We start from the raw sequence: 144179 nt of genomic DNA on the forward strand, positions 1-144179 counted from the left end.
ACACATCTTATTTGCAACACAAACCATGCTAGCCAATATAACCAGCGAGGACAATGGTGGAACAAAACTTTCCCCATCTAGATCTCCTGTTTGACCCACCCAAAACAAACTTTCATGATCGGATCTTAACTTTTGAGGTGTGCCACTAGAGTATGATTTGTCCTATGATCTAGGGAAACTTAATACATAAAACTGTCAACAACGTACATATACATACGAGGATGTTGGATCAATAATGACGACTCCGTATAGGACCTTAAATAAGTGCACCTTACACTTCCCAAGAAGTAAAATATTTTAAGTTTGATTAGTTATGTAGAAAATAAAATTAATATTTGTATTTTAAAAAATACTATGAAAGTACATTCTACGATCTATATAATGATGTTTATTACATTTTATTAGTTACAACAGAAAAAAAAACTCTATGCCTACGGTGATGTCCAATTTCTATAGATGGTTTTGGTTATCGAGACTAGTGAAAATAAAGTGGCCGGCCCGACTTATGAACCGCTAGTGGAAACAACTTTGTATTGGCTGTTATCTCAAAAAAACCGCTAGTCAAAATTGTGCATTTCTACCGACGGTTTTCTAAAAAACACTAGTAGGAATCATATTTCTACTTGTGGTTCCTAGAGAAAAATGTCAGTACAAATCCATGATTTCTACTTACGGTTTTTAGGAACCGTCCATACAAATATGATTTCTACTCGTGGTTTTCTTAAGAAACCTCTAGTAGAAATCATTTTATCCTGATTTTTTTTAGTTTTTTAAATGACCTCACATCAAAAAAACCACCAAAAAAGTTGTAGATCTTTAAAACTTATAAAACTTTGTAGTTAACAACTTTTACATTTGAAATCATCTGGACTCTCAAAATTGCATATGAATTTGTCAATTGTAAAATGTAAACTTTTGCAAACGACCTGAGATGAAAAAAGTACCAAAATAAAATGTGTAGAACTTAAAAAGTTATTCAACTTGATAGTTGCCAACTTTTTCGTTTGAATTGTTTACGGCCTTAAACAATCATATTACGCTTGGTTTGTTCTAATATGTGTGCAACGAAACTGCAATCTAGACACAAAGTAAGTGATGGGAGTAGTAGAGGAGCCTATACATGAGGGTAAGGTCTAGGGTCCAATCGCCACTAGCCACGTAGCACGCAAAAATGTCACGACTTGCGACAGACCGGTGGGTGGAGCCTTCTCTAATTAAAATAATTAATTTTACTGTTTTTAAAACCATTTTTATATTTTCTAAAAAAAAATTTGTAGTGGCGGTTTTCGTACCTCAACTGCTAATTAAAATCGATTTCCACTTATATTTGTTAACTGAACCGCAGTGGAAATCGGTTTCCACTGGCGGTTCTCAATTAACCGCCTGTGGCCCCTACCACTGGCGGTTCTAAAAACGTTAGTGAAGATGGGTTACGAATGGCATGTATAGATCTTCTTTGTACTAGTGTTAGTTCCCCGTGCATCGCTAAAGTTTTTATATATGATATTTGATTTCTTTGTACAATATAAAGCAACATAAGCTATCATGGTTAGAGGTGACCGCTCTCTTCCAAGAGACCACCGTTCCAATTCTAAATTCTAAGGATGAATTAATTTGGATTGGACAGAGTATGTGCGCTGCTAATTAACTTTTTTAAAAATATTTGTTCAGATTTTAAAATATTTAACTTTCTAATCAGGGAGATGTGTATTGTTTTGGAATGGTCAGAGTATGCGCGCTGCTATTATCGACAATTAGGTGCTTGTATGAGTCATGGCGTGACCACATAGTTCACTTTTACACGCACAAAGCACGCATAAGGATAGCCTAACTGAGAGCTAGAACGTAACGAGGCTACATATATAGTGAGTGTTATTTGTCAATTTTGCATTCCAGTCATTTTCTTTGTACCTTTTGTTATTGCAGAAGATCAAGATATCAATGATTGTACTAGCACGTCTTATGATTCTTGGACTAATCAATACCGGATTCTGGATCTTTGCTGAGTGCTCGACACTTGCCGAATACAATTTGTCGGACACTTGGTAAAAAGTCTTTGTCGAGTGCCACACTCGGCGAAATAACACTCTCGACAATGATCTACTTTACCGAGCGTGGGACACTCGGCATCTACAAACATTCGGCAAAGACACTTATGTCGAGTGTCAAACTCTAGCGAAAAGCGAGACTCGTCAAAGGGCCATCAGCAGTCATCTAAAGCTGACGGGCGTTAACTTTGCTGAGCGTGAGGCGTTGACACTCGGCAAAGAAGCTTTTTTGCCGACTGTGAGTAGGCAAACCAATATTGTGTCTAGTGTCTTTCTTGACACTCGACAAAGTATATTTTCATTTTTTTTCATTTTCCTGCCAAATTTTTTGTGGTTTGTTCCTACACTATGTAGACCTATATGTTCGATTTTGGCATAATTATAAAAGTGTTTTTATAATTATCAGATTTAGTGAGTATAATTGAATTTTCTCAGATAATTTAGATTTAAACTGCAAGTCACTCGAAAGATGAAAAATCGTGAACGCAAAAATGATATTCATATTATTTAGCACAAGTTATGGCCTTTTTTAGGAGCAGACCGGAATTTTCAAGCATCATGCTCACGAAACAAAGACCGTACGTGAACTTACCATCCAGTTGTTTTAAAATTGTATAAAACACAAACAAAGTAAGAAACTCATGAAACTTGTCGATATATCATGATATTATGTGTAGAGGCTATGATAAAAATCTGAAAATGTTTCGTGAAAGTTATCACACACTATGTATAGAAAACTAGTCGGTCTACATTGAAGTTCTATGATTTCATGTGTAGGGCACTTAGATTTCTACACATAATGCGTGACAACTTTCTCGAAATAGTCTCAAATTTTTACCATAGGCTCTACATATGATATCATGATGTGTGGATAAGTTTCATGATTTTCTGACTTTTTTGTGTTTTATACAATTTAAAAACAACTAGATCGCAATTCACTTCTTGTTTCATGACCATGGTGCTCGAAAATTCCAGTCTGTTTCTGAAATAGGTTGTAACTTGTGCTAAATAACATGTATATCATTTTTGCATTCACGGGTTTTCATCTTTCGATTGACTTGTAGTTCAAATCTTAATTATCTGAAGAAATTCAATTAACCGAAGTCAATCTGAAAGTTATATCAAACACTTTGATAATTGTTTCAAAATTGAACACGTAGGTCTACATATTGTAGGAACACACCACAAAAAGTTTGTTGAAAAAAAGAAAAGAATAAAATTATGCTTTGCCGAGTGTCAAAGCAAGACAAGTATCTGTCGGGGGCACTCGACAAAAGATATTTTTAAAAAATTAAAACAACCTTTGTCGAGTGCTTGTTAGTGGACACTCGGCAAAGTTGTGATGGAACCTCCCAAGTCATTAGACCCACCTACAGTTGTCCTTCTCCAACGGACCTTGGACAACCCTGTAGATGCACATAATCACTCGACAAGTTCGATATTTGTATCCTTTTCCTCGCCCAAAAGCGTTTCACCTGTCACGCAGATACTACAACACATCGGACGAATGAATAAGCGAAAACAATTTACAATAACTTAATTTACATTCATCAAAGTATAGAGAGAGTGTTATAGTTATTACAAAACCAGGGGTATGAGTGCATAAGTATTATTATTACAGACTTGGGAGGCAAAAACCCCTCCCGCATAAAAGTATATTGTTTTTCAAGTGGGAGGCCAACATCCTCCCGCGGCTTCACTGCTGAGGTTCTTCTTTGGGTACCACCTTAGTGCAAAAACAGCAAAGTCTGCTGTTTCCTCACCTACAACAACATAGGTTCGAAAACCCTGAGTACGGAGTGTACTTTCGCAAGTCTTACCCGTCAAAAGAAAAGACTCTCAAGGATATACTGGCTTAAGGGAGTCAAGGTAAGGCTTAACCAAGAATCAAGACTCTGTTTGCAAAAATGCTTACTAATAGTGGATCCTTAAAAATCCAGTTTTTATTAGCAAGTTAAGTCATTACCTGAATCTAGAGTTCCTTCTACCCTAGTTCAAGCACTTGACCTGCACTAGCCGTCTTTTATCAACCCTTTTTGTTTACTGGAATGCTACGTGTAAGTCAGTGACCAAGTCTTCATGTCCGAGAAGTAACGGCGATCCGAATCAATTAATACTCAGCTTAGGATCTCCAATCACACGACATATGTAGCACTTAACCCTTGCATATGTCAACTCGCCAACGGGGTTCTTAAGACCAGACCGGGTTCATGCCAACCGAGAGCACAGATACACCACTGTCTAGCCTCTTGCCACGGAGGGTACACGCTACTCTCGCCATCTCACCACTCCCATTGCGTGTTGGCCTTTCTGGTATTAGTCTGCCCGAGGCAAAGCTTACCCATGATGAGGCATGTGACCAGTTAAAGGGTCCTCGGTCAGCAGGCCCACATCGACACGGTCCTTAAGAGACTCAGACGGAGACACTACACCGAGACTCTCTTCTCGTGCAAGTCACCCGCCCTGTCTCAGCTTTATCAGTTCAAACCCAAAGTTTGGTACCTGGCAGAGGTACATCTTTTCCGATGTTGAACCCATCACGGCCATGATGGATCCACCATCAAGTTTTATTTTTGAAAACATCCCAATCCACTTGAAGCATCATCTTTTATTTTAAAACAAAACATTTGTTTATCTAAAGTAGGACTAAGCATTAGAAAACCTTTTTAATAAAATAGGTAATTAAGGAATAATAAACAGTCCCAAGGAAGGAAATGCAGCAATTGGTTTAGCACACAACTCCTATCACCTAATGCATCATATAAGGTGATAAAGATTAAAAATAGCAAGGAGGTGGCAAATGCACCGGAGCTTGCCTTGTGTTGTAGGAGAGTCATGCTCTGTTCCACAGATGTCAAAATAAAAACAGTTCCCGGTAGGTGGATTTTCTGTTGATGGAGCAGTCTCCTCTTCTTCAACAGTTATTTCCTCCTCGTTTTCTATACATAACCACATATAACCATGAATGCTCATGTGATGCTTATGAAAATGCAATGGTAATAAAGATACACCAAGTTGTATCTTGAATACAACTTTCCTTCACAGTGCACCTGGGAAACTAGGGTTTTCGGAGTCAGTACTTTATTTTCATAAGGCAGATACTACCTAGAAGACTAGGGTTTTGGGTTTGGGGATCAAACACTATCCAAATCATGTCAAACTTCAACCATGGTTTCTAAGTATCATATTAGACTTATCTCAAAATTCTTGTGATTTTTGGAGTCACCAAGTATTTTCTAAAATTCCAAAGGTATAGGTTTAAGCTCTTTTAAATACTAAATAATTCCTTGTTTGGACAAAAAATCCTAGAACTATTTTTCTAAAATACTACAGAAATTTAGGAGTCCAACAAAATTGGTCTCATATTTTTATCATTTTTCTATAATTTTCTATGAATTTACTAAGTCTGGTAGAAAAAGGAAAAGGAAAAAGATGAATAGTGATGGGTTGAAACCGGTCTCAGTCGGCCCACGCCCGCGAGGTTGGTTTTGCACAGAGGACCCTAGGCTCTTAAATAACTAATAAGGAGTCCATTGCACTATTCCATTGTGTCACTGAGATTTGCACATAAGTCCCTGCACTTTTGTTTCTTCGCAGACCCAAATCCCCGATGCTGAACGCCGGTGAACATGCCCTCAGGTGATCCTATACCGGCCAAAATAAGCAACAACCAGACTCCTAGCTCTGCTGACATCTAATTCAACACCTAACAATCATTACCCCTTAATTGCACAATTCCGGGTTGGGAATTCACTGTCCACGACAACGGCGGAAACTAAGAACACACCGACGTGTTCTAGGTTCCCCAGGGCGATCTAGTTTAATTCAAAGGGTCTATGAGTATCAGGGGACTTGAGAGAGGCTAGAACATCATGCAGAAGAGCATGAGCTAACCTGTAGACGTCTGGCCCCGGCGCGGTGTTCACGGGTGCGGAAAACTGATTTGGGGAGACAAAGAAATTCGAACTCTCTGGTGGCTAATTGGAGGAAGTAGCGGGTGCCCTGGCTTCGTGATGACTTAACAGAGCTGGAGGTGTGCTCAATTTATAGTATCCCAGAGCGGTGGCTCCTAATTTTGGCATGACGTGCTGGCGTCCGGAGAGCAAGAAGATCACTGGCGCAAGGGATGCGTGGCTTTCATCGTGGCAAGCTTACCGGCGACGAACCAGCTATCTAAAGCGGCTTACTGCGACGTGGTAAAGCTTCAAGGCACGTGGCCATCGCGCGGCAGGCGGCCAACTCCGGCGAGGCTATCTGGACCGACCGTGAGGCAAGTGGGTACAACGGCCAGGGTGGAACAGTGTCCCAAGCTCATCCCTAGCGCATGATTTTTCACCGAGGATCGTCATCCGCGTTCGACCGGGCGTGAATCACGATGCCGACATGAATCCGGGCGCGAGATCACCGGCAGTGAGGGGGCTGAAACTGTGATCTTATTTAGTCACTGTACCATGGTGATCACCATCAGAGCGTCTTACAGAGCAAGTTTCAGGGCCCAGATCTCAAATTTTTATGTGATAACTTGTTTATCCTCTTGTGACAAAGTTGTTGATCTATAATTCAACTTTGATCTTGCTATAGTAACCACACTCAGATACTCACTGGATTATTCTCAAAAGAGCTCCCAAAGTTCATCCAAGTCACTGTCAGAAAAAATTCAGACTCTGAGTTGACTGATAGCCAGTCTTTAGGTCTATTTATCTCCAACTTTTGTATGACACCAAGGTTTAATCACTTAAGCAAAGTTGTACTGCTATTTTAGCTCTATAGGTTTGATGTATTGACCTCAAGAAAAACCCTTGTAGATTTGGAGATATAAAGCTCCAAAGTTGACCATGCTCACTGAATTTCAGACTTAGGGATATATGGTTTATGTGGTGCTTTTTGCAAATAGGTCCAAATTCCACTATTCAACTTGCAAACCCTTTAATATGAAAAATAGTGGGTTTGAGGTGCTCTTTTACTTTGATATTTTCACTTTGGTCCAAAAGTGCCTAGAATTTATAGTTACCCCCCTTAGGTTTCCAATTTAGGGTTTTCCAGGGGTCTTTTCAGGGTTTTGAGTTCTCTAGGGTTTTGTGCCACTAAAGTTCATCAATTTTAAGATCTTATGAGTATTTCTCATGGTTTTTGAGGTTTTATCCTATTTGGACTCCACTTACCTTCATAAGCCCTAACTCAGGTTTTAATACCCTACCCTAGGGTTAACCATACTTTAAGCCACATCACCACCACTTATTTGAAATTTTACCTAGTGAATGCACTCTATGTGTAACAAGAACATGATATGCCAATGCTCGTGATGTTATGCTCAAGTTTTAGTAACAGTAACACCAGAGGTGTTACATCCTTCCCCCCATAAAAGAATCTCGTCCTGAGATTTAAGGTCCTAGGGCAAGTAGTGGAAAAGGAAACACGTCACATTTTTATTCCCTTAACTGTCTTACAAAGCAGGGGGATGGTATGGGGGTTCACTTCTCCTTTACAATCCAATATACAAATCTTACAAGTTACATGAAGTTAAAAAGCTAGGGAAATTCTTTTCTAAGAAGTCTTGGGTTTCCCATGTAGCTTCATCTTCAGTATGTTAGTTCCATTGTATCTTATAGAATTTTAGAGTTTTTCTTTGGGTGACCCTGTCCTTCTGATCTAAGACTCGAATGGGATGTTCTAAATATGTTAAGTCTGGTTCCATGGTAACATCCACCACATCAATGGTTCGATCAGGAACCCGAAGGTACTTCTTCAATTGGGACACATGGAACATATTATGTACTGCAGACAATGTTTCGGGTTATTGGAGTCGGTACGCCACTGGTCCACATCATTCAAGAATGGGGACCAGACCAATGTATCGGGGTGCAAGCTTTCCTTTTACACCGAAACGGGTCACACCCTTCATCAGTGATACTTTCAGGTACACATAATCTTTGACTTGAAAGTACAAGGGTTGGCGTCGTTTGTCTGCATAACACTTTTGTCGAGCCTGTGCCTCTTTCAAGTTATGTATGATTCGTTGAACATTTTCTTCCATCTCTTTCACCATGTCAGGCCTAAAAAACCACCTTTCTCCTGGTTCAGACCAATTCAAGGGGGTACGGCACCGTCGTGCATACAATGCTTCAAATGGTGCCATCTTAATACTTTCTTGATAACTATTGTTATACGAAAACTCTGCTAGTGGTAAACATTCATCCCATTTTTGTGGGAATTCCAGAACGCATGCTCGCAACATGTCTTCAAGTATTTGATTCACTCTCTTAGTCTGTCCACTTGTTTGAGGATGATATGCCGAACTGTGGAGCAACTTAGTACCCAGGGACTTATGTAGTTCTTCCCAAAACTTGGATACAAATTGTGGTCCACGGTCCGACACTATGGTCTATGGAATTCCGTGCAAACTGAGAATACGGGCAATATATACCTGGGCATAGGTGAGGACTGGATAGGATGACTTGACCAGTAGAAAATGGGATATTTTTGTAAGTCGATCAACTATAACCCAGATAGAGTCAAAACCTTTAGTCGTCCTGGGTAATCCCACAATGAAGTCCATGTTAATGTCCTCCCATTTCCATGTTGGGATGGGCAAAGATTGTAATGGACCAGCGGTCTTCATATGTATGGCTTTGACACGTCTACAGGTGTCACACCTCGCCACATAGCGTGCAATCTCAATCTTCATTTTTGTCCACCAATAATATTGCTTTAGATCTTGATACATCTTAGTGCTTCCGGGATGAATGGAATATCGATTAAGATGAGTTTCATCCAAAATTTGCTGGCGGACTCCCACATCCTTAGGCACAACTATGCGATTATTAAACCATACTATACCTTGAGCATCCTTTCTGAAACAATTCGCTTTGCCGGCTTCTATTTTCTCATGAATATGTTTCATACCCTTATCATTCCTTTGGGCATCAATAATTCTTTGCAGAAAAATCGACTCGAGCTTCAATTGGGTCAAAGTCCCATGTTGTATCATTCCTAGGTTTAATTTCTCCATTTCTTGACATAATGTGGTATCCGGAGTCCTTACTGTAAGACAATGGCAGGAAGCCTTGCGACTTAGTGCATCTGCCACCACGTTGGCCTTTCCTGGGTGATAATGGATTTCTAAATCATAATCCTTAATCAGCTCAAGCCATCTTCTCTACCTCATGTTTAGTTCTGACTGGGATAAAATATACATTAGACTTTTATGATCTGTATATATATGGCAAATATTTCCCAGCAGATAATGATGCCATATTATAAGGGCATGAACCACAACAGCTAATTCCAAGTCATGAGTTGGATAATGCTCCTCATGTCGGTGCAACTGTCTTGAAGCATATGCTATAACTCGGCCCTCCTGCATTAAGACACATCCGAGGCCACTGCCCGATGCGTCATAGTACACATCAAAAGGCTTTTCAATGTCTGGTTGAGCCAATACCGGAGCAGTGGTCAATAATACCTTTAGCTGCTCGAAGGCTTCGTTGCATCTTGAGGACCAGTTAAATTTTGTATCATTCTTCAACAAACTTGTGATTGGTTTCACAATCTTGGAGAAATCCGGAATAAATCTGCGGTAATAGCCAGCCAGCCCAAGGAAGCTACAAACTTGATGTACAGTGGTTGGCGGTTTCCACTCTAGAATATCCTTGACCTTGCTGGGGTCAACCGCAATCCCATTTGCAGACAATATATGTCCCAAAAATTGGATTTCCTCCAACCAAAACGCGCATTTGCTGAATTTAGCATATAATTGGTGTTCCCTTAAGTGTGTTAACACGATCCGTAAATGTTTAGCATGCTCCTCTTCATTCTTGGAATAGATCAAGATATCATCAATGAAGACCATTGTCCGACACTATGGTCTTTGGAATTCCGTGCAAACTGAGAATACGGGCAATATATACCTGGGCATATGTGAGGACTGGATAGGATGTCTTGACCGGTAGAAAATGGGATATTTTTGTAAGTCGATCAACTATAACCCAGATAGAGTCAAAACCTTTAGCCGTCCTGGGTAATCCCACAATGAATTCAATGTTAATGTCCTCCCATTTCCATGTTGGGATGGGCAAAGATTGTAGTGGACCAGCGGTCTTCATATGTATGGCTTTGACACGTCTACAGGTGTCACACATCGCCACATAGCGTGCAATCTCAATCTTCATTTTTGTCCACCAATAATGTTGCTTTAGATCTTGATACATCTTAGTGCTTCCAGGATGAATGGAATATCGATTAAGATGAGCTTCATCCAAAATTTGCTGGTGGACTCCCGCATCCTTAGGCATAACTATGCGATTATTAAACCATACTATGCCTTGAGCATCCTTTCTGAAACAATTCGCTTTGTCGGCTTCTATTTTCTCATGAATATGTTTCATACCCTTATCATTCCTTTGGGCATCAATAATTCTTTGCAGAAAAATCGACTCGAGCTTCAATTGGGTCAAAGTCCCATGCTGTATCATTCCCAGGTTTAATTTCTCCATTTCTTGACATAATGTGGTATCCGGAGTCCTTACTGTAAGACAATGGCAGGAAGCCTTGCGACTTAGTGCATCTGCCACCACGTTGGCCTTTCCTGGGTGATAATGGATTTCTAAATCATAATCCTTAATCAGCTCAAGCCATCTTCTCTGCCTCATGTTTAGTTCTGACTGGGTAAAAATATACTTCAGACTTTTATGATCTATATATATGGAAACTATTTCCTAGCAGATAATGACGCCATATTTTAAGGGCATGAACCACAACATCTAATTCCAAGTCATGAGTTGGATAATGCTCCTCATGTCGGTGCAACTATCTTGAAGCATATGCTATAACTCGGCCCTCTTGCATTAAGACACATCCGAGGCTACTGCCCGATGCGTCACAGTACACATCAAAAGGCTTTTCAATGTCTGGTTGAGCCAATACCGGAGCAGTGGTCAATAATACCTTTAGCTGCTCGAAGGCTTCATTGCATCTTGAGGACCAGTTAAATTTTGTATCATTCTTCAACAAACTTGTGATTGGTTTCACAATCTTGGAGAAATCCGGAATAAATCTGCGGTAATAGCCAGCCAGCCCAAGAAAGCTTCGAACTTGATGTACAGTGGTTGGCGGTTTCCACTCTAGAATATTGTAACGCCCTGAATTTGGGGGCAGAATTTTTTCTTCTTTTCTCTCACCAAATTCGGGCGTTACTCTCTTTTCTCTTTCCCCGTTTGCTCCTTCTTCCCAATTTCAAACCAGTATAGCGGCAGGTGTCCGTGTCATGTATAAACCAAAACCTAAGTGTCATGGGTGTTGCATCATGTCGAAGCACATTTCTTTGTCTGATGTTGAGTGTTCGTCTCGTTCCGTTCCAGATTTCGGTTCGCGATTTAATTCCGTTTAGTGGTCGTGCACGTCGTGGGTTTTCGATCTGCGAAGTGGTTCGGCCCAGCCCAGCTTAGTCCAGCCCAGCTCAGCCGGCCTGGCCCGCCCCGGCCTGCGCGCCCCTGGCGCCCAACCCCCTCCCATGCGCCCCCACCTCTCCTCTCTCTCTCATTTGGATCTCGCGCGCAACAACCTCTCCTCTCCCTCTTCCACCTCTCTCTCCCCGTGGTGCCCTAGGGTTTGGAGACGGCGATCACCGGATTTTGGACCCCGAGGTGAGCTCCCCTCCCCTTCTCCTCTCTCTCTCCCTCTCCCTCCTCTTCTTCTCCCCACGCGCGCCCCCTTTCTCCCCCTGCCCGCGCGCGACCCCGGCCCCGACCCCACCCCGGCGGCGCTCGCCCGCGGCGGCGCGGCCCCCGCCCGGCCTCCTCGGCGCGGCGGCGCGGCCCCTGCCCGCCCGGCCCCCCCGCGCGGCCCCTCCCCCCTCCCTCCCCGCGGCGGCGCCCCGGCTCGCCCGCTCGGCCCCCGCTCGGCCCCTCGGCGCGGCGGCTCGGCCCGCCCGCTCGCCCGCGGCGGCGCTCGGCTCGCCCGCTCGGCCCCTCCCCGCGGCGGCGCTCGGCGCCCGCCCTCGGCCCCGCCCCGGCCTCCCTCCCGTGGCGGCGCTCCCCGCCCGTCCCGGCCCCGCGCGGCGCTCGCCCGCCCGCCCCCGCTCCTCCCCTGCTCGCGCGCAGCGCGGCCCCGGCGCGCCCCCGGCGTGGCCCGACGCGGCCCCGGTGGCCCCTGCTCGCCGGCACGTCCCCGGCGCGGCCCCGGCCGGCTCGGCCGCCCCCGGCCGGTTCAACCGCCCCCCTGGCCGGTTCAACCGCCCTGGCCCCAGCTCGGCCGCCCGTTTCCCCGTCCCGGCCTCGCCCGACCGTATCTTCGCTCGCCCGCGCTCGCGGTGATTATTCGTTAATTAGCGTGTTGCGTCGCGCGCTTCGCCGCGCGACGGATTTGTCTAAATTCATATTCTATCTCGTGTTGCGTCGTGCGCTTCGTCGCGCGACGATCCATTTTTGTTTCAGGTTGTTTAAGGTGTAACGCCGCGTGTGTATTCACGCGACGTTCCACTTTGGACTCAGTTTAGTCGACGTGTGCCGTCGTGCGCTTCGTCGCGCGACGCTTAACGTCTCCTCTTAGCTAAGGCGAAGTGTCTCGCTGCGTGCTCGGTCGCGCGACGAGTCGTTAACTTCTTAATTTGTTTTAGAGAGCTTTGTCGCGCGTCTCGCCGCGCGACCATCCTTTTATTTATCTCCACCTGCCTATAATAATTAGACATGAAACATGACTTTACTTTACGCTAAACATAGTGTCTACATTAAATTTCCTTCTATTAAGCGAGTAGTTAATTTATAATCATGTAACGTGATCGTCTCTCGACTGTCTTTTCCTCTTTCTCTCTTAACCGTACTCACGAGCCCGCGTGGAACGTCTGTTTACTTATTGCATTCTATTGTATGGTGTACTGTTCTTTTGTATTAAATGTGTGGATGTATGTATGTTTGTGCTCGCATAGAGAACGATCCGGTTGAGGAGCCCGAGGAACTCGCAGGAGAAGCCCCTGAGCAGCAGTCGTTTGGTGGAGGCAAGTGTCCCTTGACCTATCTCTGTCCTATTCATTATTTAATTCACCTCCCGCGTTACACATTTATGCCTAAGGATTGACTAGCTTTTGTTATCCATGTCCTTGTTTACCTATTTGGGTTGGATTATTACTGTTTAGCTTTATGCTATTGCTTAAACTCTAATCAATGAACATGATGAGATTATCTATGATACGCTGTTTTCCCTCTTCTGATTATGATGTGTGCTTGTGGTCATCAAGGGGGCTCGAGCGGTTTCTCGAGTGCCTCTCCGTAAGGACCTGTTCTATGGATGACCGCCCGGGAAAACAGTGCAACCATGAGGGTGGAATGGGGTGCCCTTAGCTGAATAATTAGAGGATCCGGGGTGTAGTTCACTTAGCCGTCGTGCCGTCAATGGGGCTCGGTGTATGCGGCTCGCTCTGCCAAGTTTGGGTTCGCCCCTTGGGGAGGAGTGCGGTGCATTTAGGAAACCTAACGGGTGGCTACAGCCCCGGGGAATCTTTGTAAAGGCTACGTAGTGATGCCCTGCTAGGCCACCTAGGTAGTGGTCAATGGGGAGTAGCTCTCTCCAGGCAGAATGGGAATCACGGCTGGTGGGTAAAGTGCACAACCTCTGCAGAGTGTTTGAAAACTGATATATCAGCCGTGCTCGCGGTTATGAGCGGCCAAGGGAGCTCCAGTGATTAGTGGTACTTGATCAGAGATACTTTGGTACAGGTGGTTATGAGATCGATGATTCTGGTTATGACTATGGTGCTGGTAAGTGGTATTCTTTCCGTCTGGAAAGGGTACATCGGGTTAATAACTTGGGTTAATGCTAAAACTTGGCTTTCTACTAGTAAGTAATAATCTGACCAACTAAAAGCAACAGCTTGACTTATCCCCACATAAAGCTAGTCCACTACAGCCAAACAGGATACTTGCTGAGTATGTTGATGTGTACTCACCCTTGCTCTACACACCAAACCCCCCCCATCCCCAAGTTGTCAGCATTGCAACCACTGCTCAGGCGAAGATGAAGCTGTGGAAGGAGACTTCCAGGAGTTCCAAGATTACGACGAGTTCTAGGTGTGGGTTAGCGGCAACCCCCAGTCGGCTGCCTGTGAAGGCCGCGGTTATCTACGTTTCTTTTCCGCACTTTGATTTATTGTAAGGACTATATGGACGTCTCAGACGTATGATGTAATCGACTATTTCCCTTATTAATACTATTTTGAGCACTGTGTGATGATGTCCATATTATGTAACTGCTGTGTACGTGAATAACTGATCCTGGCACGTACATGGTTCGCATTCGGTTTGCCTTCTAAAACCGGGTGTGACAAATATCCTTGACCTTGCTGGGGTCAACCGCAATCCCATTTGCAGACAATATATGTCCCAAAAATTGAATTTCCTCCAACCAAAACGCGCATTTGCTGAATTCAGCATATAATTGGTGTTCCCTTAAGTGCGTTAACACGATCCGTAAATGTTTGGCATGCTCCTCTTCATTCTTGGAATAGATCAAGATATCATCAATGAAGACCACCACAAATTTATCCAACTCGGGCATAAACACCGAGTTCATTAGGTATGTGAAGTGGGCTGGAGCATTTGTCAATCCGAAGGACATAACCAAATATTCAAATAATCCATACCGCGTAGTAAATGCGGTCTTGGGTATATCTTCGGGTCGAATACGGATCTGGTGATTACCCGATCTGAGGTCAATCTTGGAGAATACCCGAGCTCCAGTAAGTTGATCAAACAAGATATCGATCCGGGGAAGAGGGTACTTGTTCTTAATGGTGACCTCATTAAGGGGTCTGTAGTCCACGCACATTCGAAGTGTTTGATCCTTCTTCTTAACAAAAATTGCGGGACATCCCCAAGGTGATGAACTGGGCTAAATGAATCCCTTCTCAAGCAAGTCTTGTAATTGAGTCTTGAGCTCTGCCAATTCATTTGGTGGCATCCGGTACGACCTTCTAGAAATAGGAGTTGTACCGGGGTTCAGTTGGATCACAAACTTCTACATCCCTTTCTGGAGGCTATTCAGGCAAATCTTCAGGAAAGACATCTAGGAATTCACATACTACCGGAGTATCTTGGATTTCTGACACGATAGCTTCATAGACCCACCCAAATGGTTTGGCTGGAATAGCTACAGGGATGGACAAGAGAACCTCTTCATGGCCATGGCTCAACTTGATAGTCCTTAAGTTCGTGTTGAGGATAGCTTTATGTTGGGCTAACCAATTCATGCCCAGAATTACATCTATGTCTTGGCCTTTTAAAACAATCATGTTGGTGGGAAAGTCCCGTTCAGCCAATGTTACTGGCACATGGAAGGCTACTTCCTTAGTAAATATTTGCCCCCCAGGTGAATGAATAACAAATCCTTCCCTTGATTCAGTGCAAAGAATGCAATGTTTTTCCACGAATTTCTTGCTTATGAATGTATGTGAAGCACCAGAATGAAAGAGAATAACTGCTAGGTGATTGGCCACAAGGAACGTACCCATCATTATCGGCTCTACTTCCGGTGTAGTGGCCACTTGAGTATAATAAATTCGCCGAGTCTTCTTGACATTTTTGCCCACTGAATTATTAGCCATGTTCCCTTTGCCTTGATTGGAGCTCCCAGAATTCTGTTGATTGTTAAACTTATTCTGCTTTGGATATGGACAGTCTTTTATAAAATGACCCGACTTTCCATAGTTGAAGCAGCCAGTTGAAGAACTAGGGAGGGCAGGGAAACGAGCACCAGGGGTACTCGGCTGATTTGTCGAAGTGGGGGCAGTGGTAGGACGAATGAAAACAGGTTGTTTGAACGAATAGGAGGGTGGACGAGGCGAAGAACGAATCTGATTAAAAGGTCAGATTACCAACCTGGTTCGCTTCTCAGGTCCCTGATTGGTCCTGTCACCTCCAAATCCCCTTGATTTTCCTTGGCCTGTATTCTTGTCTTCTACTGTCAGCGCCGTGCTGACAGCTAGCTCTATTGTATGTAAGATCTAGGCAAGTGGCCATTTTCCGTTGGAGCCGGTCGTTGAGTCCTCTCATGAAGCAATTCTTCTTCTTCAGGTCAGTGTTTACTTGGTCAATAGTATTGTCGGGGACCATAATTAGGGGTACCCTCAAGGCTCCTAATTCTCAGCTGGTAACCCCCATCAGCACAAAGCTGCAAAGGCCTGATGGGTGCGATTAAGTCAGGGATCGGTCCATTCGAGGGACTCGATCACGCCTTGCCCGAGCCTAGCCTCGGGCAAGGGCAGCCGACCCCGGAGGATCTCCGTCTCGCCCGAGGCCCCCCTCCAGCGACGAACATACTTCCGGCTCGCCCGAGGCCCTGTCTTCGCCAAGAAGCAACCCTGACCAAATCGCAGGAGCATTTAATGCAAAGGTGGCCTGACGCCTTTATCCTGACGCGCGCCCTTCAGTCGACAGAGCCGAAGTGACCGCAGTCACTTCGCCGCTCCACTGACCGACCTGACAGAAGGACAGCGCCGCACCGACTGCAGTGCCACTTGACAGAGTGAGGCTGACAGGTAGTCAGGCCCGACCTCAGACACCATAGGAAACTTCGCTCCGCCCAACCTAGGGCTCGGACTTGGGCTAAGCCCCGGAAGACGACGAACTCCGCTCCGCCCGACCTAGGGCTCGGACTTGGGCTAAGCCCCGGAAGACGGCGAACTCCGCTCCGCCCGACCCAGGGCTCGGACTTGGGCTAAGCCCCGGAAGACGGCAAACTCCGCTCCGCCCGACCTAGGGCTCGGACTTGGGCTCAACCCCAGAAGACGACGAACTCCGCTCCGCCTGACCCAGGGCTCGGACTTGGGCTCAGCCCCAGAAGACGACGAACTCCGCTTCGCCCGACCCCAGGGCTCGGACTCAGCCCTGGCCTCAGCCGACGGTCTCCGCCTCGCCCGACCCAGGGGCTCGGACTCGACCACAGCCACGGAAGACAGACTCGACCTCGACCTCGGAGGAGCCTCCACATCGCCCAACCTAGGGCGCGGACCGACCACGTCGACAGGAGGCGCCATCATTACCCTACCCCAAGCTGGCTCAGGCTACGAGGAACAAGACCAGCGTCCCATCTGACTCGCTCCGCCAGATAGGCAATGATGGCGCCCCGCACGCTCCCTGATGACGGCAGCTCTCCGCCCCCTTACAGAAGCAAGAGGACGTCAGCAAGGACTCGACAGCCCCGACAGCTGTCCTTCCGCCAGGCTCCAGCGCTCCTCCGACGGCCACGACATCACACGAACTGGGTGCCAAAACCTCTTTGGCTGCCACGACGGCGTGTACTTAGGGCGCTAGCTCTCCTCCTCTAGACACGTAGCACTCTGCTACACCCCCATTGTACCCCTGGATCCTCTCCTTACGCCTATAAAAGGAAGGACCAGGGCCCTCTTACAGAGGGTTGGCCGCGCGGGGACGAGGACGAGACAGGCGCTCGCGTGAGGCCGCTCGCTCCCTCTCCCGCGTGGACGCTTGTAATCCCCTACTGCAAGCGCACCCGACCTGGGCGCGGGACGAACACGAAGGCCGCGGGATTTCTACCTCTCTCACGCCTGTCTCCGGCCACCTTTCTCCCCCCTTCGTGCTTGGCCTCGCGCCGACCCATCTGGGCTGGGGCACGCGGCGACATTTCACTCGTCGGCCCAGGGACCCCCCCGGTCTCGAAACGCCGACAGTTGGCGCGCCAGGTAGGGGCCTGCTGCGTGTTGACGAACAGCTTCCCGTCAAGCTCCAGATGGGCAGTCTCCAGCAACCTCTCCGGCCCGGGACGGTGCTCCATTTCGGGAGTCTTGAGTTCATGTCCCTCGACGGCAGCTACGACATGATACTCCTTCCCCCGCCGTGCGACAGCGACAATGGCGGCCGACAGCCCGCCCGCCGGCGGCGGAATCGACGACGTCTTCCCCGCGTGGTGGAAGAACAACATTCGAGCTCACCCCGTCCTCTCCCCTGCCGACGGAGGAGGAGGCGGGGTAACCAAGGCCAAGCAGGAGGCAGCGCCTCGTCGGCTGTCGAGCGAGTCGACGGCGCCAGCGCCCCAAAGGGGGGCGCGTCGGGCATCGACCTCGCGTTTGAGACGAAGACGAGCGTCGTCTCCCCGCGACACGCCGATTCTGAGCAAACGGACGACGCCAGCACGCTCGCGAAAGGCTTGCTGGACGTCACCCTCGTACCTGAGACGACGGTGCAGTCAGTCCCCGACGTGACTTCATCACCGCCCGTCGACCAAGAGGTACCGACCGATTCCCATCTCACGCCTTTCGGATTCAGCCTCGACCCGCCAAGCAGCTTCGCTTTGGCGGACACTCTCGTAGAGGCGAGTCCAAACCCTTTGGGGTTTCGTGTGCGGTCACCCTGGGACCGGCTGACGGATGTCTCGACCTACGGGCCCTCGAGGTCCGAGGAAGATGACGAGCCCGACTCCTGTTGGGATTTCTCTGGACTTGGCGACCCCAGTGTCATGCGGGACTTCATGACCGCATGCGACTACTGCCTTTCCGACTGTTCCGACGGTAGCCGCAGCCTCGGCGACGAGGACTGCGGCCCAAGCCGCGAATGTTTCCACGTCGATCTAGGGGGTCCCTCTGAAGGTAACCATCTCGGTATGCCAGAGGATGGTGATCTCCCTAGGCTAGTGCCTCGTGTTGACATCCTACGGGGGCTAGCTGTGGTCCCCATTCAGGTCGGGGGCCATGACCCACAGCTCGAGCAAATCCGCGGGGTGCAGGCTAGGCTCGACGAGGGAGCAGGAGCGCTTGAGCTGATCCGCCGGGACGTCGGGCAGGAATGGGCGGGCCAACCTCCGGCCGGAGAAATGCGTCATCTACGCTAGGGCTTCCAGCACCGCATCGCCGACGATGCCAGGATGAGGCCGCCACCCGCTTCCAGTGGGGTCGGCCAGAACCTGGCTGCAGCAGCAATGCTTCTCCGTGCGATGCCGGAGCCATCAACCACCGAGGGGCGGCGAATCCAGGGAGAGCTCAAGAATCTCCTGGAGGGCGCCGCGGTCCGACGGGCCGAGAGCTCTACCTCCCGAAGGCAGGGGTACCCCTCGGAACATCGCGTCGCGACTTCCCGATTCATGCGGGAAGCCTCGGTCCACACCGGGCGCACGCGCAACACAGCGCCTGTGGCCCCGGGTCGCCTCGGCAATGAGCACCATCACCGCGACCGTCGGGCCCATCTCAACGAGAGGGTGCGCCGAGGCTACCACCCCAGGCGTGGAGGACGCTACGACAGTGGGGAGGATCGGAGTCCCTCGCCCGAACCACCCGGTCCGCAGGCCTTCAGCCGGGCCATACGACGGGCGCCGTTCCCGACCCGGTTCCGACCCCCGACTACTATCACAAAGTACTCGGGGGAGACGAGACCGGAGCTGTGGCTCGCGGACAACCGGCTGGCCTGCTAACTGGGTGGACCGGACGATGACAACCTCATCATCCGCAACCTCCCCCTGTTCCTCTCCGACACCGCTCGCGCCTGGTTGGAGCACCTACCTCCGGGGCAGATCTCCAACTGGGACGACCTGGTCCAAGCATTCGCCGGCAATTTCCAGGGCACGTACGTACGCCCTGGAAACTCCTGGGACCTCCGAAGCTGCCGACAGCAGCCGGGAGAGTCTCTCCGGGACTACATCCGGCAATTCTCGAAGCAGCGCACCGAGCTGCCCAACATCACCGATTCAGATGTCATCGATGCGTTCCTCGCCGGCACCACCTGCCGCGACCTGGTGAGCAAGCTGGGTCGCAAGACCCCCACTAGGGCGAGCGAGCTGATGGACATCGCCACCAAGTTCGCCTCTGGCTAGGAGGCGGTTGAGGCTATCTTTCGGAAGGACAAGCAGCCCCAGGGCCGCCCACCGGAAGATGCCCCCGAGGCGTCAACTCAGCGCGGCGCCAAGAAGAAGGGCAAGAAGAAGTCGCAAGCGAAACGTGACACCACCGACGCGGACCTTGCCGCCGCCGTCGAGTACAAGAACCCTCGGAAACCCCCCGGAGGTGCCAACCTCTTCGACAAGATGCTCAAGGAGCCGTGCCCCTATCATCCAGGGGCCCGTCAAGCACACCCTTGAGGAGTGCGCCATGCTTCGGCGCCACTTCCACAGGGCTGGGCCACCCGCGAAGGGTGGCAGGGCTCGCGACGACGACAAGAAGGAAGATCACCAGGCAGGAGAGTTCCCCGAGGTCCGCGACTGCTTCATGATCTACGGTGGGCAAGCGGTAAACGCCTCGGCTCGGCACCGCAAGCAAGAGCGTCGGGAGGTCTGTTCGGTGAAGGTGGCGGCGCTAGTCTACCTAGACTGGTCCGACAAGCCCATCACCTTCGACCAAGCCGACCACCCCGACCACGTGCCGAGCCTGGGGAAATACCCGCTCGTTGTCGACCCCATCATCGGCGACGTCAGGCTCACCAAGGTCCTCATGGACGGAGGCAGCAGCCTCAACATCATCTATGCCGAGACCCTCGGGCTCCTGCGTGTCGATCTGTCCTCGGTCCGGGTAGGCGTTGCGCCTTTCCATGGGATCATCCCCGGGAAGCGCGTCCAGCCCCTCGGACAACTCGACCTTCCCGTCTGCTTTGGAACACCCTCCAACTTCCGAAGGGAGACCCTGACGTTCGAGGTGGTCGGGTTCCGAGGAACCTACCATGTGGTACTGGGAAGGCCATGCTATGCGAAGTTCATGGCCGTCCCCAACTATACCTACCTGAAGCTCAAGATGCCGGGCCCCAACGGGGTCATCACCGTCGGCCCCACGTACAAACACACGTTCGAATGCGACGTGGAGTGCGTGGAGTACGCCGAGGCCCTCGCCGAGTCCGAGGCCCTCATCGCCGACCTGGAGAGCCTCTCTAAGGAGGTGCCAGACGTGAAGCGTCACGCCGGCAACTTCGAGCCAGCGGAGACGGCTAAGTCCGTCCCCCTCGACCCCAGTAGCGACGCCTCCAAGCAGATCCGGATCGGCTCCGAGCTCGATCCCAAATAGGAAGCAGTGCTCGTCGACTTTCTCCGCGTGAATGCCGACGTCTTCGCGTGGAGTCCCTCGAACATGCCCGGCATACCGAGGGATGTCGCCGAGCACTCGCTGGACATCCGAGCCGGAGCCCGACCCGTCAAGCAGCCTCTGCGCCGCTTCGACGAAGAGAAGCGCAGAGCCATAGGCGAGGAGATCCACAAGCTAATGGCGGCAGGGTTCATCAAAGAGGTATTCCATCCCGAATGGCTTGCCAACCCTTTGCTTGTGAGAAAGAAAGGAGGGAAATGGCGGATGTGTGTAGACTACACTGGTCTAAACAACGCATGTCCGAAGGTTCCCTACCCTCTGCCTCGCATCGATCAAATCGTGGATTCCACTGCTGGGTGCGAAACCCTGTCTTTCCTCGATGCCTACTCAGGGTATCACCAAATCAGGATGAAAGAGTTCGACCAGCTCGCGACTTCTTTCATCACACCCTTCGGCATGTAATGCTATGTCACCATGCCGTTCGGCTTGAGGAATGCGGGCGCGACGTACCAGCGGTGCATGGACCAGGTGTTCGGCGAACACATTGGCCGGACGGTCGAGGCCTACGTCGATGACATCGTAGTCAAGACGAGGAAAGCCTCCGAACTCCTTTCCGACCTTGAAGTAACATTCCAATGTCTCAAGGCGAAAGGCGTGAAGCTCAATCCTGAAAGGTGTGTCTTCGGGGTACCCCGAGGCATGCTCTTGGGGTTCATCATCTCCGAGCGGGGCATCGAAGCCAACCCGGGGAAGATCGCAGCCATCACCAGCATGGGGCCCATCAAGGACTTGAAAGGCGTACAGAGAGTCATGGGATGTCTTGCGGCCCTGAGCCGTTTCATCTCGCACCTCGGCGAAAGAGGCCTGCCTCTGTACCGCCTCGGGGCGAATAATGGTTCCCCCGGAAGCCTTCTCCCGAGACCTGCATCAACCCTCCATCAAGATCGACGACACGCCCGAGCCCGAGGCACCCTCGGCCCAGCCCGAGGTACCCTCGGCTCAGTCCGAGGCATCCTCGGCACGGCCCGAGGCACCCTCAGCCCGGCCCGAGCCACCCTCGGTTCAGCCCGAGGCACCCTCGGCACCCGAGGGTGAGGCACTGCGCGTCAAGGAGGAGCGAAGCGGGGTCACGCCTAATCAAAACTGGCAGACCCCGTACCTGCAATATCTCCACCGAGGAGAGCTACCCCTCGACCGAGCCGAGGCTCGGCGGTTGGCGCGACGCGCCAAGTCGTTCGTCTTGCTAGGAGATGGGAAGGAGCTCTACCACCGCAGCCCCTCGGGCATCCTCCAGCGATGCATCTCCATCACCGAAGGTCAGTAACTCCTACGAGAGATACACTCGGGGGCTTGCGGCCATCACGCAGTTCCTCGAGCCCTTGTCGGAAACGCTTTCCAGCAAGGATTCTACTGGCTGACGGCGGTGGCCGACGCCACTAGAATTGTCCGCACCTGCGAAGGGTGTCAGTTCTACGCAAGGCAGACCCACCTGCCTACCCAGGCTCTGCAGACGATACCCATCACCTGGCCTTTTGCTGTGTGGGGTCTGGACCTCGTCGGCCCCTTGCAGAAGGCACCCGGGGGCTACACGCACCTGTTGGTCGCCATCGACAAATTCTCCAAGTGGATCGAGGTCCGACCCCTAAACAGCATCAGGTCCGAGCAGGCGGTGGCGTTTTTCACCAACATCATCCATCGCTTCGGGGTCCCGAACTCCATCATCACCGACAACGGCACCCAGTTCACCGGCAGGAAGTTCCTGGACATCTGCGAGGATCACCACATCCGGGTGGACTGGACCACCGTGGCTCACCCCATGTCGAATGGGCAAGTAGAGCGTGCTAACGGCATGATTCTACAAGGACTCAAGCCTCGGATCTACAACGACCTCAACAAGTTTGGCAAGCGATGGATGAAGGAACTCCCCTCGGTGGTCTGGAGCCTGAGGACAACGCTAAGCCGAGCCATGGGCTTCACGCCGTTCTTTCTAGTCTATGGGGCCGAGGCCATCTTGCCCACAGACCTGGAATACGGTTCCCCGAGGACGAGGGCCTATGCTGACCAAAGCAACCAAGCTAGTCGAGAAGACTCGCTGGACCAGCTGGAAGAGGCTCGGGACATGGCCTTACTACACTCGGCGCGGTACCAGCAGTCCCTGCGACGCTACCACGCCCGAGGGGTCCGGCCCCGAGACCTCCAGGTGGGCGACCTGGTGCTTCGGCTGCGACAGGACGCCCGAGGGCAGCACAAGCTCACGCCCCCCCTGGGAGGGGCCGTTCGTCATCGCCAAAGTTCTGAAGCCCGGAACGTACAAGCTAGCCAACAGTCAAGGCGAGGTCTACAGCAACGCTTGGAACATCCAACAACTACGTCGCTTCTACCCTTAAGATGTTTTCAAGTTGTTCATATACCTCGCTCCCGCGCAAAGTTTAGTCGTCAAGGAAGGGTCAGCCTTGCCTCGGCAAAGCCCGACCCTCCCTCGGGGGCTAAAAGGGGGGAACCCCCTCTGCGTCGAAATTTTCCTCGAAAAAAGATCTTTTCTGCCAGAATGTCTTTCGTGCTTTTCGACTACTTTGAAAGTGGATCCTGAAAACGACGGAGTACACGTAAGCAGCCAAGGCTGACCGAGCCGAGGGACTCCTACGCCTCCGGGATACGGATACCTCACTCATCACCTTCTGCGATAAGTAACTCACGTTCGGATAAGTGATTCCGCGGACCGAACAAGTCTTCACGTTCGAAAGCTCCTCTGCCGAAGCGATTCTTCGAGCCTTCTCGACTACGTAGGTGACAGAACCCTATGGACGGGTAAGAGTGCGCTTAAGCGGCAAGGCCGACCGAGCCGAGGGACTCCTACGCCTCCGGGATATGGATACCTCACTCATCACCTTCCGCGAGAAGCAACCCTCGCTCGCACAGACAATTCTGTTACCGACGAAAAAGTCTAGATACTCAAAACAAGAGGAAAAGAGACACAGCTTTACAACACGGCGAGGGTGTGTTTGGGCCTCGGCAGCCGCAGAAAACACACGCTACAAGATAATCCGATCCTGCAGGCTCGGATCTTGATGGTTGAAGGGAGCAGCAGCACCCTCGGTGTCGACAACACCTTCGGCGAGGTCCGACCTAGCCTCGGACGGCGACGCGGTCCGAGGATCTCCACTCTGAAGGACGACGTCATCACCACGCCCGGGCCATCGCCGCCAGGGTCTTCTCCGAGAAACCGGCTCGAGCAGGCGGCTCGGCTGGTCAGCCCGAGGCCTCGGCCAGCTATCCCCCGAGGACATCAGCCCGACCCGAGGCCTCGGCAGATCAACTCCGGTGTCGGTCCCGCTAACGGACGACCCGGCCAGGCTCCGGCCGACCAAGTCTTCTTTTCGAGCCAACTCTGCCTCTGTCCATGCTGACACCGCTACCCCTGGCCTCGGCTCATCGAAGAGCGGCCGAGGGGTTCCTTTAACTAAGCAAGAGAAGCCTCGGACAGCAAGGCCGACCGAGCCGAGGGACTCCTACGCCTCCGGGATACGGATACCTCACTCGTCACCTTTGCACGGGGCGACTCACGCTTGGTGAAGCGGTTCAGACAACCAACAGGCGAGTCTTAGTGCTCGAAAATGAGGAAAAAACACGGCTCCGTGCCAAAAATACATACATGTTCAGGCCTCGACAGCCACAATGAACAAAAACACTGGCAACCAAAGTGCCGTTACAAACGGAACTCCGGTTCCACCTCCGCAGGTACGAACAACCCCACTCGATGGGGGGGGGCCTGCGGAGCAATAGAAGACCGACGAACGACGCGCCGTCACCCGCTCCAGCAGCGGCAACGACGACGACTTCTGCTCCAGGGGGCCGAACAGCGGCAGCGATGACCTCAGGGCGGATGCTGCTGCCATGAGGCCCCCGCCCATGCCCAAACTCGTGAGGCAAGGACGAGCAGAAGGCCGTAGAGTTGGAGGTCGGTCCGTAGGCGGCCCCGGCTATCTTGTCGGCGGAAGAACCTCTTCCAGCTACCGTGGCGGGAGCCGGCACCGAGAGCGGCTCCGAAGCCACTCGGGTCCGAGAGCCAGGCACGCGGCAGCTGCCAGCGCCACGGACGGCAACCGCCCTTCCCCCCGATGACTGAGGGAAGGAGCGGGCCACCGCCCACGCAGGGGCCGACCCCAACTCGGCACACTCCCCTCCCCAGCCCTGGTGATGAAAATCCTTGAGGCTGAGGGAGGGGCAGAGGCCGCAGCCCGGCTTGCTTTCCCTCGCCATCGAACTGGAGGTCACCATCTTGGGTGACCGCCGGCGGAGGGGTGCAACCGGGCTACGTGATGAAAATCCTTGAAGCCGAACGATGGCTGAAAGGTACCAACTCCCACGGAGTTGCGTTCCCCCAACGACAAGGCGGAAGGACTGCGGGCATCCACCATCCGGGGGCTCCGAAGGTGGAAAGACACGATGCATAAGGGAGCACGAAGACATGGTCGCCTTTTAAGGGGGTCACCCACCTTTTAAAGGCGACTCTCCCTGCTTGCGTCCCCAGCCGTCGTGGGCTGAGTCTTCTCCAACACGCTCCAAGGTCCTCCCCCTACGGCGTGGGGGCTGGGTCCCACGCGTCATGCAAGCTGGCCCAGAGCGGAAGAAGCCAAACCGCCGCGCGCGGTGCATGCACCGCCCAGCGGTTACAAGCGGCCCTCCACTTTCGCCCAGACCAGCGGGCGGAAGGGCGGGCAGCCATGCAGGCGGCATGCAACCGCGCCAAGTGGGCGCACTTCTCCGACTTCCAACACGCCCAGCATGGAGGCCCAGGCCCACGCGTCATGCAACCGGCGCGCCGGATGCTGCGTGCGAGCGACTGCACCGCCACCCGCGCCACTACCGCGCCTCCTCGACTGCGGAACCAATGCCGCGACTCGAGGCGACCCAGCACACGACCCAGCAGTGCCAGCCTGGCGCGACGGTCAATGCGGCCAAAAATGGGCCGGCAGTAATGGCGGTGGCAGGCGGGCAGGAGCAGCGGTCACGTCGTCAGCCAAGCTTACGTCCCATCCGGGGGCAGCGAGAGAACCCTCTCTCACGGCGTGAAGACGACGCGCCCGTGTTCCGTTCCTCGAATGGCCCACGCACGCGCGATGGCCGCCCCGCGAACCACTCGCCCCGTCGCATTAACTCCGCGGCAGGACAGGCGGCGCCTCTGGCAGGAGAAGCAAGCGACGCTTCGCCTTCGCCATAATGACCGCGTCAAAAAAGGTGCGCCGCGTCGTTCGATTTCGTATCCTTTTCCTTTTTCCTCTTTCTCTCTCTTACAACAGGGACCGGGAAAGGGGGATACCCCGAAAAGGATCCTTCCCCATGAAGGAACCAGGCTCCGAGCCTCCCTACTGATCAGAGGTTCGAAGGCTGGCCCCTCGGAGGGGTTCAACAGCCGCCTCAGAGCGCGTGGGCTCCACACCCACTACTGGTCAGAGGTTCGAAGGCCGGCCCCTCGGAAGGGTTCAACGACCGCCTCAGGCTACTCGGGCTCCGCGCCCACTACTGATCAGGGGTTCGAAGGCTGGCCCTCGAAGGGTTCACAGCCGCCTCAGACGCAGAGCGAGGGATGACCATGGGTACGTTCGATACATAACCAAGGCTCGGGCTGCGCTCCCGAGGTACCCTAGGACATTTCCGAGACCAGCGGGAACGATCTTGTAACGGAATCCCATAAGAGGAAGGCATCGAGCCCTCGGACCCCATCGACAGGGGACCGGGTCCGGCAGATCACCCGCAGGTACTTTTGGGCGCGCCTCTGGGCCTCTAGTCGACCCCTAGCAAATGGGGCACGAACGTCCGCTCGGATTACCCGCCAGCAGCTCACCGGAGACACCATGTTCGGCGCCCACCGAGGGCAACATGGCGCTTTCCCCCCCTCCTCCTTGCGGAAAGGCGACGCAGGGGCGTATGTAAAAAAGTCAAGTCTGTCCCTGATCGTCCTCTCGCCCTATGCAGAGGCTCGGGGGCTGCTCTCACAAACCCAGCTCCGGCCAAACCGTTGACAGCGTCAACATACCAGCCCGAGAACTTGGAACCCGACCGTGCACCCGGGCTACGGCCAGCTCGCATGAGGGAACGACCAGACCAGCCGAAGCGTTACGCGAGGCATTAAGACCTCGGAGGAGTCAAACCACTCCTCCGAGGCCTCGGGGGCTACACCCGGCGGGTGCGCTCGTGCGCACCCACCGGAACAAAACGCAACCGAGAAAGGCTGGTCCCCTTGCAAAAAAGTGCGACAAAAGCCTCCAAGCGAGTGTTAACACTCCCTTCGAGGCTCGGGGGCTACTATCGGGGACCATAATTAGGGGTACCCTCAAGGCTCCTAATTCTCAGCTGGTAACCCCCATCAGCACAAAGCTGCAAAGGCCTGATGGGTGCGATTAAGTCAGGGATCGGTCCATTCGAGGGACTCGATCACGCCTCGCCCGAGCCTAGCCTCGGGCAAGGGCAGCCGACCCCGGAGGATCTCCGTCTCGCCCGAGGCCCCCCTCCAGCGACGAACATACTTCCTTCTCGCCCGAGGCCCTGTCTTCGCCAAGAAGCAACCCTAACCAAATCGCCGCGCCGACCGACCAAATGGCAGGAGAATTTAATGCAAAGGTGGCCTGACGCCTTTATCCTGACGCGCGCCCTTCAGTCGACAGAGCCGAAGTGACCGCAGTCACTTCGCCGCTCCACTGACCGACCTGACAGAAGGACAGCGCCGCCTGCGCCGCACCGACTGCAGTGCCACTTGACAGAGTGAGGCTGACAGGTAGTCAGGCCCGACCTCAGGCACCATAGGAAACTCCGCTCCACCCGACCCAGGGCTCGGACTTGGGCTAAGCCCCGGAAGACGGCGAACTCCGCTCCGCCCGACCCAGGGCTCGGACTTGGGCTAAGCCCCGGAAGACGGCGAACTCCGCTCCACCCGACCCAGAGCTCGGACTTGGGCTAAGCCCCGGAAGACGACGAACTCCGCTCCGCCCGACCCAGGGCTCGGACTTGGGCTAAGCCCCGAAAGACGGCGAACTCCGCTCTGCCCGACCCAGGGCTCGGACTTGGGCTCAGCCCCAGAAGACGACGAACTCCGCTCCGCCCGACCCAGGGCTCGGACTTGGGCTCAGCCCCAGAAGACGACGAACTCCGCTTCGCCCGACCCCAGGGCTCGGACTCAGCCCTGGCCTCAGCCGACGGTCTCCGCCTCGCCCGACCCAGGGGCTCGGACTCGACCTCGACCACGGAAGACAGACTCGACCTCGACCTTGGAGGAGCCTCCACATCGCCCAACCTAGGGCGCGGACCGACCACGTCGACAGGAGGCGCCATCATTACCCTACCCCAAGCTGGCTCAGGCTACGAGGAACAAGACCGGCATCCCATCTGGCTCGCTCCGCCAGATAGCCAATGATGGCGCCCCGCACGCTCCCTGACGACGGCAGCTCTCCGCCCCCTTACGGAAGCAAAAGGACGTCAGCTAGGACTCGACAGCCCCGACAGGTGTCCTTCCGCCAGGCTCCAGCGCTCCTTCGACGGCCACGACATCACACGAACTGGGTGCCAAAACCTCTCCGGCTGCCACGACGGCGTGTACTTAGGGCGCTAGCTCTCCTCCGCTAGACACGTAGCACTCTGCTACACCCCCATTGTACACCTGGATCCTCTCCTTACGCCTATAAAAGGAAGGACCAGGGCCCTCTTACAGAGGGTTGGCCGCGCGAGGACGAGGACGAGACAGGCGCTCGCGTGAGGCCGCTCGCTCCCTCTCCCGCGTGGACGCTTATAATCCCCTACTGCAAGCGCACCCGACCTGGGCGCGGGACGAACACGAAGGCCGCGGGATTTCTACCTCTCTCACGCCTGTCTCCGGCCACCTTTCTCCCCCTTCGCGCTCGGCCTCGCACCGACCCATCTGGGCTGGGGCACGCGGCGACATTTCACTCGTCGGCCTAGGGACCCCCCGGTCTCGAAACGCCGACAAGTATATTGGGATAAATGATTAAACTTGTTGAGATACTGCATCATAGTATCCCCTCCTTGTTTTAGTCGAATAAACTCCTCTTGTTTCATGTGAAGCACTCCCTCTGGAACATAGTGTTCACGGAATGCTAGCTTAAATTAATCCCAAGTGACCTGATGTCTGGCTGGTTGAACTGTCACAAAATTTCCCCACCAAGTACTGGCAGGGCCTCTCAGTTGTTGGGCGGTGAACAACGATTTCTGTATTTCTATGCAACGGATTAATCCGAACTTCTGCTCCATAACCCTTATCCACTCATCAGTTTCAAGAGGGTCTTCTTCTTTAACAAAGAGTGGAGGACGCGTTTCAGAGAATCCCATATACAAGGTTTCACGCGGTCCCTATGGAGGAGCTCTTCCGCGATGCTGCTGGAATTGATTACCCGCCATCTCACGTAAGAAGCGGGTATTATCGGCAGTAGCATTGACCAAGGCAGAGATAGCCTCGGCTAGTGTTGGTGGTACAGGTGGCGAATTAGGAGTATCTTCCTGACCACGCGAAGTCCCTGCACCATCATGCGCACGAGTTTGTGATGGCATCTGAGGCAAAGAAACATTTGGGAAAAATATAACATGCCGATACACACCATCATTTCACATTACCAATATGTAATGATACAGACTCAAGTGTACAACATTACTTCATTAATAGGTAAAGTTCCTAAACTATACTAGTCTAGTCTTCGTCGTCCTTATTTTCTTCATTCCCTGCTGCAAGAGACCGATCGTCAGCCAGGTTCATGGAAGGAGGAGGCCTAAAAAGGTCCAACTCCCCATCAGGTTCTTCACCTGCTGTCCCTGATGGTCCGGCTCCCACTGCGACAGGGTCAGCAGTCACGTCTAGGTGTAGTCGCGAATACAGTACATGTACTTCCTCATGTAAAGTATTGTAGTACACCTGTAAGTTGTCAAGGGCCGCACAAAGCTCTACCACACGAGCACGACCTTTGGCTTCACGGTCCCAAGAAACCGAACGTGAGTTGATGGCCCAATCGACCGCCAAATCCCGTTTAGCAAGCTTGTCTTGCAGGCGTATGATGTCAGCTACCAACTCAGTTATACGCTGACCGTCCAGTGCCCACACCCTGTTTCGGTGACGTAGCCCCGTCTGAAGCTATTCCACTTTAGCTTCCAAGTCTCCGATTGGATCGTTGCTACCGCTGCTGCTCCCTTCATGTCTGGAAGCCAACTGATGATGAGGCATGTGTCCAGTGGACTTAAGCGCAGTTTTCCTCGTACGCGGCATATCTCCATAAGAGGGAAGATTTATTAGTATAATTTTCTTAAACATGATGCATGCATAACCCAACAATTACGGAATCAACCTTCGTTAATCCCACTTCCTATATATTGCACTCTATTACCTGGTCTTATAAGATGAGAACTTCCAGAAAGTGGCAAGGTAAGAATGAATATTTCTTGGATAAGTATTTGAAAATTATTTTTGAAATGCTTCATAATATATGAAGAGATGGGCTTCGCTCCGATACCAGCTGTGACGGAAACTCCCAAGTCATTAGGCCCACCTACAGTTGTCCTTGTCCAACGGACCTTGGACAACCCTGTAGATGCTCCTAATCACTCGACAAGTTCGGTATATGTATCCTTTTCCTCGCCCAAGAGTGTTTCACCCGTCACGAAGATATTACAACACATCGGAGGAACGAATAAGCGGAAACGATTTACAATAAGTTAATTTACATTCATCAAAATATAGAGAGAGTGTTATAGTTATTACAAAACTAGGGGTATGAGTGCATAAGTATTATTATTACCGACTTGGGAGGCAAAAACCCCTCCCGCATAAAAGTATATTGTTTTTCAAGTGGGAGGCCAACATCCTCCGCAGCTTCACTGCTGAGGTTCTTCTTTGGGCACCACCTTAGTGCAAAAATAGCAAAAGTCGGCTGTTTCCTCACCTACAACAACATGGGTTCGAAAACCTGAGTACGGAGTGTACTTTCGCAAGTCTTACCCGTCAAAAGAAAAGACTCTCAAGGATATGCTGGCTTAAGGGAGACAAGGTAAGGCTTAACCAAGAATCAAGACTCTTTTTGCAAAAATTCTTACTAATAGCGGATCCTTAAAAATCCAGTTTTTATTAGCAAGTTAAGTCATTACCTAAATCTAGAGTTCCTTCAACCCTAGTTCAAGCACTTGACCTGCACTAGCTGTCTTTTATCAACCCTTTTTGTTTACTGGAATGCTACGTGTAAGTCAGTGACCAAGTCTTCATGTCCGAGAAGTAACGGTGATACAAATCGATTAATACTCAACTGAGGATCTCCAATCACACGACATATGTAGCACTTAACCCTTACATATGTCAACTCGCCACCGGGGTTCTTAAGACCAGATCAGGTTCACACCAACCGAGAGCACAGATACACCACCGTCCAGCCTCTTGCCACGGAGGGTACACGCTACTCTCGCCATCTCTCCACTCCCATTGTGTGTTGGCCTTTCTGGTATTAGTCTGCCCAAGGCAAAGCTTACCCATGATGAGGCATGTAACCAGTAAGGGTCCTCGGTCAGCAGGCCCACATCGACATGGTCCTTAAGCGACTCAGACGGAGACACTACACCGAGACTCTCTTCTCGTGCATGTCATCCGCCCGGTCTAAGCTTTATCATTTCAAACCCAAAGTTTGGTACCTGGCAGAGGTACATCTTTTACGATGTTGAACCCATCACGGCCATGATGGATCCACCATCAAGTTTTATTTTTGAAAACATCCCAATCCACTTGAAGCATCATCTTTTGTTTTAAAACAAAACATTTGTTTATCTAAAGCAGGACTAAGTATCAGAAAACCTTTTTAATAAAACAGGTAATCAAGGAATGGTAAATAGTCACAAGGAAGGAAATGCGGCAATTAGTTTAGCACACATCTCCTATCACCTAATTGAGAGCACCTAGAGGGGGGGGGGTGAATAGGTGATCCTGTAAAACTTCAAAACTTAAGCCACAAAAACTTGTTAAGTGTTAGCACAATTATGGCCAAGTGGCTAGAGAGGAGTCAAAACACAATAACCACAATAAATCAATCACAGAGATGACACGGTGGTTATCCCGTGGTTCGGCCAAGTACAAAACTTGCCTACTCCACGTTGTGGCGTCCCAACGGACGAGAGTTGCACTCAACTCCTCTCAAGTGATCCAATGATCAACTTGAATACCACGGTGTTCTTGCTTTTCTTTTCTCAATCCCGTTTGCGAGGAATCTCCACAACTTGGAGCCTCTCGCCCTTACAAAAGATGTTCACAGAGAATCACGGAGCAAGGGAGGGATTAGCAACTCACACACCACAAAGATCACAGCGAATACGCACACACAAGACCCAGACTTGAGCTCAAGAGACTAGCACACTAGAACGGAGCTCAAATCACTAGAATGAAGAACAAGTGCGCAAGATTGATGTGTGAGTGATCAAGAGTGCTCAAGGAATGCTTGGTATTCTCCTCCATGCGCCTAGGGGTCCCTTTTATAGCCCCAAGGCAGCTAGGAGCCGTTGAGAATACATCTGGAAGGCTATCCTTGCCTTCTGTCGTCGGGCGCACCGGACAGTCCGGTGCACACCGGACAGTGTCCGGTGCCCGATTCCTTTCCTTAATAGGCGCAGCCGACCGTTGCCGACCGTTGCAGATCTGGCGCACCGGACAGTCCGGTGCACACCGGACAGTCCGGTGCTTCCTTCCGACCGTTGGCTCGGCCACGTGTCGCGCGCCGATCGCGCGGCCGACCGTTGGCCCGGCCGACCGTTGGCTCACCGGACAGTCCGGTGCACACCGGACAGTCCGGTGAATTTTAGCCGAAGTCGCCGGAGAAAAACCCGAGAGCGGCCTCTTCGGCCGAGGCAGCCTGGCGCACCGGACACTGTCCGGTGCACCACCGGACAGTCTGGTGCCCCAGACCGAAACAGCCCCTTGGCTGTACACAGCCAAGTCTTCTCTTCTCTTCTTCTTTCTGTTTCTAACACTTAGACAAGATATTAGTACACAAAAACAATGTACTAAGGCTTAGAAACATACCTTAACTTGTGATTTGCACTTTGTTCATCCATGGGCATATTTTCACATTTAAGCACTTATGTTTGCACTCAATCACCAAAATACTTAGAAATGACCCAAAGGCACATTTCCCTTTCACTAATGCATCATATAAGGTGATAAATATTTAAAAACAGCAAGGAGGTGGCAAATGCACCGGGGCTTGCCTTGTGTTGTAGGAGAGTCGAGCTCTGTTCCACAGATGTCAAAATAAAAATAGTTCCCGGCACGTGGATTTTCTGTTGATGGAGCAGTCTCCTCTTCTTCAACAGTTATTTCCTCCTCGTTTTCTATACATAACCACATAAAACCATGAATGCTCATGTGATGCTTATGAAAATGCAATGGTAATAAAGATACACCAAATTGTATCTAGAATACAACTTTCCTTCACGGTGCACCAGGGAAACTAGGGTTTTCGGAGTCAGTACTTTATTTTCATAAGGCAGATACTACCTAGAAGACTAGGGTTTTGGGTTTGGGGATCAAACACTGTCCAAATCATGTCAAACTTCAACCAAGGTTTCTAAGTACCATATTAGACTTATCTAAAAAGTCTTGTGATGTTTGGAGTCGCCAAGTATTTTCTAAAATTCCAAAGGTATAGGTTTAAGCTCTTTTAAATACTGAATAATTCCTTGTTTGGACTAAAAATCCTAGAACTATTTTTATTAAATACTACAGAAATTTAGGAGTCCAACAAAATAAGTCTCATATTTTTATCGTTTTTCTATAATTTTCTATGAATTTTCAAAGTCTGGCTGAAAAAGAAAAAGGAAAAAGATGAATAGTGATGGGCTGAAACCGGCCTCAGTCGACCCACGCCCGCGAGGTTGGTTTTGCACAGAGGACCCTAGGCTCTTAAATAACTAATAAGGAGTCATGCGCACTATTCCGATGTGTCACTAACATTTGCACATAAGTCCCTGCACTTTTGTTTCTTCGCAGACCCAAATCCCCGATGCTGAATGCCGGTGAACATTCCCTCTGGCGATCCTATACCGACCAAAATAAGCAACGACCGGACTCCTAGCTCTGCTAACATCTAATTCAACCCCTAACGATCATTACCCCTCAATCAATTGCACAATTCCGGGTTGGGAATTCACTGTCCACGACAACGGCGGAAACTAAGAACACACCGACGTGTTCTTGGTTCCCTAGGGCGATCTAGTTTAATTCAAAGGGTCTATGAGTATTAGGGGACTTGAGAGAGGCTAGAACATCACGTAGAAGAGCATGAGCTAACATGTAGACGTCTGGCCCCGACGAGGTGTTCATGGGTGCGGAAAATTGATTTGGGGAGAGAAAGAAATTGGAGCTCTCTGTTGGCTAATCGGAGGTAGTAGTGGGTGCTCTGGTTTCGTGATGACTTAACAGAGCTGGAGATGTGCTCAATTTATAGTATCCCAGAGCGGTGGCTCCTAATTTTGGCATGACATGCTGGCGGCTGGAGAGCAAGAAGATCAGTGGCGCAAGGGATTGGTGGCTTTCATCGTGGCAAGCTTACCGGCGACGAACCAGCTATCTAAAGCGGCTTACTGCAACGTGGTAAAGCTTCAAGGCACGTGGCCATCGCGCAGCAGGCGGCCAACTTTGGTGAGGCTATCTAGACCGGCCGTGAGGCAAGTGGGTACAGCGGCCAGGGTGGAACAGTGTCCCAAGCTCATCCCCAGCGCCCGATTTTTCACAGAGGATCATTATCCGCGTTCGACCGGGCGTGAATCGTGACGCCGGCATGAATCCGGGCACGAGATCACTGGCGGTGAGGGGGGCTGAACCTGTGATCTTATTCAGTCACTGTACCATGGTGATCACCATCAGAGCGTCTGATAGAGCAAGTTTCGGGCCCAGATCTCAAATTTTTATGTGATAACTTGTTTATCCTCCTGTGACAAAGTTGTTGATCTATAATTCAACTTTGATCTTGCTATAGTAACCACACTCAGATACTCATTGGATTATTCTCAAAAGAGCTCCCAAAGTTCATCCCAAGTCACTGTCAGAAAAAAATTCGGACTCTGAGTTGACTGACATCCAGTCTCTAGGTCTATTTATCTCCAAATTTTGTATGGCACCAAGGTTTAATCACTTAAGCAAAGTTGTACTCCTATTTTAGCTCTACAGGTTTGATGTATTGACCTCAAGAAAAACCCTTGTAGATTTGGAGATATAAAGCTCCAAAGTTGACCATGCTCACTGAATTTCAGACTTAGGGATATATGGTTTATGTGGTGCTTTTTGCAAATAGGTCAAAATTCCACTATTGAACTTGCAAACCCTTTAATATGAAAATAGTGGGTTTGAGGTGCTCTTTTACTTTGATATTTGCAATTTGGTCCAAAAGTGCCTAGAATTTACAGTTACCCCCCTTAGGTTTCTAATTTAGGGTTTTCCATGGGTCTTTTCAGGGTTTTGAGTTCTCTAGGGTTTTTGTGCCACTAAAGTTCATCAATTTTAAGATCTTATGAGTATTTCTCATGGTTTTTGATGTTTTATCCTATTTGGACTCCACTTACCTCCATATGCCCTAACTCAGGGTTTAATACCCTACCCTAGGGTTAACCATACTTCAAACCACATCACCACCACTTATTTGAAATTTTTACCTAGTGAATGCACTCTATGTGTAACAAGCACATTATATGCCAATGCTCATGATGTTATGCTCAAGTTTTAGTAACAGTAACACCAGAGGTGTTATAAAAGTTGTCTTTGCCCAGTGCCAGATCTAGGACACTCGACAAAGCAATTTTTAAAATCTTTGCCGAGTGCCAGATCTAGGACACTCGACAAAGCAATTTTTAAAGAAGTGGATGGTCATTTAACAATGGCTATACAAAACTACATGCTATTGAAAATGTAGTTTCCATGTAGTATATATACTAACGAAACATGTAGTTATGTAGTTGGTCTACATGTAGTTATGTAAATGTAGTATATATAGTATAAATGACCATGTAGTTTCCATGCAAATGTAGTTTCTATATAGTTTCCATGTAGTATAAATAATATAAATGTAGTTTGCATGTAATTATGTGTAACACCCTGAATTTAGGGGTAGAATTTTTTCTTCTTTAATACTCACCAAATTCAGGCGTTACTCTCTTTTCTCTTCCCATTTCGCTCCTTCTCCCATTTTCAAAGCAGTGTAGTGACCGGTGTCCGTCTCGCGTGTAAACAAAAATCTAAGTTGACATGAGTGTTGCATCATGCCGAAGCATATTTCTTTTGTCTGATGTTGTGTTTAATCGCGCGTCCGTCTCGCCTCGTTTCGGATTTCGATTCGCAATTGGATTCCGATCAGTGGTCGTGTGTGTTGTGGGCTTCCGTCCCGGCCCCCGACCTAGCCCAGCCCGACCCGACCCAGCCCGGCCCAGCCCGGCGCACCCCGCACGCCCCTAGCGCCCCACACACCCCCATGCGCCCCCTCTCTATATCTCTCTCATTTGATTTTTCCCGCGCAGCTACTCCATCTCCCTCTCTTCCACCTCTCTCCCACCTCTTTGCCCTAGGTGATCCGGTGACGGTTATCGCCGGATTTTTGGATCCCAAGGTGAGCTTCCCCCTTCTCTCTCTCTCTCTCTCTCTCTCCCCTTTCTCCTTCCCTGTGCGGTGCCCCTGCCCTGCCCTCGTGCGGCCCTGTCCGGCCCCCGCGCGGTGCCGCTACCCTACCCTCAGCGCGGCACCGTCCGGCCTCCCCGGCGGCACCCGGCCCTCCCCTAGGCTCGACCCCGTTTGGTCCCCCGGCGGCGCCCCTGCCCCTCCCCTCGCGCGGCCCCGTTCGGCTTCCCCATGCGGTGCCCCTGCCCTACCCCGGCGTGGCCCCGTTAGGCCCCCCGGTGGTGCCCTCGCCCCTCCCCTCGCGTGGCCCCCGGCGCGGCTTGCGTGGCCCCTACGCGACCTGCGCGGCCCTGCGTTGCCCCGGCGCACGCAGCCCCAGCGTGCGCGACATTTAAATTTTAGTTTGATTAGTTTTAAATTTGGTTTAATTAATGTGCTACGTCGCGCGCTTCGACGCTCGACGATTTATCTAAAATTTAGATTTATTAGCGTGTTGTGTTGCACGCTTTGTCGTGCATTCAGTTTATTTAATGTGTGGTGTCACGCGTGTAGTCGCCCGATGTTACGTTTCAAATTCAGTTTAAGTGACGTACGTTGTCGTGCGCTTCGTCGCGCGATGCTTGACGTTTTTTATAATTAATTCAAATGTTTCGTTGCGCACTTCGTCGCGTGGCGATTCGTTTTATTTCAGTTCAGTCTAAGTGTTGTGTCGCACGCTTCGCCGCGCAACGACTCATTTTATTTTCGGTTTAGTTCCCGTGTGCCGTCGTGCGTTTCGTCGTGCGATAATCCCTTTAAATCTACCTTGAATTGTTTATAATGATTAAACATATAGCATAACTTTGTTCTTTGTATAGTGTGATTGTCAAATTAATATGATTATGTTTAGACGAGTACTTTAATCTATAATCGTTTAACGTGATCGCCCTTCGACCATAGCCTTGACCGTTGCTTTCTCTTTCTCGCTTAGCCGTAGGTGCGAGCCTTGCGCCGAGCATCTGCTTATTTACTATATTTTACTGCATAGTGTACTATTCTTTTATATTGAATTTGTAGAATGTATGTTTGAACTCGTATAGATAACGGTCAGTTGGTGGAGTCTGAAGGAGTTGCAGGTGAAGACCCTGAACAGCAGCTGGTTGGTGAAGGCAAGTGTCCCTTGACCCATCTATGTCCTACTCATTTTATAATTCACTCCCCACATTTACACAATTTATACCTAAGGATTGACTAGCTTTTATTTATCTTGTCCTTGTTTACCTATTTGGTTGGGTTATTTTGGTTTAGCTCTATGCTAGTGCTTCACATTAATCAATAAACATGATGAGATTATTTATGATACGTTGTTTTCCCTTTTGGTTATGATGATGATACTGTGACATTTAAGGGGACTCGAACGATTTCTTGAGTGCCTCTCTGTAAGGACTGGTTCGTTGGATGACCGCCCGAGAAAACAGTGCAACCATGAGGGTAGTATGGGACGCCCTTAGCTGAATAATTAGAGGAATTGAGGTGTAGTTCGCTTCGCCGTCGTGCCGTCAATGGGGCTCGGTGTATGCGGCTCGCTCTGCCGAGGGTGGATTGCCCCTTGGGGAGGAGTGCGGTACATTTAGGAAACCTAACGGGCGGGTACTGTCTCAAGGAATCTTTGTAAAGGCTACGTAGTTAAACTCTGCCTATTCACCTTGGTAGTGTTTAAGGGTTTGATCGGCCCGAGGCAAGAGGGAATCACAGCTTGTGGGTAAAGTGCGCAACCTCTGCAGAGTGTTATGAAACTGATATATCAGCCGTGCTCGCGGTTATGAGCGGCCAAGGGAGCTCCATTGATTAGAGACACATTGATCAGAGATGCTTTGTTTACAGATGATGATGAGGATAATGATGGTTTCTATTGTGATTATGATTATGGTTATGGTTTCTGGTATTCCTTCTATTTGGAAAGGGTACTTTTGGTTTAACAACTTGGGTTAATGTTAAAACCCGGCTCTCTACTAGTAATAATTACCTGACCAACTAAAAGCAACTGCTTGACCTTAACCCCATATAAAGCTAGTCCACTACAGCCAAACGGGACAATTGCTGAGTATGTTGATGTGTACTCACCCTTTCTTTACATACCAAACCCCCCAGGTTGTCCACGTTGCAACCACTGCTCAGGAGAAGATGAAGTCGTGGAGGAGAACTTCCAGGAGTTCCAAGAGTACAATGAGTTCTAGGCGTGGGTTAGCGGCAAACCCCCAGTCGGCTGCCTGTGAAGGTCGTGTTTATCTACGTTTCGTTTTCGCACTTTGATAATTGTTAATGACTATGTGGATGTCTCGAACATCATGATGTAATCAACTATTACCCTCTTTTATGTTATTATTTGAGCACTGTGTGATGATGTCTGGTTATGTAACTGTTGTGTACGTGAATTGCTGATCATGGCACGTACATGGTTTGCATTCGATTTGCCTTCTATAACTGGGTGTGACAGGCTTGACTCGTCTCCCCTATTATGATGACCTGCTCCTTCCACACAACATTAACATGATGCACACTGAAAAGAGTGTCGCTGAGGCACTTTGAGCAACAATTATGGACATTCCTAATAAGTCAAAGGATAATGTAAAGGCAAGAGTGGATCTAGCAGTGTTATGTGATAGACCAAATCAAGAGATGAAGCTGCCTAATGGTGGAAAGACACGGAGAAGGCCTAAGGCCAATTTCGTCCTCAGCAGGGCTCACAGGAAGGAAGTACTATAGTGGATCAAGATGTTGATGCTTGTTGATGTTGATAATGCTTTGTGAGATACTTGAGACTTATGTTTGTGAGTGTTGGAGACTTATGTTTGTGTTCGAACTTATTTGATGTGGTGATATTTATGAGATTTATGGTCTTTGTGAGATATGTGATGTATATGTGATATCTATGATGATTATGTGATGTATATGTGATGATTATGTGATATATCTTTTGTTTGTTTGGATGGAATAGAAAAATAAAAAAGGGGTATGCTGGTCACTTTGCCAAGTGTCAAAGTCATAGCACTCGGCAAAGAAGGCACACTGGGAACCGGTAAAGCTTCTTTGTCGAGTGATGTGGCCTTGGCATTCGGCAAAGAAGGAACCTTTGACGAGTGCCTCCTAGTGCACTCGGCAAAGGAACTGACAAAGGGGCCCGCTGGTGATCCCTTTGCTGAGTGCTAGTCCGACGGGCACTCAGCAAAGAAGGAGCCTTCGTCGAGCCCAAGGGAAGCTTATTTGTCGAGTGTCAGTACAATAGACACTCAGCAAAGACTGAGCCTTTGTCGAGTGTCACCATGGCACTCGGTACAGTCTCCGTTGCCGTCACCTAGCACCGTGACGATGACTTTTCTTTGACGAGTGTCGAGTGCCCGGCAAAAAGTACTCGGCAAAGAAGTTGTTGTTGATGTACATTTCACCGAGACTTCTTTGCCGAGTGTCACACTCGGCAAAGCCTTCGCCGAGTGTATTCTAGGCATTGCCGAGTGCTTCAGACACTCGACAAAGAAGTTGTTTCCAGTACTAGTGAATGACGATATTAGATACGTAGTATATGCAAAAATTTGTTGTTCTCTTATTTTGTTTGGTGTAGGCCCATTTAAATGTGCCGAAGAGCTACAACTCAGTGCAAAACCAAACTTCGTGTTTTTTCTTTCTGTCAAGAGCTTTGATTACTTAGTGTTTTCATGATTTAATATTTAAGTGATAGTTGTTAGTTGTTACACTACAAGGGTACACACACAACTTCTGAAATGTAAAAGAAGTTAAAATGTTCCTCGCATGATCTGATCAATATTCATACATATGTCCCAAATGGGAAATAAAAGAACTTCCAACTGGAAATTTACGTGATTTTATGTTTGTTCTGTGTTGGTTTTTGTGAGATATGTGGTCTATATTATGTATGTGATCACTACACGACGGTTCATTTACAGCGACTTGGATTTGGTTGCTAAAATGTCTTCAGCAACTTACGGTTATTGGTCGCTAAAGACCTTTAACGACCTATAAAGATGGTCGCTGTAAGTGCCATCACTAAAAACTTTAGCGACCGACATCTTTTTATCGACCAACCATCAGTTGTTGTTATTGTATTTTTAGCGACTAACTGTGGGATGCTAAATTATACATTTAGCGACCAACTATGGTTTTTTATATTATACATTTAGCAACCAACATAAAGTTACCCCTAGTTACAGTCGTTATTAATAACAATATACAGTTAATTAGCATTCAACAAATGTTATATATACAAAAACACCATAAATCATAAAAAAATATACACAATCACATAGATATACACAATTAATTAGTATTTTACAATGAAAAATTCACATCACATGAACACAAAAGCACCACTGATAGCTCATTTACAAAAGCACTATAGCTACATCACAAGCACCACAACTACATCATTCACAAAATCCACACATGCTATTGGGTTTTGCACATATTTACAAACAATTTACAAAATCTATCACAAAGGAACTAATGCTTCAAGTGAAGCACAAAAGCCTTCACAAAAGCACTCTAGCTTCTTGTATCATCTTTTTTTAAGGCACATGCTTTCTTTATCCAGAACGCCATAGAAAAAACAATAATCAGTAATATACTGGTACTACATTGCAAATAAAATATAGTAATAATAAAAAGGGATTTTCTAGTCATTTTGTCGAGTGTTACGCTCGGCAAAGAGGTACTTTGTCGAGTGCTAGGACAATAGCACTCGACAAAGAAGGCACACTTCAGAACCAGCAAAGCTTCTTTGTTGAGCGTTGTGGTCTAGGAACTCGACAAAGAGGTTCTCTTTGCCGAGTGTCTCCCAACGTACTCGACAAAGGGACTGGCAAGGTGCCCACTGGAGCATCCTATGCCGAGAGCCCTTCCATCAGTCACTCGGCAAAGGGTGCTTCTTTGTCGAGTGTCCCTTAGAGCTCTCGGCAAAGTGCCTAGCAAAGGGGGCCTCTGGAGCCTTCTTTGCGGAGTGCCAGTATAGCAGGCACTCAAAGAAGGCTTCTTTACTGAGTGTCTTGCAAAGGCTTAGTTACCATTACTTAGCGCCGTGACGATGACTTTTCTTTGCCGAGTGCCTTAAACACTCGGCAAATAAGCTGTCTGGTAGTGCATGTCCCAAATGGGAAATAGAAGATACTTCTTCCAACTGGAAATTTACGTGATTTTATGTTTGTTCTGTGTATTGTTTTTGTTTGCTTTGAATAAGATCATCCAAATAGTTATATATAATTACCCTGATTTGATTCATTATTTTTAATTCTTTCCACTTAAGATATTGCTGGTCAAGCACCACCATGTAAATCGTGCCAATGTTTCGGTGGATTATATTGATCGAAGTAAGTTGCTCTACCAAAAATAAGATAAAAACTAAACTGGGATATAAAAAGCCCCATATTAGTTAGCTTGTTCATCAAAGTTAATTTGAAAGCACGCACTACAGTAAAATAGAACATTTCCGACGGCTAAAGCCGTCGGAGATAAGCACGAAGCCGTCGGAAATAAACTATTTTCGACGGCCGAAGGCTTATCTCCGATGGCAACCGTCCCTCGGCCATAAAAGGTCGGAAATAGCCTTATTTCCGATGGCCGCTGTCAGACATAGTTTATGTCTGACGGCCACTTGCGGCTGTCGGCGATAATATGCGGTAACTGTTTTAACGGCCGTTGGCGGGGCCCACAACGCTTATGTGCGACGGCCTAAGGAGACCTTCGGAGATAATAAACCCTTATGTCCGACGGCTTCCCGAGGCCATTGGACATAATGAAACCTTATGTCCAATGGCTTCCTTATGCCGTCGGACATAATGTATTTCAGCGCTTGCAAAAAAACTATTTTTTATAAATTCCTGACATTTATAGAAAAAATCACAGATTTCATATATATATATACATAGATTTCATATACAACCACATATTCACAATCACAATTACATTCACAAACATCAATTCACATTAGTATTCACATTCACAAACATATAGTCCCAAATAGTTGCAACAAGTCATCAACATATAGTTCCAAATTAAACACTGAAATAATTCGACACATAGTCTTTGACATGAACTGTGATATAGTTCCGAATCAAACACATTTGATGAATTGTCATTCATATCCGTCACCTGGATGGTTCGAGTTATAGCCACTTCCTCCGACTGAACTCTGGGTGTTGACCTAAGAATTCGATGCGTCGTCCTGACCAAACACATCTCTAGGTGCGGCAACTGAAGAGGGAGGTGTCTGAAATCCCTATAACACACACACATGAAATATTAACCACTAAGTTTTTCATTTTAATACGTAAGACATCTATGAACATGTCACACATGCATATGTGTACATACCATAGGTAATTGTGACGGAGGCGGAGGTGGAGGCGACAACATTGGCATCGGCAGTGCAAAGTACGGAGGCGGCATCCCATATGTCGGCATCGGGACGCTCGCTTGTTGTGCCAGTTGCTACAAATTATATACAAGCCATTGTTGAAAAAATAAGGTACACATCGTGTGTTTTTATTTAACACGTAAGACATCTATGAACATGTCACACATGCATATGTGTACATACCATAGGTAATTGTGCCGGAGGCGGAGGTGGAGGCGACAGCATTGGCATCGGCAGTGCAAAGTACGGAGGTGGCATCCCATATGTCGGCATCGGGACGCTCGCTTGTTGTGCCAGTTGCTACAAATTATATACAAGCCATTGTTGAGAAAATAAGGTACACATCGTGTGTTTTTATTTGTTACGAACAAAATGTTACTTCAACTTACCGATAGTAGAGCTTGATTATGGGCCTGGGGGTTTGAATAATATTCGTCCTTCTTCTTTTGGTACTCAGCTTGCTACCTCTGGTACTCCATTTGTTCCCTCAAAACTGATTGATGATACTCTGCCTGCTGACGCAACACTGCAGTCTCTATCTCTTGGGCAGATGATCGAGAACGGGACGATTACGAAGACGAGGATGTGGAGTGTTGTCCACGGCGTCTTAGCTCCCAAGAATCAATCGTAGAATCAAAAATACCCAACCTACAAGAGTGAACCATGCACTTAGCAGAGTAAATCATGGACTCAGTTCAATCGCAAGCATATGAGAATAAATTCGAAATCCAAATCAAATACTCTCATCGTCCATGGGCTTGTCCTCCTGCGTTAGCATATGCTGCCTAAGGGTCGATTAGCTGGCTCCTCCAATCGTAGTCCTGTCCATGGCGTTGAACCATCTCCTGCCCATACGAAGCCTAGAGGCAAACATACCAAATATAAGTGCATCACCAAGTTGATGCACAAACACATAATAGAGTACCAAAAACTCACTAGACGGTCGGTGGCTGTCTGAGTGCATAAAACATCAGGATTCTAAGGATTAGAACCCTTATGCCCTTGCATATACACCTCCACATCCGTGGGCGTACGAGCGGATTTGACTTCCTGTACATACAAGTTAGAATGACACATTTCTATGTAATTCGAAGTTACCACGTACTGTGACATACCATTTGCTTAGCCAAGCGCACATGTCCATCGCCACTGTAGTTGTGGAACGACTCAGTACCACGGTTTCCTCTGTTCCTTTCAGAAATGGCACTAAACTCAAGGGAAGCCCACCACCTTCACAAGGCCCGATAACCCTCTGATCGGGTGGCCATACACGGCATAGACACCTACATGAAACGTTTTTCAATCAAGCAAATAGATGGAATAACATGTAACCAAAACAAGAATCAACAAAAAATGATATGAGATGCAACAACTTGTTTACCTCAAGGTATTGCTCCTCTGTAAGGTAAATTGATGACCACTTCGCCTTGGTATTCGGCATCGGCCGATCATCAGCACTTACTCTGTACCATGCCTTTATAGCCTGAATTCGTGCATAGTACATCGCATCTGCAACGACATCGTTCGCGTTATACTCAAACACGTAACGAGTGTTCATATAATATGATCCATCTTCCAGCAACTTGTACCGTTTCTGCAAAAAGAATAGTGTTATCATACAAGCATCATGTCCCACATCATGTCCACCATCATCTTCATCATCATCTCTCGCATGGTCCTCTACCACCGCCCCAACTGCAACATCTTCTCTCGACTGTCGCTCGATTTCAGCATCCTATGAAACAAGTAACTTACATCATACAACGTTAAGTAACTCACATAATGTAATTTAACAACTAACTTACATCGTCTGGAGGCAAATGTTCTGCCAGCGCTCTGTGTCTGCTCATGGTAGAACCTATGCCCTAAAAAACTCAATCCTCACTCCTCGAGCTGCTCCTCAAGCTGCTCCTCGTCCCAAGCAAACTACGAGCAAAAGACCTCATTTTCTTTAACGACAAAAAAATAATGAAACAAAGTAAATATATATAATATACAATAAAATAATGATCCATACTCGTTAATCGTAATCGTAATCAAAACCAGGATCTAGTTACTTTCGTCGATTCAATGGACGCCAAGTAGCTTTATTCTTTATCGACACTCGTTTTCTTTTTGGAGGAACCTCTACATCATTTTGATCGCCTAATAAAGATTCTTCCAACATTTCAGTTTGTACATTAAATGTGCTAGTAAGTTCATCGTCTTGAAAGACCTCAGCAGCCCCCACTTCCTGCTTGGTTTGACTTTCAACATAACCAGCTTCTCCAGGAGCATATAGTCGTTCACGAGGATTAACTTTGTACACTACCCTCCAATCAACCAAACTCTTTTTCTTAGATGGATATGTCATATAATACACCTGCTCGCATTAATGGGCAAGGATTATAGTGTTGTGGCCTTGTAATCGATGGTTGTGTTTGACTTCCACCATGCCATATTGGTTTTCTCATGTTGTATTAGGAGAAAACCAATCACAATCGAAGAACACCACTTTGAGTTGTTTATCTCCAAAAAACTTGTACTCGAGTATATCATTAATGACTCCATAATAATTAGTCACCTTCCCTTCATCATCGACAGCTCTAGTTACAACTCCGGAATTTGTCATGGCTGCTAGAGGATGAGCATCTTCAAACCTTTTAGAACGGAAACGGAAACCATTGACATCATACCGACCATAACGTCTGGCAGTTACTGCTCCTAGGGACAATTGTCGAAGGTCCGGGTGTATATTGTCATTTATATCTACATAATCTCGAAACCAACACAAGAAATTACGTCCCCCATATTTTCCCTCTCGACGAATCTGGTCACGTTCACGGCCAGACATCCAATTTTGATAATCAAATTCACTGTTAGTACAAGGAAACAAACCTTTTAGTATAAGAAAAACAATGATAGCGATAATGACTAAAAATTAAGTTTACACCTACAAGAGAAACTGACTCATCTCTTCCATGTTGTTATACATGTAGAGTAAAGCAGGCCGCAGGCGGACGATGTCTCACTCTCACGTCTGCAGTTTAATTGTCTAAAGCTCCTCACTGTATTCCAATGATTAAATGAATATGAAGAACGAGACGTACTAAGGAATAAATAATAAAATAAATCAAATGATGGATTGATGATTCATGATTGAAGAACGAGAGTGCGATTGTGCGAGACATCAGACATGCAGATGGGATGGACTCGTGGTCTTGACGTCCGGTGGAGATGAGCAGACGGATGACCAAAGAGACGGACCGCAGATGGATTGGAACCAAATTTTTTCAGTAATTCAGAAACCAGCCCGTAGCCATAAGCCACAACGTACATGCTGGCTGCTTGACAAAGATGAGAAGACCGATTGTTGTTCTTGTTTGTCGTCTCGCACTCACAGCAGCCGACAGAAATTAGGTTAACAATAATAAGTCAATAAATTGTAGAGAGTATAGCACATACTAGGCTGCGTGTTTGGACAATTGGGCTGGTCAGCTAACAAAGTAAATACTATTTGGGCTAGTACTATACTTAAGTATACCTGAGGGGGGCCCAACATTTTGGGGGGCCTGGACGGCCGCCCGGCTCGACCACCCCTAGGTCCGGCCCAGCTCATGGCGTACATCGTCAAGCATCTCTTCCATCCTATCATAGTCCCCCTCTTCATGTGACTGAACTTCCGATACAGTACGAAGAGGTGGGTCCTCACCGTGGTGCACCCACACCTCATAGCCTGGCATATAACCGTTCTTACAAAGATCTATCCACATGGTCCTCCTATCAGGGAAATAAATATTCCGACACTTGCTACAAGGGCACCTAACATCGGTTCTAGTCTCTGACCGAGCAAAAACATGGTCGAGAAACGCGTCAGTCTTGAGAACCCACTCACTTGATAGAGCACATTTTTTTCTTCCAACCTTCATACATCCATCGACGATCCTCCTCCATACTAGATACGAGACGTTAACTTGATTAGTCAAGTAAATCACGTCCCTAATATAACAAACCACACTAATACAATATTATATAGAAAAATCATTTCACGAGACCCTAAATCATATAAAATAACCTTATTTCCGAGGGCATAATAATTGCCCTCGGAAATTAAAAGTTTAAATTATATAGACACCACTAAATAACATTGTCACGTGTGACAAATCATATAAAATGACCTTATTTCCAAAGTCATAATAATTACCCTATGAAATTAAAAGTTTAAATTATCTAAGCACCACTAAGTAAACTAAAACAAACTAAATTAATTACATAATCAAATTATGGCCATCGGGCATAACAAGCTAAACAATATTTACCTTACTAATTATTTAATAATCAAAAATGAAAACTACAAAACAATATTATCATATACAAAATAATACTAAAAATACTCACTTAGCGAGTGGGGAGTGCGGGACGGGGCTGCGACCGGCGACGACGGGGCGGCACCGGCGGTGGGCGGTGGGACAGGACGGCCGGGGCTGGGGCGGGGCGGCGTCGGCATGGACACGACGGGGCGGGGCGGCGTGGGGCCGACAGGGCTCGACGGGGCAGCCGGGGAAGGGGCTGGCCGCAGCGGGAGCGCGGAGGGGCGGTCGGAGTGCGGCGGCGGCGTTGGAGCAATGGAGTGAAATATACGCCATCGGAGATAAGCGTATCTCGTACAGCTTGTATGGACGCCGTCGGAGATAACGCAGCCCGCGGATGTTCAGGGTTTTCCTGTTGTGACCGTTTGGCATTGATAAAATAAAGAAAAAATGTCCTATTCATCAATAATGAACTAGTGCCGTGAATTCCGCCGTTGATAACTCATGAAATTAAAGAAAAAGTAACCCACCACCACACACATTGACGCATACAATGCATTTTTTCGCGAATTCTTTCGCCAACCTAAGAAGTAAGCCATGGTGGTAAGGCATCAAATCGAGAAATGACAGATGCTTTTCCCCCCAAATCTTTCTTCCTCCCATGTGCCTAAAGTGTATTGATTAGTCCAATAATCGTATCACAGAAGCGCAGAATCGCATCGCATATGGGGCCCTCTGAAGCGGAATCCCACTTGCCGACGAATAGTTTTTTTTTTCACAAATATATTATTATACGAGCACCAAAACGAGGAACAGGGAACATTCGAGCTATTGTATCAGAGAGGAAGGGACATGTCAATATGGTATGCAATTTGTCAGTGCTTGAGCACCCACACATACCAAAGAGGTTTAGTGCAGAAGAATAGAACAACTGTATCTTAAAATCATGTCCTTTTCTCCATGGAAAAAGATTATTTTATGTTCCTTATCTGAATAAAACATGAGCCGTTAGTTAAATGGCATCAGATTCCATATGACTTGACCTAGCAAGCAGGGCAATGATTGCTAATAGCAACCTATCATTAGGACGACCAAGTCTTCCCATTTGCCTTTGTGTTCGCTAGTTGCTCTGGCCAAACTATCGTCAAGTCCAAATTGAGGAGCCCATGCATGCATAAACCAACCTCCGCATTTAAGTACTTCATTTTGCGCCATAGCATATGACTAGGACGACTAATCATATGGGTATGCTGGAAGTACTCCTAAAATATGTTGCTTTCAGAAAGGGACTTTGGATAGAGTTGATCTGTTTGTTTCAACTGTTTCTTTAGAAAAAACACCCTGACATAAGGATGCAACATCACACACGCTCAATACCTAATTACCTAAAATATTTCATGACCTAGCAGCACTCGGTTGTCGGAGGCGTTGGAATTAAAATATTGTTGATGTGTACCTATCCTCCTTTGCCAAGTGTTGCAAACCTGATGATTGGATGAAGTAGGTACTAGCAACCACAAAAAAAATAAAGTGTTGTTTATTAACTTGATTATTATGCAGTTTGTTCATTGCGTAATGCGAGATAAAGTAAGTGAACATGACCGATGAAGATAATGTTCAAAGAGCCATCATCATGTAGTTAAATGTGAAAAAGCATGGGCTGACAAATCATGGCTTGACACTCCTATACAACAGTTGCGTTATCTTAATTTAGCTTGTTCCAATCAGCACAATAAACGTAGTCACTAATCAGAATGCTTGATCCCGGCTAATATGTGTTTGACACCCATATATGTTTCAGTATAGGGGTGAAAATAGGCCGGATACAAACATACATTAGGTCATCATATATCCTATCCTAATATATTCAATCGGATTTGGTCTTTGATACGGATACAGTGACCGAATATTTATTCGGGCGGATAAGAGACGGATATGGATATTATTTAGCCGGATATATGAGGATACTAAATACTTGTCGGGTAATGTATAAAATGTTTATTATTCACTGGAACCCAGTTCGCGCATAAGACAGTTACACCGCGAGAATTACATAGACCATAGATCAACACGAGAATATAGTAATAAGTTGAGATCATACAATAGTCCGTTCAAATGTAATGACAATATTTGAATCACACAATAGTCTAATACAATTCATGATAGTTTTTAAATGACATAAGATAGCCTAATACAACATATATAAGATAGTCCAACACATGTGATATATAATCTATTATTAAGCTATGGAGTATTAGAGATACATGTGATGTATATAGTCTGTTACATTGATATAAATTTGGACACACTACAAAACAACCACCCCTTTAGCAACGCATATATGCGTTGCAAAAAGTTCATATATGTATTGCTAAGGTCTATACCAACACATAATTATGTGTTGCCTATACTGTCGTTGCTAGGATCTATAACAACACTTATACATGCGTTGGTAAAACCAAGAGTTAAGCGTTGCCATGCTACAACGGATATCCGAGGACTATAGTAACGCTTCCATGTGTAGCAAGAAATGAACCAGATAATACATATTATTACTACAATAATTTAATTTGAATACAAATATAATCAATATAGCTGAAAATTTATATATTATACCAAACCCATACACAAATTATAAACAAATATATTTATTATTCAGAAATATATTCTTGAATTACAATAGTATCCACATACAACGTCATTTTTCTTGTTCTGTACAAAGATTGTAAAGGGAAACAATAGTATCAAAGCCATATTGAAATATACCACCTATCCATCCTCCATCTCTAGTGCAACGAACTCTTCACTGATTTGTGCTCATATGTTCTTAGTCAACAAATGAACTTGATTCACATTACTGCTTGGTGATAGGAAGACACCAATCCAAAGGATTCATCCAGCTTCTTTGTCAATCATGCCAGTTTCAAGATGCAGAGTTTCTATAAGATTGTCTGCGTTCTTTACTACCTTCAATTCATCCATACATTGCTGGTTGTAGTGCTACCTGAGTTATTATATGTATACATTCACATAGAGAAACAGTTAGATTAAGTATAAATCAAATGTCTACCTCAGTCACCAAGCTTATGGTAATAGATTAATTTTCAATAGCAAAATTACCTGCTGCTAAGCAGACCACACCAGCCCACTACAAAAGAAGAAATAGTGAAATCCTGCAGGAAGAAATAGTGAAATCGATAAACATCAATAAAAGCAACCAGCAATGTATCACAAGCAACAATGGCAGATTCAGGGGAGGGGCGTCGGGCGTGCGGCATCAGCAAAGACCTGGCCCATAGATCATAGGTTATTACTTCATTGAACCATGCAATCTCTTCACTTGTAAGGAAAAGACAAATCTTAAGACAGATATCGATCCTTAGTCATCTCAAAGCACCACTAATGACATTTACATCAACGACAATCTAAAGTAGTAAAAAGATCAACTTCAACAGTAGTCAAAGCTGCTATGAAATTTGGTTGTCCAAAATTTATTTTTCAAGGGCTAGTGACCACTACTGTTAGCTTTAAGGAATCGAACCCATCAACTGCATATTGTAATATGTAGAGAACATATTGTGTCATTGGTGCCAAACAAAGCTCCATGCACGACCATCTTGAGTAGGAAACAATAAGCAAAGTCATGAACAGATAAAGCTAAAGGGAACTGATAATAAATTTTAGTTTCATATTGTTGGGTTCCTCTTAGGAACGGGTTATGATCTTTGGTTTAGTACTGAGTACTAACCTGTCAGGGGATCGATCAGCTCCTCGAGAGGAGCCAGATCTACGCTTTCGATCAATTTGAACCCCTGCAGGAAGAAATAGTGAAATCGATAAACATATATAACTGACACCATCAATAAAAGCAAGAACGTTGAAACGATATGCTCACATACTTAAAATGTACTGCTAGGAGATGAAATAGTTATAGTGAATTGCCAACCAATTGCCTGTAAATGATGTCCTTGGTAAGTTTATAAAATCGAGGATGTTCTTTAATTGGAAGGAGACACAAAAATCAACAGGAATGAAGTAATTAACTAAAATAGAATGGTGGCATCGGAAGGACAAAGAGAATGGTGGCATTTTAGAGTTCGGACAAACCAAATAATGCAGTTGGCATCTACCACAAAAACTTCTGAATTGCAGTTGCTACTTTTCTTCCCATGCGGTGGTACTTTTATAATTGGCATGTAAAGGATCATGAATTTTTGGCTGGATCACTTAACTTCTGTTGTAAGTAGGGCTTTCATAAATGGAGTACCCTGGGGTGTAGCCTTTGGATCATCCCTATGCACGGGCACTGGCACTGCCATTGGAATGTTGTGGATCTAGTTTTTTTATATAGATAGAGCATTCTGTATACACTAAGATATGCTCACATGACGCTGAACGTGGACACTACTTCACAATAGACGAAATAATGATCAGAGGCACAAACAACAAAAACATATAAGAATTTTCTGCTTGAAATCTTGATGCTGCCTTGGTAAGACATTTAACCAAATAACATTTGATAACGCTCAAAGGATCGCATTGCTAACAGCTCAACAAACCTAGTACGGAAATTAGGAGATTTGAATCGTCGGGTAAGGGTTTATAGAGACGGTGCTGGCGTTCCATCTCCTTGTAGTCGGGTCGCCCGCCAAAAAAATCCCACGAAATCAAAATTTCAAGATCCTAAACCATAGTCGCGCAGACTCGGCTGATCGAGCGACTAATCGCCTCTAGTCATCGACTAGTCGGACGACCAAGGCGATTAGGTGCTCTTATTAGGTCAGATGTGCTAATCGAGCACCCTAAACCGACCAGCCCAACTAATCACGACTAATCGTGATTAGTCGGATGACTTGAAAATAGAGACTGGTGGCAACTTAGAAGGAAATAAGTGAAACTGTGAAAGGCATAAAACTCACCGTTTTACAACATTCCTCTCGGTCTCGTGGAAGATGCAACGCTAAGATTGCGTTAAATCCCCCAAGTTCCTTTCCTGGCTACGAAGCAATTTCTTTATGTTCCTCGTTTTAATCCCTAGCCTGAACATTGAACTTCTTGTTAACTTTGGTTTTCCTGATTGCAAATTATACTTCTCATGAACACTTGAAGCTCTCCTTTCCATGTATTTAGTGGACTTTATCTGAATTGTCACAGCACAAGTAAATGTCATTAGAAAGCTATATCAAAAATATGTTCAAACAGTTGGAACATACAAGAGAAGATTTGGTGTCACAATACGTCTCCAAATCTCCCACATAACAGACGTCATGTTTGATATACAGAAAAATGGCATTAGTAGTTACTCAAACATAGAGGAAGACATGCATTCAGTCAGATTGGATCTCTGTTGATTAAACAAGTATCACTCTTTCATTTACTCAACTTTAGAAGATGAAGACAAGTTTAGTTTCTCTGCACTTATTTTACTTGAAAAGTTAAAGTAAACTCAGTTTCTCTGCCTGCAATTTGAGCAATCCATAGCACTGAAAACTTACCACAATGTTGTGCAGATAATGACTTGGCCAAGTTCTGGAGTCCTGTTATCTCAATGATCTTGTCCTTCTCCTCAATGGAATTAGCAGAGTCCAAATGCCCTAGGTGGCTTGGATGAATGTGCACAAGAGCATTTGCAAAAGCCTGAATTAGTTACAGTGTAAGACGATGTCATTATCCACAGTTCTCTATTCAGATGTAAAATAATAAACATTAGTGTATTAGTAGCAATATAAAGTACAATCCTGGTTAGATCTTCAGGTTAAACGAAATACAGTAAGCCTCTGTTTCAAACTTCAATACTAATGGATCGTGTTCCTCGCACCATTTAACCGAATCGCTTAAGTGCCAACATGCTAATCGATAAGAACAGTAAAGGGGCAATACCTACAACAAAGTTAAAGCTGGATAAAAGTACCTTGGAGGCAATGGTGTAGAAGCCATTATCAAGACAATCTGTTGCAAAAGTTAGCCACTCCTGACAGGACACTTGCAAGTGAAGGTCGTTGCAGTATTTAGCATCTCTAAGCAACAGTGCCTCATATCTCATGGCAAGGCAGCTCTGTCAGTGCACATGAAGGGTAACAGTATTTGGTAAGACATTTAACCAAATAACATTTGATAACGCTCAAAGGATCGCATTGCTGACAGCTCAACAGACCTAGTACGGAAATAACAGACCTAGTACAGAAATTCTGGGTGGAACCTAAAATAGGGCTAGAAATATACCAGATGCAATTTTCAAACACAAAGGGGAGGAAGGATCTGACGAGAACGTGGCTATAGAGGGGAGCGATACTGTGGCAGACAAAGTAACGTGTGGGGGATCTACGAGAGGGAGGCGACGCCTCACCTTGACAAACTGCAGATGTGCCTCTTTTGTTTGCCAGCTCTAGGCACACCGAAGAAGCCTGAGGGCATGTCTATGGAGGTGGAGGGGATGGGGATTCCTAGCGAAGTAGAAGGGGAGGGGTGGGGATGACACTACGGCCAGCACCAGCGTGGTGGTTCACCCTCGGATTCGGCCGAGGCGGGCACAGTTGTTGCATCGTGGATGGGGAGGGGAGATTAGGGATCCTGACGAATCACGACTCAAGGAGTAAAGGCTTGCTATCTAGTAACTTTCAGGTCCAAGGACCCAGGGAGGAGAATGGCTCGTACCTGTTGAGAGCGTCAAGTCGGTCTATCGTCGTCGTCGTCGTAGCCCTTGCGGCCGACGCCCACTTCGCCATGGATAGCGCCGCCCCAGCAGCCAAGTCTGAGAGAGATATGTAGCCTTATCTCTGTTTATCGCTGGACGGCCTCTGGATGCGTCGCAATACTCACGAAGAGGCTGGTTGGTGTGCGGAAAGGTACAAACGAATCGCGTAGCCGTTCAAACGTGATCCTACGTCTGAAAAAAATAAAAAGTAACGTGGATACTATAGGTGTACATTTGGGTCGAGCCTGATGGGTCGGCCCGAAGCACGGAAAAAAAAGCACGGCCCAGGCACGGCATGGCCCGAAATAATTTAGTGTCGGGCCGGCACGGCCCGTTATATCAGGCCGGGTTTGGGCCGAGGTCACAGCCCATGGGCGGGCACGAGCATGGCCCGTTTAAGGCAGGCACGAAATAGCCCATATAGAGGCACGAAAAGGCCCATATATTTATTAAAACCACACTTCATTCCACACTTTTATATACTTGATAAAGAACACAAAGCTAGAGATAATGCTAGTTAGATGTTTTTTGTAGCTTTGAATTAGAGTGTGTGATGTAATTTTACTTTTGTTAAGAACATTAGACAATAAACTGAACTTACGAACTTTGTATAGAGCTGATTATACTCTTTTTCCTTCTAACAAAATGATTTATAAACGAGGTAGTCATTGCATAGCTATGGTAACTTTAATACAAATATTAAGTTTGATTTTGTTCAAATTTATTTGTCTTATCTTTTATTTGTTTTATTATTTTTTTGAATTTAGGGCTCTAATGTGAATTTCGGGCCAAAAATTGAATTTCGGGCCAAAAATTGAATTTCGGGCTTTTATAATTTCGGGCCACCCGAAATGAGCCCGACACGTTTAAGCAATTACGGGCCGGACCATGGGCCGAGGGCTAGGCCCATGGGCCGGTCCGGCATGACCCGAAATTCAAACGGGCCGGGTCGGCCCGAAATTCAAACAATACGGGCCTTTTCGGGCTTGGGCCGGGCGACCCGAATTTACACCTATAGTGGATACAGTCGCAGGCCGTCTTTGCTCCCGCATTTGTATATAGAAAGAATTACTAGTAAATTTATACATTGTTGCACTAGTTTTTCTTTCGAATTACTAAAACCAATAAAAACACTCCCTAATGTCAATTTATAGGTTGTTTGACTTTTTAACACCAAATTTGACCAACTCATTCTACTAAAAATTTACAAAAATATGAGGAAAATAAACCACAACAAAAATAAATAGTAAGTATGGATTTTTTGAATCAGACGAGTAAGTCAAACTTGGTGTCCAAAAATCAAAAGATCTATAAATTGGGACGGAGGGAGTACTTTGTAAGTACCAAAACCAATATAGTGATTTGCATAAATACTGCATATAATCCTTGCAACGCTTGATAAGCGTTGCTAGGTAACACAAATACTATAGATGATACTTGCAACACATGACAAATATTGTTAGGTGACATAAATACTACGAATGACCCTTACAACACATGACAAATGTTGTCAGGTAATTTGGATATTCTATAGATGACACTTGCAATGTATGGTAAACATTGCTAGTTGATTTTCTTGCAACATATAAATATATGTGTTGCTAGCATCCGTTGCTACCTAATTTCTTGCAACACATAAACTATTTTGTTGCAATGTATGTGTTGCTATAGGGGTGTTTGTGTTGTAGTGACATTATTTCAATAATTTTGACATGAATATTGTTCAAACAGAAATGTGATGTACCACAAAGTTGTAGATCTCTTCAAGCTAAACAATTTTCATTTAAATTTTATCTTCATTCGAGTTCATATGTAAAAGTGATGATTTTATAAAAATATTGTACAAGAAAAAGAAAACCCCGAAACCCGAGTACCAACATCCAAACTCGAATATTTCGGTATTTACCGGCTAGTTCTCACTTCGAATCCGGCCTAAATCTGGAGATGTACTATCTATGTACTACCTGTATTTGTCCCAAATATAAAAGTATCTGAATTTGTATCCAAAAATGGATATTTGTACTATTTGTATCCAGTACTCGACGGGTATACCCGACCCGTTTTCACCTCTATTTCGGTGTCAGCAAATATATGAACATAAGTTTCATATGTGCCCTTGTGGTTCAAGTTTGTGATGAGTTATGGTTAATGGAGTAGTATCTTTGGTTGAATTAGGTGGACTAATCTGGACGTAAGTGTGTGCAACATATCTTTTGGCTTATGGTACGCAAGTCACTACCGGAATCGTGTTACACTCGACAAAGCCTTTGCCGAGTGTAATACTCGGCAAATATTTTATCGGCAAAGGGTTCTTTGCCGTGTACTTTTTTTCGGACACTCGGCAAAGACATTGCCGAGTGTCGAAAAGCACTCGGCAAAGAAAAGCACTCGACAAAATAAGAATCGAAAAAATCCTAAAAATAGCAAAACATTTTTTAAAATTATAGGAACAACTCTCCAACCCTACCCATCGCCCTATCATTTTTCACTATTATTTTGAATCAAATTTACATGTTTTGTGAATGGTGAGATTCGAACTCGCAACCTCTCTCTCGCGCATACCCTTCTATACCACTACCGAGGGTTTTTTGTCGAGTGTTTTCTTTTACCGAGCGTTTTTTGTGTGGCACTCGGCAAAGAGCTTCTTTGCCGAGTGCCCAAAAAAACACTCAACAAAATATTTGGCACTCGGCAAAGAGCCGAATTCCGGTAGTGAGTGTGGAGTCTAGACATGGTAGTAGACGAAGAAGGTGAAGGTCATGTGGGTTCGTACAATAGACCAAGAGTGGTGAAGGATGATTGATTGGACTTGACTGAGGGACTGGAGAAACAAGGTAACTAGCTGCGGTGGCTAACGCTTGGTACATGATGGGAATGTATAATAGCCTTTATAAATAATAGGAGGGTTGCACCCAAGTAGCCATCTCTCTAGCATCTATCTAGTGGTAGTGGTATAGTTTTTCGCTTCTTCTCTTGTAGTTACCTCGTTCTAAACTCTTACTAAGATTCGTAGATCTTTTAACAGACAAAAGTTTATATATGAAACTTTAGATCTAGGAAGTGTGGCCTTTACTACCATGGTTCATGGTAAAGTGAAATCCATTTTTGTGATCCTTTGAGTTCTTTAAGTTTTCACTTTGGATTATCTACTCCCGATCTCCACACTTTGTTCTTGGATCTTTTGAATTTTAGTTACTAGGGACTTTTGGGGCAAATATAAACGTGCAAGGACCTCCAAGGATCATTCCCAATAATTGGTTTAGGCAGATTCAACTCGAGCATGAAAAGCCAACCCCTTGACCAACTTTGAGAAAACCCTGAGTTTAGAACACATTTTTTATCTATAGTTGAAGGTTTAATATTTTGGAGCTCAACTTTTGTGGACACATTTGAAACTTTCCTATGAAGGTGTGTACCAAATTTCAGCTCAAATGGATTAAGTTTGGGTCGGTTTTATCCTTTTAAAACTTTGGTTTAGGTTGTTCATGCAGCTTGCAACGTGGCACTAGCGTGCGTGGAGCAGCAGTGCGACCATGAGCATAACATTGTCATATTGTCATGCTCTCCTAGGCATCTCACTATTTTGAGTGCTTTCAGACTTCTAGATCTTTGTTCTACAATCCATTGTCTTTGGTTTTGGGCTCTTCCTTCATTCCCTTTGGAGTAGAGAACTCAATTTTTAGATTTTGCAAAGTTTCACTCGTGCACTTGGTTTTGGCTATTTTATTGCTATGTTATTTTCGTCGGTCATCAATGAGAGCATTCAACCACTTGTAAGCTTTGTAACATCTCATTTATCAGTTTTGGTGTTTGGAGGATTCGTTGAAGATTTTGGAAGCAAACCAAGGTTGCCTTGTGCAAAGATTTTTTTTATTGATTCCTATTCACCCTCAACCCTGGTCGTATATTTTGGCCCTTCAATACATTGTATTTACCCATCATGTATGTGTGCAAATAGAACAATCTATATTCAACTTTATTCTATGGATATTGTACAATTTACTCTACATCTTCCATTTTCGGGTATTATTCTCAGATGCAGCTAGAAAACTTGTGATCTTTGAAAAACATTGTTCGTACTCCAGAGAAAGTTCACACTGTGGCACCATTTTTATCGAATGAATGGAGGGTGGCAACAAGTAACAAGAAAGGTCAATGCGCTCATTAGCATTATTGATTATATGTCCAAGAGACATTCATAACCCAAGAGGATGCTAATGGACACAACCTTCCCTCGATATAGTGCAACCCTTTTGTGGTAATTAATGACAAATGGGGAGAGATTGTGTACAAAGATATGAAGTGAAATGCATGCACAAAAGATGACATGAACATAGATTTAGGGGAGTTATTGATCAATTGTAAAAAAATATAGATATTAACAAATGGATCAAGAGCTTGATGAGAGTATGACAATTGGTATCTAGAGCTACAACATATAACAAGTGGTATGGATTTTATCAAGAATGAAAGGGAAATGGGCTAGATAGTCGTTTCTACATGTTTTGGTGATTGAATGTCCAACACACCATCATGGACCAACTTATGTGCTAAGAGTATGAGAGCATGTTCACTATTATGCAATTTGAAGGTTTCAAGTCCAAAAGAGTTGAAACAGGGGTCTAGAAATGAAAATTTGAGTAAAATAGTAAATTTGTTTGGTTTGCACCCTTAGACATGTTCAATGTTTCTAGCACTTGCATTTGGTCTCTAACTCCTTTTGTAGCAAAAAGTGCCTTTTGGCTTAGTTGGGCCAAAACAGGAACTCTATTGAAAATATGTGGAAGAGGTAAAAGTTTCCCACACTTAGTCAATTGGATTATGTACTAACTAGCTCACAAGAAAGGCCAAATCAAATGGAAAGAGTTAGGCTCAAAAGAGCCTAACTTGGGTTGCTCTAGGCATCACCGGACTAATCATATGGCGCATCGGACCAAGTCTGTGAAGTGCCCAGACTTGGGATTTTGGCGGCCTCATGCATCGGACCGAATTCGTGTGCCCCGAACCGCCTGTATGGCTAAAAAGGCGACTCTCAGGATTTTTAGTTATAAAAATCACTGGACCAGTACTACACACGGTCCGGTGGTGCTCCAGATCATGTGATAACGGCAAGCTCTGGGCATCAAACGACTACTTCAAGGGGACGCGACACGTGGCGATCCATTGGTGCAAGGGCCCGGTCCGGTGCCTCCCGGTTTGGAAGGATCTAGTCAAGATGTCACACCGGATTTAAGGGAAAATTCGGGCATGAATCAAATGTGTGCTAGGATCAAGTCCCACACATATGATGAATTATAGTACATAAATGAATGTCACATCTTTATTATATAATAGAAGTTCAGTACAAAATAGCTAAATAGATACATCATATGACGACAACGACCTTCTACAACCATAGTTGACTGGGAGATGACGACCTAGACCTATCATGAACTCATTGCAGCATCCTTCATGCTCCTCATCTTGACGGTACCTGTTCTTGACCTGGGGGTGAGTACAGCAAGGGTGAGCTCACATACATTCATCGCTCAACAAGCTGTGGAGAATAATGTGCATGAGCTCACTTACGGTGTGGGCTCATGTGAAGTGTAAGGCTTACCAAAGCAAATGGTTAAGGCTGAGCATTGCTTTTGACAAGTTGGCCAAAATTTTATTAGCAGTTACTAAGTTTAAGTAGATATCATCCCAATTAAATAAGAGATCATAATTAATAATAAATCCCACAGTGCAATGCAAATGATATATTAAGTTTAATTACATAAGTTAATCATGTGAGTGTCTAAGCTGCTCTTGACCGTGAGCACGACTGATATACAAGTTGCCCATTTGCCACGGGGTCATGAATCTCATACACCTCTACCAAGGAGGCGAGGTAGGGTAGCACTACGAGGCCTTTCCAAAGTTCCACTAGTTCGAGAAAACCCGCTACGGTGTTAGGAAGAAAGTGAAAGGGAAATGTGCCCTTGGGCCATTTTTATAATTGTTTTGGTGATTAAGTGTCCAACACAAATGGTTTGAACTCTTATGTGCTAAATGAGCAAGAAGTGTAAATCAAAGACAAGGTATGTTTCTAGACTTAATGAAGTGCTTTTGAGTACTAACATGCTCATCTAAGTGCTAGAAACAAAGACAAGAAGAGAAGATTTGAATTGAAGAAGAGTTGGCGGTGAACAGCCAACACCTGCTCGGGCCTGGCGCACCGGACAGTGTCTGGTGCCCTAGGCTGGTCAAACGTCAACTGGCTGCTCTCGAGAAAAGAGAGAGGTGACGTGGCTATAATTCACCAGACTGTCCGGTGGTGCATCGGACTGTCCGGTAGGCCAACAGTCGCCAGCGCAATCTGCGGGCGACACGTGGACTGCTCTAATGGTTAGCTAGAGCACCGGACTGTCCGGTGTGCACCGGACAGTGTCCGGTGCGCCAATGGGCCCGGAGGAGCAACGGTCGGATGCGCCTGATTTGGAAGGTGATCGAGCACCGGACATGAACAGTGGCTGTCCGGTGGTGCACCGGACTGTCCGGTGCACCACTCGACAGAAGGCAGGAATTGCCTTCCAAGATTGCCTCCAACGGCTCCTAGCTACCTTGGGGTTATAAAAGGGACCCCTAGGCGCATGGAGTAGTACACCAAGCTTACAAGAAACATTCTAAGACTCCTAGACTCCGTCTCCACGCATTTGATCGATTGTGTTAGTGATTTGAGCTCCGTTTGAGTTGCGAACTCCCTGTGTTGTGTTTCGAGCTCAAGTCTTGGCTTCTATGCGTGGTTGTGCTGCGTAATTGAGTCTTGTGTGTGTTGCTTTCGTCCCTTACTTCTGTGTTTCTCTTGTGATCATCATTGTAAGGGCGAGAGGCTCCAAATGTGTAGATTCCTCGCAAAAGGGAGAAAGTCTATAAGGAAGAAAGCCATGGTATTCAAGTTGATCATTGGATCGCTTGAAAGGGATTGAGTGCAACCCTCGTGGAAGTAGGAAAGTGTTACTTGGCCAAACCACGGGATAAAAATCGCATGTCTCTTGTGTTGCCTTCTCTGTGATTGTTGTGTTCACAAGAACTCGCTTCAAAGCTACTTAGTCGCACTAGCACTTTAATAACTATGTTTTGTGGCTATTTAGTGTTTGATTTTACAGGATCACCTATTCACCCCCCCTCTAGGTGCTCTCAATTGGTATCAGAGTCGTACTCTTCATCTAAGGGACTAACCACCCGAAGAGATGGATCCTAAGGGTAAGGGGATGGTGGTCAACGACAAGGAAAAGGAGTCCCTCTTCAACGAGCCAAGAGACGACAAGCCCACTGACTCAGGCTCGAGTCATAAGAAGAGGGACATGAAGAAGAAGAGACACATCAAAAAAGATCATCTACTACGACAGTGATGCATCATCTTCCTCACCAAGGGACGACAACGATGACGACGACTCTTCGTCAAAGAAAAAGACGGTTAATCAAAATTATTCTTTTGATTACTCTCGCATTCCCTACAATTCAAATGCGCATCTATTTTCAATTCCCCTTGGAAAACCTCCACACTTCGATGGAGAGGACTATTCATTTTGGAGTCATAAAATACGTAGTCATTTATTCTCTCTCCATCCTAGCATATGGGAAATTGTAGAAAATGGGATGCATTTTGATAGCACTGATAATCCTGTGATTATTAATGAGCAAATCCATAAAAAAGCCCAAGCTACTACTGTGTTGTTAGCACCTCTTTGCAGGGACGAGTATAATAAAGTGAGTGGCTTGGACAATGCCAAACAAATCTGGGATACCCTCAAGATATCACATGAGGGAAATGATGCCACTATGATCACAAAAATGGAACTAGTGGAAGGCGAGCTGGGTGTTGGGGCGAAGGCGAAGACGCCACCCTTCGCTCGAGGCCTTCGCCGTACTCGCTGCACCAACGGTGACAAGACAACGGGTAGACTTACCCTTCGTCTCATACGCTGCCGGACGAAGACCTGTGACGAGGTCGTCTCATCTTGCGACCTCGTCCAGAATGGAGGCCCGCGTGTGATCCGGCCCATTGTAACAGGCCCTACGTGGCTGTTGCGCGTTACGGGCCTAATTTGTAAAGGCCTCCCTGTAATTACGGTCTATAACCCCGCTTTATGGGAATATTCCAGGGATAACCTAGGTGTCTGAGGGCACATGCGTCCTTAACATGGGACGCTGGGCACCCGGATACCTATAAATACCCCCGCACAGTGCCCTTGAGAGGCTAGATTAACAGAGCTATTGCCATCTCGTGCGAAAACCCTGTTTACGTTGCTACACCCCCCCTCGTTGGAACAACTTGCACCAGTGAGCAAGTTCCAACATTTGGCGCCCACCGTTCGTGCTACGAAAAAACCACCCGCGATGGCACCCAAGAAAGCTAGCTCGAAGGCTGACGAGGCTACGAAGGCAGCACTGCTGGCCACAAAAAAGGGCAAGGCCCTCGCCCTCACCCACTCCACCCACCAAGAGGCTACTGAAGACGACGTTCTCCGCACCTGCGAAGACGACGTTCTCCGCACCTGCGAAGACGACGCTCTCCGCACCTGCGGCCCTGAAGGGCAGCCGCAACCTCCCCCAGGCTTCGCTCCACCAGAGGGCACGGACTTCACCGAGGACGGCGAAATCATCGGTGTCTCAGCAGAAGAACAGCTACAGCTGCGCGCCCTGCGCATCAAGAACAGCTACAGCTACAGCTGCGCGCCCTGCGCACCAAGCGCCAACGTGTGTCTGCACAAGCCAAGGTGCGACAAATGATACGAGACGAAGAGCAGAAGGCCCAGGAGCTCAAGCAAGAGATCGCGTTAATGCAGCGCGAAGGCCACTTCGGCCTGCAACACGGGCCACCCCTGCAACAGCGCGCACAAGTCGAAGACCTGCACTTCCCCCAGCGCGACCACGCCATCCAACACGCCGCGCCATTCCAAGGGGTCAACTACCTCAACGAGCGAAGTGCCCTGGCGCCACACCTGCAAGTGACACCCTGGCCTGCCAACTTCCGGGCAGGTACCTATCCCAAGTACAACGACAGCACTGACCCAGCACAGTACATCATGAGTTATCAGGTCGCCGTTGCATCTTCCGGAGGGGACGACGCCATAATGGCCAAGTCTTTCATCATCGCCCTCGAGGGCCCAGCTCTCACCTGGTTCACCCGGTTGCCACCGCTGTCCATCGACTCCTGGAGAAGCCTCCGGGACAAATTCCTGCTCAACTTCCAAGGGTACCGCCCAGACACCGACGCCTTGGCCGAACTCTCACTCTGCAAGCAGCTGGAAAAAGAGACTCTACAGGAGTATTACCGCAAGTTTCTGACACTCAAGTCACAGCTGCCCTCGGTCGATGACCAGATCGCCATCCACTACGCCATAAGTGGCCTTCGCGTCGGCGTCCTTTATAGCAACTGCATCAGAGATCCGCCCAAGAACCTCCAGGAATTATATCAGCTATTTGAAAAATACGCCAAATCCGAAGAGCTCCACCAGCGCAAAGTTGAGTCTCAGAGGAAACCCAAAGATGCTCCATAGTCCAGCCGCACGTGGACGAGAACTCCGCAGCCAGACTCCGGTCGAGACGGCCGCAATCAGCAGCAGGTGCACAACATTGCCAACCAGCACCCCGCTGGTGACGCCCCTCGCCGCCAGGAATATCCCCCCAGGGCCGCGAAAATGGAACTCGCGGTAGGGGCCGGGGACGCGCGCAGCCGCCGCGCCGATTCTACTGTCTTTTTCACGGCGAAGACTGCGCCCACAAAACCAAAGACTGTCCAGAGACGAAGGCCACCAGAGACAGGATGGCACGGGCGCAACCAACCGACAACCCTAGAGTTGTCGCGCACACTTATCAGCAACCCCCTCCACCATACATCCACGCCCCTGCCCCGCATCCACCACACCACGCATACCAACACCACCAGGAAGTACAAATCGTACCTCCCCCACCCCCACCTCCACAGCATCAACAACAAAACATCCCCCACCCCCACGCCCCAAAACAAGAAGACTTCGCCGATCAGCCGTATCGCGGAGTCATTCATATGATCACTGGGGGGTCCAGCACCGACTTCGACACAAAGCGGCAGAAGCGGGACCACTACCGCAACATCAACCACGTCGCCATCACTGGTCCAGTCGTGCAGACGAAGTGGTCCCATGTACCTCTAACCTTCGACGCCCGAGACGTCGACCTGCGCAGCGCCCCCCACATCGACGCCATGGTTATCAACTGCAGCGTGGCAGGCTGGGACCTGCACAAAGTCCTAGTCGACAATGGCAGTCAAGCAGACATCATTTTCCTCCATGCCTTCGACCGCATGGGCATAAGCCACAGCCTGCTCAAGCCTTCGGACAACCCGTTGTATGGCTTCGGCGGCAAGGGCACTTTTCCTGTCGGCAAAATAGAATTGCCTCTCTCCTTCGGTGTAGCACCCAATGCCCGAAGTGAGCAAATAACCTTTGATATCGTTGATATGGTGTATCCGTACAACGCCATCATGGGCCGGGGCTCCATCAACAAGTTTGAGGCAGCCATTCATGGACTGTACCTGTGCATGAAGATACCAGGTCCGTTAGGCGCCATCACGGTCTACGGCAATCAGCAGACTGCGCGCAACATAGAGCGGGACTTCATCCCCGGGCAAAGAAATGTGCACTGCCTCACGGCCCAGCGCGAGGTCCCTGCGTCCGCCAGCCCAACCGACAAAGAACACGACAAGGCACAGCTGCAGAGCAACGATGGGACCAAGACTGTTCCCCTCGACCAGGCCACGCCCAAGCAGACAGTCACCATCAGCGAAGACCTCACTTCGCATGACGAGGAGAAACTCCTATGCTGCTTGTCCAAGAACAAAGACGTCTTCGCCTGGTCCGCCCTCGACCTGGTCGGGGTCAGCCGATCCATAATTGAGCACAGCTTGGGAATCGACCCTTCGGTGAGACCGAAAAAACAGCGGCTCCGCAAAATGTCCGACGAGAAGACAGAAGCCGCCAAGGCCGAGGTACATCGCCTCCTGGAAGCCAAATTTATCGAGCCAATGGCTTACCCCACGTGGCTCTCCAACGTTGTGATGGTGCAGAAAAAGAGCGGCAAGTGGCGAATGTGCATCGACTTCACCAGTCTCAACAAGGCCTGCCCAAAGGACAACTTCCCGCTGCCTCGGATCGACAAAATAGTCGATAGCGCGGCCGGGTGCGAAGTCATGTCACTCCTCGACTGCTTCTCCAGTTACCATCAAATATATATGAAGGAGGAAGACAAGGCCAGCACCAGCTTCATAACACCCTTCGGCACATATTGCTTCATCAGAATGCCGGAGGTACTCAAGAACGTCGGGTCCACCTTCTCCCGGCTTACCAAAACAGTGCTCGAGGGGCAAGTCGGCAGAAATATATTCACATATGTGGACGACATCATCGTCGCCAACAGGAGCAAGGAGGACCATCTTGCTGACCTCGCCGAGACATTCGCGAACATGCGGGACGCACGACTTCGCCTGAACCCCGAAAAGTGTGTCTTCGGCGTTCGCCAGGGGAAAATATTGGGCTACCTGGTATCACACCGCGGCATCGAGGCCAACCCAACCAAAATTCAGGCCATCATCAACATGACACCCCCGCAGTCAGCCAGAGACGTCCAGCGCCTGACGGGCTGATTGGCCGCCCTCAACAGATTCATCTCCAAATCCGCTGAGCGAAGTCTCCCCTTCCTCAAAACACTCCACGGCGCAAAAGACTTCGCTTGGGGACCAGAGCAGGCGGCGGCCTTCGCCTCATTGAAACAGTACCTGTTGGAATTGGCGGTTCTTACAAGCTTCGACTCTTCGCTACCCCTGTTGCTTTACGTTGCGGCCTCGCCGCACGCGGTCAGCGCGGCACTGGTTTAGGAGCAGACAGTAGAGGGCGTGATCAGACAGTGCCCAGTTTATTACGTCTCCGAAGTGCTCACACCATCAAAATGTAACATGACGGAACTGGAAAAGATTGCCTATGCAGTTGTTATGTCTTCGCGCAAATTGCGCCACTATTTTGAAGCATTCAAGGTCCGCGTCACCTCAGATAGGGGAATCGGCAAATTATTCAGAAACCTGGAGGCATCGGTATGGATCGCCAAATGGGCGGCCGAACTCTCTGGCTACCACATCACTTTCGAGCCCAGGACAGCGATCAAGTCACAAGTTCTAGCAGACTTCATCGTCGACTGGACCGGGCCAATAACACAGCCAGACCCGTCCGCAGAGAAGGTTTGGACAATCCACTGCGATGGCGCATGGTGCCATGCGGGGGCAGGCGCTGCCGCAGTCATCACCTCACCCGCCGGGGTCAAGCACAGATACGCGGCACGCTTAAGCTTCGCTCTGGAATCTGACAGATGCACAAACAACATAGCAGAATACGAAGCTGTCATCCTCGGCCTCCGCAAACTAAGAGCCCTTGGTGTCACCACCTGCATTGTCAGAACAGACTCCAAGGTAGTCGCTGGCCAAGTCAAGAAAGACTATGCAGCAAAGGACCCCGCACTTATGCAATACCTCGCGGCCATCCGAAGTCTCGAGAGACAATTCAAGGGATTCACCTTGCAGCATGTGGACCGGGCCAAGAATGAAGAAGCCGACGGATTGGCCAAGGCTGCCGCCAGAGGCAAGTCCCTGCCCTCTGATGTGTTCTACCATGTTATCGGCATGCCAGCCGTCCGGAGCCCCGAAGGGCTCCAAATAACCAATGACAGCGAGGGCCACTGCATAGTCAACCTTATTATGACCGAAGACTGGCGGGCACCAATAACCCTGTTCCTACAGGGGTACTACCACCCAACCGACATCAACGAGGCCAAGCGCCTCAAACATCGAAGCCGGGACTTCGCACTGATTGAGGGCCAGCTCTACAAGAAGGGGGTCAATCAGCCAATGCTTAAGTGTGTCACCGAGACCGAAGGCGTCCAAATCCTGCGCGAAGTCCACAGTGGTACTTGCGGCTCTCACGCAGGGCCAAGGGCCCTAGCCGCAAAGGTGATCCGCCAAGGTATCTACTGGCCCGCAATGATCTGCGCCGCAAATCGGGTCACAAGGTCCTGCGAAGCCTGCCAGAAGTTTTCTCCTCGATCAGGCAGCCCTTCGCAATTCACAAAACTGATCGCCCACACATGGCCTCTCCAGCGCTGGGGCCTGGACATCGTCGGGCCCCTACGCACGGCTCAGGGGAACCTCAAGTTCACCTTCGTCGCTGTCGAGTATTTTACCAAATGGATCGAGGCGAGGGCTGTTTCCACAGTAACATCAAAGACTGCATAGAAATTCTTCTGGCAAAACATTGTTTGCTGCTTCGGAGTATCGTCCGAACTCACAGTTGACAACGGCAAGCAGTTTGATAGCCAAGACTTCAAGGATTTCTGCTTCTCCATTGGCACCAAGCTTGCCTTCGCCTCAGTATATCACCCACAGTCCAACGGAGTTGTGGAACGCGCCAATGGAAAAATTTTCACAGCTGTCAAGAAGATGCTCCGCGACGAAAAAAGGGCAGGTGGCCCGATTTGTTACCTGAAGCGGTCTGGGCGCTAAACACGACTGAGTGCGGGGCGACCGGGTTCACCCCTTTCCGCCTTCTATATGGATCGGGGGCCATGACCCCACAAGAAATAAAACATGGGTCCCCGCGAATAGTTTCGTCAGCTGTCCCCGACGTGGACGAACCCACTTCGAAGGATCTCATCGACGGAGACCGCGTCTTCGCTCTACAGGCTCTAAATAAATACCAAGCCCAGACAAAAGCATGGCGCGACCACGCAGTCATCCCGAGGGAATTCAGCGAAGGGGACCTCGTACTCGTCCGAACAGCTCGGACAGAGTCCAGGGGCAAGCTGGAGCCCAAGTGGGAGGGCCCTTTCATTGTCAAGACGAAGGCATCCCCAGCGCATACAGGCTCGCAACGCCAAACGGCAAAGACTTGGAGCATTCCTGGAACATCGACAATCTCCGCAAATTTTTTGTTTGACTCATCAGGGCCAGCTCGCCCTTGTAATTCGCAAAAACAATTTTATTCTGGCCCGCACTCTTTTCCTCCCGGGGGGTGAGGTTTTTAACGAGGCGGAGTCATGTAATATACAAGTGAAAAATCCCCCGCAAAAATCTACTTCGAAAAAAGACCGCACCGACGGTCTTCGACATTCGACCAATACAAAGTCACCGCGAGGCCCAGCGCTAGCTACCCTCGCGTGCGACACTCCGCGCAAAAGTCGCCTAAGGGTGCAGCCGGACTAGCACAACAAGTGCGAAAAATCGAAGTCTTCCTCAAAAAAAGACTATCCGCGCAAAAGTCGCCTAAGGGTGCAGCCGGACTAGCACAACAAGTGCGAAAAATCGAAGTCTTCCTCAAAAAAGACTATCCGTGCAAAAGTCGCCTAAGGGTGCAGCCGGCTAGCACAACAAGTGCGAAAAATCGAAGTCTTCCGTGAAGAGTATCCGTGCAAAAGTCGCCTAAGGGTGCAGCCGGACTAGCACAACAAGTGCAAAAAATCGAAGTCTTCCTCAAAAAAGACTATTCGTGCAAAAGTCGCCTAAGGGTGCAGCCGGACTAGCACAACAAGTGCGAAAAATCGAAGTCTTCCGTGAAGAGTATCCGTGCAAAAGTCGCCTAAGGGTGCAACCTGACCAAGCGCAACAAGTGCGAAAAAGACTACACCACTCTGTCCGCGCAAAGACCGACTACATGCGCGCCAGACAGACACAACAAATACACCAGACCAAGTGCGCAACGCCTTCATGAGCATAACCGAATGTGCGAAGGCACACAACCTCATCATACAAGCCATTACATATGTACAGCGAGGGCATCACACTTTACATCGGCTCAACCTTCGGAATAATTCCCATCTCCCTATAGTTAAATAGCATTATCCTCAGCTCCTCACCCGCAAAAAGACCTCGTAGCTCCCCCTCACCCACACTCGCAGCGGCCGGCAAGGACAACAGTTCCTGCCTGCCAGCCCTGCCCACACGAAGCCGACCATCGTCCGCCTCACTCACTCTACGCTTCGCAACCGCCCTTCACCGCCTACGCCCCACACTTGGACCAGACACAACTTCAGCATCCACAACACGCGGCGAAGCCTCCGTCGCTGCCACATCCAAGGCCGCAAAGTAATCCACGTCCTCATCCGACGACTCTTCAGTCCACTCAGCCGAACTCCCAGAGTCACCAAAATCAGAAAACTTAGACGCAGATTCATCCGATTCATTCCCATCATCCATGGTCGAAGCCGCCAAAAAATTAGCAGTAGCGGTTGCGTGCGCAGGCCCAAAATCTTGAACCTGCGCAGCAACCAAGGTTCAGCAACATATGCAAAATTCCCTAACTACCCACACCCACTAAGCCACCTGCGAAGACCCAGCCATCGCGGGATCCTCCGCTGCAGACTCCGCCGCCATCTTCACAGGATCCTCAGCCCTCGGCGCAGCAGTTGGCGACGAGCCACTGCCGGCTGCAGTGGCTGCGGGGGCATCAGGAGCGCCTTCGACGGTTTCTGGGGGCGGCGCCGGGCCGACCTCGGACACAGCCGCCACCGGGTTCGACTCCGAATCAGGCTGCGCGCTGTTCAAAGCCCCGAAGTCCTCCACTTTCTCGTTACGCGCCGCCTGAGACACAGCACATAGATTCATCAAGCCCACATATAACCCACATTCAGCAACACTAAACAAGAGTCAAACATTACCTGACCCCTCGCCGTGTCGGACCGCTCCCTGACCACCTCCCGACCGTGGGGACCCCACATCCGGTCAAAGAGGGCTCCCGCAGATTCCTTCACCATAGGGTCCTCAACCTTGTAAATCTCGCGCTCGAAATCCTCATCAGATTGGTCGAAGACCTCATAGTGTCGGCACCCTTCGCGGGACAGCGCGTTCATCGCCCCTTCGCAGGTGACCAGGGAGGCATAGGACATAAAGCCCTCCACAATGGCGAGGAGCGCTAGCAACTCCTCCTGCAGCCACTCGAGGCAGAGAAGTCCAGGCTCTTGTTCTGGCACTTCGAAGTCAACGGTCCGCGCGCCCAGCTCATGGTACGAGTCCATAAGCTGTTTGCGCATCCGCTCAGCCTTCGTGCGCGTCGAAGCCTCGGCCCTCTCCACATGGGTCTGCAGAGCGTTGAACCGCTCCTCCCATTCCTCGGCGCGCTGTCTGGCAAGGCTACCCTGCACCCGAGCCAAATTGGCCTCCGCCTACGCAGACTGCGCCTTGGCGAAGGCCTCATTAGCCTCCCTTCTCTCCTCTGCCAGTTGGCGCCGGAGGTCAGTCCTCTCGCCCTCCAGCGCAGCCACCTTCTCCGCTAGCTTGCGGCACTTGCTGTCGGCGGCCGACTTTTCCCGGACGGCGTCAGCATGTTGCGCCCGAAGTCTCTCGACTTCGGCAGACACAACCGCCGTAAGGGCCCCCGACGCCACGCGGTCAGCAAAGTCAGCCGCCTACACACTACAAGAAACTTGTTAATCTATGATGCTCAATCCGTGACGATACCTGCAAATCGTCATAGATAACCGTCATCTGTGACGGTTTTCAATGGTTATCCGTCACAGATGAGCATCTGTGACGGTTATCTATGACGATTTGCAGGTATCGTCACAGATTGAGCGTCATAGATTAACAAGTTTGTTGTAGTGACAAGACACACATAAGACCACAATCCCAATGAAACTGGTAAAAGCCGAAGTCTAGCTCAACTTACCTGACTTAATGCCTCCTTCAGCCGGCGGGACACAGCGCCCGCCTCATCCTTGACGGCAGTGAGTGCCGGAATCTCACCACCGGCGCTGACAGCGCTACCCCTCGCCCTAGGCACCACGGGAGCCGTCGCGGTCGCCATCGCGGGCGGAACAACAACAAGATGCCCCTTCGCCCGACCCTGCAACGCATCAACAGTCAAAAAAAAGAAGAAGAAGAAGAACCTCGGGCTAACGACTTACCAACGAGATAATCTTCCACGCTAATCTCGGTGGCGAAGTCGGCAACGCGCTTGCCCGGTGGAGGCAATTCTCGGGCCTTCGCAGCTCTGGCTAGGGCAGGCTTGGTTCCGCCAGCTCTGGTCGCCTTCACGGCCTCCGGCACCCTGCTGGACCCAGGGGCGGCAGACTTCGCCGCCAGCGTCGGCTGGCTGCCGCCGGGGGCAGCAGCCTTCGCAGTCCCCCACGACCTCTTCGGCCTAGCCTCAGGCAGCCTGACGACCGCCTGGCGCTTCTGCGCAGCTCCCTGACGATCCTTGTCCATCACTGCCGACACAACAGCAGCAATATTTCGTCCATAAGGAAACACTCTCCAGTCACGAACCATGCGAGATGTAAAAAAGTCTTCGCCGACCGCGCGGGGGATAGGAACATTCTTAGGCCACCAACCCCCGGTAACCTTCAGCATCCGCGCCGAAGACTCCCGGAGCTCGGGCGAAGACATCCTCCCCCCGGGGGCCGCGCATGTCCTCATCAATTCCCTAGCAAAACCATCGGAAACCCCCAGTCCTCCCGTAGCAATACCTAGCTTCCTCTTCTTAGAGGATGAGGCGGCCGCCGGCGCGGGGTCGTCTCCAGTCTCTGCCGCCGGCTTCTTCCCGCGACGATCCACATCGTCTTCCCCGGGATAACCGCCATACGGCAGACGGTTCAACTCGAAGACCCTGTACAAGCGGTCGTTGGACCCGCGTATATCCCAGCTACGCTGGCCCTCTGTCTTCGGCATGTACCGACCAACAATCCGCACCGCCCCATCCTCCGCCTCACACACAAAGGCGGCCGGATCGCGGCTATGCAGATCCAGTGCGAAGGCGGGACTTCGCACCAGCATCCCACCACGGGAAGGCATCTGGCGAGGGCATACTTCACCCAGCGCCCAGCCATGCGCCAAAGGCCACACCCCATACGCCACAAACTCCTCAACCAAATCGCGCCCGCTGCTCAGGCCGGTCGCGCACCGAAGGGCCCCTTCGTCTGCATCCTCCTCCGCCACTTCAAACTGCGGGTATGCTGAGTAATAATGCGAGCACATCTCGGCCACGGGGAGCCCCGGATGGTCCTCGACCGTGCCCTCTGCAACGTAGAACCAAAACTCATACTAGTTGCCCCATTTATTGCGGGCGCAAGGAACCAACTCAACGACCTCCATCGAAGTCTTGCCGGTCTTCGGCGTAAATGTACAGGACCCAAACTAAGCAATCTTATTTCCGATCATCCTTTTCTGCTAGTGCAGACAATAGTACTTCGCGAAGACTTCGACCGATGGCTGTCCGCCGTACGAAGTCGTCGCCCAGACATATTTCGACAGGGCCACCACGGCATTCGGAGTCAGCTGGTGGATCTGGACGTTGAATCTGCGCAGGACTTCTCCCACGAATCGGTGCGCAGGTAGGCGAAGACCAGCGGCAAAGAATGTCTCGAAGACAACCAACTCGCCTTCTGGCTCAGGGACCTCCTCCGTCCCCGGGACACGAGCGACTCCGCCGCCAAAGTAACCAAGCTGCTGCATATCTTGCACGCGGACCGAGGACATTCGCGACACACCGAAATCCACCGTGTCGCCGGCGCGCAACTCCTCCATCGCCAAAGTGCTCAGCGTCTCCTCAGACGACGCGTCGGCCGGCGGCGTAGCGGCAGCAGAAGAAGAAGAGGTCGGCATCGTTATGTACCGTCGGCGGCGGCGGGCGGTCTGCTTCACACGGGCCAGATCTCCGGCGAACAAGAGCAAGGAGGGCAGACGAGCAGCAAGAGGTTTGAGAAGGCGGTTAGGGTTTTCGTGGAGCGCGGAAAGATAAAGTTCAAAACGCGTCGCCCCCCGTCCCCTTTTATACACAGGGCGTGGCGCTTCGGGAAACCCACAATCCAACAGTACGACGTCAATCAACGGTCATATCAAAAACCCCCGCGGAACCACTTCGAGCGAGGGCAGCGTCTCCGCCATCTAGCGACGTCTTCGGCACCAGGTGACTTAGTCGAACTGGTCCCTCGGAGGGCAAATGTTGGGGCAAAGGCGAAGACGCCACCCTTCGCTCGAGGCCTTCGCCGTACTCGCTGCACCAACAGCGACAAGACAACGGGCAGACATACCCTTCGTCTCATACGCCGCCGGACGAAGACCTGTGACGAGGTCATCTCATCTTGCGACCTCGTCCAGAATAGAGGCCCGCGTGTGATCCGGCCCATTGTAACAGGCCCTGCGTGGCTGTTGCGCGTTACGGGCCTAATTTGTAAAGGCCTCCCTATAATTACGGTCTGTAACCCCGCTTTATGGGAATATTCCGGGGATAACCTAGGTGTCTGAGGGCACATGCGTCCTTAACACGGGACGCTGGGCAGCCGGATACCTATAAATACCCCCGCACAGTGCCCTTGAGAGGCTAGATTAACAGAGCTATTGCCATCTCGTGCGAAAACCCTGTTTACGTTGCTACAACCCCCCCCCCCCCCCCCCCCCCCGTTGGATCAACTTGCACCAGTGAGCAAGTTCCAACACTGGGGAGGTTCACGATGATCAAGGGAGAGGAGCCAACTCAGACCTACAACAGGCTCAAGACCCTGGTCAACAAGATTCGAAGCTACGGAAGCACAAGATGGACGGATCATGATGTCGTCCGACTCATGCTAAGGTCATTTACTGTAATTGACCCCCATGTTGTGAATCTTATTCGTGAAAACCCCATGTACACCAAAATGACGCCCGAGGAGATCCTCGGAAAATTCGTGAGTGGGCGCATGATGGTAAAGGAGGCTCGATACGTGGACGATGCACTAAACGGTCCACTACCCGTTTACGAGCCACATCCTATTGCCCTCAAAGCAACTAGTAGCAGGGAGGCGCTACCAAGCAAGGTAGCACAAGTGGAGGCTGTCGGGCTTAATGAAGATGAAATGGCGCTTATCATCAAGCGCTTTAAGACCGCGCTTAAAGGACGCAAGGAGTACTCCAACAAGAACAAAACAAGGGGAAAGTGCTCCTGCTTCAAATGTGGTAAAACTGGTCATTTCATAGCACAATGCCTCGATAATGATAATGACCAGGAACAAGAAAAGTACGGGAAGAGGGAGAAGAAGAAGGTCTACAAGAAGGCGAAGGGCAAGGCGCACCTTAGAAAAGAATGGGATTCAGACTGCTCTTCATCCGACTCCGACGATGAAGGACTAGCAGCCTCGGCTTTCGACAAGTCTTCACTCTTCCCCAACGAACGTCATACATGTATTATGGCAAAGGAGAAGAAGGTATGCATTTGTGATTCCCTAAAGTACTCTTCTTCTAGTGATGAGGATTCTTCCGATGATGAAGTAGATTACTCTGTTTTATTTAAAGGTTTAGATAGAACCAAAGTAGAGAAAATTAATGAATTAATTGATGCTCTAAATGAAAAAGATAGACTGCTAGAAAAGCAAGAGGACATTTTGTATGAGGAACATGACAAATTTGTTAGTGTACAAAAATATCTTGCTTTAGAAACTAAGAGAAATGAAATACTATCTTCTGAGTTATCTACCTGCCATGAATCTATATCTACTTTAAAGAATTTAAATGATGAATTAAATGCTAAGCTAGAGGAAGTTAGTAAAACAAGTTCATGTGTAGAGCATGTTAGTATTTATAATAGATGTAAAGACCTTGATGTTGATGCCTGTGATGAACATCTTATATCTATTACTAAATTAAATGATGAGGAGGCAAGTCTTAATGCTCAACTTAAGACTTGCAAAATTGATTTTGATAAATTAAAATTTGCTAGGGATGCCTACACTATTGGTAGACACCCCTCAATTAAGGATGGACTTGGTTTTCGAAAGGAAACCAAGAACTTAACAAGCCAAAGGATTCCCGTTCTCAACAAGGAGAAAGGGAAGGTCCCTATGGCGAGTAGTCCTCAAAGGAACCATGCCTTTATTTATGATAGGAAAATTGTTAGTCGTCCTCATTATAATAAGAGTTATGTTCATACTGCTTATAATGATTCACATGCTATGTTTGCCTCTAGCTCTACTTTTGTTCATGATAGAAGTAGGCCTAGGAGAAATCATGTTGTGCCTCATGTGCCTAGGAAAATGTGCAATGAACCCACTACTGTTTTTCATGCTTGCAATACTTCTTTTGTACTTTCATGTAAGAATGAAAAAGTAGTTGCTAGGAAGTTGGGATCCAAATGCAATGGAGACAAGACTCATATTTGGGTTCTAAAAACTATTGTGACTAACCTCGTAGGACCCAACAAGAGTTGGGTACCTAAAACCCAAGCTTAAATTCCTTGCAGGTTTATGCATCTGGGGGCTCTAGCTGGATAATTGACAGCGGGTGCATAAACCACATGAGGGGGAGAAGAAGATGTTCACCTCCTACGTCAAGAACAAGGATTCCGAGGATACGATCATCTTTGGAGATGGGAACCAAGGCAAGGTCAAAGGATTGGGCAATATAGCCATCACTAACGAGCACTCAATATCGAATGTATTTCTAGAAGAGTCGCTTGGATACAATCTTCTGTCTGTAAGTCAATTGTGTCACATGGGTTACAATTGTGTGTTTACAAATATAGATGTATCTGTCTTTAGAAGGAGTGATGGTTCATTAGCATTTAAGGGTGTATTAGACGGCAAACTCTACTTAGTTGACTTTTCAAAAGAAAATGTCAGTCTAGACGCATGCTTAATAGCTAAGACTAATATGGGCTGGCTATGGCATCGCCGTCTAGCACATGTTGGCATGAAGAACCTTTATAAGCTTCTAAAGAGAGATCATGTGTTAGGACTAACCGATGTCTGTTTTGAGAAAGACAGACCTTGTGCAGCATGTCAGGCAGGGAAACAGGTGGGAAGCACTCATCACGGCAAGAATGTGATGACAACATCAAGACCACTGGAGCTTCTTCACATGGACCTCTTTGGACCTGTTGCCTACCTTAGCATCGGGGGAAGTAAGTATGGTCCTGCTTCACTTGGGTGTTCTTTTTGCAGAAAAAATCAGAAACTCAAGGGAGCCTGTCGGCGTTTTGACCCCGGGGGGGTCCCTGGACCGACGAGTAAATTGTCGCCGCGTGCCCCAGCCCAGATGGGTCAGCGCGAGAAGGAGTGCGAATGGGGGAAACTGGAGGGAGACAGGCGTAAAGGGGAAACCCGCGGCCTTCGTGTTGTCCCGCGCCCAGGTCGGGTGCGCTTGTAGTAGGGGGTTACAAGCGTCCGCGCTGGAGGGAGCGAGAGGCGTGCACGCGCCGTCCCGTCCTCCTCCGTGCGGCCAACCCTCTGTAAGAGGGCCCTGGACCTTCCTTTTATAGGCGTAAGGAGAGGGTCCAGGTGTACAATGGGGGATGTAGCAGTGTGCTAATGTGTCTAGCAGAGAGGAGCTAGTGCCCTAAGTACATGTCGTCGTGGCAGCCGTAGAGGTTTTGGCACCCTGTTCATGAGATGTCGTGGCCGTTGGAGGAGCGCTGGAGCTTGGCGGAAGGACAGCTGTCGGGGCTGTCGAGTCCTTGCTGACGTCTCCTTGCTTCCGTAAGGGGGCTGAGAGCCGCCGTCGTCATGGAGCATGCGGGGCGCCATCATTATTTGTTTACCGGGGCGAGCCAGATGGGACGCCGGTCTTGTTCCCCGTAGCCTGAGCTAGCTAGGGGTAGGGTAATGATGGCCCCTCTTGTGACGTGGTCGGTCCGAGCCCTGGGTTGGGTGAGGCGGAGGCTCCTCCGAGGTCGAGGTCGAGTCTGTCTTCCGAGGCCGAGGTCGAGTTCGAGCCCCTGGGTCGGGCGAGGCGGAGACCGTCGGTTGAGGCCAGGGCTGAGTCCGAACCCTAGGGTCGGGCGAGGCGGAGTTCGTCGTCTTCCGGGGCCGAGGCCGAGTCCAAGTCCTAGGGTCGGGCGAGGCGGAGTTCATCGTCTTCTGGGGCTGAGGCCGAGTCTGAGCCCTAGGGTCGGGCGAGGCGGAGTTCGTTGTTTTCCGGGGCCGAGGCCGAGTCCGAGCCCTGGGTCGGGCGAGGCGGAGTTCATCGTCTTCCGGGGCCGGGCCCGTGTCCGAGCCCTAGGGTCGGGCGAGGCGGAGTTCATCGTCTTCCGGGGCCGAGGCCGAGTCCGAGCCCTGGGTCGGGCGAGGCGGAGTTCGTCGTCTTCCGGGGCCGAGCCCGTGTCCGAGCCCTAGGGTCGGGCGAGGCGGAGCTTCCTATGGCGCTCGAGGACGGACTTGGCCGCTGTCAGCCTCACTCTGTCGAGTGGCACAGCAGTCGGAGTGACGCGGGCGGCGCTGTCTTCTTGTCAGGCTGGTCAGTGGAGTGGCGAAGTGACTGCGGTCACTTCGGCTCAGTCGACTGAAGGGCTTGCGTCAGGATAAGGTGTCAGGCCACCTTTGCATTAAATGCTCCTGCGATACGGTCGGTCGGCGCGGTGATTTGGCCAAGATTGCTTCTTGGCGAAGACTAGGCCTCGGGCGAGCCGAAGGTGTGTCCGTTGCTTGAGGGGGCCCTCGGGCGAGACATAAATCCTCCGGGGTCGGCTGCCCTTGCCCGAGGCTGGGCTCAGGCGAGGCGAGATCGTGTCCCTTGAGTGGACCGAGCCTTGACTTATTCGCACCCATCAGGCCTTTACAGCTTTGTGCTGATGGAGGTTACCAGCTGAGATTAGGAGTCTTGGGGGTACCCCTAATTATGGTCCCCGACAGTAGCCCCTGAGCCTCGAAGGGAGTGTTAGTACTCGCTTGGAGGCTTTTGTCGCACTTTTTTGCAAGGGGACCGACCTTTCTCGATTGCGTTTTGTTCCGGTGGGTGCGCGCGAGCGCACCCGCCGGGTGTAGCCCTCGAGGCCTCGGAGGAGTGGTTTGACTCCTTCAAGGTCTTAATGTGTTTCATGATGCTTCGGCCGGTCTGGTTGTTCCCTCATGCGAGCTGGCCGTAGCCCGGGTGCACGGTCGGGTCCCAAGTTCTCGGGCTGGTATGTTGACGCTGTCAACGGTTTGGCCGGAGCCGGGTTTGCGAGAGCAGCCCCCGAGCCTCCGCACAGAGCGAGAGGACATTCAAGGACAGACTCGACTTTTTTACATACGCCCCTACGTCGCCTTTCCGCAAGGAGGAGGGGGGGAAAAGCGCCATGTTGCCCTTGGAGGGCGCCGAACATGGTGTCTCCAGTGAGCTGCTAACGGGTAATCCGAGTGGACGCCCATGCCTCATTTGTTAGGGGTCGGCTAGTGGCCCGGAGGCGCACTCCAAAAGTACCTGCGGGTGATTTGCCGGACCCGGTCCCCTTTTGAAGGGGTCCAAGGGCTCGATGCCTCCCTCAGGTGGGATTCCATTACAAGATCGTTCCCGCAGGTCTCGGAAATGTCCTAGGGTACCTCGGGAGCGTAGCCCGAGCCTTGGTTATGTATCGAACGTACCCAGGGTCATCCCTCGCTCTGCGTCTGAGGTGGCTGTCGAACCCTTCGAGGGCCAGCCTACGAACCCCTGATCAGTAGTGGGCGCGGAGCCCGAGTGGCCTGAGGCGGCCGCTGAACCCTTCTGAGGGGCCGGCCTTCGAACCTCTGACCAGTAGTGGGCGCGGAGCCCGAGCGCTCTGAGGCGGCTATTGAACCCCTCCGAGGGGCCAGCCTTCGAACCTCTGATCAGTAGGGGGCTCAGGCCCGCTTTCTTCGCGGAGAAGGATCCCTTTCGGGGTATCCCCTTTCCCGGTCCCTGTTGTAAGAGAGAGAAAGAGGAAGAGGAAAAGGATACGAAATCGAATGACGTGGTGCACCTTTTTTGACACGGTCATTATGGCGGAGGTGAAGCGTCGCCTGCTTCTCCTGCCAAAGGTGTCGTCTGTCCTGCCGCAGAGTTAATGCGATGGGACAAGTGGTTCACGGGGCAGCCATTGCGCGTGCGTGAGCCGTTCGAGGAACGGAACACGGGCACGCCGTCTTCACGCCGTGGGAGAGGGTTCTCTCGCTGTCCTAGGAGGGGACGCGAGCTTGGCTGACGACTTGACCGCTGCTTCCGCCCGCCTGCCACCGCCATTACTGCCGGCCCATTTCTGGCCGTATCGATCGTCGCGCCTTCTCCCGCGGCTGATTGACCCGTGACCGATGTGCCTGGTTGGCACTATTGGGTCATGCACAGGGTTGCCTCGAGCCGTGGTACTGGTTCCGCAGTCGAGGAGGCACGGTAGTGGCGCGAGTGGCGGTGCAGTTTCTTGCACGTAGCAACCGGCAAACTGGTTGCATGACGTGTGGGCCTGGGCCTCCATGCTGGACGCGTCGAAGTCGAAAGGGTGCGCCCCCTTGGTGCGGTCGCATGCCGCCTGCATGGCGGTCCGCCCTTTCACCCGCTGGTCTGAGCGAAAGTGGAGGATTGCTCGTAACCGCTGGGCAGTTGTGCGCACCGCGCGCGGCGGTTTGGCTTCTTCTGCCCCTGGCCAGCTTGCATGATGTGTGGGACCTAGCCCCCGTGTCGTAGGGGGAGGACCTTGGAGCGTGTTGGAGAAGACTCAGCCCGCGATGGCTGAGGACGCAAGTGGGGAGAGTTGCCTTTAAAAGGAGGGGGTGACCCCCTTGAAAGGCAACCATGTCTTCGCGCTCCCCTTATGCATCGCGTCTTTCCACCTTCCGAGCCCCCGGATGGGGAACACTCGCAGTTCTTCCGCCTTGTCGTTGGAGGAACGCAACTTCGCGGAAGTTGGTACCTTTCAGCCATAGTTCGGCATCAAGGATTTTCATCAGGCAGCCCGCCCGCATCCCCTCGCCGGTGGTCACCCAAGACGGTGACCACCAGTTCGATGGTGGGGAGAAGCGAGCCGGGCTGCGATCTTGGTCCCGCCCTCAGCTTCAAGGATCTTCATCATCCTGGCTGGGGCGGAGGCCGGGCTGAGCCGGAGCTCTACCTCCCGCGTGGGTTCGTGGGTCACCTTCTCCCTCAGCATTCAAGGGAGAGGGCGCTCACCGGCCTAGCGGGAGGGTCGGACTTCGACAACGCGGGGTTGGTCGGCGGCAAGCGTCGTCAGCTTCAGCGCGTTGGGCTCGCTGGCTCGGCTCCCGATGCCCCCTCCCGCCACGAGAGCGGTTGTCGCGCCGCGCGCACCGGAGGACCGCCCAAGACGTCGCGTGCTGCTAGGGCGGCGTTCGTGTTCTGGGGCTGTCCTGCCTTTGCCCCGGTACGGCGCCTCTGCGCGGAGGTTGGTGCTCCGCTCGTCCGGGAGGATCCGAGTGGGGATCTGCCGGTGGGCAGATGGCTTCCGTCGTCGGCGCTGAGGTGGTGGCAGCTGAAGAAGTCCTCGTCGCCGACGGGATCACCGGCACCATCCGCGCTCCGGGCCTCCGGCTCTTTGGCTTTGATAGCTTGTCCTCGCCCCTCGAGTGGAGACGTGGGCGAGGGCATTGTTGCAGCGGCGTCCGCCCTGAGGCCATCGCCGCTGCAGTTTGGCCACCTGGAGCAGAGGTCGTTGTCGCTGCTGCCGGAGCGGGCGGCGGTGAGCCACCTGGAGCCTTGTCGCCCCGCGGGCCCTCCGATGTGGGGGGTTGTTCGTACCTGCGGAGGTGGAACCGGAGTTCCGTTTGTAATGGCACCTTGAGTGCCGGTGTCTGTTCATTGTGGCTGTCGAGGCCTGAACATGTATGTATCTTTGGCACGGAGCCGTGTTTTTTCCTCATTCCGAGCACTAGAACTCGCCTGTCGGCTAATTGAACCGCTTAACCTAGTGTGAGTTGCCTCGTGCGAAGGTGACGAGTGAGGTATCCATATCTCGGAGGCGTAGGAGTCCCTCGGCTCGGTCGGCCTTGCCGCCCGAGGCTTCTCTTGCTTAGTTAAAGGAACCCTCGGCCGCTCTTCGATGAGTCGAAGCCGGAGGCAGCGGTGTCAGCATGGACAGAGGCAGAGTTGGCTCGAAAAGAAGACTTCGTCGGCCGGAGCCTGGCCGGGCCGTCCGCTGGCGGGACCGACGCCGGAGTCGAGTTGCCGAGGCCACGAGCCGGGCTGATGTCCTCGGGGGACAGCTGGCTGAGGCTTCGGGGTGGCCGGCCGAGCCGTCTGCTCGGGCCGGGTTCCTGGATGAGACCCTGGCAGCGATGGCCCGGGCGGGGTGCTGATGTCGTCCTTCGGAGTGGAGATCCTCCGACCGCATTGTCGTCCGAGGCTTGGTCGGACTTCGCCGAAGGTGTAGTTGACGCCGAGGGTGCTGCTGCTCCCCCTCCGTCAAGGTCCGAGCCTGCAGGATCGGTTTATCTTGTAGTGTGCGTATGTTTTCTGCGGCCGCCGAGGCCCAAACATACTGTCGTCGTGTTGTAAAGCTGCGTTTCTTTTCCTCTTGTTTCGAGTATCTGGACTTATTTGTCGGTAACAGAATTGTTTGTCCGAGCGAGAGTTACTTTTCACGGAAGGTGATGAGTGAGGTATCCGTATCCCGGAGGCGTAGGAGTCCCTCGGCTCGGTCGGCCTTGCCGCTTACGTGTACTCTTACTCGTCCGTAGGATTCTGCTATCGATATAGTCGAGAAGGCCCAAAAAATCGTTTCAGCAGAAGAGTTTTCGAGCGTGAAGACTTGTTCGGTTCGCGGAATCACTTATCCGAGCGTGAGTTACTTATCGCAGAAGGTGATGAGTGAGGTATCCGTATCCCGGAGGCATAGGAGTCCCTCGGCTCGGTCAGCCTTGGCTGCTTACGTGTACTCCGTCGTTTTCAGGATCCCACTTTCGAAGTATTCGAAAAGCACGAAAGACGTTCTGGCAGAAAAGATCTTTTTCCGAGGAAAATTTTGACGCAGAGGGGGTTCCCCCCTTCTAGCCCCCGAGGGAGGGTCGGGCTTTGCCGAGGCAAGGCTGACCCTTCCTTGATGGTTAGACTTCGTATGTGAACGAGGTGTATGAACAACTTGAAAGCATCTTAAGGGTAGAAGCGACGTAGCTGTCGGATGTTCCAAGCGTTGCTGTAGACCTCGCCTTGACTGTTGGCCAGCTTGTATGTCCCGGGCTTCAGAACCTTGGCGATGACGAACGGCCCTTCCCAAAGAGGCGTGAGCTTGTGCCGCCCTCGGGCGTCTTGTCGCAGTCGAAGCACCAAGTCGCCCACCTGGAGGTCTCGGGACCGAACCCCTCGGGCGTGGTAGCGTCGTAGGGACTTCTGATACCGCGCCGAGTGTAGTAAGGCCATGTCTCGAGCCTCTTCCAGCTGGTCCAGTGAGTCTTCTCGGTTAGCTTGATTGCTTTGGTCGTCGTAGGCCCTCGTCCTCGAGGAACCGTATTCTAAGTCTGTGGGCAAGATGGCCTCGGTCCCATAGACTAGAAAGAACGGTGTGAAGCCCGTGGCTCAGCTTGGCGTTGTCCTCAGGCTCCAGACCACCGAGGGGAGCTCCTTCATCCATCGCTTGCCGAACTTGTTGAGGTCGTTGTAGATCCGTGGCTTGAGTCCCTGCAGGATCATGCCGTTGGCACGCTCTACTTGCCCATTCGTCATGGGGTGAGCCACGGCGGCCCAGACCACCCGGATGTGGTGATCCTCGCAGAAGTCCAGGAACTTTCTACCGGTGAACTGGGTGTCGTTGTCGGTGATGATGGAGTTTGGGACCCCAAAGCGATGGATGATGTTGGTGAAGAACGCCACCGCCTGTTCGGATCTGATGCTGTTTAGGGGTCGGACCTCGAACCACTTGGAGAATTTGTCGATGGCGACCAGCAGGTGTGTGTAGCCCCCAGGTGCCTTCTGCAAGGGGCCGACGAGGTCCAGACCCCACACAGTAAACGGCCAGGTGATGGGTATGGTCTGCAGAGCCTGAGCGGGCAGGTGGGTCTGCCTTGCATAGAATTGACACCCTTGGCAGGTGCGGACAATTCTAGAGGCGTCGGCCACCGCGGTCGGCCAATAGAAACCTTGTCGGAAGGCGTTTCCAACAAGGGCTCGGGGCGCTGCGTGGTGACCGCAAGCCCCCGAGTGTATTTCTTGTAAGAGCTCCTGGCCTTCGGCGATGGATATGCATCGCTGGAGGATGCCTGAGGGGCTGTGGTGGTAGAGCTCCTTCTCGTTCCCCAGCAAGACGAACGACTTGGCGCGCCGCGCCAGTCGCCGAGCCTCGGCTCGGTCGAGGGGCAGCTCTCCTCGGTGGAGATATTGCAGGTACGGGGTCTGCCAGTTTCGATTAGGCGTGACCCCGCTCCGCTCTTCCTCGACACGCAGTGCCTCACCCTCGGGGGCCGAGGGTGCCTCGGGCTGGGCCGAGGCCTTCTCAGGCTCGGGCATGTCGTCGGTCTTGATTGAGGGCTAATGTAGGTCTCGGGAGAAGACGTCCGGGGGAACCATTGTTCGCCCTGAGGCTATCTTAGCTAGCTCGTCCGCAGTCTCGTTGTAGCGTCTGGCGATGTGGTTGAGCTCGAGCCCGTAGAACTTGTCCTCTAGGCGCCGAACCTCATCGCAGTAGGCTTCCATCTTCAGGTCGTAGCAGTGGGAGTTCTTCATGACTTGGTCGATGACGAGCTGTGAGTCACCGCGAGCGTCGAGGCGTTGGACCCCTAGCTCGATGGCGATGCGCAACCCATTGACCAGAGCCTCGTACTCGGCCACATTGTTGGACGCCGGGAAGTGGAGGCGTAGCACGTAGCGTAGGTGCTTCCCGAGGGGCGAGATGAAGAGCAGGCCTGCGCCTGCCCCTGTCTTCATTAGCGACCCATCGAAAAACATGGTCCAGAGTTCCGGTTGGATCGGAGCTGTTGGGAGCTGGGTGTCGACCCATTCAGCCACAAAGTCCGCCAAGACTTGGGACTTGATGGCCTTCCGAGGGGCGAATGAGATTGTCTCGCCCATGATTTCCACTGCCCACTTTGCAATCCTACCTAAGGCCTCTCGGCACTGGATGATCTCCCCCAGGGGGAAGGATGACACCACAGTCACCGGATGAGACTCAAAGTAGTGTCGCAACTTCCGCCGCGTCAGGATCACCGAGTACAACAGCTTCTGAATTTGTGGGTAGCGGATCTTGGTCTCGGACAGTACCTCACTGATGAAGTAGACTGGCCTCTGGACGGGCAATGCATGCCCCTCTTCTCGTCTCTCAACCACGATCGCGGCGCTGACCACCTGAGTGGTAGCGGCGACGTAGATCAAGAGGGCTTCTCCGGCAGCGGGGTGCACCAAGATGGGCGCGTTCGTGAGGAGCGCCTTCAGGTTCCTGAGGGCTTCCTCGGCCTCAAGGGTCCAAGTGAAGCACTCGGCCATCCTTAAGAGGCGGTACAGAGGTAGGCCTCTTTCGCCGAGGCGCGAGATGAAGCGGCTCAGAGCCGCAAGGCATCCCAAGACCCTCTGTACGCCTTTCAAGTCCTTGATGGGCCCCATGTTGGTGATGGCCGCAATTTTCTTTGGGTTGGCCTCGATGCCTCGTTCGGAGACGATGAACCCCAAGAGCATGCCTCAGGGGACCCCGAAGACACACTTCTCAGGATTGAGTTTTACGCCTTTCGCCTTGAGACACCGGAATGTCACTTCAAGGTCGGAAAGAAGGTCGGAAGCTTTCCTCGTCTTGACTATGATGTCATCGACGTAAGCCTCGACCGTTCGACCAATGTGTTCGCCGAACACGTGGTTCATGCACCTTTGGTACGTCGCACCCGCATTCCTCAGACCAAATGGCATAGTAACGTAGCAATACATGCCAAAAGGTGTGCTGAAAGAAGTCGCGAGCTGGTCGGACTCTTTCATCCTGATTTGATGATACCCTGAGTAGGCATCGAGGTATGACAGGGTTTCGCACCCAGCAGTGGAATCCACGATTTGATCGATGCGAGGCAGAGGGTAGGGAACTTTTGGACATGCTTTGTTTAGACCAGTGTAGTCTACACACATCCGCCATTTCTCTCCTTTCTTTCTGACAAGCACAGGGTTGGCAAGCCATTCGGGATGGAATACCTCTTTGATGAACCCTGCCACCATTAGCTTGTGGAGCTCCTCGCCTATGGCTCTGCGCTTTTCTTCATCGAATCGGCGCAGAGGCTGCTTCACGGGTCGGGCTCCAGCTCGGATATCCAGCGAGTGCTCGGCGACATCCCTCGGTATGCCGGGCATGTCCGAGGGACTCCACGCGAAAACGTCGGCGTTTGCGCGGAGAAAGTCGACGAGCACTGCTTCCTATTTGGGGTCGAGCTTGGAGCCGATCCGGATCTGCTTGGAGGCGTCGTTGCTGGGGTCAAGAGGGACGGACTTAACCGTCTCCGCTGGCTTGAAGTTGTCGGCGTGGCGCTTCACGTCTGGCGCCTCCTTGGAGAGGCTCTCCAGGTCGGCGATGAGGGCCTCAGATTCGGCGAGGGCCTCGGCGTACTCCACGCACTCCACGTCGCATTCGTACGCATGTCGGTACGTGGGGCCGACGGTGATGACCTCGTTGGGGTCCGGCATCTTGAGCTTGAGGTAGGTGTAGTTGGGGACGGCCATGAACTTGGCGTAGCATGGCCTCCCCAGCACTGCGTGGTAGGTTCCTCGGAACCCGACCACCTCGAACGTGAGGGTTCCCTTCTGAAGTTGGAGGAAGTCCCGAAGCAGACGGGCAGATCGATTTGTCCGAGGGGCTGGACGCGCTTCCCGGGAATGATCCCATGAAAAGGCACCGCGCCTGCCCGGACCGAGGACAGATCGATCCGCAGGAGCCCGAGGGTCTCGGCGTAGATGATGTTGAGGCTGCTGCCTCCGTCCATGAGGACCTTGGTGAGCCTGACGTTGCCGATGACGGGGTCGACAACGAGCGGGTATTTCCTCGGGCTCGGCACGCGGTCGGGGTGGTCGCCCTGGTCGAAGGTGATGGGCTTGTCGGACCAGTCTAGGTAGACTGGCGCCACCACCTTTACCGAGCAGACCTCCCAACGCTCTTGCTTGCGGTGCCGAGCCGAGGCGTTCGCCACTTGCCCACCGTAGGTCATGAAGCAGTCATGGACCTCGGGGAACTCCTCTGCCTTGTGATCCTCCCTCTTGTCGTTGTTGTGGGCCCTGCCACCTTCCGCAGGTGGCCCGGCCTTGTGAAAGTGGCGCCGAAGCATGGCGCACTCCTCAAGGGTGTGCTTGACGGGTCCCTGATGATAGGGGCACGGCTCCTTGAGCATTTTGTCGAAGAGGTTGGCGCCTCCGGGAGGTTTCCGAGGGTTCTTGTACTCAGCAGCGGTGACAAGGTCCGCGTCGGCGGCGTCGTGTTTCACTTGCGACTTCTTCTTGCCTTTCTTCTTGGCGCCGCGCTGAGTAGACGCCTCGGGGACATCTTCCGGCGGGCGGCCCTGGGGCTGCTTGTCCTTCCGGAAGATGGCCTCAACCGCCTCCTGGCTAGAGGCGAACTTGGTGGCGATGTCCATCAGCTCGCTCGCCCTGGTGGGGGTCTTGCGACCCAACTTGCTCACTAGGTTTCGGCAGGTGGTGCCGGCGAGGAACGCGCCGATGACATCCAAGTCGGTGACGTTGGGCAGCTCGATGCGCTGCTTCGAGAATCGCCGGATGTAGTCCCGGAGAGACTCTCCCGGCTGCTGGCGGCAGCTTCGGAGATCCCAGGAGTTCCCAGGGCGCACGTACGTGCCCTGGAAGTTGCCGGCGAAGGCTTGGACCAGGTCGTCCCAGTTGGAGATCTGCCCCGGAGGCAGGTGCTCCAGCCAGGCTCGAGCGGTGTCGGAGAGGAACAGGGGGAGGTTGCGGATGATGAGGTTGTCATCGTCCGTTCCACCCAAGTGGCAGGCCAGCCGGTAGTCCGCGAGCCACAGTTCCGGCCTTGTCTCCCCCGAGTACTTTGTGATAGTAGTCGGGGTTCGGAACCGGGTCGGGAACGGCGCCCGTCGTATGGCCCGGCTGAAAGCCTACGGACCGGGTGGTTCGGGTGAGGGACTCTGATCCTCCCCGCTGTTGTAGCGTCCCCCACGCCTGGGGTGGTAGCCTCGGTGCACCCTCTCGTCGAGGTGGGTTCGACGGTTGCGGTGGTGGTGCTCGTTGCCGAGGCGACCCGAGGCCGCAGGCGCTGTGTTGCGCGTGCGCCCGGTGTGGACCGAGGCTTCCCGCATGAATCGGGAAGTCGCAGCGCGATGCTCCGAGGGGTACCCCTGCCTTCGGGAGGCAGAGCTTTCGGCTCGCCGGACCGCGGCACCCTCCAGGAGATTCTTGAGCTCTCCCTGGATACACCGCCCTTCAGTGGTTGATGGCTCCGGCATCGCGCGGAGAAGTATCGCTGCTGCAGCCAGGTTCTGGCCGACTCTACTAGAAGCCGATGGCGGCCTTGCCCTGACGTCGTCGGCGATGCGGTGCTGGATGCCCTGGGGTAGATGACACGCTTCTCCGGCCGGAACTTGGCCTGCCCATTCCTGCCCGATGTCCCGGCGGAGCGGCTCAAGCGTTCCTGCTCCCTCGTCGAGCCTGGCCTGCATCTCGCGGATTTGCTCGAGCTGTGAGTCCTGACCCCCCGCAGGGACTGGGACCACAGCTAGCTCCCGAAGGATGTCAACGCGAGGCGCAGGCCTAGGGGGATCACCGTTTTCTGGTATACCAAGATGGTTGCCTTCGCCGGGACCCCCTAGATCGACATGGAAACATTCACGACTTGGGCCGCAGTCCTCGTCGCCGAAGCTGCGGCTACCGTCGGAACAATCGGAAAGGCAGTAGTCGCATGCGGTCATGAAGTCCCGCATGGCACTGGGGTTACCAAGTCCGGAGAAATCCCAACAAAAGTCGGACTCGTCATCTTCCTCGGAACCCGAGGGCCCGTAGGTCGAGACGGCTGTCAGCCGGTTCCAGGGTGACCACATACCGAACCCCGGAGGGTTTGGACTCGCCTCTTTGAAAGCGTCCATCGAAGCGAAGTCGCTTGGTGGGTCGAGGCTGAATCCAAAAGGCATGAGATGGGAATCGGTCGGTACCTCTTGGTCGACGGGCGGTGACGAAGTCACGTCAGGGGCAGACTGCACCGTCGTCTCAGGTACGAGGGTGACGCCCAGCAAGTCCTTTGCGAGCGTGCTGGCGTCGTCCGTCCGCATGGAGTTGGCGTGTTGCGGGGAAACGGCGCTCGTCTTCGTCTCAGACGCGAGGTCGATGCCCGACGTGTCCCCCGTTGGGGCGCCGGCGCCGTCGACTCGCTCAATAGCCGACGAGGTGCCGCCTCCTGCTTGGCCTTGGTTGCCCCGCCTCCTCCTCCGTCGGCGGGGGAGGCGACGGGACAAACCCGAATGTTGTTCTTCCGCCACGTGGGGAAGACGTCGTCGATTCCGCCGCCGGCGGGCAGGTTGTCGGCCGCCATTGTCGCTATCGCGGGGCGGGGGAAGGAGTATCATGTTGTAGCCACCGTCGAGGGACATGAACTCAAGACTCCCGAAACGGAGCACCGTCCCAGGCTGGAAAGGTTGCTGGAGACTACCCATCTGGAGCTTGACGGGAAGCTGTTCGTCAACACGCAGCAGGCCCCTACCTGGCACGCCAACTGTCGGCGTTTCGACCCTGGGGGGTCTCTGGACCGACGAGTAAATTGTCGCCGCGTGCTCCAGCCCAGATGGGTCGGCGCGAGATGGAGCGCGAAGGGGGGAAACTGGAGGGAGACAGGCATAAAGGGGAAACACGCGGCCTTCGTGTTGTCCCGCGCCCAGGTCGGGTGCGCTTGCAATAGGGGGTTACAAGCGTCCGCGCGGGAGGGAGCGAGAGGCGTGCACGCGCCGTACCGTCCTCCTCCGCGCGGCCAACCCTCTGTAAGAGGGCCCTGGACCTTCCTTTTATAGGTGTAAGGAGAGGGTCCAGGTGTACTATGGGGGATGTAGCAATGTGCTAACGTGTCTAGCAGAGAGGAGCTAGTGACCTAAGTACATGCCGTCGTGGCAGCCGAAGAGGTTTTGGCACCCTGTTCATGAGATGTCGTGGCCGTCGGAGGAGCGCTGGAGCCTGGCGGAAGGACAGCTGTCGGGGCTGTCGAGTCCTTGCTGACGTCTCCTTGCTTCCGTAAGGGGGCTGAGAGCCGTCGTCGTCATGGAGCATGCGGGGCGCCATCATTATTTGTTTATCGGGGCGAGCCAGATGGGACGCCGGTCTTGTTCCCCGTAGCCTGAGCTAGCTAGGGGTAGGGTAATGATGGCCCCTCCTGTGACGTGGTCGGTCCGAGCCCTGGGTTGGGTGAGGCGGAGGCTCCTCCGAGGTCGTGGTCGAGTCTGTCTTCCGAGGCCGAGGTCGAGTCCGAGCCCCTGGGTCGAGCGAGGCGGAGACCGTCGGCTGAGGCCAGGGCTGAGTCCGAGCCCTGGGGTCGGGCGAGGCGGAGTTCGTCGTCTTCCGGGGCCGAGGCCGAGTCCAAGCCCTGGGGTCGGGCGAGGCGGAGTTCGTCGTCTTCCAGGGCCGAGGCCGAGTCCGAGCCCTGGGGTCGGGCGAGGCGGAGTTCGTCGTCTTCCGGGGCCGAGGCCGAGGCCGAGTCCGAGCCCTGGGTCGGGTGAGGCGGAGTTCGTCATCTTCTGGGGCCGAGCCCGTGTCCGAGCCCTAGGGTCGGGCGAGGCGGAGTTCGTCGTCTTCCGGGGCCGAGGCCGAGTCTGAGCCCTGGGTCGGGCGAGGCGGAGTTCGTCGTCTTCCGGGGCCGAGCCCGTGTCTGAGCCCTAGGGTCGGGCGAGGTGGAGCTTCCTATGGCGCCCGAGGCCGGACTTGGCCACTGTCAGCCTCACTCTGTCGAGTGGCACAGCAGTCGGAGCGACACGGGCGGCGCTGTCTTCTTGTCAGGCTGGTAAGTGGAGCGGCGAAGTGACTGCGGTCACTTCGGCTCAGTCGACTGAAGGGCGTGCGTTAGGATAAGGTGTCAGGCCACCTTTGCATTAAATGCTCCTGCGATACGGTCGGTCGGCGCGGCGATTTGGCCAAGGTTGCTTCTTGGCGAAGACTAGGCCTCGGGCGAGCCGAAGGTGTGTCCGTTGCTTGAGGGGGCCCTCGGGCGAGATGTAAATCCTCCGGGGTCGGCTGCCCTTGCCTGACGCTGGGCTCGGGCGAGGCGAGATCGTGTCCCTTGAGTGGACCGAGCCTTGACTTAATCGCACCCATCACGCCTTTGCAGCTTTGTGCTGATGGGGGTTACCAGCTGAGATTAGGAGTCTTGGGGGTACCCCTAATTATGGTCCCCGACAGAGCCTAAAGCGCTTTCTAAGGAGGGCTCAAAACAAATTTGAGCTAAAAGTGAAAAAGATAAGGAGCGACAACGGGTCCAAGTTCAAGAATCTGCAAGTTGAGGATTATCTTGAGGAAGAAGGCATCAAGCATGAGTTCTCCGCTCCCTACACACCATAGCAAAATGGTGTGGTAGAGAGGAAGAACAGGACGCTAATTGACATGGCTAGAACAATGCTTGGAGAGTTCAAGACGCCTGAGCGGTTTTGGTCAGAAGCTGTGAACACAGCCTGCCACGCCATAAACTAGCTCTATCTACATCGTCTCCTCAAGAAGACCTCCTACGAACTTCTTACTGGTAACAAACCCAATGTTTCTTATTTTTGTGTATTTGGGAGCAAATGCTACATTCTGGTGAAGAAAGGTAGACATTATAAATTTGCTCCCAAGGTAGTAGAGGGGTTATTACTAGGGTATGACTCAAATACAAAGGCGTATAGGGTCTTCAACAAATCACCAGGATTAGTTGAAGTCTCTAGTGACGTCGTATTTGATGAGACTAATGGCTCTCCAAGAGAGCAAGTTGATCTTGATGATATAGATGAAGATGAAGTTCCGACGGCCGCTATGCGCATGATGGCAATAGGTGATGTGCGACCACAGGAACTACAAGAACAAGATCAGCCTTCTTCCTCTACAATGGTGCATCCCCCAAATCATGAAGATGACCAAGTACTTCAAGAAGAAGGGAAGGATCAAGGGGGAGCACAGGAAGATCAAGTGATGGAGGAAGAAGCACCACGAGCCCCTCCAACTCAAGTCCGAGCAACGATCCAACGAAATCACCCCGTCGATCAGATTCTGGGTGACATCAGCAAGGGAGTAACTACTCACTCACGATTAGCTAATTTTTGTGAGCATTACTCGTTTGTCTCTTCTATTGAGCCTTTCAGGGTAGAAGAGGGCTTGCAGGATCCGGACTGGGTGTTGGCCAAGCAGGAAGAGCTCAACAACTTCAAGAGAAATGACGTCTGGAGCCTGGTGCCACGTCCAAAGCAAAACATTGTGGGAACCAAGTGGGTGTTCCGCAACAAGCAAGACGAGCACGGGGTGGTGACAAGAAACAAGGCTAGACTTGTGGCAAAAGGTTATGCCCAAGTCGCAAGTTTGGATTTCGAGGAGACTTTTGCTCCTGTGGCTAGGCTAGAGTCAATTCGAATTTTATTAGCCTACTCACCATTATTTTAGGCTATTTCAAATGGACGTAAAGAGTGCTTTCCTCAATGGGCCAATCAAGGAGGAGGTATACGTGGAACAACCCCCTAGCTTTGAGGATGACAGGTATCCCGACCACGTGTATAAGCTCTCTAAGGCACTCTATGGACTTAAGCAAGCCCCAAGAGCATGGTATGAATGCCTTAGAGATTTCTTAATTGCTAATGCTTTCAAGGTTGGGAAAGCTGATCCCACTCTGTTTACAAAGACTTGTGGTGGTGATCTTTTTGTTTGCCAAATTTATGTCGATGACATAATATTTGGTTCTACTAATCAAAAGTCTTGTGAGGAGTTTAGCAGGGTGATGACGCAAAAGTTCAAGATGTCGATGATGGGCGAGTTGACCTACTTCCTTGGGTTCCAAGTGAAGCTACTCAAAGAAGGCACCTTCATCTCCCAAACGAAGTACACTCAGGATCTTCTCAAGAGGTTTGGGATGAAGGAAGCCAAGCCCGCAAAGACACCAATGGGGACCTACGGGCATGTCGACCTCAACAAAGGAGGTAAGTCCATTGATCAAAAGGCATACCGGTCCATGATAGGTTCCTTACTTTATCTTTGTGCTAGTAGACCAGACATTATGCTTAGTATATGCATGTGTGCTAGATATCAATCCGACCCCAAGGAATGTCACCTTGTGGCTGTTAAGCGAATTCTTCGATATTTAGTTGCTACGCCGTGCTTCGGGATCTGGTATCCAAAGGGGTCTACCTTTGGCTTAATTGGATACGCAAACTCCGACTATGTCGGGTGCAAGGTTGATAGGAAGAGTACATCAGGGACGTGCCAATTTCTAGGAAGGTCCCTGGTGTCCTGGAGTTCCAAGAAACAGACATTCGTTGCCCTATCCACCGCTGAGGCCGAGTATGTTGCCGCAGGACAGTGTTGCGCGCAACTACTTTGGATGAGGCAAACCCTCCAGGACTTTGGCTACAATCTGAGTAAAGTCCCACTCCTATGCGACAATGAGAGTGCAATCCGCTTGGCGGATAATCCTGTTGAACACAGCCGCACTAAGCACATAGACATCCGGCATCACTTCCTGAGGGATCACCAGCAAAAGGAAGATATCGATATTTATCATATTAGCACCGAGAACCAGCTAGCCGATATCTTCACCAAGCCGTTGGATGAGAAAACTTTTTGCAGGTTGTGTAGTGAGCTAAATGTCTTAGATTCGCGTAACTTGGATTGATCTATAGCATACATGTGTTCTATGCCCTTGATCATGTTACTTTATGCATTTACATCATTTGTTATGGTGCTCAAGTTGTACAAGCCTCTCCGGACCTCACAAGTCTGTATGCAAATGTGAACATATTTAGGGGGAGCTGTGCTACAACTTGATCCTTTTGAGACTATTTTGTTTGGTTGAGTACACTTGATGTAGTCTCAAAGGTACATTGAAAGGGAAAATGGACTTGAACGATGCAAAGACTTCCACTGCACTCCGGTATTAGTGTACTTACTTCCAAGCTCATACTTACAATCTCATTGCCTTTTTATCTTAATTGACATTTTTGGTGAGGCAATGGGGTTAAAGGGCCAAAAATGATCCTGTTTTGGTGCTTAATGCCAAAGGGGGAGAAATTAAGGCCAAAGCAAATGGATCAGCCAACCACTTGTGTGAAATTTAAAAATGATAGAGTTAGAATTTTTGATTTGTCGAGTTAGGATTTTTTATTTTTCCAAAATACTCTTATTACAAAATTTAGTCTCTTGTGGGGGGAAAATTTTGATTATGGGAAAAGGGGGAGTTTTTGGCACTTGATAAATTTCACTCTTGGGATATCCCTCTATTTGCCCAAACAAGTGTGTTTGACTTAGAGATAGGAAAAAGAATTTGATTTGCAAAAATAAACCAAGTGGTGGCAAAGTATGATCCAAATATGTCAAATCTTGTGTAAAGAGAATTTGGTCTTCATTTGCACTGATGTTGCACTTTTTTCTATTGTTTTTTGATGTGTTGGCATAAATTACCAAAAAGGGGGAGATTGAAAGGGAAATGTGCCCTTGGGCCATTTTTATAATTGTTTTGGTGATTAAGTGTCCAACACAAATGGTTTGAACTCTTATGTGCTAAATGAGCAAGAAGTGCAAATCAAAGACAAGGTATGTTTCTATACTTAGTGAATTGCTTTTGAGTACTAACATGCTCATGTAAGTGCTAGAAACAAAGACAAGAAGAGAAGATTTGAATTGAAGAAGAGTTGGCGGTGAACAACCAACACCTGCTCGGGCCTGGCGCACCGGACTGTCCGGTGGCGCACCGGACAGTGTCCGGTGTCCCAGGCTGGTCAAACGTCAACTAGCTGTTCTCCGGAAAAGAGAGAGGCAACGTGGCTATAATTCACCGGACTGTCCGGTGGTGCACCAGACTGTCCGGTGGGCCAACAGTCGCCAGCGCCAACGGTCGGGCGCGCAATCTGCGGGCGACACGTGGACTGCTCCAATGGTCAGCTAGAGCACCGGATTGTCCGGTGTGCACTGGACAGTGTCCGGTGCACCAATTGGCTCGGAGGAGCAATGGTCGGATGCGCCTGATTTGGAAGGCGATCGAGCACCGGACATGAACAGTGGTTGTCCGGTGGTGCACTAGACTGTCTGGTGCACCACTTGACAGAAGGCAGGAATTGCCTTCCAAGATTGCCTCCAACGGCTCCTAGCTGCCTTGGGGCTATAAAAGGGACCCCTAGGCGCATGGAGCAGTACACCAAGCTTACAAGAAACATTCTAAGACTCCCAGACTCCGACTCCACGCATTTGATTGATTGTGCTAGTGATTTGAGCTCCGTTTGAGTTGTGAACTCCCTGTGTTGTGTTTCGAGCTCTAGTCTTGGCTTGTGTGCGTGGTTGTGCTACGTAATTGAGTCTTGTGTGTGTTGCTCTCCTCCCTTACTTTTGTGTTTCTCTTTTGATCATCATTGTAAGGGCGAGAGGCTCCGAATTGTGGAGATTCCGCGCAAAAGGGAGAAAGTCTATAAGGAAGAAAGTTGTGGTATTCAAGTTGATCATTGGATCGCTTGAAAGGGGTTGAGTGCAACCCTTGTCCATTGGGATGCCACAACATGGAAGTAGGCATGTGTTCCTTGGCCGAACCACGGGATAAAAATCGCGTGTCTCTTGTGTTGCCTTCTCTGTGATTGTTGTGTTCACAAGAACTCGCTTCAAAGCTACTTAGTCGCACTAGCACTTTAATAACTAAGTTTTGTGGCTATTTAGTGTTTGATTTTACAGGATCACCTATTCACCCCCTCCTCTAGGTGCTCTCAGAAAGAAGCATAGGAATCCCTCGTCCGAAAAGCTATACAAAAGGTTCAACCCGAGGACCTCCCTATACTCTGCAGCGACGCGCTCCCCGCTTGCCCTTTTGGGTAAAGTAATCTCTCCCAATCTTTCATAATTACTTGGCTAGGGCATCCCATTCCACCCTTGTGGTAGCACTGTTTTTCCTGGTGGTTCTCCATATTCTAATTAACACAATAATCTTACCATGACAAATAATTAAACCAACAATAGTAATAAAGCATAATCATAGTTCAGATATAATAATAATCTCAAAACCAGGTAGAGCAATAGCAAGACTGCCCAATAATTCATTTGTTTGCAAGGTGTGGGGTAAACAAAACTAGGGTCACCTATTAGGTCCCATCAAATTAACATGTGCATGTCACGGTGATTATAGAGAATATTATTAGGTAAAGAAAAGTGACCAAGGGCACAACTTGCCTTTCTGGTGCAACTCCAGTTACTTCTACAATTTAGTCTTTAGGTGACTTGTAACCTCGCTTCTATTGTAGCAATACATATAGATAGACAAAGAGTAGGTAAAAATAATATCACACCAAAGCATGGAAATAAACAACGTAATAATAACCTACGTGCCGCTACAAGAACGTAGGTTCGAGAACCACTAAATTTGAAATTAAAACGAACAAGTTATGGTTTTCTTAAGGTTTAAGGGATTAAACAATTAGAACTATGTTATTTTGATTAATATAATTCCTGAGAAAAGGTATTCCAAGAAATAATTAATTAAATCTTAATCTAGGTTATAACTTAATTAGAGATCATATTTTATAATCATAGAATCAAAATACTACATTTAATTTGGATTAGAAAGTTAACATTGATCAAGCAAATCATATTTTTGAAAACATGTGAAAAGATAAAAATAGTGTTGTTATTACATAGGCAATATTGTTACCAAGCTAATGCAACCGAAAGGGATCAATTCGTAGTTAAATTGTGTAAGATATGATTTTTCCAAAGTTTTGGGAATTGTTTTCTACACTTAAAAACATTTACTAATGTCTTTTAGACATTTCGTGAATTTATTTATATATTTTAAACTGAAAAAGGACGGCGCTTCCTATTTTAATATATTAACCGCGGGAGCAATACTGGCCTCCCGTTCGCCCACGTCATCCTATTTAGCCTCAGCCGTAGGATGCATCTTCAACGGCCACGAACTTGAACGGCCACGAACACGCCTCATCCACGCTATGATGTCATCTGCTCTGCTCCTTCGTCGTCGAGAGGATTCCAGACCGCACACGAAGAACCGGTTGAGAAAAAAAGGAAGTTCCAATCCCCCGATAGTGATGTTGTTTGTAGTCCCCGGTCGAGCGTCTCCCTCCCCGTGCCCTCCTCGCAAGTTCGTCTCGCTGCCAGAGATCAGAGCCGCCCTCGAATAAAGGCCCTCGCTTCCCCAGCGGAAGCGAGGTGGCGCGCCAGGTGATGGACGGCGTCGTGGGCGCGGGCGCTGGCCGGAGGAGCGTGCCTTCCTTCACGGGATCCAAAAGGAGTGTCCTACCCGTCGAGAACGGGCACGACCATGCTGCGCTCTAGGCGCTCAGCCACCTCCGCGACCACTCCATGTACGTCATTCCACTCACCCGGCTTGCTCAATGTTCGCTGCTACTCTGCTCTTGTTTAGGAGAAAAAATCGAGTTGTCAGTTCATGACTTGGGAAATGAAGACCTGTACTGTACATAATCTTGCAGGCTCTGGGAAAATTTAGTACTGCTAGCAGAAGATAATGCTTTGGAAAGTATTTGAATCGAATTAAATATGAATCTAAAACAGAATAATCGATTCGGCTGTGCGGAGTAGACACCAGCCATGCCTTGATGACATTTGACTTTGATAGTGAAAAAAAAAACAAAGGTAACATCATGTTCAGAGAAGCTTCCGTGCTAGGTTCGGGATAGCTCACGAGTTAGATCCAAAATTAGGAACACCAAAATCAACTGACATAAAGAGATAAAAAACAAAGTGAAAACTAGATCGTCATTATTTCAAGTGTACAATCAATGCTTCGACTCCCAGACCACGAGGCTTTTGCAAGTCACTGCTCTCATCTATTTTACACGAAAACAATAATATTATTATACAACAAAGGGAGCGGAAGCACGGACAATTGAACTCTCTACCTATTTTTAATAGGTCGATACAGAGGAATTTAGACGACGAAATGTCCACGATTAAATATACTGCTGGTAGCTTTATCTGTAGAGTATGAAGGAATGAGCTGAAACGAGGCAGTTTCTCTTACTCCGGCAACCGTTGGCACCGACGGTGCATCAGTGAGAACTGGGGACTTCCCATCAATCTGATGATAGTCCAGAGACTCCACACAAAAAAAGAAAAGAAAGAAATGCCAGTTTGTTGATGGGCACCGTTATTCAGCAATGAAAGATCGATTTTCCATCTGCACACAAATGTCACACGATCAAACATGCAATATGTCGAATTGATTGGTTCGTGGACCTCTTGGATCAAATTTGGTTAATCCAAGAACAAAGTAATCTAGGCCTCCTGGATCAAATTTGGTTAATCCAAGGACAAGAGTAAGCTAATCTTGGAACAAATTTAAACTACGCATCTTATGATTAAAATATTAGGCAAACTAAAGATCTGTGTAAAAGAAAGACCGAATTGTTGCCACACTTTGTTTTGTAATTAAAGTATTAAACTTTTATTTGGTGCGCTATGTTTTGTTAACGAAATAAAATTGTTCCAAGGCTTTATTTAACTTACGATGCCACTTTATACGATTAAATCCCGAGCTGTTTCTATCCCCCTCTCTCCAAATCCACCCATCTAATAGCTGGTTCAGCTTCGCCAGACAATCAATTAAACAACATAGAAAGCTATAATACTATTGTCACTTATATTACTAAATATTTTCAATGCGCACATGGTGCGCATCATTTACTAGTTTTAATGAGGCTCAGGGTCTAATCTGCATGAAAAAGGACCTGGTTGTGGTTGCGGGTATCTTTACATATGACTAGACTGCGGGTTGATTCACTAAACGTTTGAGGGCTCTTATGCAAACTCTCCACGGTGAAGGGGTACGCTCCCATCGGATCCGTTCGATCAGACCCCGACGGCCAAGATTAAATCGGACTCCATGCGAACTGCTACGCCGTTACAGCCACAAGATCACAGATCTACGATTTTTGTTTTATGAAGCGTGAACAGCTTTCATACCTCCAATCCTAGATGGATGGCTCGGTTTGATTCTGTCCAACCGACATCGTGCCTCTAATCTCACGCACCCATTAGTGATCGAACTGCTGGCGATCATCCCCCGATTTGAGATGAGGTGTGGTGGCGCCACGTGGCAAGCATCGTCGGCGTACGACACTCCAGCGCTCCGATTCACCAACCTTTACTCTGACCGGCGCTACAGAAAGAGGAGGACAAACCGAACTGGATCGAGGCAACTTACCGGTGAACGAGCGGATGACCAGGCCTACCCACATCGTAGCTAGGATCTTTGGCCGGCGCTTGCGTCCGACGAGCAATTCTAGCTAGGTATCGACCTCTTGCACTTGGAAATCCCACGTACATGTTCCTTATGTTCTGGCGAATCCTCGAGTTCACTTCCAAGATTCTGGACCATGGCGCAGACGACGGGCGACGTCGGCGGCATCTCTTCTTCCCTTCCTAGCTCCTCTCGGTTCTCACGGTTCTGCTTCGCTGGGGGCTGTGGCAGGCTCGGGACAGCGTTCTGGGTGAGCAAGGGAACACGGTGCCGTTTGGTTCACGAAATATAACGTAAATAGTAATGGTAACGATTTACACTTAATACCGGTAGTAACAAGTTTAAATAAGTCGGTATCCATTTTCAGTGTGATATCGATTACGGTTAGACTTAAACAAACATAATTTAACGTTATCGGTTACCCATTACGTTACAAATATGCTCTCGGTAGGAGTTCGGTCAAGGGGGGACTACTGATCGTCGAGAAACCAGTATGGACTCTGCATCTTGGGCACATCGAACTTGGGAAAAAGAAATAACCGGCCCATGGACGCACACGTCGGTCACACGCAAACAAGAGTGTGTCGTGATGAAGGGGCTATCAAAAGAGCCCCACTCGCAGTGGTGCGCACACGGAGAGACTTCTGGTGTACAGGGCCCGCCTTCCAGCGCCCGGATCAGCCACGAGCAGGGCTGGTCGGCTAGGCCAACTGGGATGTAAGGCGGGGCCGAGTCATGGGTTTGAGCCCGCGAACTGTTCTGTTCTCTCTCTTTTTTTCTTTCCCTGTTTTTTTCTATTTCATATTTCATTTTCTATTTTCCAAATTTAATTGCAAATACATTTTGGACTTTCAAACTCAAATTAGATGCACAATCAAAAACTCAACATGAGATGCAATATTTATATTATTTTATTTATTTATTATCCAACTTAGTCAAATGCTTTTAAATATGTAACACACACATAGTTATTTTTAAGAGAAATAGTTCCTATTGCATAATTTCTATTAAAAGATGCTCTAACATGTATCCTTTTAGAATACTTATATAATTCAATAAAGGATAACTTAATAAAAAATCTTTTATTAAATCTTTATGATAAAACCTAATTATTTTTAGAAGATGTAACTTCAGTGGTAAAGAAAAATCTTTAAAAGTTACTCTAATCCAAAATTTTGTTGGGTGTTTTACTAAAAGCGTGTCATAGGAGTTTCAGGTGTTACAAATTCTACCCCCTTAAAAATGATCTCTTCCTCGAGATTACTAAGAGAAGGAATGGAATTAGTTTGGTTGGCTTCTCTTTCTTTTCAGTTCCTAGTTGGTTACAAAAATCAAAAGGTTTTGTTTTTTAAGTCTTATATACTGATAGCAGGCGACTAGGAATGCATGAGTACCTTTTATGTCTATCCACCTAATGGCCCAGATGAGCGATGGTTAAGGATAGGTTGGGGTAACAAAGATTATAGCTAGGAAAGACTCTATATCGGATGGTGGATCTTTACTCATCTGGTGATCTATTTGACTTCTGCTCCTCCTTGTCGAGGTTGATCTTTTCCTTCTCGGGTCTCGATGTCTCCATCGGGGATTTAGAAGATTTAGATGAGATAGTTCAAACAAGGTTTACTTTGCTTTTAGGTTGTGATCGATGGATTAGGCAACCCATTAGGTAGTTTTGGTAGTTGTGCATGTCTGAGTTGGTCTAGGGCACCAATTTAAGATTAAGTGAACTAATCTATTAACTAATCTATGTTAATTCGATCTACCCTTTTAACTAGGTGCAAGAAATATGAGCCGATTAGACTAGGTCCTATAGATTAGATTAGATCATATTAGATAAGAAGAGATCTAGATTAGATTGGTATGACTAGGTTAGACTAGATAAGATCTAGTTAATGGTTGTTACTCTAGAGTGAGATAAGTATGCTTATCAGGACAAGCTGAATCTATTAGGATATGATAGAATCTTTGAAGATGAGATGGATCTATTAAGCTAGATATATTTTAATGGGGGTTAATCTAAGTTGTCTCAACATAATTTTTTTATTTGTATGCCTATATGTATATGCAGATGCAATTGTGAATATTAGTCCACAACAAATCACACTCAATCAAAGAACCAAATCAGACATGTATCATAAGAACAAACATTCAAGCATATAGATAGCTAAAAATATATTTTTGTTCCTATGATTATGACTCCTATTACTTAGAGATAATTTGGGTATAGGATTCAAAGGTGTGAAATCCACTTTTGGTTTCAAGAAAAAAAAATGTATGAGTAATCAGAGTAAAGCAGCAATAGATGAAAAAATATTAAGGAAAGTTTAGAAAGAATCAGAGTAGCAAAGGTAAGTAGGTAAGGTTTTGATTAGTTCTATCTAGGTTACATCCTACAGTCAACATTTCTCTGATATCACTTTTGTCACACCCGAATTTAAGGGCAAACCCGAGCGTGAATCAAATGTCTGCTAGGATCAAGTCTCACACATATGATGACTACAGAAATGAATGCCACATCTTTATTATATAATAGAAGTTCGGTACAAAATAGCTAAATAGATACATAGTATAATGACAACGATCATCTGTAACCATAGTTGACTGAGAGACGACGGCCTAGACCTCTCACGAACTCATCGCGACATCCTTCATGCTCCTCGTCTTGACAGTACCTATTCTTGACGTTGGGGTGGGTACAACAAGGGTGAGCTCACATACATTCATCGCTCAATAAGTTGTCGGGAATAATGTGCATCAGCTCACTTACGTTGGGGTCTCATGTGAAGTGTAAGGCTTACCAAAGAAAATGGTTAAGGTTGAGCATTGCTTTTAACAAATTGTTTGAAATTTTATTAGCAGTCACTAAGTATAAGTATATGCCATCTATAACACCCTAAATCCATCAATTAAAAGCGATATAGTTTTATTTATATTTTCAATAGAATGAAAAATATATATGTTCTCAAATAACAGACAGGTAATATAAATCAATTGAACAATTTCTTGAATAGATAAAATTTACCAAGTGCTTGATGCATTCATGCCGAGGCGTACATTTTGTTTGATGTATCCAATTTTTAGATTTAAGTTGGTGTGAAGATCTCAATTTATAAAGTAATAATGGGTTGTCAAAAATATTGTTTTTGGACAATGTAATTTGATATGTTAATACTTTTTGTTTGTAAGTAATTACTAGAAATACATTTTATTTGTTTAATCTCTTCTTGTGAACACCCATTTTATTTAAATAATAGAATTTGCTCTAAAACTATTTATTGTGTAACTTCTCTATGTTACTATTTATTTTTGGATTTATTTTGGAATATATATAATTTCTGGGTTTAAAAAGAGAAAAGAATTTCCAAAAAACGGAAACGCTCACTCGACTTCCATGACATTCGGCCCATTCCCCAAATCCTTCTCTTCTTTATTTTTTTCTTTCCCTCTCTTATGACAAACGGCCCCACATGTCATTCTCTCTCTCTCACTTCTCTTCCTTCTCCTATTCTTCTCCCGTACGAGCATTGTTGGGGGCCTTTCTCTTCCGAAGATCCTCAAAAATGTGTCTAACCATATGTTTTCAACATGATTATGAATAGTTACAGGAAACTTTGGCTTTGGGATGAAGAGCTTCTCTTATGACGGAATGAAGGAAGATAGAGTGGACAACGAAGCTAAAAGCCAAGGACCTTCGGCCTAACATATTGACGAAGCTCAAAGCATGATGATGATTGAAAGGGGCTCAAGACCTTATAGTCCTCAATAATTCATGTTAGGATTATAGGCAGTTACCAGGGATATAAATGTACTTTTATCCGGGCTGCGACACGTGCCTATAAATAGATGAACAGTAACACCGTACTGTTCACGCTGGATTATAGCCACCCTCGCGTCATTCTCGCTCTCCCACCTTTTGGCAAGCCGAAGGTACCATTGTAATACAAATATTGTTAATGCTTATTCATGTTTAATAAAGATAATAATAGATAAATCATTGATATATCTCAATTATTATCTTTATTCCTCTGCATTCTTCTGTGTTCCTTCAATTTCTCATTCATATTCATGCCCATATGATAAAATGATGAAGGTATGTCCTTCATGACCTTCGTCCGAAGAGCATTGTATCCGAGAGGAGATAATGCTTCGAAGGACGAATGTCTTTAACCTTTGACAATTGTGTTGTGTTGTTTTTAATTTATAGCATTTGAGAACAAGTGAACAACATTGGCGCCCACCTCCGGTGAACTCACTTCCACAACCTTCGGAAGAGCATCCATCTTCGACATGCCGCCGAAGAAGGCAACGGTGCCAGAGACTGCTTTGCAACCACTGGACACAAATCAAGATGCCCTCTCTCTGTGAGAGGCCAGGAACCAAAAGAGGAAGGCCACTAGCCCAACTCTCCAGGAGGAGAAAATTGATCAAGAAATCAACGACCTAGAGGTCATCCATCAACGAGTGCAAAGGAAAAAGGAGAAGATGGCCTGGCAGGCTGACCTTCAGAAGAAGATTGACAAAGCCGATGAAGAGATGCGTCATCATACTCAAGATGACCAGGACCGAAGGCCTCAGTACAGGGAGCTTCGTCAGGAGAGCTCATTCAACGAATATGAATGGTATGATGACTTCCATCATGGTAACTTCACTTTTGATGATGCTTCTCCTTTGGCAGCAGAATTGCAGGCTATCCCATGGCCACAATCCTACAAGCCACCCCAGTTGCCCATGTATGATGGGCACTCGGATCCAAAGCAATTCTTGATGAGCTATGAGGCAACAATATCCTCGTATGGGGGTAATGCCGTTGTCATGGCAAAGTCCTTAGTCATGGTAGTACGAAGCGTGGCCCAGACATGGTACTCCTCTCTTCGGTCAGGAACAATTATATCATGGCAGAAGCTCAAGGATATGCTGGTTACTAGTTTCCAAGGTTTTCAAACAAAGCCAATTACTGCTTAGGCCTTGTTTCAATGCACGCAAGACCATGAGGAATACCTTCAGGCGTATGTCCGCTGGTTTTTGCGCCTAAGAGCACAAGCGACCATAGTGCCCAATGAAATTGTCATTGAGGCCATGATCAAGGGACTTCGGCCAGGACCCATAGCTCAATATTTTGCCAGGAAGCCTCCACAGACCCTAGAGAAGCTCCTTTATAAGATGGATGAGTACATCCGGGCAAATAATGATTTTCGCCAAAAAAGGGAGGAAGCCTACAGGTTTTTTGAAATGACCAGGGGCTTCGGAGGGAGACTTCATCCCAGGCATGTCCGATCAATTCACAAATCCAATGCCAATGATGAAAGGGCCAACAATGTTCAGCATAGCCATCACAGTTCTCATTCTTCGAGCATCCAGCATACTTCTTTCAGACCATCGGCTCCGAGGGGCAGAGGAGGAAGAAGTTTCAGTGGAGGAAGGTTTGGCAATCAACCTAGAAAGATGTACTGTCTCTTTTGTGGCGAAGACAAGGGCCACACAACAAGAACATGCCAGGTCACAATTCAGAAGCAGAAGGAAATTGCCGAAGTTGAGGCGCAGCAGAATCAGCCGAAGCAAGTCCTCCACACTGCTTCGTGTTATTCCCCATACATCCCAGAATACGTAGGCAATCAACAACCTACGACTTCTGTTGCTTCGGCAAGCCATTCCCCAGCTACCTGGCCCTAGTTGCCACCACCACCACCACTGATCCACAATCAACAGCCAGAAGGGCGCAATCATACTCAGCAACAGTGCAACCTTCGGGAGGAGTCCGAAGCTCGCACAGTCAACATCACTGTGCCTGAGTTGAAGCATATTTACTAAAAGGACTACAGTGGCTCAGCCAAGGAATATGATGATTTGATGTATCTTAATTCTTTCTGCCTTTTATATTTTCTTGAAAGAAAAACAATACTGGAGGGATAAATTTTCAACTTGATGTAATAATATTGTCGTTACATCATCGAGTGTGACAGAATTAAGTTCCGAAACTATAAAGTCGTTTCTAAGTGAGCGCAGAGTAAGTTCTGAAGCTACAAAGCCGTTCCTAAGGGAGCGCAGAGTAAGTTTCAAAGCTCAAAAGTCGTTCCTAAGGGAATGCAGAGCTAAAATACCACCTAAATCAAAGGTGAAGAAGCTCCAAAGTCGTTCCTAAGGGGATGCAAAGCTTAAATACCACCTAAATCAGAGGTGAAGAAGCTCCAAATTTGTTCCTAAGGGGATGCAGAGCTTAGCTCCAAAGTCGTTCCTAAGGGGATGCAGAGCTAAAATACCACCTACGTAAAAGGTGAAGAGACTCCAAAGTCATTCCTAAAGGAATGCAGAGTCTGGGTGTGTTTTCGTGTGGGTGCTTATCTTCGACATAAACATCATATTGCATCATATCATCACATCATTTCGCATAGCATTACATCATACATCATATCGCATCAGCAAGAAAATTGTGCAAAAGGAAATATTCGATGGATTATGAAACAATGTGCTGAAGCACAAAGTATACATTCGACAGACACAATTTTACACAACAGGGAAATCTTCGTCAGCAATGTTATCATACAACAGTCGTGGCAAAGTATGAGGTATTCACTCAATAGAGGGGGCAATTTTTCTTTGCGAAGCATGAAAAGAAGGGAAGGTGTTTTTTCGTCGAAGGCTCAAAAATGGTATGTACACAAATTTCATGCATCACAAAGAAATATATTACATTAATATACATATAAATATTTGATGTTTGACCCATATACAAATATTACATTTCCTAGTACATAAGAATTTAGTCTTCCTTCAGTATCCTCTCGACGACTTCATGTAAAAGTTTGTCGACGACTTCGTCAACAACTTCGTTAGCAATCTTCATTACATCTAAAGCCTCTTTTATTATTGGATTCGCCTCAGGATTGTATGGCTCCGGTGGTGGCGAAAGGCCGACTGTAATAAAAAGCATAATGATGAATTTTTGAAGCTATAAACAAACAACGAGACAAAAAGTTTTCTAAAAAGGGGGATACCTATAATCAATGCGCGTTCAGCAGCTTCTTCAGCCTCCTTTGCCTCCACTCGTGCGTCGTGAGATTCTTTTTCACTTTTTTATAGTTTCATCGACCATCTCACGACCACCCTTCATCCAGATATCGGAATAGAACTTCATGCCCATCAAAATAGCTTCGGTTGAAGGTTCCTTCGTATCGTCTGCAAAGAAGATAACTTCTGCCTGGGCTGCAGCCTTAACATGTTCACAACCAGTTTTCTCCAAAACTACAGCAACCCCTCGGGCACCGGCAAAGGCACAAAAATCTCCACGGTCACTGAGTATTTCTTCAAAAGCTTCGACCTCTTCGCCGATCCATTGAATAACTCCTTCGGGATCGCCTCGGATAAATCTTTGCTCTGATGAGTATGCACCCACCTTTGCAAAGCTATCTTTAAGTTTCTTCGCACAATTTATGGATACTTCGTAGCATTTTTCTTTGGAATCCCGAAGTTCTTCAATATTTTTCTGCACCCTTGCTGTTTCCATTTCACTTATTTCTTGTTTTGCTTTCGCAACTTCGAAATTTTCATTCATTTCAGCGAGCTTCTTCTTTAAATCCTCAACATTGGCTTTATGAGCTTCGGCTTGTGCGTTAAGCTGGGCTTTGCTGGTTTTCAGTCTATCCACCAAGGATAGTAGTATTTTGTCTTTTTCAAGACCTTCATTCCTTAGTGTAATAACTTCTGATCAAAGATTTCCATGCGCTAGCTGGCAGCTTTCATCTTCGGCTTTCTTTTGGGCCTTTAAAGCCTTGCTCAGAATTAAGCCCTACAAAAATAAACGATGAACACATATTGAAAAGGAAATAAACTAAAAAAATAATCTGCTTTTTAACAAGTTAAAAGTGTTCCCACCTTCAGACTATTATAGACAAGGCTATCTGTGAGTTTGTCCTTCGTCATTGCAGACAAACGTAACTCAAGCTTCGGATATCCTATACTGCCTGCCATCTCCCGATAGACATCAATTTCTTTATTGTCAGGCAAACAATAAAGGAAGTCATCCTCATCATCCCCACCATACACCAATGACCCTCGAGGGTACTGCAGATTCTTGGCGTAATGTTGCGCTTCGGCAATTTGCTCTTTCGATAATTTCTTCCCTAAAGCATGACACACTATAAATTCTAATACCTCAGTAGATGCTCCAGGGGCAGGGAACTCAGATTCTTCGGTAGCACACTCTTTTCTTAACAATGATGGTCCCTCAGCAGCCTCCAATGGCCTTGCTTCAGCACCCTCCTCAGCGGCCCCGAAGGTCTGGCTTCGGTGGGGGTTGAGGGCCTAGCCTCAATCGCAGCCTGCGTTGTGCCAGCATCGACAGATCCCTTTACAATCTTCTCCTCTGCAGCATGCGCTGAGGTAGGAGTTGACACCTTCACCGATTCTATAACAGTGTCCAATACACTAGCTCTTCGGCCGATTCCACCCTAGCAATCTTTTGTACCTTCGGCAGTTCTATTTCTTACAATGAACTCAAGGCTTTCGATTGTTCCGCTGCTATCTTCACTTTTGGCTCTTCGGTCGATTCCACCCTAGCTTCGACAGTAGCAGGGTGACTTGACTCAACAGCAGAGGACCCTTCAGCAGGCATCGACTCTTCTATTGTTTCAGTGCGCTTAGGACGATGCGTCAAAACTTTAACCTTTTTTGGCTTCAGCGTAGTAGAAATCATCGAAGCAACAGCTCTTCTTTTCTTTCCCTGCTTTCGCGAAGGATAGCAGTAATCTGGGTATACGAAACCAATAACATCAAAAACCCTATTCAACCTTTTCTTGCCTCGACCTCCGAAGACCGCTGTCATGGCATCATCTTTGGCCCTTGAGTAGGCGCCAAGCAACTCATCGCTGGTTGCGTCAATGGCATCTAGCCAGTCGTCGTTTGGCTCATCAAATTGGCTCCTGTATTTGAATGTGTATTTCAAGTAAACCAAGCCACCTTGGCTAGACCCAGCAGTAGTCTCCTTCGACATCTCCCACCCACTCCCGAGTGGCCACACCTTGAAGGCACTGTGTTCCTGGACTAAGTCCCTGGTGCCTATGTAAGTGCATACTATGTTAAAAGTAGCTTGGCACGCTTGTATGTCGTTCCCAAGGGCAAGGGATGGTCTCCTAATGCCGAAGTGAGACCATATAGGACGTTGGATAATCCCCTTGATCTCTTCCCTCTCAACCAGATCGTTCTTCACATAGAACCATTCTTGCATCCAGGCTCCCGGCCATCTCTTGCGGAATGTTGGAACTGGGTTGCTTACCTTAGAGCGGGTTATGAAGCCATAGCAACCAAAGTTGTTGTGATATTGTTCTTTTCTGATGGCCTTCGTCTCATAAGACAATTCATGCATGTTACAGAAGCTTTTCGCATTTGGTTCTTGTCCTTGGCTCTTCATGGCCCAAATGTAAAACCCTATCTTGATGATGGCTTCGGGGGTAAGCTGATGAAGGTAGACTTTGAAGGTTTTCAACACTTCGACCAGCATACTATCCAAAGGAAACCCAAGCCCCGCTTTCATGAAGCTTCTATAGACAACCACCTCGTCAGCTTCGGGCAGAGGGACAATACTCTCCCCTGCAGCCCGCACAATAGAAATGTCACAAAAGTAACTTCCCCTCATGGCATCAATCTATCCTTATTTGATTGTTGACTTTCCAAAGACAACATGACTTGGCCTCAAGGGCCAATCTTCGGCACCCTCATTCTCACTTTCTGCATCAAAGTCTTCACTGTCACTGGAATCCTCAGATATCCCAGCTAATGTCTCATGTGCAATCTTTTCTGCATTGGTCCTCTCCATAGCTTCGTAAAACTCGGACAGCACCAGGTCGACAGTCTTCTTCTCACTAGCCATCAAATCAAAACTTGTTGAAATGTCGAAGCTCAAAGTCACGACAAAACAATAAAGTTTAAAATGGCGAGAACAGTGTAAGCAACCGAAATAGCACAAGAAACGCTTTCAATATGAGCTCATATTTATATGCATGGCGCCCCACGGTTTGGTGGGTCCGGCATGTCAGTGTCGTTCGCTATTCTAGCGAAGGGAAGGTGTTTTTTCTAATCTTCGGCTAAAGGCCTTCGTCCACGTCGCAGTCTAAATTTGTTACAAAGGAAACAAATTAATACTGCGAGGGGCTACTATTGGGGCCTTCCTCTTCCGAAGGTCCTCAAAAATGTGTCTAACCATATGTTTTCAGCATGATTATGAACAGTTACAGGAAGCTTCGGCTATGGGATGAAGAGCTTCTCTTATGACGGAATGAAGGGAGATAGAGTGGGCAACTAAGGTAAAACGCAAGGACCTTCGGCCTAACATATTGACGAAGCTCAAAGCATGATGATGACTGAAAGGGGCTAAAGACCTTATAGTCCTCAATAATTTGTGTTAGGATTATAGGCAGTTACCAGGGATATAAATGTACTTTTATCCGGGCTGCGACCCGTGCCTATAAATAGATGAACAGTAACACCATACTGTTCACGCTGGATTATAACCGCCCTCGCGTCATTCTCACTCTCCCACCTTTTGGCAAGCCGAAGGTACCATTGTAATACAAATATTGTTAATGCTTATTCATGTTTAATAAAGATAATAATAGATAAATCATTGATATATGTCAATTATTATCTTTATTCCTCTGCATTCTTCTATGTTCCTTCACTTTCTCATTCATATTCATGCCCATATGATAAAATGATGAAGGTATGTCCTTCATGACCTTCGTCCGAAGAGCATTGTATCCGAGAGGGGATAATGCTTCGAAGGACGAAGGTCTTTAACCTTTAACAATTGTGGTGCCTTGTTTTTAATTTATAGCATTTGAGAACAAGTGAACAACAAGCATGTTCTAGCTGTTTGTGCGCCGCCACTGCTCGTCACCTCTGCTCCCATGCCACGTTGTCTTTACCGTTTGTGTGTCGTGGAGCACTACGCCGCCGCATCCCCTTCCATTCCACTAACTTCAGAAGTCGATTGCCCTCCCCCACTAGCAACGCCCGCCTGTTTCTCTGGCATACAGTTTCCCCTCTGCTCGAGCGCCATTAATGGTCCACGACGTCCCGGCTCCCTCTACATAGCTATAAATTTCACCCGCCATGCCTTCTTCTGCCACCCTGTTGTGCTGCTCGTAGCACCTACACTCTGTTGCGTTGCGTGGTCCTCTGCGTCGCCATGCAGAGCCGCACTGCTACTCTCCTTGCGCTGCTGCTCGTCGCCGTGTCGTGCCTCGCCGCGTCCGAAGCTCCACTCCCGCCGTGCCATGCTCCCTGCCCAGTGTCACACCCGGTTCTTGGGGCAAAACCGAATGAATAGCATATGTGGGCCAGGATCCATTTTCCACACATATGTTGACGTCACAAGTGTAATATATCAAAAGTCAATGCAATAAAGGCATAACAGGGAGTAGAGTAACTTTATTACATCATCCAGAACATTGTTTCTTAACAAGTATCATAATCAAAGTACGGCAGAATCAAACATTGACACTCTTCCACGGGAAGGTCAATTGCGCATTGTTAGACTCAAAATGCATCAACGTCATCAGAGAAGTCTTCGTCATCACCCTCTGATCAAAATATTAGCAAGGGTGAGTTCACTTATGGTCGGGGCTCAGCAAGTGGGGGAAATAATGCAAAGTTAACAAAGTAGGTTATGGATAAGCGGTAAGCATTTTAATTGGTCAATATTTTATTAGCAACACCTGTATTACTACTTGTAAGTGTGTCCCAAATATCCCAATTAATCAAAGACATAAGATTATATCAAAAACACTTAAGTGAAACCACTTAAGCAAACCACTTGTAGATCATCGGTTCATGATTTATTTTCCATCTTTAAGTTCAATTATCATGTGAGGGTCCAGGTTGCTCTTAACCATGAGCACGGCTGATATATCAGTTTTACACTCTGAAGAGGTGGTACAACTTTACCCACAAGCCGTGTATCCCATCTAGCCTGGGTTGATCGGACCCATAAACACTGCGTAGGTGAATAGCTAGGGATCCACTATGAGGCTTTCACAAAATATTCTTAGTACAAAGCCACCCGCTAAGGTTTCCACTTCAGTATTGATAGCCCTCTGGGTGAGGTAACTTAGCCAAGACTACCACCCCATGTTAACATGAGCTGCCACCAAACCAATGCCACCCCCTCTTGCCAATCTTTCAGGTAGGGTTGCTAAGCACTAAGTCTATAGAGCTAATCACCAAAGCCAGAGCCATTATAGCACTCGTGGTTGCACTGTTATCCTAGGTGGTCACTCCATGTTCCATTTAATACAAAATGTTCTTGTTTAAGCATCGGGTTAACAATATATATAAAACTTCATTTCTAGAACATAGTAACATTAAAAGAGTGACATCATGTTTATCAAGTTCAGCAATAGCAAAATTTGCTAAGCATAGCATTTTTCCAAGGGTAATTCAAGGAATAGGGTTGGTAATTCTAGGAAATCCTTATTTAGGTGAATCCCATCAAATTATGCAATATCTAAAAAGTAAACATTATTATATACAATATTTGGGTATAAATAGAAATGCAGAGGGAGAATCCACTTGCCTCGTTCGAACGTGTCCCGTGGGTCGTCCTCCAACGTGTTTGGTTCGTCTACCCCACAGTCAACTTCTAATCATCGATTCACGTATCGTACATACGAAAGAATACGTACGCAAAATAAATAAACATACACCATTACATGGGTAATCATTCACCATTACATAAACATTCATGTATCACACAACTATACTCATAAATATGTCTAAAGCATAAATATTTTATTAATCCACTATATCTTCCACATTGAGATATCATTGGTGAAATATGAGTAGGTGACTACGACGCTAGTTTATCTAGTATAACGCGGATAAAATGACTTATCAAGCTTTACGACTAATAATAATCCTTTGGGTTTTATCCTTCCCTTTCTAAACAGAAATACTACGCATTACTAAATTATTAATTTATAAATCACCTAACATTAATATTCTAAGAATTAATGTAGATTACTAATTTTAGACTTTAGTAGCCTAATCATAGTTATTTTGACATAAATATATATTTTACTAATTCTAAGTAATTGAGTGCTATACATACGAATACTTATATCCTGATTAGTGAAAATCTATATTTTAACCTCACCGATAATACGTAGCCTATTACTTTTTCCATTTTCTTATATCAATAAAATTATACTTAAATCACTACTAACAATATTGTTCCATGTGCTAAAGCGAAGTTAATCGTAAACGTTTCTAGTATTTAAATCACCAAGTTAGTGAATCGTGATATTATTTATTTTTGAAATATAAAATAATACTCATGTCCAAAATATTGTTGCAGGGGCTAGTTCACAATTATGTGTATACATCGGGGTCTCTTTTCACTAGTTTCTGAACTGAAAAATATCTAAACTAAATTTATGCAAATCCAGGGGCCAAAACATAAAATAGTCATCTTCTACCTTGGGCTAAAGCTTGTGCACAGGGGAGAGCTCGGCGAGCAGGGAGCAGGGCAGGGCGGTCTCGGCGGGCAGGGGACGAGCGCGACGAGGGGCGCGGACGACAGGGCGTGGACGACGATGCTCTGCCACGGCGGCTAGCTCCGGTGAGGTCCGAGCACGGCGAGCGCGAGCGAGGGAGAGAGAGCGCGAGGAGGGAGAGAGAGAGCTCGGGCAGGGGAGAGAAGGGCTCGGCGTCAGTTTTTACAAGGAGGAAGAGGGAGAGGCGCCGAGGGGAGGAACGGCCGGCAGCTTCAATCACCATTGATGGCGCCAATTAATGGGAGAGTTAGTGGGGGAGGAAAGGAGAAGAAAACGGGCGACCGGCGGCGTCCATAACTCGGAGAAACGGGCCGCGGGGAGGCGAGGGGACCGGACCGGCTCGGCCAGGGGCGCGACACCGGGCGCGTCGGTGGCACGAGTCGCGCACCAAGCGGCGACGGCACACTGAGAGGAGGAAAAAGCCGCGGGGCCAAAGGCGGGCCCACACGTATGATAGAGAGAGGGGAGGGGTGGAGGGCGACTCGCGGGTTGGGCCATGGTGGGCCGAATTCGGCTAGGGTTTGGCTGTTCTTTTTCTTTTATCCCCATTTCCCAAAAATATAAATAAATATATTTTGAAATATTTCTAAAAAGTTATAATAATTACACCAAAATTATTTATAACTAAAATACTTATTTTCAACCCAAGTTTCTATATTAATTAATTGGGCTTTCAATATAAAAGAAATTCCACAAATACAATTATTAATCCAATATGAGCAAACAAAATTTATTCTAAAGGTAAATAAAATCAAACACTTGAAAGAAAAATTCTTTAATATTATTAACACTAATATTCTAAATATATTATTTTTAGTTGATGGTTTTTGAGGTGTTACAAACCTACCCCCTTAAAAGAATCTCGTCCTCGAGATTAAGGAACTTCTGAGAATAACTGGGGGAATTCTGCTCTGAGTTCGTCTTCCCTTTCCCAAGTGGCTTCATCTTCCGAATGATGACTCCACTAAACTTTACACATGTTGATAACTTTACTCCGAGTAATTCTGTGAGATGTTTCCAAAATTCTGATAGGGTACTCCGAATAAGTCAAATCTTCATTAACATTGAGTTCTTCCATAGGTAATTGTTCCTCTGATACTCTTAAGCATTTCTTAAGTTGTGATACATGAAATACGTCATGTACATCCGATAAACTATCAGGTAGCTCTAACTGGTACGCTACTTCACCTTTTCTTTCCAAAATTTTGAACAGGCCAATGTAGCGAGGAGATATTTTACCCTTAACCTTAAACCTTTTCATTCCTCTCATTGGTGAAACTTAAAGGTATACAAAGTCGCCAACTTCAAATATCAACTCTATTCTTCTATTGTTAGCATAGCTTTTCTGTCTCGACTATGCTATTTTCAAATTCTCTCTGACAATCTGTACTTGATTTTCTGCTTCTTGGAGAATTTCTGGGCCAAATACTTGACTTTCTCTGGTCTGATTCCAATAAAGAGGTGTTCTACACTTTCGTCCATAAAGTGCTTCAAACGGTGCCATTTTTAGACTTGCTTGGTAACTATTGTTATATGAGAATTCTGCATAAGGCAAACTTTTATCCCAGCTTCTACCATGCTTTAGAGCGCAAGCTCTTAACATATCTTCCAACACTTGGTTTGTTCTTTCCGTTTGCCCATCCGTTTGCGGATGATAAGCCGAGCTAAAGTTTAACTTGCTATCCATGGACTCATGTAGTCTTTTCCAAAAGCGTGAGGTAAATTGAGTTCCTCGATCTGATACAATCTTCTTTAGTACTCCATGCAGACAAACAATCCTTGACATGTATAACTCTGCTAATTGGGCTCCTCAGTAGGTTCTCTTCACAAGTATAAAGTGTGCCACTTTAGTCAACCTTTCCACTATAACCCATATTGAATCATAGCCATCTCGAGTACGGGGTAATCCAACTATGAAATCCATACTGATTTCTTCCCATTTCCATTCCGGTACTTTGGGAGGCTGTAGCAATCTTGCTGGTCTTTGGTGTTCAACTTTAACTCGTTGACACACATCACATAGTGCAACATGAGTAGCCACATCTCTTTTCAAACCGTACCACCAATACTTTTCCTTTAGGTCCTGGTACATTTTTGTACTTCCAGGGTGAATAGAATAAGCCGAATCATGGGCTTCTTTTAAAATAAGCTCGCGTAGGTGCTCGATTTCTTGTACACAGATTCTCTTTCTAAACCATATTGTGCCTTGTTCATCTTCCGTGAAATATGGGGCTTTACCTAAACTAATCAGAGTTTTAATTTCCTTGATTTTGTCATCAGATTCATGTCCTTTACGAATCTCTTGTTTCAAATTAGATTCAACTTCCATAACTGTTGCTTCCATATTATTGAGCATACCAAGATTGAGTTGTTCCATTTCCCAGCACAATTCCTGTGACATCAAATGAGTAGTGATGTTGTTCACTTGACATTTACGACTCAAAGCATCTGCCACTACATTTGCTTTTCCTGGGTGATATTGTATTTCCAAATCATAGTATTTGATTAACTCAAGCCATCTTCTCTGTCTTAGGTTGAGTTCTTTCTACGTGAAGATATATTTCAAGCTTTTATGATCAGTGAAGATTTTACACTTGTTTCCAATCATGTAGTGCCTCCAAATCTTCAAGGCGTGCACTACGGCAGCTAATTCCAAATCATGCGTAGGATAATTCTTTTCATGCTTCCGTAACTGCCTTGAAGCATAGGCAATCACTTTTCCTTCTTGCATTAACACACATCCAAGTCCTAGATGTGATGCATCGCAATACACATCAAATCCTTTATGAATATTAGGCATAATTAACACTGGTGTAGTGGTTAGCCTTTCCTTTAATTCCTCAAAACGTTTCTGACATGCTTCATCCCACTTAAATTCTTTACCTTCTCCAACTGTGAAGTGAAGGGTTTCACTATTTTGGAGAAGCTTTCAATAAATCTTCGGTAGTATCCTGCTAATCCAAGAAAACTCCTGATCTTGGACACATCTATAGGTTGTTTCCAATTAAGTATTTCACTTATTTTATCGGGGTCTACTTTGATTCCTCCATTGGTGATAATATGACCTAGGAAAGCAACTTCCTTCAGCCAGAAATCACACTTTGAAAATTTGCATACAATTGATAGTCTCGAAGTTTCTGTAAAACTAATATCAGATGATCTTCATGTGCTTCTTCACTCTGAGAGTATACTAGTATGTCGTCGATGAATACCACAACAAACTGGTCGAGATACTCCATGAATACTTTATTCATCAAGTTCATAAAGTAAGCCGGTGCATTAGTCAGTCCAAAAGACATGACTAAAAACTCATAAAGTTCATATCTTGTAGTGAAGGCTGTGTTAGGTATATCTTTAGTCCGAATCTTCAACTGATGATAGCCTGATCTTAGATCTATCTTTGAGAATACTTTAGCTCCTCTCATCTGATCAAACAGATCTTCAATCCGAGGTAATGGGTATTTGTTCTTAATTGTTACTTCGTTCAAGCTTTTATAGTCGACACACATTCTCCTTTAACTATCTTTCTTGTTCACAAATAGAACTGGGGCTCCCCATGGAGACGAACTGGGGCGAATAAAACATTTTCCTAGTAATTCCCCTATTTGTTTCTTCAGTTCAATTAAATCTTTGACATTCATTTGGTAAGCTCTTTTTGAAATTGGTGCAGTTCCAGGTAATAGTTCAATAGAAAACTCTATATCACGATCAGGTGGCATACCTGGTAATTCTTCTAGAAATATGTCTGGGTATTCACACACTATTCTGATGTGCTCCAAAGATTTTTCTTCCAACTGATTTACCATTGCTTCTGTTGTTGCTGACATACTGACATTGACTTCAATTCTTTCTCCTTGTGGATTGGTTAATGTAACCATCCTTTTAGCACATGGTATTACTCCATCATACTTGGTCAAGTAGTCTATTCCAAGTATCACATCGATTCCACTCGATTCCAAGATTATTAGCTCTACTAGAAAGCTTAGGCCTCTAATTTCAATCATAGTCTGAGGGCATGAGTGAGTGGCTCTAAGTTCACCTCTCGGTGATCGAATTAATAGTTTCTTCTTCAAGGGATAGTTTGGTATATTATGTTTTTTCACAAATGACTTTGTTATGAAGGAGTGAGATGCTCCAGAATCAAATAAAACTGATGCAGATATGGAGTTAATAAGAAACATACCATACACCATGTCAGCATCCTTAGGAACTGATTCTGCTGTCACGTGATTAACTCTTCCCCTACTCTGGTTCTGTGGAGTCTTGTTTTGTGCAGATCCATGAGTAGGTGTGTTCTGTTTAGTCCTCTGGTTGCTGTTCTTCTAGGGTGTCTGTTGATTACACCTTGGGCAGTTATTAGCATAGTGGACAAGTTTGCCACACTTGAAACAACCATTAGGTTGGACTAGGGTAGTTGTGCTGTTGTTCTTGGCCGGTGTGTTCACAGCGCTTCCTTGACAATTCTGCTCTTGACCACTAGACCTTTGACCGGTCTGGGTGTTGTTCCTATGTTGGTTCTAATATTGGTTGCTCCTCTGACCTTGTTGTCCAGAGTGTTGTGCTTGGTAGTTGTTGTTCCCACTCTGATTTCCGAAGCAGAACTGAGAACCTTGGGAGTTGTTTTGACGGGTATTCCTGCTGTACTACCCTTGGAACTTTCTCTTGTGATCAGACAACTCTTTCCTTTTGCTTTCAAGGCCAATTGCCTTGTTAAGCAAAGTCTGAAAGTTGGGAAAGTTGTGGCTCTACAGCTGATAGTTCAAAGGCCCAATCAAGCCTTCCAAGAAACGTTCTTGGCACTTCTCGTCAATGTCCACTTCTTATGGGGCGTAACGTGAAAGCTGGGTGAAGCGATCACTGTACTCACTAACCGACATGTTCCCTTGTTTGAGGGAAAGGAACTCCTTCTTCTTGAGCTTCATGATTCCCAAGGGAATATGGTGAGCGTGGAAGTTCACTTGGATTTCCTGCCAAGTTATGGCATCAGCATTAGCATGTGCCGTAGTGAAGGCATGCCACCAGTCGGACACAAACACCTTTGAGTCTTCCCGAAGTGTACAAGACTTTCTCTCGGTCATTGCACTAGGTGATGTCCAATTTCTTCCCGATGATCTTAAGCCAGTCATCGGCATCCAAGGGGTCAACTACATGAGAGAAAGCAAGCAGGTGATGGCTCATGAAATCCCGATGCTTATCTCTAGCTTATGGTGCTTGTTGGTGTTGATGCTGGTGCTGCTGGTTCTATTGATTCTGTTGTATCTGCTGCACCAAAGCAGTGAGTCCTTGCAGAAGCTGCATCTGCGCTGCGATGAAATGCTCCATGTTGGGATTGGGTGACGGTGGTGGCAACTACTGACCACGCTAATTCCTGTTATTCTGAGGACCTGAGCGAGTTTTCACCATCTGGTTGGTTAGGAAGTGCAATTCTGAGGTAAGTGAGGAGTAGAGAAGATTCTAGGGGATAGTTTATTATTAAGTTTGAGTTTATTATTTTTTGTATGTTCTTATGGCAATCATTCCATAAGACCGTTGCACTCAAGCAAAACTCCAACTCAAACATTACAAACAACACCATCACATGGTTGTTATTATTATAAGTGTAGTAATATAAAGATGTTCATCGTCTAACGTGAAAACTAACTTATTACAATATAAATGAAAATTTATAGCAGTCTGGTGATGGATCCTGGTTCTCCATAGCGGATCCTCTTGCGGGGAGGAGATAACGCCATGGCAGGGACTTGAACTTCAGGGGGATTCCTTTCTTCTAGTTGAGCTTTCAGGGCTAGGATCCTTTTGTGTGCATCCTCCAGCTCCAAGTGTACCCTAGAGAGGTCCATGGTAGCACTATCCAGGTCGGTGTTAAGACCTGCCACCACACTAGCTAGGGTGTTGAGGCGATCTTCTTCAGCTCCACCTAGAACAATGCTGGTCTGGCTCTCTCCACGAAGACATAGAGGAAGATGCCTGTACTTCATGTTGTACAGTTGCTGCCGGTAGGTGTGGCTGAGGGACCACAGAGTTCACCTAGCAGCATCGCTGACCGAAGCAGTGTAGGTGGATAGCGGCGTCAGAGACTCATGAGCTGATAGAGTCCTGAACCCTCTATCACCTGCATCCATCACCCTGACATGAATGCGAGTGATGTAGTAGCAAGCCCGAGGGGGCTCACACACTCGCCTGGTCTCATACAGGGGTCGAACGTAGGTTCCCAACGCATGCAGAACATCCTGCAGCAGGTTAGGGAAGTGCCCCGTCTCGAACATTGATGTATAATGTTCGATGGCATGCCATATCCCCACGAAGTGGTCCTGCTGTTCACTGTTGGCTTCCTCGTTGATGTTCTCCTCCTCCTCTTCCTCTTCTCCATCTTCATCGTCTTCATCATCGTCACCAAAGTCATCTGGGTCATCGCCTCCGGGAGCAGGGTCTTGGACTGCTGGTGCTGGCGGTGCTGAAGATGACGATCCAGCTACGAAGGCTAGTGATTCTGCCAATGGGGTGGGTGTAGGCAGAAACTCCTCCGAGTTGTCCTCTAGAATAACTCCGTTCACCACACGAATGCGAGGGAGATCCACAGGGATTTCCTTGACTACCACTGGGTAGACGAGAACTTGTCGTGGCGGAGGGATGTAGTTGGTGTTGGTCCGGGTGGTTTGGATTGTACGAACCATCTACAAGAGAAAATGTCAACTCAGATAAATTTTAAAGAGGTAAGGTTAATAAAATAATTTTGTAAGAACAACATTAGCATGTTTTTAACAGTCTAGTATTTCCATTTCTAACTAGTCTAATGACCTAGAGTTAGCATAGCTTCTGATACCACTTCTGTCACACCAGGTTCTGGGGGCAAAACTGAATGCATAGCATATGTGGGTCAGGATTCATTTTCCACGCATATGTTTACGTCACAAGTGTAATATATCAAAAGACAATGCAATAAAGGCGTAAAAGGGACTAGAGTAACTTTATTACATCATCTAGAACATTGATTCTTAACAAGTATCAAAATCAAAGTACGGTGGAATTAAACATGGACACTCTTCCACAGGAAGGTGATTGGCGCATCGTTATACTCAAAACTCATCAATGTCATCAGTGAAGACGTCATCACCTCTGATCAAAATATTAGCAAGGGTGAGCTCACTTATGGTCGAGGCTCAGCAAGTGGGGGAATAATGCAAAGTTAACAAGGTAGGCTATGGATAAGTGGTAAGCATTTTAGTTGGTCAATATTTTATTAGCAACACCTGTCTTACTACTTGTAAGTGTGTCCCAAATATCCCAATTAATCAAAGACATAAGATTATATAAAAAACACTTAGGTGAAACCACTTAAGCAAACCATTGGTAGATCATCGGATCATGATTTATTTTCCATCTTTAAGTTCAATTATCTTATGAGGGTCCAAGTTGCTCTTAACCGTGAGCACCACTGATATATCAGTTTTACACTCTGCAGAGGTGGTACAACTTTACCCACAAGCCATTTATCCCATCTAGCCTAGGTTGGTCTGACCCATAAACACTGCCTAGGTGAATGGCTAGGGATCCACTATGAGGCTTTCACAAAATATCCTTAGTACAAAGCCACCAGCTAAGGTTTCCACGTTAGTATTGATGTCCCTCTAGGTGAGGTAACTTAGCTAAGACTACCACACCATGTTAACATGAGCTATCACCAAACTACTGCCGCCTCCTCTTGCCCATCTTTCAGGTAGGGTTGCTAAGCACTAAGTCTATAGAGCTAATTACCAAAGCCAGAGCCATTATAGCACTCGTGGTTGCACTGTTATCCTGGGTGTCACTCCATGTTACATTTAATACAAAATGTTCTTGTTTAACCATCGGGTTAACAACATATATAAAACTTTGTTTCTGGAACATAGTAACATTAAAAGAGTGACATCATTTTTATCAAGTTGTGCAATTGCAAAATTTGCTAAGCATAGCATTTTTCAAAGCTAATTCAAGGAATTGGGTTGGTAATTCTAGGAAATCCTTATTTAGGCAAATCCCATCAAATTATGTAATATCCGAAAAGTAAACATTACTATATGCATTATTTGGGTACAAATAGAAATGCAGAGGGAGAATTCACTTGCCTTGTTCGAATGTGTCCTGTGGGTCGTCCTCGAACCTGTTTGGTTCGTCTACCCCACAGTCAACTTCTAATCATCGATTTGTGTATCGTACATACAAAAGAATATGTACACAAAATAAATAAACATACACCATTACATGAGTAATCATTCACCATTACATAAACATTCTTATATCACACAACTATACTCATAAATATGTCTAAAGCATAAATATTTTATTAATCCACTATATCTTCCACTTGGAGTTATTATTGGTGAAAATATGAGCAGGTGACTACGACGCTAGTTTATCTAGTATAACACAGATAAAATGACTTATCAAACTTTACAGAAAATAATTATTAATTAATTATTTTCTTTATGGCTAATAATAATCCTTTGGGTTTTATCCTTCCCTTTCTAAATAGAAATTCTGCGCATTACTAAAATATTTATTTATAAATCACCTAACATTAATATTCTAAGAATTAATGTAGATTACTAATTTAAGACTTTAGTAGCATAATCATAGTTATTTTGACATAAATTGATATTTTACTAATTCTAAGTAATTAAGTGCTATACATACGAATACTTATATCCTAATTAGTGAAAATCTATATTTTAACCTGACCGATAATACGTGGCCTATTACTTCTTCCATTTTCTTATATCAATAAAATTATACTTAATCACTACTAACAATATCGTTCCATGTGCTAAAGCGAAGTTAATCATAAACGTTTCTACTATGTAAATCACCAAGTTAGTGAATCATGACATTATTTATTTTCGAAATATAAAATAATACTCATGTCCAAAATATTGTTGCAGGGGCTAGTTCACAATTAAGTGTATACATCGGGGTCTCTTTTCAATAGTTTCTGAACTGAAAAATATCTAGACTAAATTTACGCAAATCCAGGGGTTAAAACATAAAATAGTCATCTTCTACCTCACGCTAGAGCTTGTGCACAGGGGAGAGCTCGGTGAGCAGGGAGCAGGGTAGGTATCACACCCGGTTTTAGAAGGCAAACCGAATGCGAACCATGTTCGTGCCAGGATCAGAAACTCACGTACACAGCGATTACATAATTGGACATCATCACACAATGCTCGAAATAAATAGCGGAAAGGTACTTTAATTACATCAAGATGTCCAAGACATCCACAGAGTCTAATACATAACCATTGTCTTTAACATAAACATCAAAGTGCGGAGAAAACAAAACATAGATGATAAGCCTACACAGGCAGCTGACTGGGGGTTTGCCACTAAGAATAAACAAGAACTCGTCGTAATCCTGGAACTCCTCGAAGTCCTCCATGTTGCGAGCATCACCTTCTGAGCACTGAGTACATTGGGGACAACCTGGGGTGGGTGGTTTGTAAAGCAAGGGTGAGTACACATCAACGTACTCAGCAAATGTCCCGTTTGGCTAAAGTGGACTAGCTGTATGTGGGGTTGAGGTTAAGTAGTTGCTTTTAGTTGGTCAAGTATTTATTATTACTAGTAGAACCAAGTTTTAGTAATATACCCAGCTATTACCCAAACGTACTCCCTCAAAGAGGAAATACCAGAGATCAGAATTATATCATCATTGTTAACCATCATCATAAAAGTAACCAGAATTCTTCTAATCAAAGAGGATCCCAAGGCTGCTTTGAACCGTGAGCTCGACTGATATACCAGTTTCTAACACTCTGCAGAGGTTGCACACTTTACCCACGAGTCGTGATCCCTTTCCAACCTGGGTTGTACAGACCCAATTTTCACTACCAAGGTGAATGGCCAGGGATACACTACGTAGCCTTTACAAAGACTCCCCTGGTGCATAGCTGCTCGTTAGGTTTCGCCAGTCGTACAAACGCAGTATACCTCCCCATGGTGGGTGACTAACAAAACCAAATCGAATGAACCTCTGCACCCCCCTTGGCAGGGCGAGCACTATGCCACGACCCCCATTGACGGCCCTCAGGCAAAGCCAACTACACCCCCATGTTCATCTAATTATTCAGCTAAGGGTGTCCCATTCCACCCTCATGGTTGCACTGTTATCCCGGGTGGTCACTCCATGAACAGGTCCTTACGAAGAGGTACTTAGGAAAAAAAGCCTGAGGCCCCTAGAGTATCACAATATCATAATTGGGATAACATCATCGTATCATAAATAATCACATCATGTTCATTGATTACGTTAAGGCAATAGCAAAATGCTAACCATGATAACCCAAAAGGTAAACAAGGATAAGGTAAATACAGACTAGTCAATCCTTAGGTTAAGTAATGTAATGCGGGACAGTGAATCATAAAGTATGTAGGACATAACAGGTCAGAGGACACTTGCCTTCACGAGGTTGTTGCTCACGGAGGTCTCCAGCAACACACTCAGGAACCACGGACTGCTCGTTGTCTAAATAAAGCGAGCATGCATTCAATACATTTGGAAAGTACAAATGAACAGGACACCAAACATGTACAAACATTGGAATACATCTTAAAAAGCACAATACAAAATAAGGAATAATGAGATCAAAGTATAACATGAACTAATTTCATTTAGAAATAGATTATTCTTTAAGTGTTGTCCATAATTACACAACCAAGTTCTATTTATTTTACTGTGACCTAAAAGTTAGACAAGAGATAAATTCATGTGATACATATTATTAGTCTCACAAAACTAATTATACTTTAACCCTTAGGGTTTTCCTTTTATTTATTTTATTAAACAAATCTACACATATACTAGTTCATAGTTAACCATAAAATTAGAATGTACAGATTATAAATGGAAATAATTTATTTAAATAGAGAATATTCTTATGAACATTTTGCAATTTGAATCACTAAATTTTGAGTTCATATGCAAAAGATATGAAATAAACAAGTTTGGGAATTTAAAATATGAAAATAGGTCTAATTCTATAATTATTTAAATGCCTAGGGTTCAATCTACAAGATTACAGGGGCCTGCACGCGAAAACCAGGGACGGCGGGGTAATTCCAACTAACCCGAGGGTCTCTTAAGCAAAACTACACGCGAAAGGGTATCAAACGATCTCAACCGTTAGATCAGAAACCAACGACCGAGATTAGATCTGCGGCCGAGGGTGAGCACGCGTGGGCGGGCGAACGCTGACAGGCAGGCCAGCAGCGTCAGCGACCGGGGGGGGGGGGCGCACTGACCGATCGGGCCCAGCGCCAGGGGACACGGGCGCTGACAGACGAGCCTAGACGCAGGGCGCGCGTGCGCGAAGCGGTATCCCGCGATCTCGACCGTGCGATCGAGATTGGACGGGGGAGATCAAACCGGGAGGGGTGAACGGCTGCGGGCGGCGCCGCTCCTTCCCGTGGTAGTGAAGTCGTTGGAGTTGGGGCGGGTGCATGCTATGGCGGTTCCGGGGTCGCTGGAGTTGGTCAGAGAGGGGGAAGACGACTCGGCGAACTCGATGGCGGGGTTGTGGCCACGAGACCGAGGTCAGAGAGGGGGAACGATGGAGGAAAAGCTCCAGGCGAACCGGGTAACTCCGGTGAGGAATTCTGGACGCCAGGAGAGGCAATCGGCTGTGATAGGTCTCGGGCTAGTTCAAGTAGAGGTGGGGGAGCACTTTGGGCCAAAGTCGGGGCACTGGACAGGGTTGGGTTGGCCGGACACCGTGCGGGCGTGGCGAGCAAGCGCGGTCGCACGCCGGTGAGGCCAAATTGGCTAAAGGCAGGCGCGAATAGAGTGAAACAAGCACGGGGGCATGTGTCTCACCTCGAGGCGAAGCTCGGGGTTGCTTGGCGTGGCCTCCGGTGAGCTAGATGACCTGGGAGGCGGGCGCAGATCTCCGGCGAGGCCGGACGGCGTGGGCAGAGCACGAGCGGGAGCGGGGCTGCGTGAAGTGAGGTGGGGGAGTGAGTGAGGGGCGCGGGCGGGGCTCAAAAAGGAGCTGGGGCGCGTGGGCTGGCATCGTGGACGAGGATTCCTGCGACATGCGTGAGTGCACGCGCGCTAGCCGAGGTTTTACTTTTGAAAAGGATGGTATTTACAGTTTATTGATTCCTCTGTGGTGGTACAAGCTCCGATACCAGCTGTGGTGGTACCGCCCGAATTATTCCAACTTAAGTGCCTAAGTCCCACCTTAGAGGCTAGACCACACTTAAATAGGAATAACACGTCAGTCCCTCAGATCTAGTCCGACGAGGCCACTAACAGGATCAAGTACCACGTACTCACTCGATGGTGAGGCATAGAGCAAAAACAATAAAGCATAAAACCATACATTAAGGAGTATTAAATTTATTACAACATCATCGAAGTTTTAGCAAAAGTAGTGATCATTGTTCGGAATGCAGTAGAATAAAACTAACGATAAATAAATGGAGGGATGGGGAAGCCTGTCCCATCACTCCTCATGCTCCTCCTCAGCCGAGGTAGGGTCCCACTCGACTGTCCAACCCGGTGGCAAGATGGACGGCCAAGTCACTCCAGCAACCATGTCCTCCAGAGAACCTGTAAAATTATGCCACAAGCAAGGCTGAGTATACTAATACTCAGCTAGACTTACCGGTCTGAGGAGTCTACTCCTCTACCTCTAGACATGCAGCTGTTTGGCTGAGGGGTTTGCTTGCCAAAAGCACTAGCTGAGTCTAAAAATCAAATTTTAGCTTTTTCAAGTTTTAGTGTGAGTCTCTTAAGACTAAATGTGTACCTATCTAATCATACATGGTATCAAACATTTAGCAATCAACAACTTTTTCCAAGTCATCACATTTCCACTTATTACTCAATGCAGTACAATGGATCAAGCAGTCTCATTAGCTGCGAGAAGCAGATGATTCAAATTGAGTTTTTATCCTTGCAAGGTAAACCCAAACACACGACGTGGCGAGGCACTCCGTCCCCACACACATCAACTGTCCCCATCGATTCCTTGTCAACAGATCAGGGATCACCGCCTTGGCGTACAATGCCTCACTCACCCCGACTGTTGTCGTGTAGTGACCGCACTTGTACCCACCATAACCGGAATGGGAGACCACGTCTCAGGTCGCGTGAGGGGTAAAGTCTGCGGGCAGGTTCACTCAGGTACTAGGCTTACCGATTTACCATATTTCTCGGCATGTGTTTAGTACGTTCAAACGCTTGACACAGGTATCCGCACGTTAATCCTTATTCTAATTTTCCATCTCGTAGACAACCAATCGCCATGGATTGTTGTCCACAGACCAGCATCATTATGATATAAAGTGGGTACAACCAATTCCTGACCTCACGCGAGTGCTAGAAAATCACTCGACTTCTACCGAGATCCCTAATTAGTAAAGCAGCTACTCGACCTAGCATACTAGTATCCATCTCAAAAGGATTCCTGAGTTAATGCAACTAGGGTTTCAAACAACTCCTACACTTAGTGCACATTACAAACCTACAAACATTAAGTGTAGTAAAATAGCATAATAAACGGTTATGCATAAAACCGGGGCTTGCCTTCCAAAGCTGGGGCTGCGGGGACATCCTCGGTGGCAGGCTCTGGTGCCGGCTCCTGGACTCCTTCCCGATCAACTCCTTGCTTAGGGATGAGCATGTACTCTCCGTCAGCAAGGTTGCAATCTATCGAATGCAATGAATAAGATATTTGTATGCTATGATATGCAGAATTTAGTAACCATTATGCATAGTGAAGAAAAACTAAGTTAGTTGATAACTTAGGGTTTCCTTGTTATAAGAAGCTCTTAGTGGTTTATGCTTAGCAACCTAGGTTTGAGGTTTTTCTTAGAGGCAAACGTAGTGGATTAAGACTTGGATAGCCCCTTAAAGGTTTTAGTAGGTACTCAAGGGGTTTTGCTGGGTTGGTTAGGGTAACATTAATCTCCACTACTAATTCCCCTTTTCATTTTCTATTTATGCTCTTAAGGTGGGTTTGAACTACAACAGTGATTTCAAATTTTCCAAAACTTCTGTAAAAATTACAGTGGGTTAATATTGGTCACTGTAGCCTGTCCTATAAATTTGAGGTAAAAAATAAATAGAATATGCCCTGGACAAAAATAACAAAAGTTGGGGCAGAGGGGTCACTTTGCACTACAACTCTTATCTAGATGTGGGTTCTGTACTAAGAGTTATTTTTGCTGGTATCTATGGGTAATAACATGCTTCTGTGCCAAAAATCACAGAGGGTTACTTAGTGGTTATTTAGTTATGATTTTCTAAAGTTTAATGCCAAAAAGACACTTATAACTAACTTGCTATTTGAAAAGTATCAAACAATAGAACTTGTATTTTTCCTAGGTTCTTCTTAGCACAAGAGCAGTCATTCGTAAGGTAGGGGTGTTTTCTCCTTAGGATTATTTTCTTATGACTTTTCAAAGTTTTCTCTGTTTTCCACGAATAAATGTGAGTGCAATTTCTTTTCACTGGACTATGGTTCAACAGATTTTTCTTGTGAACTACATCACTTAGGCATGCTAGGAAAAGTATGGTTGCCCTCTAGTTTCCATTTTTAATCCCTTTTTCCATTTTCCTAAGTTTAAGCATAAACAAGTTTTAGTGAATAAATCTTCCTTAACCTTGTATACTGGGGTGTTTATTAATTTTAAACATTGTAACTACTAGGTTAGTGTCTCCACTATTTTTCTCAATCCTGGTCTAACAACATTTCTATCTTTCCCTTTATTATTATGTTTTGGGTAGTTTTCTTATTTAAATCAAAACTCTAGAAAACATTACAGGAACCATGGGGTTTACTATTTTTGCTTGACAGTTTATATTTCACAAAGTCTAGCAAAATTGGTTTGACTAAATTTGGATGAGTATTCTTCAAGTTATGTATTTATCAAGTTCTCTGCAGTATTTAAAAGAAAAGTAAATTTGAAATGGGAAAAGAAAAATAGATTTGCGCTGAAGTCTCTAGGTTTTCTTCCCCCTTTTCTCTCACAAATCAGCCCACGGTCTACTATTCTCATGAGTCACTGACCTTATGCATAACCCCCTGAACTTATCCTATATCTAACCCGCGATCCTTGGCAAGCTGGAACAGTAACCGGGGCAAAGATCACGGCGGCGAGGCTCACCGGCGGCAGTAGAGCATCGGTGGGGTGGTCGGTGACGTCGGGGAGGTCACGACGGTCACGTCGGTGTGCGGGTCGGCGTCGGAGGTGGCTGGAGCTGCTCTGGCCACGAGCTCAGGCGGCGGAGGTCATCGGCGCCACCTGCTCTGGCCAAACCACGGCGGTAGGGTTCAATCAAGGTGCACGAGGAGCTCCTCTGGGTGATGTAGAGGCTATGCGCGCAAGGAATCGAGAAATGGTTCAGTGGGTTACCCGGTCCACGTGCTCCGGCGGGGTTACGAACTTCGGCGAGCGTGATCGCACTGTTCCGGTGGGGCTGGTCCTTGGCTCAAGCTTGGGAAAGCTTCACTGCCTCTCGAGGAAGCTACCCGTGGGCTCGGATCGAGCGGAGGTGGGCGGGAGTGGTTTGGCCATGGTGGGCGCCCTCGGGCGGCTCTGACGGGTCGCGGGGAGGTCGCCAGAGCTGCGGGCTGGCTCGGGAAAGCTAGGCGCGATGCGGAGAGGGTGACAGGGAAGGTGGCCGTGGATGAGGGTGGGCTTTATAGCCACTCGCGGGCACGACACGGGTGTGGGCACGGGGGCGGCCGAGGGCGCGTGGGGGCACGCGTGCGGGCGTGCTCTGGGCGCGTTCTCGAGTGCCTACCCACGTCGAACACGTGGTGGTTTAGTTCTGCCGGTGTTCAAAGGCCTGTTTGGTCGCCTTAGTATGTAGATCTCAGCAAAAATTCCGTGTAAGGTCTCTTCTCAGCACCATATCCTATCTTTTCCACGTGAGTTCCAAGCGAAGATATGGTCGGGGTTGAGAGATATTGTGGTGTGAAGTTGGCTCTGTCTGAGTTGTCTAGCCCGAGACAAAAATCATGTCAAGTCATGTCAAACGACTTAGGGTTGGGTTCAAATTTTTCCAGGGTGTTCTAGGGGTCTTTAGGCACCATTTTGTTAATTGGGCCCTATGGTTTTGAGGTTTGGAAAAATGTGAATATGTTTGATCTTTGAAAGAGGGCTGGTTTTGAAATTGAGAAAATTCTGATTTTTCTTTTATGCCCTTCTCTTTGGTGACCTTTTTGGGGTTTTTCTGAAGCCTTTTTGGGGTCACTCTCTTACTATTTTTTGTAGGGTATTAAGTGTACTACAACTTTTATAATTAGCCCAAGTCATGATAATGTGGTTTACATAGCCTTTTTGCTATACTCCCCTCTAGGGCTCCATTTGCCTAAAGGGATTTGAATTAGGGTTTGAGCCATTCTCTCCTGTTTAGGTGCATGATAAGGCCAAAGCATGACTTCTAAGATGGGTTACACCTACTTAGGATCTTGACCCCCAAATTTGGTGTCTTTTGCTCAAACTAAACCACATGTGATGATGGGTTCAATAGTGTAGGCTTGAGTGAAAACCCTAAGTAACACCTGGGGTGTTACAGCCCTCCTCCCTTAAAGGAATCTCGTCCTGAGATTTTGGGTAGGGGTCCTTTAGAGGGGGTACCAAGAAGGTGTGCTAGGGTGTTGCATTTTCCTTTATCCAAGTTTCTCTAGTTAACTGCTCTTCGAATGTCATTCTCTTTGCAACTTCAGAAAGAAGTCCTTTTAAAGTCATTTTCAAAGCTTACAATACCTTTAACATTTAAGTTTTTCTTACATTTAGATTCAAAGGGCAGGTGGGTGTGGGGTTTTTTTGGATTACGTACCGACTCCTTTGGGCAGAAAGTCGGGGAAGCGAGAACGTAGAAAATCCTCAGTCTCCCACGTAGCCTCTTCTACTGAATGGTGACTCCACTGAACTTTATACATCCTGATCGACCTTGCCCGCGTTGATTTCTCCTTTTGATCCAAAACCTTGACGGGGTGCTCTTGATAGGACAAGTCGGGTTCTATCTCCAATTCTGGTTCAGATAGCACTTCTGTGGGTAAGCGGACACACTTTCGTAGCTGAGATACGTGGAATACATCATGAACTGCTGACATATGGGGTGGCAACTTCAATTGATATGCTACCGACCCACAAGTTTCTTTGATCTCATAGGGTCCAATGTAGCGAGGAGCTAACTTGCCCTTGATTCCAAATCTTTTAACACCTTTGGTGGGTGACACCTTAAGATAAACATGATCTCCCACTTCAAACTGTAGAGGCTTCCTCCTCTTGTCATGATAGCTCTTTTGCCTGGCCTGAGCAGCTTCTAGGTTCTTCTTAATGACTCTGACCTTCTCCTCTACTTCAAGTACCAAGTCAGGTCTAAATATTTCCCTCTCTCCAGCTTGAGACCAATTTAGCGGTGTCCTACACCTTCACCCATACAAGGCCTCGAAAGGTGCCATCTTTAAACTGGACTGGTAGCTGTTGTTATATGAAAACTCCGCCAAGGAAAGACACTTGTCCCAATTTTTACCATAGTGTAGCACACAGGCTCGCAACATGTCTTCGAGAATTTGATTCACTCTTTCTGTCTAACCATCTGTCTGAGGATGGTATGCTGAGCTTCTTATCACATGGGTCCCAAGTGAATTTTGGAGCTGCTCCCAAAAGCGTGCCACAAACAGTGCTCCTATGTCAGATACAATAGTCTTCGGAATTCCTTGCAAACGCACTATTTGATCAATATAGATTTCTGCATACTTCTCTGTCTTGTGGGTCGTATGCACTGGCAAGAAATGAGCTGTCTTGGTCAACCTATCCACGATGACCCAAATAGAATCATGGTGTTGGGAGGTATTGGGCAATCCCACGATAAAATCCATGCAAATATCCTCCCATTTCCAAGATGGTATGGGAAGGGGCTGTAAGGTGCCTGCTACCTTCAAATGACTGGCCTTGACTCTCTGGCAAGTGTCGCATTCAAATATATACTTAGCAATTTCCCTTTTCATTCTAGTCCACCAGTACAAGGATCTGAGATCATGATACATCTTGTTACTGCCGGGGTGCATGGAAAATTTTGAAAGGTGAGCCTCATCCATTATTTTCTTTCTGAGCTCGGGGTTCTTGGGAACAACCAATCGGTCTCCAAACCATAGAATTCCTTTGCTGTCCTGACGGAAGCATTTGTATTTGTCCACCTTTTGTTCGATCATTTCCTTAATGACTTGAACACCCTTGTCACCGATCTGTGCCATGACTATCTGCTCATGTAAAGTGGGCTCCACTGAAATATAACTTAAGGCACCGGAGGAAACAACTTCTATTTTCAGCTTGCACAACTCATCACACAGGGTGGTGATTTTTGCATCCATATTCACACAGTTGCACTAGGCCTTCTGACTTAAGGCATCTGCCACAACATTGGCTTTGCCAGGATGGTAATGTACTTCCAAATCATAGTCTTTGATTAATTCTAACCATCTTCTCTGCCTCATATTAAGATCTGCCTGAGTAAAAATATACTTGAGACTCTTGTGATCAGTATAGATATTACAATGAGTTCCCATCAAGTAATGTCTCCAAATCTTGAGAGCATGAACTACGGCTGCTAACTCCAGATCATGTGTGGGGTAGTTCTGCTCATGGGGTCTGAGTGCTCTGGATGCATAGGCAATGACTCTGTTGTCTTGCATCAAGACACATCCCAATCCAGTACCGGAAGCATCGCAATAAACCTCAAAGGGTTTGGTGCTGTTAGGCTGAGCTAATACGGGTGCTGTCGTCAAATGTTGCCTTAGTGTATGAAAGGCATCCTCACATTTCTGGCTCCATTCATATTTTACTCCTTTCTTCAACAATTCAATCATTGGCTAGGCAATCCTGGAGAAATCCAGAATAAACCATCGATAATACCCTGCCAATCCCAGAAAACTACGGATCTGTCGTACAGTGGTAGGAGGTTTCCAATTCATCACTTCTTGGACTTTCTCAGGATCAACAGATACCCCATCCTGAGAAATGGTGTGGCCCAAGAACTTGATTTCCCTCAGCCAGAATTCACATTTGGACAATTTAGCATACAACTGATGGTCGCGTAGTCTCTGAAGTAAGGTATGCAAATGCTTAGTGTGCTCGGCTTCATTCCTGGAATAAACCAGAATGTCATCAATGAAGACCACCACAAACTTGTCTAGCTCTGGCATAAAGACTGAGTTCATCAAATACATGAAATAAGCCAGGGCATTGGTCAGTCCGAAAGACATCACCAGGTACTCATAAAGCCCATATCCGGTAGAGAAGGTCGTCTTGGGAATATCAATGGCCCTGATTTTTATCTGATGATAGCAAGAGCGAAGATCTATCTTTGAAAATACCCGGGCTCCCACCAACTGATCAAACAACACATCAATGCGGGGCAATGGATACTTGTTCTTGATTGTTACCGCATTGATAGGGCGGTAGTCGACACACAACCTCAAACTCTCATCTTTCTTCTTTATGAATAATGCGGGACATCCCCATGGAGAAGTACTTGGGCGAATGAATCCCTTGTCCAACAATTCTTGTAAATGCTTTTTCAACTTCGCCAACTCTGCTGGGGGCATCCTATAAGGTCTCTTGGATATAGGGGCAGTTCCGGGTTGTAATTCAATCGCGAACTCTATGTCTCTATCGGGTGGCATCCCTGGCAATTCATCCGGAAAAACATCTGGGTAGTCACAGACCACTGGGATTCTCTCAACCGGTGATTCTATCATGGTGCATGCACAGGAACGGGTACAACCCTGATCGGGCAAATATAATGTAATTTCACCACAAGTACGTGAATGTATCTCAATGGCCCTTGCTGCGACGTCAATTACTGCCTGATGTCTTGTTAACCAGTCAGTTCCCAATATGATATCCACGCTATCCAAACCCAAAATGAGGAGGGTGGTTTTAATTATAAGACTACCAAACTTTATAGGCACATGCCTGTTGATTTGATAGGTGGCAACCCTGCCTCCTGGTGTTGAAATTGTAACACCCCCATCGGTGTGATGGAAAGGTAACTGGCATTTGGCACTAAATTTTGTACTGATAAAACTATGTGATGCACCAGAATCAAAAAGAATGATTGCAGGATAATTCAAAACGGAAAAGATACCAGTCATGACGGGCGCTCCCTTTGGAATGTTAGCCATGGTGGTGAAGTTCAGCTTGCCTTGCCTTACTTGCACCTTCTGCCTCTTGCCTTGATTTTGGTTGGAATTCTGCCCCTGCCTCTACTGATTTCTGGGGAAATTCTTGGCATAATGTTCGGTGTTACCACAAGTGAAACACATGTTGTCATTGGCCTGACGGTACTGCTGCTGCTGTGGCTGATTGTTGTTCCTCTGAACTGGGAGCTGAGAGCGGTTGGGTGCCTGCTGCTGCTGAGGTCCCCTGTTCTGAGTGTCAGATACAATCCTGAAGCGCTGAGGCTGAGCTGATGATCCTGTCACAAGAGTCTTCCTCTTCTTTTCTGCCTGACGGGCTGTGATGTAGTCCTCCTGAGAAATGGCCATGTTGACTAACTCATTATAGCTGTTGGCCCTGACTGGGTTGAGACGGTCGCGGAGCTTAGTGCTGAGGCCCCTCCTGAACCTATCCCTCTTCTTCTCATCAGTGTCTGCGTGATATCCAACATACTAACACAGGTCATTGAAGGCCTGAGCGTACTGCAACGCAGTATGATTCTGAGTGCCAGAAACTCATTAAGCTTGCGATCCATAATGCCTGCTGGTATATGATGCCCTCTGAAGGCTGCCTTGAACTCTCTCCATTCCACCACGTGGTCAACTGGCTGCATAGCAAGGAAATGATCCCACCATGTTTGCGCGGGGCCACGAAGCTGCTGGGTGGCGAACCTGACCTTAACCACATCTGAACAAACTCCATTTAGTAGTGGAAATTTGGATTCCACTACCCTAAGCCATACATCAGCATCAAGTGGGTCCTCTACCCGAGTGAACAACGGTGGCTGAGTGCTAAGGAAATCCTGATAAGTGGCCACTACTGGGGGACGCTGATGGTGATCACCACCACCATAATGCTAAGGTGGCGGCTCACGCTGAGCCAACTGCCGCAGAATCTCATTCTGCTGAGCCATCAACTCTTGCATGGTAGGAGGCGGTGGTGGTGGTGGAGGAATACGTTCATTCTGTCCACGACGCGCTCTTCCTGCCATCTGAAAAATTAAGGATGCTCTCAGAACCATATTTCTAATGTCAGGGTTCATACATGGTGAAAGAGTCGAAAGGGTAAAACCAATATTTTCTTGCATAATTTATAAAAGATATTACGTGGCATAAAACTTTTCTTCTTAATTCAAAGATGACATCATTCACCCTCCATACTTCCAAAAGAGTTTGTTACGATTACATCAGTGACTCCAAAAGACTCAACTCTGTCTAGCCTAGTACCCCAAAGGTGCAAAAGCTAAGCTAGCTTCGAGGAGTTCTACCGCCACACACATCTAACTCTATCCCTGCAACCTAGTGAGCAAACGAGGCAACGCTCGACTCAGGGGAAGGTGGTCTCCTTGAGCCAGTAGTGTCCAAGCTGGATGCAGGCTCCGGCTCCTCTCCTCCCTCGATATCGACATCCTCGTTGGCCTCCATGTCCTGGATCTCTTGGCGGTGCATATCCAAATGTTGGTTAGCTTCCACAAGTTGCTGCTGAGTGTTGATTAGCTGATCCTCGAGAACCTCAATGGTGTTCTCCCTAGTTCCCACTAGCTCCTCAAGCTCCTGGATCTCGTTGGACATCTGTTCCACCTGCAGGTCCTTTTCCACCATCTCAGTGGATAGGTCTACCACAAGTTCCTCTCTGTTATCCAAGGTGATCTTGGTAGCCTCCAACAATGCCATTAGCTGAGACATTTCCTCTCCTCGCATCACTTGCAGACGATACAAGGAATCTATGCACCACACCGTCAAGTCAGCAGTCTGCCCTGGGTAAAGAGCCCATATATCCTTGGCATGCTCCAAGGTCATCCTCACCTTACAGCGGGGCACCCGGTGCTTCTCGAACAGCTGCACCGTGTACTGGGGAGGCGTCGTGTAATCGGCTCCCTGAAGTACCTCCCACAAGATACGGGGAAAACCCTCTCGTGCAAGTCCTTCCGTGTGGGAATGTGCGTTCCCTCCATCCGAGGATCCATGAGAAGTCATCTGTATACGGTTAAGCGTAAGCGAAAAAGAAAAAGAATTATAAAAGTAAAAAGGGGATCAAGGCTTGGCCTATTAAAGGTAACGATAATGTCACTGAATGTACTTAATCTTTCATTATCATGTATTTAAAGTTCTTACCCAATTACCAAGTAGTTTAAGTAAGGATGCATGCATGCTCGTCCTAAACGACCTCATTTCAACTTAGAGGGAATAGGGAAGAACTCCCATCCCTTATAGTAGTCTGTAGGGCTTACTCAAACAGCCACCTAGCTACCCCTCTATTATCCTAAGGCTTCACATCCTAGGTCTATCCTTATCGTCCTGACGATCTATCCAACATTTGTTTCTAACAAGTTTTACTTTTGAAAAGGATGGTATTTACAGTTTATTGATTCCTCTGTGGTGGTACGAGCTCCGATACCAGCTGTGGCGGAACTGCCCGAATTATTCCAACTTAAGTGCCTAAGTCCCACCTTAGAGGCCAGACCACACTTAAATAGGAATAACACGTCAGTCCCTCGGATCTAGTCCGACGAGGCCACTAACAGGATCAAGTACCACGTACTCACTCGATGCTGAGGCACAGAGCAAATACAATAAAGCATAAAACCATACATTAAGGAGTATTAAATTTATTACAACATCATCGGAGTTTTAGCAAAAGTAGTGATCATTGTTCGGAATGCAGCGGAATAAAACTAACGATATATAAATGGAGGGATGGGGAAGCCTGTCCAATCACTCCTCATGCTCCTCCTCAGCCGAGGTAGGGTCCCACTCGACTGTCCAACCCTATGGCAAGATGGACGGCCAAGTCACTCCAGCAACCATGTCCTCCAGAGAACCTGTAAAATGATGCCACTAACAAGTCTGAGTATACTAATAATCAGCTAGACTTACCCGGTGTGAGGAGTCTACTCCGCTACCTCTAGACATGCAGCTGTTTGGCTGAGGGGCTTGCTTGCCAAAAGCACTAGCTGAGTCTAAAAATCAAATTTTAGCTTTTTCAAGTTTTAGTGTGATTCTCTTAAGACTAAATGTGTACCTATCTAATCATACATGGTATCAAACATTTAGCAATCAACAACTTTCTCCAAGTCATCACATTTCCACTTGTTACTCAATGCAGTACAATGGATCAAGCAGTCTCATTAGCTGCGAGAAGCAGATGATTCGAATTGAGTTTTTATCCTTGCAAGGTAAACCCAAACACACGACGTGTCGAGGCACTCCGTCCCCACACACATCAACCGTCCCCATCGATTCCTTGGCAACAGATCAGGGCTCACCGCCTTGGCGTACAATGCCTCACTCACCCCGACTGCCGTCATGCAGTGACCGCACTTGTACCCACCATAACCGAAATGGGAGACCACGTCTCAGGTCGCGTGAGTGGTAAAGTCTGCGGGCAGGTTCACTCAGGTACTAGGCTTATCGATTTACCATATTTCTCGGCATGTGTTTAGTACGTTCAAACGCTTGACACAGGTATCCACACGTTAATCCTTATTCCAATTTTCCATCTCGTAGACAACCAATCCCCATGGATTGTTGTCCATAGACCAGCATCATTATGATATAAAAGTGGGTACAACCAATTCCTGACCTCACGCGAGTGCTAGAAAATCACTCGACTTCTACCGAGATCCCTAATTAGTAAAGCAGCTACTCGACCTAGCATACTAGTATCCATCTCAAAAGGATTCCTGAGTTCATGCAACTAAGGTTTCAATCAACTCCTACACTTAGTGCACATTACAAACCTACAAACATTAAGTGTAGTAAAATAGCATAATAAACGGTTATGCATAAAACCGAGGCTTGCCTTCCAAAGCTGGGGCTGCGGGGAGATCCTCGGTGGCAGGCTCTAGTGCTGGCTCCTGGACTCCTTCCCGATCAACTCCTTGCTCATGGATGAGCACGTACTCTCCGTCAGCGAGGTTGCAATCTATTGAATGCAATGAATAAGATATTTGTATGCTATGATATGCAGAATTTAGTAACCATTATGCATAGTGAAGAAAAACTAAGTTAGTTGATAACTTAGGGTTTCCTTGTTATAAGAAGCTCTTAGTGGTTTATGCTTAGCAACCTAGGTTTGAGATTTTGCTTAGAGGCAAACGTAGTGGATTAAGACTTGGATTGCCCCTTAAAGGTTTTAGTAGGTACTCAAGGGGTTTTGCTAGGTTGGTTAGGGTAACATTAATTGTGGCGGAACTGCCCGAATTATTCTGACTTAAGTGCCTAAGTCCCACCTTAGAGGCTAGACCACACTTAAATGGGAATAACCCGTCAATCCCTCGGATCTAGTCCGACAAGGCCACTGACAGGATCAAGTACCACAACCTCACTCGATGGTGAGTCACAGAGCAAATACAATAAAGCATAAAACCATGCATTAAGTAGTATTAAATTATTACATCACCATCGGAGTTTTGCAAAAGCAGTCACCATTGTTCGAAGTGCAGCGGAATAAAACTAACGGTAAATAAACAGAGAGATGGGGAAGCCTGTACCATCACTCCTCATGCTCCTCCTCGACCGAGGCGGGGTCCCACTCGATAGTCCAACCCGGTGGCAAGATGGACGGCCAAGTCACTCCAGCAACCATGTCCTCCAAAGAACCTGTAAAATTATGCCACAAGCAAGGCTGAGTATAATAATACTTAGCTAGACTTACCCGGTGTGAGGAGTCTACTCCTCTACCTCTAGACATGCAGTTGTTTGGCTGTGGGGTTTGGTTGCCAAAAGCACTAGCTGAGTTTCTAAATCAAGTTTTAACTTTGTCAAATTTAAGTGTGACTCTCTTAAGGCTAAATATGTACTATCTACTCATACATAGTAGCAAACATTTTTAGCAATCAACATCTTGAATCAACTCATCATATTTCCACTTGTTACTCAATGTAGCAGCATGGATCAAGCAATCTCATTAGCTGCGAGAAGCAGACGATTCGAATCGAGTTTTTATCCTTGCAAGGTAAACCTAAACACACGACGTGTAAGGGCACTCTGTCCCCACACACATCAACCGTCCCCATCGATTCCCTGGCAACAGATCAGGGCTCACCGCCTTGGCGTACAATGCCTCACTGACCCCGACTGCCGTCGTGCAGTGACCGCACTTGTACCCACCATAACTGGAATGGGAGACCACGTCTCAGGTCGCGTGAGGGGATATGTCTGCGAGCAGGTTCACTCAGGTACTAGGCTTACCGATTTACCATATTTCTCGGCATGTGTTTAGTACATTCAAACGCTTGACACACGGTACCACACCTTAATCCTTATTCCAATTTTTATCCCGTGGACAACCAATCCTCGTGGATTGTTGTCCACAAACCAGCATCATTATGATAATAAAGTGGATACAATCAATTTCCTGACCTCGCGCGAGTGCTAGAAAAATCACTCGACTTCTACCGAAATCCCTAATTAATAAAGCAGCTACTTGACTTAGCATACTAGTATTCATCTCAATGGGATTCCTGAGATCATGCAACTAGGGTTTCAAACAACTCCTACACTTAAGTGCACATTCAATCCTACAATCAATAAGTGTAGTAAAATAGCATAAATAACAGGTTATGCATAAAACCGGGGCTTGCCTTCCAAAGCAGTGGCAGGCAGATCCTCTGGTGCAGGCTCTGGTGCTGGATCCGGGGCTACCTCCTGAGCAGCTCCTTGCTCCGGCACGAGGACGTACTCTCCGTCAGCGAGGTTACAGTCTATCGAAATGCAATGAACATGTATGTCATGATTATGCAGGATTTAATAACATTATGCTAAAGGAAGAAAAACTAAGTTAATGAGTAACTTAGGGTTTCTTGGTCATACGTGGCTTTTAGTGGTTTATGATTATCACTCTAGGTTTAAGTTTTGTTAAGGATAAGCATAGTGAATTAGTATTTCCTTTACATATTTCAGTGGACAATTTACAAAGGGTTTTAGGATAGCACTAATCTACATTATTCATTTTCCTTCCTCTATTTTCTATTTATGAATTCTAGTGGAGGTTTGAACTACCATAGTAGTTTAACTTTTTCCAAAAATTCTGTAAAAATTACAGTGGGTTGCTATTGCTCAATATAGCCTGTTTTAGGAATTTGAGGTTCAAAAATAACAAGGCTATGCTTTTGACAAAAATAACAAAAGTTGTGTAAATGGGCCACTTTGCACTACAACTCCTAATTAGGGGTGGGTTCTGTCCTAAAGGTTATTTTTGTTGGCATCTAAGAGTAATAATAAGCTTCTGTGCCTAAAATCACAGAAAGCTAAGGGATGATTATTTAGTTTTGATTTTCCAAAGTTTAATGCCAAAAAGGCACTTTCTACTGCCTTGTCATTTGAAAAATGTCAAACAGCATATTTCATATTTTTCCTAAGTTCTTAATAGCAAAACATTAGCTATCCCAAAGGTTGGGGTGTTTTCACCATGGGGTTATTTTTGTAGGGTTTTTCTAAGTTTTCCTTGTTTTCTTAAAATAAAAGGTATCCTGTTTATTTTATACTAAGCCAGAGTATAATAGATTTTTCTAGTAAACTACACTGAATAAGTATTCTAACAAAAATAGGAGTGCCCCCTGGTTCATCATTTTAATCACCTTTTCTATTTTTCTTAACCTTAAGCATGTTGTAAAATAAATGGCAAAAGCTACCTTAATGGGGTGGACAGAGAGGTTTAGCATTTTTAAACAGGTCAGTAGGTGGACATAAACTTCTCCAAATTTTCTTAACCTTGGTGAAATAGTGCAACTATTTTTCTTCCTATTATTTAGCTTTTGGCAAAAACAATAATTAAATCATAACCCTATAGTTTTCTGTAGTACATAAGGGTTTTATATTTTTCCTAAGTAGTTTATATTATTTAAGATCTGACAAAATTGGTTTGATTAAATTTGGATGAATAAAACAGAAGTTATGAATTATTCAAGTTCTGTTCAAATTTTAAATCAGATTTAATAAAAGGTTTCCTGGAAAACTACTTTGCACCGAGGTCCTTAGGTTATTTCTAAACTAACTCTCTCAGTTATACCCTCGCGCTACTATTCATCCGAGTCACTGACAGTTCAAAAACCCCCCCGGCCTTTCCTTCTTCTTCCCCGAGGTCCTTCCCCTAATGCAAACAGTACCCGCGGGAAAGAAAAGGGCGGCGCGGCTTACCGGCGGCGAGAGAGGTCCGACGAGGGGCGGGGTTGGCTCGGGGAGGCTCTGGCGATCACAACGGTGTACGGCTTGACGGCGGGAGTGGCCAGAATCGCTCGGTCCACGTGCGCAAGCGGGTGCTCTCGTCGGCGGCGAGTGTGCCGGCCAAACCACGGCGACCTAGTCCAATCCAATGGCACGGTGAGCTTCACGGGGTGATGTAGAGGCTATCTGTGCATTGAATCGAAAAATGGGGCAGTGGCTTACCCGGTCTACGCTCGCCGGCGGTCGGGTGGAGTCCGGCGACCGTGGACTGGCCTCTCCGGCGAAGCAAACTCCGATTCCTCGCTCGGGGAGCTTCACCGAGGTGTGCTCAGTCTTCTCCGAGGGTCGGACGGGGTTGGGAAGGGCTTGGTTGGCCGGTCTACGGTGGCAGGGAGATCGGGCAGCCGCGGACACGCCGTGCACGGGCAAACGCCGGTGAGTTTTGACTCCGGTGAGGTCGAGCGTGCGCGGAGGGGTACGGCCGAAGTCCCTGGGGGCTTTATAGGCGTGGGCGCGGGCCATGGCGTCGGCTGGCCTTTGGCGCGACGCGGGGCACGCGAGGTCGGGCGCGGGCGTGCTCTGGTGCGCGCAGAACGCGTCGAACACGTGGAGGTGTTCATCTGCCCGTGTTCAAACGCTTGCTGAGATCGCAAACGTGCGAATCTTGGCAAAAATCCGGCGCAGACCTCTTCCTGGCACCTATGGCTATCTCTTATATGTGAGTTCCAAGGGAAGATAAGCCCTAGGTCAGAAGATATGCGGACGCCAAATCTAGCTTATCCCCTGCCCGCTATGCGACAAAAGTGATGCCAAGGCATGTCAAATGTCAAGGTCTCGGTCTCAACTTTTTCCAGGGGGTGCCCTAGGTGGTATGCCACATTTTTGGTATAGAACTTAGGTGGTTTTGGTGTCATCTTCAAGGTGAACACGGTGGATCTTTAGATTAGGTGTAGATTTTGACTTAGAGAGAATTAGAGAGCTCTAGCTCTTTCTCTACTTAGGGAATGGATTTGGGGTTTCTTAAGGGGTCTTTTAGCAATGTTTCCTCTCTATATTTGTAGATTAATAAGTTACTTAACTTTGTGCCAAAGGTTTGGTCATGAATTGCACCTTTGCTTAATCTCTCCCCTTTAACCAAGGTGTTTAGGAGATAGGGTTCAAGAGAGGTCTAGGGTTTACTCCCTTCTTGAACAAGGTGATAAGTGCACACAATTTGGGTAATGCTTTTGGTCATTCACATCTCTTGGTTAAAACCTAACCTCCAAGGCTCCTACACCCTGCTCCTTCAGTTTCTCCCACATGTGATCACAGTCATTAGAGCATAGATGTGCCCTAGCCATGGTAACACTTGAGGTGTTACATTAATCTCCACTACTAATTCCCCTTTTCATTTTCTATTTATGCTCTTAAGGTGGGTTTGAACTACAACAGTTATTTAAAATGTTCCAAAAATTCTGTAAAAATTACAGTGGGTTAATATTGGTCACTGTAGTCTGTCCTATAAATTTGAGGTCAAAAATAAATAGAATATGCCATGGACAAAAATAACAAAAGTTGGGGCAAAGGGGTCACTTTGCACTACAACTCTTATCTAGGTGTGGGTTCTGTACTAATAGTTATTTTTGCTGGTATCTATGGGTAATAACATGCTTCTGTGCCAAAAATCACAGAGGGTTACTTAGTGGTTATTTAGTTATGTTTTTCTAAAATTTAATGCCAAAAAGACACTTATAACTAACTTGCTATTTGAAAAGTATCAAACAATAGAACTTGTATTTTTCCTAGGTTCTTCTTAGCACAAGAGCAGTCATTCCTAAGGTAGGGGTGTTTTCTCCTTAGGATTATTTTCTTATGACTTTTCAAAGTTTTCTCTGTTTTCCACGAATAAATGTGAGTGCAATTTCTTTTCACTGGACTATGGTTCAACAGATTTTTCTTGTGAACTACATCACTTAGGCATGCTAGGAAAAGTATGGTTGCCCTCTAGTTTCCATTTTTAATCCGTTTTTTTATTTTCCTAAGTTTGAGCATAAACAAGTTTTAGTGAATAAATCTTCCTTAACCTTGTATACTGGGGTGTTTATTAATTTTAAACAGTGTAACTACTAGGTTAGTGTCTCCACTATTTTTCTCAACCCTGGTCTAACAACATATCTATCTTTCCCTTTATTATTAAGTTTTGGGCAGTTTTCTTATTTAAATCAAAACTCTAGAAAACATTACAGGAACCATGGGGTTTACTATTTTTGCTTGATAGTTCATATTTCACAAAGTCTAGCAAAATTAGTTTGACTAAATTTGGATGAGTATTCTTCATGTTATGTATTTATCAAGTTCTCTAGAGTATTTAAAAGAAAAGTAAATTCGAAATGGGAAAAGAAAAACAGATTTGCGCTGATGTCCCTGGGTTTTCTTCCCCGTTTTCTCTCACAAATCAGCCCTCGGTCTACTATTCGCATGAGTCACTGACCTTACGCATAACCCCCTGAACTTATCATATATCTAACCCACGATCCTTGGCAGGCTGGAACTGTAACCGGGGCAAAGATCACGGCGGTGAGGCTCATAGGCGGTAGTAGAGCTCCGGTGGGGTGGTTGGTGACATCGGGGAGGTCACGGCGGTCACATCGGTGTGCGGGTCGGCGTCGGAGGTGGCTGGAGCTGCTCTGGCCACGAGCGCAGGTGGCGAAGGTCGTCGGTGGCACCTACTCTGGCCAAACCACGGCGGTAGGGTTCAATCAAGGTGCACGAGGAGCTCCTCTAGGTGATGTAGAGGCTATGCGCGCAAGGAATCGAGAAATGGTTCAGTGGGTTACCCGGTCCACGTGCTCCGGCGGGGTTACGAACTCCGGCGAGCGTGATCGCACTGTTCCTGTGGGGCTGGTCCTCGGCTCAAGCTTGGGAAAGCTTCACGGCCTCTCGAGGAAGCTATCCGAGGGCTTGGATCGAGAGGAGGTGGGCGGGATTGGTTTAGCCACAGTGGGCGCCCTCGGGCGGCTCTGACGGGTCGTGGGGAGGTCGCCGGAGCTGCGGGCTGGCTCGGGAAAGCTAGGCGCGGTGCAGAGGGGGTGACAGGGAAGGTGGCCATGCATGAGGGCAGGCTTTATAGCCACTCGCAGGCACGACACGGGTGTGGGCACGGGGGCGGCCGAGGGCGCACGGGGGCGCACGTGCGGGCGTGCTCTGGGCGCGTTCCCGAGTGCCTACCCATGTCGAACACGTCGTGGTTTGGTTCTACCGGTGTTCAAAGGCCTGTTTGGTCGCCTTAGCGTGTAGATCTCAGCAAAAATCCCGTGTAAGGTCTCTTCTCTGCACCATATCCTATCTTTTCCGAAGATCGTTATATCCTTAGGGAAATAATGCTTCGAAGGACGAAGTGCATTAACCATTAACCTATTTCTGTGTTGCCTTGTTCTTAATTCATAGAATTTGAGAACAAGTAACCAACATTGGCGCCCATCTCCGGTGTACTCACTTCCACAACCTTCGGCAAAGCACTGACCTTTGTCATACCGCCGAAGAAGATAACAGTGCCAGGGGCTGCTGCACTGTAGCCACTGGACACAAACCAGGAGACTCTCTCTCCGAGAGGCTCGAAGCCAGAAGAGAAAGGCCAACAGTCCAACATTCCAGGAGGAGGAGTTGGACCAAGAGATTAGGAACATGGAAATCATCCATCAACAAGTGCAAAGGAAAAATGAGAAGATGGCTCGGCTGGCCGATCTTCAAAGAAAGATTGATGAAGCTACTGAGGAAGTGCGTCATCTTGCTTAAGATGACCAAGACCGAAGGCCCCAACACAGGGAGCTTCGTCAAGAGGGCTTATTCAACGAAGATGGATGGTATGATGATTTTAATCATGATACCTTTACTTTTGATGATGCTTCTCCCTTGGCAGCAGAATTGCAGGCTATCCCATGGCCACAATCCTACAAGCCACCCCAGCTACCCATGTACGATGGGCACTCGGACCCAAAGCAATTTTTGATGAGCTATGAGGCAACAATATCCTCATACGGGGCAATGCAGCTGTCATGGCAAAGTCTTTCGTCATGGCAGTCCGGAACGTAGCCCAGACATGGTATTCTTCCTATGGCAGAACCACCCGAATTATTCTAGCTTAAGTGCCTAATTCACGCCTCAGGGGCCGCAACACACTTAAATCGGAATAACCCGTCAGTCCCTCAGATCTAGTCTGATATAGCCACTTAACTAGGATCAAATTCCACAATCTCACTCGAAGGTGAGTCACAGAAGAAACACAATAAAACAGGAACCCTCAAATTAAGTATTGAATTATTACATAGATCGAAGTTTTTCGAGTAGCAAATAAGAGTTCACGAAATAAAATGCAGCGGATAATCGATGTCGTCGGTATCGAGGAAATGGGCAAGGCCTACCCCACTACTCCTCGTGCTCCTCTCCTGCCGGAGCAACATCCCACTCGACCGTCCAACCCGGTGGTAGGGTGGTAGGCCAAGTCACACCATCAACCATGTCCTGAATCGTACCTGTAAAAATTGTGCCACAAGCAAGGCTGAGTATACTAATACTCAGCTAGACTTACCCGGTGTGAGGAATCTACTCCTCTACCTCTAGACTATGCAGTTATTTGGCTGAGGGGTTTGGTTTGCCAAAAGCACTAGCTGTTTCTAAAATCAGTTTTTAACTTTTCAAATTCTAGCATCATTATCTTAGCTAGGTTTGCACCTTCTAAGCATACATGGTGACAAGCATTTAGTTCAATCAACAAATTGTCTCATGTAACCTCATTTCACTTTTTACTCGATGTAGTACAAGGGGTCAAGCAGTCTCATTAGCTGCAAGAAGCAGACGATTCGAATCGGGTTTTTATCCTTGCAAGGTAAACCTAAACACACGACATGTCAGGGTACTCCGTCCCCACACATGCCAACCGTCCCCATCGATTCCCCGTTCGCGTCCAGGCCTCACCGCCTTGGCATACAATGCTCCACTAACCTCGGGTGCCGTCGTGCAGTGACCGCACTTGTACCCACCATAGCTAGCATGGGAGACCCAGTCTCAGGTCGCATGAGGGATAAAGTATGCGTTCGGCTTCACTCAGGTACTAGGTTTACCGGTTACCATATTTCCTGACATGTGCTTAGTACGTTC

At 47.8% G+C, this 144179-nt stretch overlaps 1 protein-coding gene across 1 annotated transcript; it reads right to left on the bottom strand.

Annotated features, from left to right (window-relative positions):
* Positions 1–52337: 52337 nt before the first annotated feature.
* On the bottom strand, positions 52338–54102 carry LOC109941364 (uncharacterized). The gene is made up of 5 exons (XM_020542117.1): positions 54009–54102; positions 53539–53576; positions 53289–53432; positions 52873–53014; positions 52338–52522 (listed from the first exon to the last, which is right to left on the bottom strand). The coding sequence occupies exons 1-5, from the start codon at positions 54100–54102 to the stop codon at positions 52338–52340; spliced, it is 603 nt and encodes a 200-aa protein (XP_020397706.1).
* Between the last annotated feature and the right edge of the window lie 90077 nt (positions 54103–144179).

The sequence above is a fragment of the Zea mays genome, chromosome 1, assembly GCF_902167145.1.
Source record: "Zea mays cultivar B73 chromosome 1, Zm-B73-REFERENCE-NAM-5.0, whole genome shotgun sequence".
In the NCBI taxonomy this organism is placed as follows: Eukaryota; Viridiplantae; Streptophyta; class Magnoliopsida; order Poales; family Poaceae; genus Zea; species Zea mays.

Coding starts and splice junctions, on each gene's coding strand:
- LOC109941364 (XM_020542117.1), bottom strand. CDS start 54,102: ATGGCGAAGTGGGCGTCGGCCGCAAGGGCTACGACGACGACGACGATA. Junction 53,015..53,288: donor TCTACACCATTGCCTCCAAG/GTACTTTTATCC, acceptor TAACTAATTCAG/GCTTTTGCAAATGCTCTTGT. Junction 52,523..52,872: donor ATTATCTGCACAACATTGTG/GTAAGTTTTCAG, acceptor GTGCTGTGACAA/TTCAGATAAAGTCCACTAAA.